The sequence below is a fragment of the Rhinolophus sinicus genome, chromosome 2 (assembly GCF_057876585.1).
Source record: "Rhinolophus sinicus isolate RSI-liver-muscle chromosome 2, RSI-T2T, whole genome shotgun sequence".
Lineage (NCBI taxonomy): Eukaryota > Metazoa > Chordata > Mammalia > Chiroptera > Rhinolophidae > Rhinolophus > Rhinolophus sinicus.
Window position 1 is genome coordinate 178,271,565 of NC_142502.1, and position 144,179 is coordinate 178,415,743.

The 144,179-nt window shown below is 38.9% G+C and overlaps 4 protein-coding genes and 1 pseudogene across 10 annotated transcripts; all 5 read left to right on the top strand.

Annotated features, from left to right (window-relative positions):
* The first annotated feature begins 19,747 nt into the window (after positions 1-19,747).
* LAPTM4A (lysosomal protein transmembrane 4 alpha) lies at positions 19,748-37,494 on the top strand. Its single transcript, XM_019755322.3, has 7 exons — positions 19,748-20,026; positions 28,561-28,681; positions 31,836-31,912; positions 32,017-32,139; positions 34,907-35,002; positions 35,722-35,820; positions 36,865-37,494. The coding sequence occupies exons 1-7, from the start codon at positions 19,916-19,918 to the stop codon at positions 36,937-36,939; spliced, it is 702 nt and encodes a 233-aa protein (XP_019610881.1). The 5' UTR covers positions 19,748-19,915; the 3' UTR covers positions 36,940-37,494.
* A 6,833-nt stretch (positions 37,495-44,327) lies between these two features.
* MATN3 (matrilin 3) lies at positions 44,328-62,238 on the top strand. Of its 4 annotated transcripts, none has more exons than XM_074331725.2 (8): positions 44,333-44,758; positions 49,251-49,817; positions 52,435-52,563; positions 53,346-53,471; positions 54,754-54,879; positions 57,742-57,867; positions 59,425-59,535; positions 61,258-62,238. In XM_074331725.2, the coding sequence occupies exons 1-8, from the start codon at positions 44,539-44,541 to the stop codon at positions 61,311-61,313; spliced, it is 1,461 nt and encodes a 486-aa protein (XP_074187826.2). In that variant the 5' UTR covers positions 44,333-44,538; the 3' UTR covers positions 61,314-62,238. The 4 variants fall into 4 exon arrangements, with proteins under 4 accessions (XP_074187828.2, XP_074187829.2, XP_074187826.2 ...); XM_074331726.2 differs by having other exon boundaries at positions 44,335-44,758; positions 52,438-52,563; XM_074331727.2 differs by lacking the exon at positions 53,346-53,471 and having other exon boundaries at positions 44,328-44,758.
* Positions 62,239-64,260: 2,022 nt separating this feature from the next.
* WDR35 (WD repeat domain 35) lies at positions 64,261-119,487 on the top strand. 3 transcript variants are annotated; one of them, XM_019755120.3, is made up of 28 exons: positions 64,261-64,418; positions 65,132-65,249; positions 71,140-71,211; positions 72,249-72,341; positions 73,843-73,971; positions 77,346-77,479; positions 78,338-78,503; positions 78,629-78,774; positions 81,961-82,086; positions 84,982-85,167; positions 88,581-88,613; positions 88,975-89,035; positions 94,686-94,830; positions 97,867-97,936; positions 98,986-99,039; positions 101,228-101,337; positions 101,819-102,029; positions 104,482-104,562; positions 106,813-106,949; positions 107,264-107,467; positions 108,374-108,520; positions 109,372-109,504; positions 111,412-111,522; positions 112,441-112,605; positions 113,481-113,621; positions 114,250-114,406; positions 118,010-118,250; positions 118,561-118,856. In XM_019755120.3, exons 1-28 carry the CDS (start codon positions 64,395-64,397, stop codon positions 118,709-118,711), a joined length of 3,546 nt encoding a protein of 1,181 aa, XP_019610679.3. In that variant the 5' UTR covers positions 64,261-64,394; the 3' UTR covers positions 118,712-118,856. The 3 variants fall into 3 exon arrangements, with proteins under 3 accessions (XP_019610679.3, XP_019610764.3, XP_088652404.1); XM_088796278.1 differs by lacking the exon at positions 64,261-64,418 and adding an exon at positions 64,707-64,833; XM_019755205.3 differs by lacking the exon at positions 88,581-88,613 and having other exon boundaries at positions 118,561-119,487.
* On the top strand, positions 68,556-69,763 carry LOC141571746 (E3 ubiquitin-protein ligase RNFT1 pseudogene; annotated as a pseudogene).
* Positions 119,488-125,855: 6,368 nt separating the features above from the next.
* On the top strand, positions 125,856-138,303 carry TTC32 (tetratricopeptide repeat domain 32). Of its 2 annotated transcripts, XR_012496260.2 has the most exons (4): positions 125,856-126,125; positions 129,711-129,868; positions 130,600-130,805; positions 138,167-138,303. XR_012496260.2 is itself a non-coding variant. In XM_019755003.3 (3 exons), the coding sequence occupies exons 1-3, from the start codon at positions 125,974-125,976 to the stop codon at positions 130,725-130,727; spliced, it is 438 nt and encodes a 145-aa protein (XP_019610562.3). In that variant the 5' UTR covers positions 125,856-125,973; the 3' UTR covers positions 130,728-131,457. The 2 variants fall into 2 exon arrangements, 1 of the variants encoding a protein (XP_019610562.3); XM_019755003.3 differs by lacking the exon at positions 138,167-138,303 and having other exon boundaries at positions 130,600-131,457.
* Positions 138,304-144,179: the final 5,876 nt, after the last annotated feature.

Genomic DNA, 144,179 nt, shown 5'->3' on the forward strand with positions numbered 1-144,179 from the left:
AAAAAAACAACAAAAAAAAACTGAATCTGTTTAGTCACTTTAGTAAATTAAGAAAAAGAAGAGAGGAAAAATTAAAAATTGCGAAAAGCTGCAGTCAGACAACAACTATTCATTGAGCCTCAGCTTTGTGTAAAGCTTTGAGCCAGTCTGGGAGCTGCCATGCTAAAGGGGGAGGGAGCAGACAATAGACAAAGACACAGACATGCTCATTTCTGCATGTGGTAGGTACCATGAGTAGAGTAAATAGAGTGATATTAGAGAGAAGGACAGGGTCATGGGGAAGGAAGTTATATAAAGGAGATGAGGAGAGATGGTTTCTCTGAGCTGAGATCCTCAGGAGGGGAGGCGGTGTCTTGGGAAGGGTCAGTAGGAAGAGCTGAAGTGCTGCAGGCAGAAGGAACAACAGGCTGCAGGTTGAGAGCTAGGAGTAAACTTGACCTGTTGAGGGCAGAATGGAGGCAAAGGGGCCTCCACTGGGAGGGAGGGAGGCTGAGAGTGGTCCAAGAGCAGAAGTAGATGAGGACGGAGGGAGGAGAGATCCAGATCCTGAAGGGCTTGGAGGTCATGGTTAAAAATTTGGATTTGAATAAGGGATGTAACATGATCTGATTTTTGTTTAATTTACCATTTTGTAGATGGAATTTTGAATAGGGTGAACCACTCCTCCCAGATTACCTTTTGGTAGTAAAAGGTCCCATTCCTGAGAGAGCCCTCAGGCCTGAGCAACCTGGGAAAAACGGTCACCCTAAGTGTATCATAGGTATGCGTCTTGGTCTACACTCAGGTCTTCAAGAAACATGACTTCATTTCTAGTAGCTCAGCCTAATTCTGCCTTAAGCCCCTTCCTTCCGGACAGGTCATCACTGAGACCCCGGGCCCTTTCAGGACCACAGGGAAATCAGTAGGCGCTCAGAAAATGGGAGAAGGGCCTTAGTTGGCGAGGCTACAACAGGTACTGTGACTGCTCACGAGGAGGATGGTCCCCTCAATGACTGCGCCCCAGCCGTGGGTAAAGTCATGGACACCCCAGGCTGCCTGATCTGATCTGATCTGGTTACCTCCTTCCCTGGAAACCTAGCTGGCTCCTCACTGCTCTCCGGAGCCACGGCACTTTCTCTCTTCCCAGTCTGGGAAAATCTCATCTCTGGCTCTGCTTCTGGGTCCAGATACACTCTTTCTCCCCGTCCCCTAGGGCATCTAGCAAAAGCCACCTCTGATTCAGGCTTCTACAAAAACACAGACAGCGTTAGGCTGCTCTACAGTCTTCCAATAATCCCCAAACCATGAGATTATAAAGTCTGTCTACCTGCTTGAAATATGAAATGTGGGGCAGGGCAGTGAAACAAAGGAGGCAAAAATAGAGAACTTTTAGATGATTATTTTTCCTGCCATGAGCAAATGCAGAGAGACAAAATTAGGAAGCTGCTGCATATTCCAGGTGACAGAAGATGGTAGCTTGGATGAGAGTGATGGCAGTGGAGGTGGAGAGAAGGCGACACTTATAAAACATATTTTGGAAACAGGACCAACAGTACGTACTAATGAAAGTGAGAGATGAGCGGACAGAGGGACTCAAGGGTCACGCTTTGCGTAATCCTTTTGGCTGAGCTTTGGTGTAAATAACTTGCGTCTGATTTGGACACTAGGGGCAAGTATGTGCATAGCCGATGAGAGTATAGAGCAGGCACTGTGTCTCTGCCTTGAGCTTGGAAAGCTCTGGCAGGGGGTGTGGAGTTGGGCTGCTCATCTGAGGGACAGCTATCTTCCCGCAGCAGAGTGTGAGACTTGCAGCAATGTGACTGAGATGCCACCAGCAGTTTTATGTCTCAGGAGCTCTCAGAGGCCTTGGTTCTAGCTGTCTTTCAGATGTGGTGCCTGACACACATGATGCAAGATAGCAAAGATACAAGCTGTACTTTTCTCAAAAATGCACAAAAATGTGCTTAAACCTCTTAAAAGAGTTCAGGGAATAAACAAGATTTTAGTTATAATTCACATTGAAAGAAAACCACAACCTTGTATTTTTAAAGACAGCTTGACCAGTGGGACAAATTCCTCTTTTAACTTTTTCCTTTTGATTTTATAGGGACTTAGTAGTTGATTCTTCACTGGGTCCTGAGCCATGAGAGGCTGGTTTTCTGGAACAAAGGGAAAAGGAGAAAAAAAATCTGTTAAAGAATCCCCTTCCCCCCACCTCCCCAAAGAAACTCTAACAAAACAAACACGAAAAACCAAACCAAACCACAGCTTTACAATGTGCTCATGGGCCGCCTAAGTGAGCAGCAGTGGGGGCTGAGGTTCTGTTCACTGTTGTGAACACATCCAGCAAAGCAGTGGGCGGGGTGGTCAGGGCGAGATGGGAAAGTAGGGAACAAGGCAGCCTAGGGTATGGGGGAGAAATTAGGGGCAGTGGGAGAGGGGGAAGAGGGAGGTAGGAGCATGAGAAAGAGGGGAGAAGGATGGAGGAATTTGGAATTACACGGCCAATGGCAGCACGCTATTAACTACTACCATATTAACTACAACTACTACCATATGTAGATCACGAATTTGCAACACATGCTGCTTTTTTTTCTTTTTCTTTTTCTTTTTTTTTTTTTTTTAAGCAAAGCCCTGTTATTACAGAGTCTGTATCTTAAAGAGCTGGCAAAGCAGAGGGTTTCCCTGTCCACCCCATGTAGAGATTTCTTCTTCAGGCCCCCTATGAGGAGGCCATCTCTCTTTACACAGCTTCATAAACCCAAAGTGTCAGGGCAGAGTCTAGTCTATAGCCAGAAAGAGATTTCCTTGGGTGGAGTGAAAGGCCCATGGGACCTATGTCATTTTTCCCATCCTCGGACCAAGAAGTGAGCAGGCCAGACTTCCCCGCAAACAAAAAGCACTGTGTGGTGGAGACTGTGACACTTGGCAGCTCAGCTTCGTCCTGGCTTTCACAGCTGCCCCAAACGCCAGCCCTGTCGTCCCCAGTTCCTGGCCTGGGCCGTCCACCACGATAAAAGGGTGGCCTGCACTCTTGGATCCTGTCCACTCTGCCGCTCACTCTGGCCTGCATCCCTGCCCATCTCACCTTGCTGTCACTTTTGCTCTGATATGACTGCCCCTTGTGCCTGCAGCCCTCCAGGGGAAAGCTGGGACACATCTCTCATCAATGGAGCTGGGATTTCAAGCCAAGGCTTCTTCCACACGTGGCATAAAATTTCAAAAATACAGAAGGATAGAGAGTGAAATAAAAAATAAGTCTCCTTTCTTCCCTGACTACTCAGTTCTCCTCTTCAGAGGCAACCTCCTCCCTTCACCTTAAGTCAGTATCTTGTGTGTTGTTTAAGGCGTACACTATGCATCTACAATCTTAAATGTGTGCGTGTGTGTGTGTGTGTGTGTGTACTTTTTTATAATGGTAGTATATTTTACATGCTGTCTGTATCTAGATTTGTTTCGTTTAATGTCTTAGAAATAAGGTCATTTCAGTACCTATAGAGCCTCCTTTCTTTTTTAGTGGCTGCATAGTATTCCATTCATAGCTGTGATGGTTAATTGTCATCACAACTTGTCAACTTGGCTGGGCCATTGGGTGCCCAGATAAGTTGTGTCAGCTTGGGTGGGCCATTCGGTGCCCAGATAAGTAGGTCAAATGTTATTCTGGATGTTTCTGTGAGGGTGTTTTGGGGATGAAATTTACATTTAAATTGGTAGGCTTTAAGTAAGGCTTCCACAGTGCGAGTGGGCCTTAGCCAATCAGCTTGAAGGCCTGAATAGAATGAAAAGCTGACCACCCTCGAGCAAGAGGGAATTCTGCCAGCAGACTGCTTTTGTGCCTGAAATGCAACTTTTTCTGGAGTCTCCAGCTTGCTGGTCTCCTTCATCAGATTTTGGACTCACCTCCACAGTCACATGAGCCGAGTCCTTAAAATAAGTCTCTCTCTATATATACACATCCTATAGCTCTGTTTCTCTGGAGAACCAGATTAATACAATACTGGAATTTATTTGACCAGGCCTCTATTTATAGACAATTAGACTTTTCAGTTTTCTGCTATTTACAAACAGCGCTGCCAGGAATATTCTTCCATATATGTCTTTATGCACATGCCAACCCCATGTTTTAACCACTGTGGTATTTTGCTTCAGTATAAAGGAATTTAGGGAATCCTCACCCCAAGCAATAGCCAGACTAGCTTGGGCAATGTCTTGCCACAAATCTTATTTTGAACGTCATTAGTCATTAGGGAAGCGCAAATTGTACGCATAATGAAACACCCCTATACACCCACTAAAATGAGTAAAATTATAAAGACTGGCCATCTTAAGTGTTGGTGAGGATGTGGTACAACTGGAACGCTCATACCCTGCTAGTGGGAGTATAAAATATTACAACTATTTCGTAAACCAATTCGACAGCTTCCTAAAAGATAAAAATGCATTGATTGATAAGACCCAGACTTTCCATCCCTAGGAAATTTCCCAAGAGAAATGCAAGCATATATTCCGTACATAAAGACTTGTACACAAACGTTCACAGCAGCTTTATTTGTAATAGCTCCAAACTAGAAACAACTAAATGTCCATCGTTGGGTAAACAAACATATTGTGGGATAGTCATATAATTCAATACTACTCAGCAATGAAAAGGAATTACCTACTGACTCATGCAACAAGAATGAGTCCCAAAATAATTATGCAGAGTGAAAGAAACCAGACAAAACACATGTAAATGTGGTACGGCTCCAAAATTCTAGAAAGTACAAATTATGTATCCAAAATTCTAGAAAGTACAAATTAATCTATAGTGATAGAAAACAAATCAGTGGTTGCCTGGGAACCGAGTGGGGGAGTAAGGAAACTTTTGGGGTGATGAATACATTCTCTGTCTTGATTGCGATGATGGTTTCACAGATGTATACATACAAAGTGTGACAATGAAGTTTGCGAACTTGTTGCAATAATTTCGCTAACCTTTTTTGATATCAGAGGGATTACTCATTATGAATTTGTGCCAACTGGACAAAACGTTAACCAAGTTTACTATTTGGAAGTGCTGAAAATGCTGCGTGAAAAAGTTAGACAACCTGAACTTTTCGCCAACGATTGATTCATGGCTCTTGCATCGCAACAATGCACCAGTTCACACAGCACAGTGTGAGGGAGTTTTTAGCCAGTAAACAAGTAACTGTGTTGGAACCCCCTCCCTACTTAGCTGATCTGGCTCCCAATGACTTCTTCCCTTACCAGAAGATAAAGGAAGTATTGAAAGGAAGACATTTTGATGATATTCAGGACATTAAGGGTAATACTATGACAGCTCTGATGGCCATTCCAGAAAAAGAGTTCCAAAATTGAAAGGTGGACTAGGCGCTGGAGTCATTGCATAGCTTCCCAAGGGGAGTGCTTCGAAGATGACCGTAGTGATATTCAACAATGAGGTATGTAGGACTTTTTCTAGATGAGTTCACAAACTTAATTGTCTGACCTTATATGTCAACAGTCATCAAATTGTATACTTTGAATATGTGCAGTTATTGTATTTCAATTATATGTCAACAAAGCTATAAAAATCTTATTTTGAATGTCAAAAGGTGACTAATAAGGTTTTCTTTCTGCATTCCTTCTAGAACAGTCCTAATCTCTCCCATGTGAATATCGCGTACTTAGAAAGGCAAAAGGGAGAAAGGCATATTAATATTTTTCCAAAATATCACCCCAGTTAGTTTCAGATTTATACTGTGCGTATGCCCCCTACCCCTCACCCCTGCTCTTCAGCCTCATTCCCCATCACACCAAAAGGCTGGTTAAGCTACACCTTACTGAACTGTCAGTTCCCCAGATGCACCAGCTGTGGTCACTGCGACCTGTACAGCGGGCAAAGCTGAGTCCAGCTGCAAAGTCTCCAGAGCAGGAGCTCGCTGTTCCCTTGAGAGGAGAAGCCTGAGGATATCCGAGGGGCTGATACCCTTCCCTTCCCTGCTCTGAGCTGAGTCCTCCTTGCCTGACTGCAAGCTCTGGGAGGAGAAGGATGAGCCAGTGCCACAGTGCAGCCTGCAAGAGGCCAGCTGAGAGACTGGGGCCCTCAATGCTTGGCAGCCTGTGCAGACGCCCTCCTGCCAGGCCCAGACAGGCCCTCAGCAGCTGCCCCAGATATAGGGCTGGATGAGCAATCAGAAGCTCCTGTTATGAAAGCATCCAGTCCCTCCTGCTTGTCAGCACAGGCCGGAAGCAAGAGGAAAGTGGATGCCCTGAGTGGAGGAGGAAGAACGTTACGCTGCAGGTAGAGCTGAAAGCGTTCAGCACCCCCTTCGAGGCTGCATACCAGAGAGGGTCAGAAGCTTTTTCTAAGTCTCATGCTCACTGTAGTTCAGCAAGCCCTGAACCCCACGGCCTGGGCTTCTCTGAAACCTGAAGACTCTGGCAAACTTTGCTTGTCTTCTATGTAACTTTCACTGATGTCCATTGTTGGTGAAAGGGACCCCCTTGCTCCCCATCCCAGTCCCCCAACCCCTGAAAGAAGGATCTGCCGGACTCATGTTTCTCTTGGATTTCAGAGGACAATGTTCTCCATTTTATGAACTGCACTAAAAAGATCAACACATCCTACCCATCACCATCCCCTGCTCGCCCAGCAGGGACAAGCATAAATGGAATCTGCATTGTTTATTAACTTTTAAAATGATAATCCAGGTGTTTGGCAAGTTCATATTTGCAGGATGAAGAGAGAGATGCTTAAAAGCTCAGCTCTTGAAAACAAAAAGGCAAAGCACTCTGGGTTCTTTAGTTTCACTTGCCTAAGATCCCTTCCCAGCACTCGAGTCTGTGGACTCTCCTCATTTGCAGGATTGCTTTAGGTCACAGATGCAGGATCCTGGTGCACTCTGGAGGCCCACACGCTTAGTTACACTTGGCTATATGTCTTCACTTGAGATGTTTAAGAAGAGCTGTTAAATTGAATGGGGAGACTGGTGAAATATTCCATTCTCAGTATGATGTATTTAGAAGAGTCTAACATTAAAAGTAATATTGCATAAAAAAAATGTACAAAGAATGACAAAATCAACTTGTGAGGTATTAAAAAAAACAGTAAAGACAAAAGAGTTCAAGAGCTTCATTTTGCCTTGGCCAGAATGTGGCTGAGAGTAGGGAAAAAGTTATTCTGCCCAGGTAGGAAATGTTTGGCACACCTTGTAAAGGTCATGACAGCTGGGACTGCAGAACTAGGGAGGCCTGTTTCACAGTTTTCAGAAATAACCTGGAGACCACAGGTCAGACCAGAGGTAGCACAGGCCAGTATGTTAGTCGGGGTTCAACCAGAGAAACAGAGTGAGTAGGAAGTAGCTATTAAGAGATTGTGGAGACAGAGTCCCCAGAGAGCAGTTTCTAGGCTCTTGACCTCACACGGAAAGGTGCTGTCTCGGGTAGTAGATGGCCATCAGCTGTGACTAGTTGGCTATCAGCTGTAACCAGTTAGCCATCAGCCACTAATATAACTGCCGTGGCTAAGCCAGCAAGCGTGGATTGCAGCTAGCAAGTGGGGTTGGTTGGCAGAGAAGCAGACGGCAGATTGTAGATCGTGTGGCTCCTGCTTCCTGTATCTCCAACCCAGCCGCCAGTGAGACTATAGTGGTATGAACTCCCCATCCATGGCTCCGTGGGTGTTCCTTTTTGGCCTCACCATGTCCTGTGTTCTTATGTGGGGAGCAGGACCAGAGATCCTGCATGACAGAGATGTACTGCAAGGAATTGACTTATGGAATATGGGGGCTGGCTGAGCAAATCTGAAATCTGTAGAGAGGGTCATCGAGAAGGGCAGGCTGGAACTCAGGGGCATGAACGGAAGCTACTGTCCCCAGGTAGAATTTCTTCTTCTTTAGGGAAGCCTCAGCTCTGCTTTTGAGGCCTTTCACCTGACATAATCAGGCCCACCCAGGTTATCTATGATAATCTATTTTACTTCAAGTCAACTGATTATGGACTTGAATCACATCTATAAAATATCTTCACTGCAACACCTAGATAGTGTTTGATTGAATAGGTGGAGATTGTTACTCAGTCAAGTTGACAGATAAAAAAGCCATTACAACATATTCCATCTGTTGGCCTCAGTCTAGATCATTTCCATGGAGTCCTCCGGAGAAGTCTGATGGACCAGTAGGTGAGTGACAGCTGGGGCAGGTGAATGGAGGGGCCCCAGCCCAGGTGAGCCAGCCCTACCCAGCTGCATACCATATGGGACCTTGCGCCATTAACTCTCAGGAAGACCAGAGCATCAGAGATGGGCCTTTAGAGACCGTTAGTCAAATTCTCTCATTGTCCATTGAGAAAACTGGCCCTGATCACAAAATAGCTAAGACCAGCCAGAAAAAGAATTGAGGTCTCACATCTTCAAGAACAGGGAAAGGAATTAGAAGACTGAGAGGAACAGGAAGGAAGGAAAAAGGCCTGATGGGGAAGAAAAGGCAAACAGATCCTCAAGGCTCAGAGCTGGGGCTCGCAAAGTCTACCCCTCATTGCACAGATAGGGAACAGAGGCCCTAAAAGGGGAAGGGACTTTCTCAAGGTCTCTGTCCTAAAACAACACAATCACCTCGGTCCTGTGTCCATGGGTGACATCCTTACCTCAGTCTGAGGGCACCACGGAAGGGCTGGGTGGCTCCGGGAAGGCCACTCCTATCCTGTCCTCCCCATTTCTCATCCCCAGAGGGACACATGGCTCAGGACAGGTGTCCTGTGGATGGCAGGGCAGAAACACCCTCCTCTTGTTTGTCTCCTGTGCCTTACAAATGCTACAGGGGACACAGAGAAATAATCGGCTCAAGGTCATCTAACAGGCTACTGACCAAAAACTCTAGTCCTCTCGTTCTCAAGTCAATGTCCTTGTTTTCGTTCTTGTTTCCCCCCCCACCCCCACACACACTGTTTTTGACTTATTTCAGTTGGTTCCAGCAGGGCAGCCCAGCATTTAGACAATGCCGCGAAAGTGCCTGTAAGTGTTTTTACGGCAGGTTAGTGGCCAGAGGGAAGGTAGGCAGGTTTGAGAGGGCCCAAACGGTAAAATTTAGCTACTCAAATTCTTACAGAGAAGTATTCCAGTATGGTTTTGAGGTCTCATGCTTCAAAAAAATCACACAGAAATAGCGTGGGCCTCTGGGAGAAATGTGAGCCTCGGCCTGCGCTGAGGCTGCATAAACAGTGGTTATGACCATGACTAATCCAAACCCCATTCTGGGCTTTGCAGAGTGCGTCAGTTCTCCCAGTGGCTCGTGAAATCCCTGTTTAAAACTGAACCCTTTTAGGGAGGAGGAAACTGACACTGGTAGCAGGAACAGAAAGCTGCCAGGGGTCACGTCACACCGCTGCTCGGAGACGCCGTGTCACGAAAGGTCACATTTCTAAATGACTAATGTAAGCACCAGATGCCAAAGCTGGGCAGAATCAGGTTTGCAGAGTTCCAACACAGATGCTTTTACCAGGTTAAATAGTCCCTTTATCTGTGATTCGGAGTTGATGACCCTATTTCGGGATTGCCTATCCATCAGCAAATATTTATCAAACGGGGCTTAGTGCTAGGTGGTTTGGTGTGGTATCTTAAAAGATTTCTAAACATGTCCTGGCCTGCCAAGAGCTGTCTAGTGGAGGTAATAAGACAAACTCACACACAGATACTGAAGAAAACCAGCCCAAGCGTGCACATAGAATGCCACGTGAAGGGCGCCCTATGCAGTTGTGCATCGTGGTGGCCCTGGCCACTGTGGCCAAGGCCGGAGAGCTCAGCGGAGGGCAGGGCCAGTCAGAGAAGAAGGCTGTCCGTGCCCACATCCCTCCTCTTTCTTTCTGTTGCTGGCAGTCACTGGCTGGGCCTTTTGCCAATGACAGAGGGTAGGAGGGCTGGTGACAGGCCTGATGAAACACTGGATAAAGGAGGGCACCAGCCTGACAGGGGAGGCCCACTGACAGGCCACGTTCTGCATTCATGCAGGTTTCCTGTGGTTGCCCACAGCATCACCCGTCACAGCCGGCCAGGTGTCAGTCCACTGCCCTGGCCTTTTGGTGAGGGCCCACCCGCAGGATGGCCTGGGCAGCTCGCCACCATGCTTACTGAGGCCACTTGCCATTTCCCATTTCTCTAGCCTTCCCAAGTACCTCCCTGAATGCCTTTCCAGAGGGGAAGGTTTATCTAAAAATGTTACCATTAGAGCTTAATTGCCGTAGAGTTAAGTGGCACCCTCTGCAGCCTCCTTTTTTGAAACACCAGTAAGGAGGTGGGGGTACTTAAGTCGTTATTGCCTTAGTGTGAATTCTTTGTTCAGGTTAACTGTAGCCATAGAAAGAGGGTCTTCAGAAAGGCAGACAGTCACCCCATCCAGTCTGTTTAGTCTGGATCACCTTCCCAGAGACGTGCACATGCTGCCCTACGTCCAAAAGAGAGAAGAAAACAGGGAGGTGGGGAGACTCAAAATCTTATCCTCTGAGGACAGGCTAAGGGCAATTTATTTTCATTTTGAACCATGTGAATATATTTCCTGATTTAAAAAAAAAAAGACATTTTTGAGACAAAAGGTGTTGCAATAATCACAATGACGTTGTCTGACCGGAACTGTAGGACCATAAAGGCACTTTACAGGGGCAGCAGACACGAGAGCAGTAGGCGTCCGCGGAGGCTGGACTGTGGTGTTGCACAGCCGGACCCGTTCATGTTCACGTCCCAGCACCAGACTCGCGGTGAGATTGACACAGGGAAGTAAAGATGATGAAGGGAAAGGCACAACTCTATCAGAAAGCTGTTCCCAAAATTAATTTCCCCTTTTTTGACTCTCCAGAGACATGCTTGGGTCTGGCTGCATTCTGGTTCCCTCAATATCCTGTCCATTCCAGTCCAATCCACTTCAGCCGGGGAGCTCAATGCCATGGGGACCTGGTGACAAATGCTGTGCGTGTGGATGGATGGACTTAGCCCAGTGCCTCTAGCTGGTCTCCCTGGGGCCACCTCTGGCCTCCTGTGGTGGTGCTGTCACAACTCAGAGGAGTCCGGTTCCACTTGAGCGACACAAGTTTTGTAATGCTGAGCTTTAATGACATTATACCTGCTTCTCAGATGGACTTAGAAGCAGATCGTACGTCGTTGCTTGCTCTTCTTCTAAAGTCTAGAATCAGATGCTAACAAATACACTAATGAAAGGAGCTTCCAAACTTTTTGTGTTTTTACATTTTTGATTAGGTAACGCACTCACATGGTTCAACCATCAAAACACTACAAAAGTACTCAGTGAAGTCTTTTTCCCCATATGCCCAGTACTCTATGCTCTACCCCCCCAGATTATTATTTATTAGTTTTGTATATATTTTTGCAGAATATATTTATGCAAATACACATAAACACAAATGTGTATTTTATTCCCCCTTATGTTTTTGTTTACAAAATGGTATGTTACATTGTTCTGTATATTTTTCTAACATCTTAGAGATCTTACTGTTTCTGTTTATGCAGAAAACTTCGTTCTTTCCGTTAAAAGGATGTAGCACTGTTTATTAAACAAGTCTCAATTGATGACCATCTAAACTGTTTGGATGGTCTCCAAAGTTTTGCTATTACTAACACCACATTGATGAATAACATTGTTCATACATCATTTCACACATGCAAAAATGCATCTGTGCTATAAATTCCCGGAATTTGGATTGCTGGACCGAAAGGTGTGAACACATTTGAAATTTGATGTACTTTGTCAAGTTGCCTTCCACAGGGGTTTGCTTTCCCACTAGGCGTGTATGAGAGGGACTGTTTTCCTACAGCCTTGTCAAGAGTGTGTATTACCAAACTTTTGGATTTTTGCCAAGCTGTTAAGTAAAACTAGGTTTCAGTTTAATTTTTTTTTTGGGGGGAGAAGGGTGGTAACTTTTCATTTTAGTATAATTTAAAAATGACAAAAATTTTTAAGAATATACAAAGACTCCCTATATATTCTTGGTTGAGGTTTAATTTGTATTTTTTCAAATTGAACATGAAGTTGGGGGTAAAGCCTAAGATCTGACTGATGACGTCATCAACAAAGCTAGATGCAAGGTGTTCCTCTGGGCGTCAAAATGCAGGCAGGTGGGACAAATCACTGAGAGTGACAAGACCTGTGTGGTATTGGTTACTGTGTTAGGGGGACACAGGAGGAGGCGGAGGGGCTGCTGAGGGCTCTGCATGCTGGAGAGCCCACACTTGCCAACAGATACTCACAGGAAGCGTAGCAGGCCACCACAAAGACAGCACCAAAACTGGGAGGGTGTTTTTCAGGCTCCAGTTTGTGGGGAAGTGGCGGTAAGGTTGGATGGCGCTGGTACAATCTGGACCCTATGAGCTCTGAAAACTAACCAACCCAAGATCCCTTCCAAGACAAAGCCCCATGTTAAGGAGAATGCTGGGATAGTATATAGATTGCACAGAACAGGGCACTCCGGGAAGAGAAGCAGAAGGTCCAATGGAGGGCAGAAACAGAGCAGAAGGTATGGGGCCATATGTTTCAAAACTGGTGGTAATATTGGAGAGGAAGCCCAAAGACACACCAACACACACACACACACACACACACACACACACACACACACCGTGTGTCTGCAAGGATACTCATTGTGGCTCTATTTGTAATAGCAAAAACTGCAAACAAACCAAAAAATCCATCAGTAAGAGACTGGTTGAATCAACCCTGGCACACCCACACAACGGACTACTCTGCAGCCGTAGAAAGGAATGAGCGATATCTCTTGATCACACTAGTAGGGTGTGATCTCCGGAATATCCTGTTAACTGAAAAAAAGCAAGGTGGAGAAGAGTTGACTGTGCAACTATTTATCCGATTAATGGGGGCCACGGGAACAAAATACGTATGTACTTAAATTAGAATTCTTTTTAAATTAAAAATGTATCTATGGAGGAGATGGGGAAGAGTGTACAGGGAACAGGAATGAAAGCTGGATACCTATGAATATATTTTGTTTTGTAGATTTGACCTTGAAAACACGTCAGTTTTACTTAATTATAAAGACATCAAAATGAAAAAGCAGGCCTTAAAAGTTGAAGAAAAAGTCAAACAAAAGTAGCTGTGTATTCAGTTGATGACATACTACACAGAGGAATTACTTCAAGTCACTTTAAAACATAGTAATTTGACTTGTGGGAAGAGGCTAAAGGCGGGCCTTCAGGTTTTCCTCCGCGAAGCCTCTCTGCTGCTATTGCAGCAACAGACTGCTTCCTGGATGTACGATGTTATGAACTGAAATGTGTCCCCCCCCAAATCCGTATGTTGAAGTCCTAACCCCCAGTACCTCAAAATGTGAACTTAGTTAGAAATAGGGACTTTATAGATGTAATTATCTAAGTTAAGTAGAGGTCATTAGGATGGACCCTCATCCAAAGGGCCCTGTTGTGGTCACACAGCAGCCTGGCTGTTTGTCCCCCCCAACCTTCCCTAAGCAAAGAAGAAGTTGTGGGACTGTGCCTCTCTGGGATTGAGTTTATAATATCCTGAGTCTCTCCATCTGGTCTTCAAGAGAAGGGTCTGCGGTCAACGACGAATAAGATTCCTCGCGGGAGGGACAACTCAAGCCAGACGGGACCCCGTTGAGACCCCAATGAGATGCTATAAGAAATAATAGGAGGGAGCCTTGCCCCTCCTTCCTCTTGTTCTTGTGGGAAGCTGCTGCTTGGCCCTGCTACTCCCTCTCACCTTATTGTGAGAGAGGCCCATTAGAGCGTTAAGATCAAGCTCTTTCTGCTCAGCTCATGGGACAGTTTCACCGTGAGAGACTCTCTCCCCCAGGGTGGTGCATACCGCACCTTAGTCATCTTGGGACAACATGCTTCGGCTGCTTTGGGACAAATAATTGGGTAATGAAATCATTTTTTTTTTTTTTTGAATTGGTGTAAGTTTCACAGACCCTGCCTCTAATCATGTGATGTTCATTGTTTGTAATCAATAAATACTGTCAGTGACCCGATTTGGGGCTCCAGTCTATTGAAGCTGCGAGTCCTCTGTGATTTAACTGTATATGAGTCTCTGTCTCTTTATTATAGTTTAACCCTCGCCGCCTCCCTCGCCTTCCCACGGCTTGTGTTGTGCAGGTCGCAACACCCTGTGTCCGTATAAATAGGAGAAATTTGGATACAGATTTGCACACAGGGAAAATGCCACACGAAGATGAAGGCAGAGATTGGGGTGATGCTTCTACCAGCCAAGAAACACCAAAGATTGCCAGCAAATCACCAGAAACTAGGTGAGAGGTATGGAACAGATTCTGTCTCACAGCCTCGGAAGGAACCAATCCTGCCCATGTGTTGATCTCAGACTTCTGGCCACCAGAAGTGTGGACTAATTTCTGTTGTTTAAGCCACTCAGTTTGTGGTACTGAGCCAGGAGCACAGCACACTAAATAAAGCCTATGGCTTCTCTGTTTATGTATTTGTGTAGACCACCTCCTCAGCTACTTTACAATAGGTCTGGTTCCAAGAGGACATTGCCACCAGTCCTGCTCACCAAAATCCACTGACGTGAGAAGACACACACCATCCCTTCAAGGTGAGTCCTTCACCTTAGGAAGTGTATGTTTGCTGATGGTTTTTACACTGTGCTGCTACTTGGGCCTCCTATCTCTTCCCCACTTCCTTCTTTACGGCTTATGCTCTTAGCAGCCCCGATTTGTATTCTGAAGGCGATGGATATTTAATCCCAATTTTGCTGAACATCAAGTACACTGATTTGTCATTCTTCTTGATGCTTTTGTACGATTTAAAGAAGAAACAGAAAGATGTTAAACCTATGGCACCATATTCATACCAGAAGTCCTTAAGGTTAAAATTTAATTCCACAGCCCAAGTAGTGATTTTAGCCAAGTGCATGAAAAGTAATTTTCCCATGGTGATAATTACAGAGTACTTTTCATCTTTAAGGTACTTGGGCAACACTTACCAGTTACTCCCTCCAATACCTTGGAGGAATTATAAATAGAAGCCACATACTTAATTTGACTAAAGGAGATAATTACCAATATTAGCAGACAAGAAATACCTTAAGGGATTCGAGATGAATAATTAAATCGTGGTAGAAATATTTCAAGGTATGACTGCCTCCTGCTTTCATCACAGTAAAGAAATTAAAGCTTCATTAGGAAGCAAATCTTATTTCTATTTTACAGGCGAAGAAACAGATTCAGACAAGAAGCTTCTTGTTCAGGCAAAAATTGATTAGCCAACAATCTAAACTGAAGTTAATGTGAGAATTGTATAATCCCACAGGATTAAGAATTTTGAAAATCCTAAACGCACTTTCGTCTTCTGCTTAAAAAAAATCTGCTGATGGCAGCTGTTATATCGCCAAGTCTCCATTTCAAATATCAGTAACCATTGTCCACGGTGGTATTTAGGAGGCTTAAGTTAGTGGCTCTCTACTTTTGGTCTTAGGACCCTTGACACTCTCAAAAATTATAAAGGACATCAAAGAGCTTTTATTTATATAAAATAGCTATTGATATAGCTATTAATACTTATATTAGGAACTAAAAATTGAGATAATTTAAAAATAATTATAAATTGATTTTAAAATAACAATAGTAAATCCATGATATGTTAACACAGACAACATAATTTTATGAAAAACAACATTTTTGCTAAAATTTAAAAAAGTGAGAAGGGTGTCATTGTTTTACATTTTGAAAAATCTCTTTGCTGTTTGGCTGGATAGAAATAGCTGGATTCTCACATCTGCTTCTATTAATATATTCAATCTGTTGTTATATGTTCTTTTGGTGGAAATATACAGAGATAATTTAGCTGCACACAGATATGTAGTTGGAAAAAAAAGAATTTTAATAACCCTTTTAGATATTTGTGGCTATTCTTTGATTCTACACTAAAACTTAGCAAGTGATAATTCCTTAAAACTCAGTTACAAAGTAGAAAATGAAACCATTTCAATGAACTTTTCATATGGTTACATTAAAAATTATTGGTCTACATTTTATTTTGACTGGCTCTTTTACTATGCATGATTTTGTAATGTTATACATTGGTTGCCTGGGAAATGTTGGTTCATTGCATTATGCAGATATTCAAATGTTGACAACAGTCTACAACATCAGAAAAATCACAGTTTATTTCACCTCCATTCTTGTCAGAAAAATCTGTATTACTATCAAGTTCACGGTGGTGGATACAATTTTTCTCTAATTTTTTTTGAAATCTCTAACTTTATCATTGGCAACAAATATTCCAGGTAAGGCAGGCTTACTTCATTTATTTTTCAAGAAATTGAATGCCAAATACGCATATCTAATTATTAATATTTGCTGGTCAATCGTTCTTTTAAGTAAAAACAGTACTCTGTGAAGAAAAGAGAGATCAGTTCTCAAACATTGAAAGCCCTGACCCACTTGTGGCCTATGATACATGTCATTTCTGCTCACATTTAATTAGTAATGACTATTCCTACAGTCACCTTGATTTAAGGGATGCTGGAGAAGAGATGCTAGGAAATGTAGCCCCTGGCAGGGCAGGCACCATTTCTGCCACAGAAACATCCCCTCATTTTGTCTTCCCTCTCCAGTACACGTTTTCCATACTATACCCTCTGCCTCAGCCCACCCTTTCTCTGTCGCCAGCCTAGTTTCCTTCTACTATCAGCTTAGGTGTCAGTCACGTCCTTCAGGAATCTTATCCGGATAGGTATTCTTGTTCTATGCTCCCAGAACACACTTCATTACCCTGTGATAGCAGCTATCATCTTTACTATAATGGCTGATTAGCTTTTCCCCTCGAGGCTATAAAAAAGAGGAGGGATGACACAAGTCTGTTTTGTTCATTCTTGTAGCCACATCACACAATATATAATCGATCCTCAATAAAAATTAACTAATGTGAATAAGGCTAAGCCATTATTTAAGAGAAAAGGTTAAACTGTGCTACTAGAAAAACTTGAGTCACCCCGATTTCTTTTGCTGTGGCTGTTTCTAAGTTATTTTCTATTAGAACTACTGTCCCCTCCCCCAAAAAAGGACAAGCTGTTTGCTAATAGTACCTTAAAATTATTTTCTCCATAAAATGGTGCGTATATTAGATAAAAATTATGCAGAGAGAACTCTATATCATATTTTCCCCCTTAATCCACAGCTATATATGTTCTCCAGTGATTCACAATTGGCCACAGTCACCTGGTCCCTCTCTTGGCATAGTCTTAACACAGGGAAGCCAACCTTAAGAGCTGATCTGATGCCATATTAAATATACCTGATTTAGAACATGGATTCATTTTGGCTTTTAGAGAAACCAGATAACTTTCCCCCATCTTATCTTTCTATTCTATCTTATTATTTTTTTATTTGATTGTATTGTATTTATTTTTGTCTGCCACATTTTATACCAAAACAGAATTAACAGTGCAGCACATTAGAATCACCTGGAGAGCTTTAAAAAATTTCAATGTCCAGGTCTTACTCAATAATTAAAGCAGAATGTCGGGGTAGAAGCCAGGTATCAGTGGTTTCTAAATATCCTCAGATGATTCTAACGTGCAGCAAAGTTTGGAAACCACTTGTAGGGTAGGTTTTAATCTCAGTTTTGACACATACCGACTGGTCTTGTAAGCTTGGGCATGTAATATAACTTCTCTGTGGAGTTTAATAATATAAAAGTACCTGCCTTATAGAGTTGTTGTAAGGATGAAATGATTAGAAATAAACAAAGTGATTAGATCCATGCATAGAACACAGTATGGGCTATGAAATATTTTTTTTGGGGGGATTATTATATATAGTCTACTTTCTGATAAGTAATGTCCTAATTCATTATGAGTTACATTACTACCATTCTAGTCCATTCTTTTGTGTAGCTTGGCTTATGGCCTCCCAGATAGTTTGGAAGTATCATCCAAACTAAGATAATTCTCCATGGACAGTTTTTTCAGTGTTGCAGAAGTAAACAAAGTCTCTGCTCTTCCAGAATTACATTTTAGTGGGCGAGAAAAATAAGCAAGTCAATATATAATTTCAGGCAGTGGTCACTGAAGCCATGGCAATGCAAAAACCTTTCCTCTGAATTCACTGTGTTCTCTCCAGGTAAGTGTATTTTTTGCAGAGGAGAAGGCCCTTCTATTCCCTGAAAGGAAGTATAGAAGTTTCCAAAATGTTAAACTATATTGTGGACGAAAAAGGGGTTCTTTGGAAAGTAACCTCACAGGGTGATCTGATCATAAATTCCTTACCCGGCAGGTCTTGGTGAGTAGTCCCACCGCAGGCATGTAACTTTTTTAGTAAAAGGTTTATCTTTGCCTTAAGCAAACCCTGTGCATTGTTTTTGTGCACCTAGGTTAACACATCTTTGAAGTAAGTGTAACCACTGTCAAGAGAACACATCGTTTTAACTATCCTGTACCCCAACCCTGGCCTTGCTTTCTGCCCCCTCATGTAATCTTCCTTACGTTGCCTCCCTAATTTCAAAACATAAAAGAAACTGCGAAACTGTCATTCTTCGGAGCATTTGAGATCTTGCTTCCTGGCAATCATCGCCAGTTTGGCTCAAATAAAATCTTACAGAAATTCTTTACAAGTTTGGATGTTTTAAGTATATATATATATATATATATATATATATATATATATATATATATATATATATGGAGAGAGAGAGAGACACACACACACACACACATAAATATATGAGGTTTAAATATATATATTAAAGCAAAAGCCTTAAGTCTCATACAAATGCAAAATGAACACGTCAAAGATTTTATTTACTCATTAACTAATGGGGAGACCAGTAAGATGTTTGACTGTTGAAAGGAGAATTTAAAGTACCCACTTACATTATTGAGTCATGAATAGGAAACGAATTTACAAACAGATGTAAAATGGCTTTTGCCAAGGACGGGAAGGGTCAATATGAAGTTCAATGGACAAAAGTGTTTCATCTTAGTATCAGTTGGTTGTTCAGAACTTCACAAAGAAAAATGGAGAGTCCCCATAGAATCAAAAATCACTGGAAGGTGTGCCAGACTATGGCTGGTTTTTCATTGAAGACACCCAGTAATCTTTTGGTCCATTTCAATGTGTTTTACAATTTTTCCCTATAAAAATCACTCTGATTATCTGTAGACATTCAGCACCTAAGCAGTTCTTTGGCTTTATCTTGCATGTATTTTCCTTAGTCCTCTTGCTTTTTACTTGCCTTTGGCAGGGTGGGGTGGTAATTCGTTTTCACCACAGAGACTTCAGGGTAAGGGGCAAAAGCAACGTAATCTCTCTCCTCTCCAGGAACTCAACTTCCGCCACAGCCGCAAGGCCCCGGAGGGGGTATTAGCCCCGCCCCGCTCCCACTGGCACCACCCGGCCCAGCTTAATAATGGAGCTGCGCGCTAAGGTCACGTGAGCAGCCGCAGTCTCGTAGCACCTCCCAAGCAGTACGTGGCAAAGATGTCCCTCAGAAAGGTCCTTCGTGCTTGCTTTCTGCCACCTACCCAACCCGTCTCTCCCTTTTCCCATTAAATGCGTCTTTTCTTGCTGTTCTCGTCTGAGGGACGGTAAACTACCCGCCAACCTCCAAACCGAACTATTGTGGGTCTCCAAGCCAGCCCTTGCCCTCACTTAAGAGGTGGGGACTCCCTTAACACTGAAGCGAGTTGCACTTCTGATTGGATGTGACACCTTGTCAATCTCCGAGTTTTTCCAATCAGGGGCGGAGTCCTCCCGAGGAAGAGGGTTAAGCCGAGGTCGCGCGAGAGCAGCGCTCGCCACTCAGTGCGCAGGTGCGAAGGAGCTGGCTGGGTCCTGGGCCGGGGGCGGGCTTGCAGACGCGTAGTTTGGTTTTGAACACAGTGACAGAGCTATCTGGGTTCAACCGCTGGGCGAAAAGCCTTTGTCCGGGGCCCGGCCGAGAACAAGGCCCGCGAGATTCCCAATGGTGTCCATGACTTTCAAGCGGAGCCGCAGCGACCGGTTCTACAGCACCCGGTGCTGCGGCTGTTGCCATGTCCGCACCGGGACGATCATCTTGGGGACCTGGTACATGGTAAGGGCGGGCCGGCGGGGCGGGAGGGTACGGCCCTGGGGGGAGTGCGCATGAGCGGGAGATGGGGGTGCCGGGTCTGAGAGGGAGTGTTCGCGGGAGGGGTGGGACTGAAAACGGGGTGTTGGGTGGGGCGGGAAGGCGTAGGCGAGCTTCTTTTTAGGGCGCTCTAACTTTGCGGGAGGAGACTGGCCAGGAACCGGAGTGGGGGTGGGTGGGAATGGGGGGAATTAGAGGAGAAAAGCGGGGTTGGTAAAGGCGCTGGCGGTGAGGGTGTTACTTAATATTAGGTTTCGGTGGGGAGTTCTGGAAACTACTAGGTTTCACTTCTTTCTGTACTTCCGTGACCCGAAAGACTTCCCACCCCACCCCCGTTCCTGGTCCCTGGAATTTTTCCCCCCCTAACGAAACAATTAGGAACGGACCTTGATAAATGCAGTCTAGTTTCGACGTTATGTCTTGCCTGAAAGGACAGCAGAAGGTCCAGTGTGCAGCGCAGTCTGTGGTCCCTGGACCTTGTTTGTTACAGTGTGTTTGTAACGTAGGCAGGAAGGTCTCGGTTCTGAGTCTAGACCTTTCTCTCGGAGACAATACCATTTGTCAGGAGTTACACTCGGTCTGCTTTTTCCTGGTTCATCTGCTCCCTGCACATTAGACGCTTTTCATGTCAGACCCGTTCCGTTTATTTTTTTTATTTATTTTTATTTTTTAAATCTTTTTTACTTTTAAGAGCCCTTTATTGAGAGTCTCTTCTATTCTGGGCCACATATGCTAGCCAGCGTTCCTTGGGTTTCCTTGCCATAACCAAGTTGACAATGTTACCGACTGATGGTTCTCTAGTGATACTTCTGATATTTCCTTATCATCATTTCCAGTATCCATACTCTTGGAAGCTAATTTGCCTGTGACTTCTACATATATGGTTCTGTTTAGGTAGTTTTAGGTTATGTTGACGTTACAGAACTTTGACAAGCTTCTCATATTGTCGACTTGGACACTGAACTTTTTTGTGTACGTGTGGGAGGTTGTGGCATTAGTGTGACTACTGCAGTTTCTGATAACTTGCATGGAAAGGGGAAGAGCTTTATTGTATACGTCCTTTTTGCCTTCCTCTGTTCTCGTTATTTCCCTACCCAGTGCCTTGAAATCATTACTGTTTGGACAAACACCAGATGAGAATCATCTTCAGTTAGGAGATAGTGTTTCATGGCCCATCCCCAGGGAACTACTCAACCTCCACATTCTTCTGGGCTGCCCTGTTTTTACAGTCATGCTTCATTAGTGTACCTTAAAAACAACAACGAAACTTAAATGTGTAGGCTTATTTGCTGGTTTCTAAGTTCATTTTAATATTTCCTGTACCTTTATATTCAGAAACATCATCTTACTGGTATAGTTGTATCACATTCCCCTGAAAAAGATTCCCTCTTGTCTGTATTTTACTTGATTTGTAATACTGTAATTAATGGCAATAACAGCATTGTATTTCTAACTTTCTTTTATTTCTGATCCATTTTGCTAAGGGCATGAGTCTTTAATGTCTTTTGTTTGTCCTTAGCTCTGCCTTCCTTCTCCTAAAGGAATAATTTACATCCTTAGTCCTCAAGTCTCTTACTGCACCCTGCCTCCTTCATCGCTAGAAGATGACTTCCCTTCTTAACTGAGGGTGAGAGTCCAGTAGCTTGGGACTCTTGCGTGCAAACCCAGTCTTCCTGTTTCTTGTCAGATCCTTCTCTCCAGTAACAGAACAAAGGATTTTAACTCCTCTGGAAGAAATAATCACCATCCCAGTTTCAAGCATCTGAATATAATTGGCTGTTTTTCTTTCCAAGGCAGATTTTTTTTTCATGCTGTGGGCTCAGCTCATAAAAAATGAAAAGAAAAGAATAGTAGGGAAATGGGAGTTATAAAAAGCAAAACTCAAAATGCAGGGAGAAAAACTTTACTAACTATATTTATTCTCCCAGAATAGGGAGTGAGGAGTTTAAATCTGTTGCCCCATGGAAGCACTTGATGTGGAAACATTTCACCTATCTCCTTTTCTCCATACTTTAACCATAGCAGTTCTTACTTGGCATGAGCTTTTCTGGCTAGTAGAACATTATAAGCAGCTTAAATCAGTTAATCTGAAATTAAGAGATTTATTGATCGTCTATAATAGAAGAGGCTGTGGTGGGTATATGAAAAGAATAAATCACAGGAACCATGTGTCATTCATCTTTTATATTATAGACGTTCCCAAATATTTCTTGGCTTGAACGTGGCATCTGCCGTTAAGATACGTATTGTATTACAAAGAACTTTCGAGTACAGATACGAAAATGAAACTCATGGTATATTAACAAGGGAGAAGGAGAAGATAATCAGTAACATCAGATTCTAATCAGATTAAGAACTTGAAAAGGCCATTGGTTCCGTTAATTACAGTATTGCTGATGATTTTAAAAGAGTGGCTTCAGTACCATAGCAATATAAGGACTAACTGGGGAGACATGTAACATTTAGAAAACAAGACCACCTCGGCAAAGTGTAGTATAGTATCTAAACAAAGAGGATTTGTCCAGAAAGTGCATTTTGTTGCAAGAAGCTTCTTTACTAAGGCGGGAAAACAATAGGGGAGTGAATGAGGTAGAAGGTCACTTCCCTGTCTAACTACCTTATCAAGATACTCACCTCTATTCCAGGAAGGAGATATTTATGATTCTCTTTAGATTGCCTCTGTGTAGGTTTGGAACCTGGACATGCTGCCCTGCTGCCTGCTGGGCCCAGATACCGTATCAGTGACTTTGTATCGGATACAGTGTCATTGCCTTCTAGCAACTGCTTCTACCAGTCTAGTGTTAAGGTGATTGTGACACTGTCTACTAAAGTATTAATTGTATGGTATTAAAGAGTGCAGTGGGATATAGAGAAGCCAGCCTGGTTCTATGCGCCAGGCCTCTGTTAGCCATTGGCATCTCAGAATTGAATGAAGCATGCCTGACTTACTAATACCTGGTTATGTAATACATGAAGTTTCCCAGTGAGCTCCAGTTTAAATTCTGGCATTCCTTAAATTGCTTTCTCTATTATTTATTTAAAATTTTGAAGCCAGATGATTTTAAATCATGGTTTCCTATATGGTATACTTAACACGTAATGTTTATTGAATGACTGAAAATGGGCTTAAAATTCTCTGCAGGAGGTGTCCTCCTCCATGATAATGGTATAGTATAAGAAAGCATTTTGAGCTTTTGGAATAATGTAGGTCTTGGAAAGATTTAGTATATGGCTAATTTTTCATGAGTGTCTCAACCATAAACAATCTAAAGTTAGGTAGCTGGGAGAGAAGTAAAGACAGGTTTCCTCAAGCTGTGTTCCTTTACAGCCCTCACATCTGACTTCTTTAAATCACTATAGCTTGTTTATATTTCAAAGTTAGTATCTTTCCCCAAACATATTGTCCTGTGTCTCAGTGCCTTTGCATATGCTATTCCTGCTCCAGGAAATGATCTTCTCCCACCACGTCACTTTAAAGAAACTTTATTAATAAGGAAAATTTCAAATACACAAATATACACAAAATGTACTCGTCACCCAACTTCAGCCATTAACATTTTGCCATTTCCGGTTAATTTTTTAATGGTTAGTTTACAGGTTTCCTTGCTTCCCAGCCAGAGGGATCTGGCTTCCTCACTGTGTACTTAGACGAGTTTCTATGTACCTCTATATATGTACTATATAGAGTAAGTGAATGAATCTAGTGAATACGATTTTTATTGAAATATAGCTAACGTACAGTATTATGTTAGTTTTAGGTATACACCGTAGTTATTCAACATTTATATACCTACAGAAGTGATCACCATGACAAGTCCAGCAACCACCTGACACCGCACCACACTATCACAGTATTATTGACTATATTGCCTATGCTGTACCTTATATCAGGTGTACAGCATAGTGGTTAGACATTCATATAATTTAAGAAGTGATCCCCCTGACTAATCTAGTACCCACCTGGCACTATACACAGTTGTTACCATATCATTGATTATATTCCTTATGCTTTGATTTACATCCCATTGACTATAACTTCCAATTTCTATTTCTTAATCCCTGCACCTTTTCACCCTGCCCCTAACCCCCTTTTAAAAATAGTACTTATTATGTATTAGTATAATTATCTTTTTTTCTCCCACACAAGATGTTCTTTTTCAGGAGGGAAGGTGATATGTCTTAGTCTATAAAATGTGTATAATAACTATCTTACTAATTAGAACATTTGAAGTATTCGTTAGGTATTTGTTAAGTGAATTGTCTCCTCCCCCCAGAAAGCGGTAGGAATAACTCATTTGTAACTGCGCATAGGGCAAACAACAACAAAAATATATACATTTATTGTAATTTAAATTTTATAATTGAATTTTAAAGGTAGTCTATTTTGATCTTTATCTGATGATGTTCTTTGCTGACTTGGGAGTTGTAGGCTGGCTCCTTGTGGATCCCCCTTTCTCTGCCTCTGAGACCCAGGATATCCTGAAGCAAACATTGTTTTAATTATAGTCTGAGCAGATACTGGGTTATGACAAAATATGCTGTGGGAAAACTAAAGAATAATAATTAAAAACCAAAAACTAGTCCACAAAGGAATCTTCTGAGATGAGTGTGGCAGTGAAATGAGAAAGCAAAGAGGAATTACTCTGCTCTCCCAAGGCTGAGTGCTCCCATGGATCTGATTCTGTTTCTTTGTAACAAGTGAAATTGTTGCATCTGGCTTTTGTTGTTGTTTGTTTATATAGGGTACGCAAAAGGCTTTCAAAGGTAATGCAAACCATACTGTTTGATCCACTAAATGAACAGTAGCTTTCCCAAATTGAGTGGTGTGTCCATTGTCTGTGCTGTTCACTTATTTACACAGTTACTGCATTCTGCACCTCTCCATATTACTAAGTTTAGAAGTTAACCATTTTTATTACATTTTTGTTAAATTTCTTTGTTAAGGACAATAAAAGGAAAAATGAATTGGGAATAAATATTCTGGAATTGTATGCAGTTACTATTTTAAGAGAAATTTTATATTGCAAGACTGAAGTCAGTTTTATGTATTTTTTGAAAAATGCTACGTGGGACTAATATAATAGAAGTACCAACCGTAATCAAAAGTGAAGAGCAGGGCCGGTATTTGAGCACAGGATAGGTGCGCAGTGGTGAATCTTAAGATCACAAGGAGAGGTTGTCCAGATTAATGCTTTAAAATGTAAGCTGGGGTTCTAATGAAATCTGGTTACCTAATGGAGTACAGGTAACCCCCATGTAACACGGTCGTTAGGTTACTAAAAATGCCGTGTTACACGAAACTAAGAACTAGTGCAAAAAGGGAGTTAGTTTCCAAAAATTAAAAAAAATACTATTATATTTTTATATTTAAGGGAAATATCTGTATTAAAGCAACTTTCACCAAAAGTATATTAACATGTATTAAATAATTTTTTCGTCATCACTGCTAAGAACCATTAACCGAGGGCGTTTTCTTTTTGACAAGATACAGATACCTTCATCCTCTGAACTTTCTTCAGCATTATCTTCTATTCTGTACTTTTTAAAAATCTGTTATTTTTAGATTGCTTTTAGCTGAGAGATCTTTATAAATTTCATTATATGGTGCTAAGCACTTGTGAAGTTCTCTCTTGAACCTTGTGGATTTAAAATTCTAGTAAATTCTAAAATTCTGCAGTCAAATCTGATACGACATCCATACTCGAATGAGAAATTTCAAATGTGATATCTTTTGCTCTTAAAAGCTTTTATTATGTTCCGTGTTGTTCAGGGATTTCTCTAATTCTCAAACCATGTTCTAGGATGCCGTGTTGTACGAGGGTTTCCCCCAATTCTCGACCGTGTTAGAGCGAAACCACGTTACAGAAGAGCATGTTATACAGGGGTTACCTGTATAAATAACTCAATGAAGATTTCAGAAATTGTATGAGCTTTTAATGAAGTGACACTAAAATTCATTTTACCATTACTTAGTCCTTTTGATTAGACCTATGTTTTATTCAGATATATAATGTTTCAGTAGATATATTTGATTGTTCTAACAATTAATTCACCTAATTGTATTAACTTATACATTACATACATTGGTCACACCCATTGCAGTGAAAATGGGCAATTAAAAAATCAGCCTTCAACTGGCGAGCCACCTTGCAATATGATTTTCCTGGTAAACAAGGCCTTTCAGGATTGGAAGGATAAAGTACTTTGACTTTGAGCAGTGCAAGGAAAAAGGCATGTTACTGAACTTTATTTGGAGAGCGAAGTATAAATATTTTATAGCCTTAGATAATGGTTTCTTTTGGAAAGACCTCAAAATAGCAGTTGCTTAGGAATGGTTATAAGTAGTTATGTAGTGCTAAGAAGCAGGGTTCTTAAAAAGAACCAGAGTTGTACCCTAGCTTTGTCCTTTTTTTATCTCAATGAACTTACACGTTATTTTTCTTTTCTGAACTTTAGTTTCCCCATCTGCAAATGGGCTTTAGTAATATTTACTTCATTTGAGTAAATAAGTGACGTAATATATGTAAATATACTTGGTGTATATCCTTAGAAACATTGGTTGATTATGAATTTGACATTGCGACGTTGTTTAGATTACCCAGCATTACCTTATTTAAAGATAAAACTTGGGCTGCTTGTCTTAGAGAATGTGTAGTGCCTTCAACTGATAAACACCTCTAGGAAAATTTAAGCCCTGAAAACTGTGTTATCCTTCAGGGTGGACAGGAAAGAGCTACGTAATAGAGCTTATTTATAATACTGATGCTAAGGCCCAAATATTCCTTGAAAGTATCAAACATTCAGATTTTCAAAAAGGGGGGGAGGACAGATACTGTGACAGGAAGCCTAACTCCAGTCCTAGGTGAGATTTCTTTTATCTAATCATTAATTAATAGGACTGTTTTGAGCACTTAAAGGAATTGGTGCTTTCTGGGCTACTGCAGTGACTAACAACGAGAGGCATTCCTTTTGAAATGGAATTACAGCCCCAGTAGACTAGGAAAATTCACCAGATACGGGATTTCAGCAAAATGTTTGCCAAAGTCTCAAGATGTTCGTCTGGACCAGATAAAGAATTTGATTTGAAGGTTGTTGATTTAGTTTGGACAGCCTCTGGCAGCTTTGTCCTTGGCCCTGTTCTCTTGCTGGCAGTGACTTAGAGATGGAGATGCTGATTGCAGGATGATTACTGTTTATATTTTCCAATGCAGGAAACAGAGAGAGAGAGAGAGGAAATCTGTAGGGTGTCAGAATCTAGATTGAGAAAATCTTGACAGGCAAGAATGTAATAAGATGAAATTCGATTGCACATACGTGAGGGCTTATGCTTGGGCCTCTGAACGCATCTGTGCAGATCTGTGCAGGTGGTAGCTTAGCAGGATCGAGTGTGAAAAAGAATTAGGGGCTTTAGGGAGTCACTCCCATGGGACATTAAAAAATTTTATGAAGCCAGTTTGATTTCAGGCTGCATTAATTGAAATTTTATAGCCAGGATGTGGGAACTGAGACCCTGTGTGTTCTCTCCAGGCTGATTTTAGCTCATTTTAATAGTATGTCCAACAAACTGGAGCAAAGAGGAAGTAGGGAGGTAGCTGGACAGTGTGCTAGTGGGAGAAACAGTACCTGAGTGTGTGTTCTAGAAAAGACAATATTTGGAGGCACATGTCAGCAGCCCTTAGGTGTTACAGGAGCACTTACTCCTCTGAGGGGGAGCCGATTATCTCAAAAGGTAGAGTTAATACTAGTAGGTGAAAGTCAAGTGACACAGTCAAATCTGGGAGTCTTTAGAGCATTTTAGTCTTTAAAGCATTTAGTCAAGAGAAAATAGTTCTCCATTGCTGGATAGGAGACACCGTAGAGGACTTGGGGCTTATCTGATGGATCATTATATGTTCATCTGATGGATGTTACATTTATCTGATGGATAAGTATATTGGATGAACTGTTTTCTTCTAACCCAGAAATTCTGAGATTGTATATAAATAAATACGTGATTGTGAACATGAACAATTTGTAATGATCCCCTATTTTTAAAAGTTGCCCTGTTTTATTCTGTTGCATTGAATCAAACAAATCAATCAATCGTTTTTTCTCTGAAACAATTAAGTTTATACTTTAACTTTATGAGATATTATTTGAAAAGCATTCTTAGGGGCGGCCGGTTAGCTCAGTTGGTTAGAGCGCGGTGCTCTTAAGAACAAGGTTGTTGGTTCGATCCCCACATGGGCCACTGTGAGCTGCACCCTCCACAACTAGATTGAGACAACTACTTGACTTGGAGCTGATGGGTCCTGGAAAAACACACTTAAAAAAAAAAAAAAAAAAAGTTAAAAAAAATGTATTCTTATAGTGGTATTGTGTACCATTTTATCTTACAGGTAGTCTCCTATTTTATGTCTTCAAATAAAACAATTTTAAATATTCAAAGACATGTAAAGATTGTGCTGAAGACGGCCTCTTGATTAATCATGTAATTAATAAAATACTATCTTTCACAGGTGGTGAACCTATTGATGGCAATTTTGCTCACTGTGGAGGTAACTCATCCAAACTCAATGCCAGCTGTCAACATTCAGTATGAAGTCATCGGCAATTACTATTCGTCGGAGAGAATGGCTGGTATGCTTTTAGTTGAAAATATCTCCTGCTAATTACACACAGACTTGTTATTTAGAAGAGGACTAATCAAATTATGTATTAAGTTATTCTACTTGCTGAGGTAGAAAAGTGTTTTTTTGGATTTTTCAAAGCTACTCAGGATTATAATGGAGCATTTCTAGCCAGAAAATGTCGTGGGCTAGTAGAAAACTTTTGAGAAATTGGTATTGTATACTTTGACTCCTGTTGGGTACTGTGGAGCTAAGAGGGAAAGAAGGAATTACAAAAAGACTGTAAGCCTTTGAGGCTGTAGTAGAGGGTGGGAGATTTGCTCACGGGACAAATAGACGTACAGTAAAATGTAAAATATGAATTATTTGAATATTTGGTGATATCTTTTGCTCAGGGTCATAATTCTAAATGTATTTCTATTGTTTAGATTAAGAAAGACTTGACATTAGAGTTAAAAATAGAGTAACCCTAGGACAGTCATAGCAGTTACCTTTTTAAACCTATTTGTTCCGTTAGCAGTATTTTCATTATCTTTCTCTAAAATACAGGTGCAGAAAAATTCTAGTTAAAATATTATATTGTTATAAATTCTGTTAGAAATTTAATATTTGAACAGAAAATTATGCCTCAGACTTTTCAGTGTGAACAATTTCTGTATGTTGATTTTCAAAAAAATTGCACTTCAGAAAAATGTTCCCAGTTCAGATGTACATATTTATAATATTAAAGGATCTTAATTATCAGTTTTAGATTTATTAGCTTTTATTATAAAGTTTTATGCTTCATTACATTTATGACCTGTTCTGATTCATTTATGAAGTTGTTTTTGTTTTTGTTTTTTTTTAATTTGGTTGTTAATTCAAATGATTCGTTGTCCCACAGGCCTAACTTCTATTTCTAGGACACAGGTGGAGTTTTGTGATCATTGGTCATACATTATGTGAAAACACTTAACAGTTGTTCACACTGTGTTTTCTAAAGTGCTTTTTGTTTTCAAGAGTCTCCTGATTGTCTTTTCAAGTATAATATAATCCTTTAATTTTGTTGTCAGATGTGATAGAAAAAATACCAAGAACATATTTGAAACGTGCCTTCTGGCATTTGTTTTTTTCTGAGTAGTCTGTTTTTATTTAAAAACCAAAATAGAAAAAAAAAACCCAACAAAATAGAACAACAAAATTTTAGCTTCTAATTGCTGTTTTAGTATTTACAAAATTTTACTTTAGGCTGTAAAATGTTACTGAACCTGCTAATGTCAGCATTTTCCACTGTCATGTATATTTCTCTTAAAATTGAGGTACATAGAAACATTTAGGGTTATTGAGAATCTTTGAGATTACTTGGGTGTACATCTGGCTCAAAGCCTTGGCTAGATGCAGGGATGAAGTCACAACTATTGCATGTTGCATGAGTATTGTGACTGCTGTCGAGAGAATTGGATGGATTCATTATTAATTTTTGTTGATTATGATTCTACAAAAGTCCTTGTTGTTGGGAGAATATAAAAATACATAGTTCTTGGTCATAAGATAGTTTGTGTTTTCTAAGGAAGTTGAAATTTGACTTTCCCACATATCTTGTATTATAATGGCAAGTTAATTTTCTGATCATTGGCCTGATGGTCGATTTTAAATACTAAGGTTTGTGACTAGTTTATTTTTAATCAACTTGGAAGGATATGACAATCAGTATACTATATGAAATACTTCTGCAACACATGTAAGCTGTTCTTCAAATATGAATTTACTCTTACTTATACGCACCTTGGGAATGGGGAAACACTTGGGGGTCCGCTAAAGGAGGTTCCTAAATGTGTTGGTGGATGGAAACCTGAGGTTCATATTTGGGCATCTAGCCTTCATATTTTGTTTGCTTTATTGATTCACACATACTGGAATATCTCTTGTTCCAGGCGTTACATGTATTTTCCCACCTGCCACCCGATTTCTCCGCATTTTGTTATTTGTTGCTCTAGTGGAAGACGTTGAATTTCACTTTATTTCAATAATTTAAGAAATCGAAATAAATGTGTAGTCATCCGTAACAGATTCTTAAAAGCTGATTGTTTGAATTACAAAGTTTTATTCCAAGTTTGATAGTACCTATCCTATCCTGTTTGAGTTCATATTTTACTGAATTCCTCCCTCTAAGTGCCATTTTACATGGTGCTGTGGGAGGAAAGTCCTTCACGGTGAGCTGTCCTGTATCCTCTAGCGAAATTTAAAGAGGGCTGTTCTTACTTAGTGCCAAATGTCGATGGTGTTTATATTGCCAAGTGAAACGATGATACATAACATTTATCCAGTGTTGTGAATATTCAGCAGTTCTAATTGTTCATCATTATTAGTACCCTTCAGGTTCTTAATACTGACCCCGAGTCTCAGATTCAACTTTAAATTTGTGCTAAGAAACTCAACATGTGGTTTATAGTATTGCTTGAGATTACTTGCGTGTTTTGTAAGGAAATGAGTGAACATGGATTAATGTAGAGAAAAGGAACAACCTGTGAGAATGAGTTGAGGAACAAACAAGAAAATGGACCTGTGTATAGCGGAGAGGCCAAGGTGAAGGGATGTCGTGGAGTGTTGAGCTTGGGTGTTGGGATGGGGGAGAGGGGATTAATGGAGAACCTTGAATTTCAGATTATGTATTTTATCTAAGGCAAGAGGGCGCATCTGTAGCATCCTGTGTTTAATACATTTGTCTTTTAAGCAAATAACTAGACTTTTCTTCCAGATGTACCCTGCTCATCTCACAAGACCAACTTGTGTTATTCCTTTTTTATTTTTTTCCTGATTCTCCAGGCAAAGCTAATTGTTTCTGCTTCTGTCATAGCACTTGCCACATTGGATTATAATTATCTATTTGCAGGTCTTCAGACTCTTAGACTCTGGGCAGAGATCTAGTAAGTGTGAGTTGTAGCAGTTTAACAAACAAGAAAAACAAAGGCGTGAATTTCTTAAGCTTCATTACTTAATGCAGAGGCAGATTTTTTGTTTGTTTGTTCGTTTTTACCCTCTTGGCTTTAGACTTTTTCATAGTCAATCTTGAAATTACTTAGATGTTTTTAAGCTAGTTTTAAAATGTTACTTTGTCGTGAAGAGTTTTGTTCTTTTTAGGTAAGTCGCTTAACTAGATCTTTGTTTTTTTTTTGTTTTCTTAGATAATGCCTGTGTTCTTTTTGCTGTCTCTGTTCTTATGTTTATAATCAGTTCAATGCTGGTATATGGAGCAATTTCTGTAAGTATCCTGTTTTCAACTTTTGGAGTTTGATTTTTACTGAGTGGTACTTAGTAATTTCATACATGTGATGTGACATTGTACTTGTTATTTTTTTCCTTCAGTATCAAGTGGGTTGGCTTATTCCGTTCTTCTGTTACCGGCTTTTCGACTTCGTTCTCAGCTGCCTGGTTGCTATCAGTTCACTCACTTACTTACCAAGAATCAAAGAATACCTGGATCAATTAGTAAGTGTATACACTAAGTAAACTAAATTTTTTCCATTTTAAGTAAAATATTTAAATTTAAATTCTGAGTCAGCTTTAGGTACTATTTTAACCTACCCTATTTATGTTTTAAAGTGTCCTAAAATAATATCATTACTCTTAACTACCATGTTGAAACCAGTAAGGTAAAAATAGAATTACCTTCTTACCATACCATTTGGATAATCCAATATTAAAAGTCCCTAAAGATGGATATCACAGAATTTAAGGAGTCGTTCAAGTTTTGTTTTGCGTATACTGAAAGTATGATAATTTGACTGTATTTGGCGCTCATTAAAGTATTAGTTTTTTGTTTTTGCAGGCATCAGTAGCATTTACCGTGTTTCCCCGAAAATAAGACCTCGCTGGACCATCAGCTCTAATGCATCTTTTGGAGCAAAAATTAATATAAGACCCGGTCTTGTTTTACTATAAGGCTGGGTATAATATAATATATAATATATAATAAATATAATATACCGGGTCTTATATAATATAAGATCTGGTTTTATATTAAATTTTGCTCCAAAAGGCGCATTAGAGCTGATTGTCCAGCCAGGCCTTGTTTTCGGGGAAATGCGGTATTTGAATGTCGATTGTATTCTTCATTCTGTTCTAGGCAAACTGTTGGTGAATGAATGGTATAGATATATAGATAACTTCTCTCTCAAAGGAATAAACCATGTATTTGTGGAGTCAAGACATGAAGATGTTATCTATGCTAACGAACTAGAAATGTCTCAGTACAGCAGTAAATGAGGAGCTTATATTAAATACTATATGGTGGAGGGACGGGAACACTGGGCTGAAGTAAAGTCTGGATGGAGGGATGGGGTCCAGATGCATGAAAGTTCATTTCAAAAATACTATCTTTTAGGAATTTTCTCCCCACTTTCAGATTTTCTTCTGCCTATCCATTTTGCATACCACCAAATTGGTCATTCATTCAAAAAACATGTGTTGATTGCTTCTTATGTGCAAGGCACTCTGCTTAGATCCTAGTGATACATCAGTGGAACTTACTTTCTAGTGAAGGAATTGGAAAACTGACAGTTATTGAATTAAAATTGTGAGAAAAGCTATGAGGAGAAGTGCAGGCTGCTGCGTGAGTGGATCTCACACAGGATATCAGACCTGGGCTGGGAAGTGAGATTTCATTCCAAGTAGGAATTAAGATAGACAACGTACAGAAGAAAATGTTCCAGATAATAGAGACACCTTGAGGCAGGAAGGAACATGGTATAGTCAGGGGCCTAAAGGTGACCATGGTGGCTGGCACACAGAGTAAGGGAGGGGAAGCGGCATGAGATGAGCTGGAGGGAGGTAGCTGGTGGCCTGCTCTGCAGCTTCCTAAGCATAGTTCTCTCTGAGCATGTCACCTCTGGCTGGGAAATTGGAAGCCTTCTCAATAAAATCCACAGCATTCCCCCATGAGCTGGTCCCTTGTATTTATAGACAGAGGCTTAATGAATAGTTTTGTCCCAGGGGAGCACTTCGCAAGGGTTTGTGTTAGTGTGTGGATACTTACTTTTTTCTTTTTTTCTTTCTTTATTTTTGGTCCTTTGGGATTTCTTTGTGCTGCTTTTTTATAAAAATGTGATTATTTATGTTGGCATTTGTATTGACATTTCTGTTAAAGATGTAAGTTTAAAATTAAACGTGCTTTGTAGAAAAGCATGAAAGTGAATTTTTTACTACCCCTTTTATAGACCTCAGTGGTTTCTCCCGTTTTATTCACTTGGTCTCTCAGCCTGAAAGATATTTTCTGTGTTGGCCAGCTTATAAATGTGAAGTTATTCTTTTGTGATACCCTTCTCCCTGAGCCGTGCTCATTGTCTTGCACATAGTAAATGCTAAATAAATACTTGAATGATGTAGCTGATCCTTTTCAATAGAACATAGTGTATCTGCAGTAAGTCACACATCTTGCCTGGCTTCATAACCAGGGACATGGCATGCCTTCTTTTTGCTCTTTTCTGATGAGCATTGAGACTGACAATTGGCTTTTAAAAAAAATCATTTTCCCTGTGTAGGACTAAATGTCCCATAGAATTTAGATAAATATCTGCACCTCCTGACTTAATGACTTAGTGACCCAGGGAAAATTTGGGGTCCTGTACAGGAGATAGTGTTTTCTAAAGGCCAGAAAAATGTACAGCAGTGAAAAGTAAAGAGAAAATGAGCTCAATTTGGACTCTTAGGAGTATTCTGGGTATTCAAACAAATGTGTTTTAAGTGATAAATAGTATGCATTAATGTTGACGAGGCTTAGAATACTTTGAGTTACATTCTGTTTATAAGTTTTTATCAGAAAATCAGTTCTGACTTTGGTGCCTTTTGTATATATTCTTAATGTGCTCTCTAGATTATCACAAAGTACAAGTGCTGTGGCTGAATTTTAAGTGTGTGTATGTGTTTAATTAAACTTCATATATTTTAGAGCAATTTTAGGTTCACAGCAAAATTGAGTGGAAAATACAAAGAGTTCCCATATACCCCCTTCATCTCCCAAACCTCCCCCACCATCCACATCTCAAACCACAGTGGTACATTTGCTACAGTTGTGAAGCTGCATTGACATGTCATTATCATCCAGTCCATAGCTTACATGAGGGCTCACTCTCGGAGTTGTACATTCTGTAGATGTGGACAAGTGTATAAAGTCACATATCCATCATTGTATCGTATGAAATACTTGCAGTTCCCTAAAAAGCCTCTCTGCTCTGCCTCTTCATCCCTTTTGTTACAGCCTGATTTTCCTTATAAAGATGACCTCCTGGCTTTGGACTCCAGCTGCCTCCTGTTCATTGTTCTTGTGTTCTTTGTCTTGTTCATCATTTTTAAGGTGAGTTGCTGATTAAATATTTGGGGGGCCATTTAGACTGACACTGTCCATCTGAACCTTGTTACCTGTCTCCCTAGAATTCACAGTAAGTGACAGTGTTGATTCTGACACAATAGTAGAGAGCCCCTAGGCAACATCCTCCCTCTTGTTTCCAGAGAGGGGTTGGAAATGCCAGGATCCTTCCTAAGTGTAAGGATTGTCATGTTTCTAGAGTGGTTCACGATTTGGATTGAGAATCTGTTAAAATTCCTAAGGATCAGAAACAGAATTTATTCTGCAGCACAATGGTTATCTGTCCTGAATTGAAACCTCAACTCTGTTTTCTCTGTAAAATGATAATAAAACTTGTGACATTTAAATGAGAACAAGTAGGGAAAGGGCCTGACCTGTTTTATTGGTAGGTAGGTCCAAATGGATGTCAATTCCTTTCTCCAAGAGAAAATGTGAGGGAAAGCATTATAAGTCACCTTAATTTTAGAACAGGTACGTATAGATGATGCATTACAGAATTGTACACTTGAAACCTATGTAATTTTACTGACCATTGTCACCCCAATAAATGTTAATTTAAAAAAAATTGTATTAGGTTGGTGCAAAAGTAATTGCGGTTTAAAAGGTGAAAAATAATTGCAAAAACTGCAATTACTTTTGCACCAACCTAGTAGAACAGGTAGTCTGTTGAGTTCTAGCATATATACATTTTGTTTGTGCTCTTTTAGGCTTATCTAATCAACTGTGTTTGGAACTGCTATAAATATATCAACAACAGAAATACGCCCGAGATTGCTGTGTACCCTGCCTTCGAAGCACCTCCACAGGTGAATGACCTTCTAATATATTAAAACTTCACTAGCCATTACTGATTATTCCCAAGAACCTAGATCTTGACTTTCTCTTGAGTGCCATGGCTGTGGTTTAGGGCATGACTGGTTTAAATCCACAAGATTCAGGGTTTCCCTATTGGAATCTGGGAACTTGGGCCAGAGAAACCCTGCACTGCTCATCTTATTCAGTTTGGTTGTTAGGTTTGATGTTTAAGTAGAACTTCAAGAGTGTTGCATTTTGGGAGAGATCAGACAGGAGACAGCAGTGTGACCCATGCCAGGTTCATGGCTTCTGGAACTTCTAAGGATGTCGGGGGCACCATCAGTTAAAGCTTGTGTTGCTTTAAAAAAATATCCATATGATCCAAAGGGGAAGCTGATTTTCTGGGGGGGAGATGAATAGACTGGGTTCCACGAATCTTTGGGAGGCTTACCTCTCAGGGCCCTTTAGTTGCTACTGTACTGTTTTCCCAGGTTTTCACCATGTAGAATATATGTGGCCCATATAGGGCCAGCTGTCACACTTGGAGTCACTTAAGTTAGAATGCCACTCTCCTTCATGTAGATGTGCCCTTCACCCCAGAAGAAATGATACCTGATCCTTTGACTACAGATGATGATGAAATTCAGGACCAGCATTTATTGGAGGCTTCCTAAGCCTGGTTCAGTGGGCCCTTAACCTAGCTCTGCAGCCTCTGAGATGTAGTTGGTACTGGTACTTGATCAGTCACACTGGAAGGGGGAAGCGGTGGCACATGCTTCCTGCCAAGGTGTCCTGGTAGCCCCTCAGGGTCAGTTTGGAAGCAAAATTGTACCCTCTCTCCCTCTCTAGCAGTCTTGGATCAGTCATCTCAGCTGAATGTAAAGTTCCAGGTTACTACTCATCTTTCCTCTTAGGAACTACTTAGCTTCCAGTTTCTTCAGCTCATCTCTATGGGTTCATGTATTCCTGTATATGATGTAAAATCTGAAGGCTGAATTATTCCGATAGGATTTTAAAGGAGAATGAAATCTGACAGAATTTTTTTCTCTCTTCAGTATGTTTTGCCAACCTATGAAATGGCAGTGAAGATGCCTGAAAAAGAACCGCCGCCTCCTTACATACCTGCGTGAAGAAAATCTGCTTTTGTCAATAAACCCTATACCAGCTTTTTGTCTTGATTATTTTACAGAATACTGCAATACAGGGCTCTTCAAACTTGTTTGATATAAATGACATTTTCCTGTGTTTAAGCATTTATTTTCAAACACTAACAAGCTTTTTGGACATCTATTAACAGTCAGTTTTTGTTTTTGTTAAGTCTATTATATTTTAGTAGTTTTTGAAGACAATCTAGGTTAAGCAAGAGCAAAGTGCCATTGTTTGCCTTTCATTGGGTTGGGGGGTGGGAACAGGGTATTCTCTACACATTTTCTTTTTTTAACTTCGCACTTTCTTTATATAATAGTTTGCATTTTGGTTATTTGGTGCCCTGGGGACTTTGAGGAAGGAGGAAGTAAATATTCAGGGTGAGTGAGTTGGTTACAAGACCTGAAGTGTTGAGCTGTGAAAACAGGGAAAATATATAACATTTTAATTGGACTGTAGAAGATGGTGGTTGCATGTTTCTAATTTGTATGTGTTTCCATCTTTGTGATAAGATGCTTTAATAAATCTCTTAAAATTTACTGTTGTCATTTTTAAAAAGTCTATTGCCCTTTTTTTGGTAGAAGAAACCTAACATTTTCCATTGCAATAAAAGATTGCCAGGGTTTTCGATACTTGGAGAATACAACTCTAGGCTTTTCATTAGGAAGCATTTCTTTAATGCAGTGACGCTGAAGTATTTCAGGTTGTGGGGAAGGTATTACTTGAATCACAGGCCAGAAATTAATATTGATGGTTTGATAGAAAAATTATATTGATGGCTAGTGTAGCAAGCTATATTTTTATGTCAAGATCATTTAGGTAGGTAATGAGTTCATCAAGAACAATTCATGTTAAAGTGCATCAGTTGACCTCCAGAGGGGAAGCAAAGAGAAAGCAGAAGCAAATAGCTTATTGACCCCACCACTAAAATTTTCTCCTGAAAATATCTCACTTTGAATCATGCTAAGAATGCAGCAGTGGTGGCATTATGCACATCTACCATGTATGAGGTCTGACAAGTTCGTGAACTCATCCTTGAAAAAGTGCTCCATACCTCATTGCTGAATATCACTACAGTCACCTTCGAAGTACTCCCCTTGGGAAGCTATGCACTGATGCTAGCGCCTAGTCCACCCTTCAAAGCAATTTTGGACTCTTTCTGGAATGGCCATCAGTGCTGTCATCATATTGCCCTTGATGTCCTGAGTGTCATCAAAATGTCTTCCTTTCAGTATTTCCTTTGTCTTCAGGTAAACGAAGTCATTGGGGGCCAGATCAGGTGAGTAGGGAGGGTGTTCCAATACAGTTATTTGTTTACTGGCTAAAAACTCCCTCACAGACAGTGCCGTGTGAGCTGGTGCATTGTCGTGATGCAAGAGCCATGAATTGTTGGCAAAAAGTTCAGGTCATCTAACTTGTTCACTCAGCCTTTTCAGCACTTCCAAATAGTAAACTTGGTTAACATTTTGTCCAGCTGATGCAAATTCATAATGAATAATCCCTCTGATATCAAAAAAGGTTAGCAACATCGTTACAAGTTCTTGAACTTAATTGTCAGACCTGTATGACATACTAAAAATATGTAAAGTTTTTAGTGAATTCTGTAAAAGGTCATCCTCTCCTTTGATCATTTGGCAAATGGGCTTTCAGTGAATTAGCTTTGAACAGTGATGTGGTGAGCTGGCCTGCTTCCTTCTCTCTCCCTCCAGCAGTTAGGACATACCTCCATTACCGCTCATGATACATTGTATCTGTCCCTATTAGTCAAGAACTTGGAGATGAGGCCTCTTTTTTACATCTAAGCAGTGATCTGCACAAAGCTGCTGGAGAGAAGGAGGGTAGTAAATGTCCACTGAACGAAACAATTTGCACAAATGTTATACTGCCAATAGATTATTTTCAGTACCAATTGGGTATCTAAATGGAGGGCATAGCTTTCCTACGTTGAAAGGTTCTTAAACCAAGAGATTTGCCTTTGATGAAGTGTCCATTTTCTTCCCTCTGTTTGGTGATGTCCTAATCGCTCTGTTTTCCAGCCTGTGCCCAGCTTGTTTGCAGTGATCGTAGAATTTGGTTTTTGTTCTAAATCCAACTGTTCCAGTGTTCCTTGTAAGCAAATGATAGGTGTGCCACTTATAGGACTCGAGTTGGCTGAAAGAAAAAGTTGTACGTTTGCTTTTCTGAGGTTGCTTTGTGTTTCTACGAAAGTTATGACTTCAAGTATGAGAAAATAATTTAGAAGCAAGATGAACGTTGCCAAACAACATGGAGTTCAGGCACATGAGAGGCAGTATGGAGCTGATGGAATGAGCACAAGACCGGAGTCAGAAGATTGAAATTCACTTCCTAATTTCACCAAGCTGTTGCTCCCTCATCCTGGCAAATTTAACCGGGATCTGAGCTTCAGTTTTTGCATCTGTAACATCAAGAAGATGCAGACCACTTCTCAGAGTTGTTCCTAGGACCAAGTGAGGTAACACATGGGTTGGCAACTGTAAAGCACTGCAAATATTATCATGAGGGAGTGTGAGCAAGGAATGGCTAGAGGAAGGGCTGAAGAGGGAGAAGTGTTTGACCTGGAAACCAGAGAAAGTAACTGTTTTCTGGATTGTTAGAAAGGCGCTTTGTGTCTGTCATTCAGTTGGGTAGCTTAAAATCTGGACAAGTCATCAGGAAAGCTGATTTATATTCCTAGCCCTCTCACCTATTGAATGGCGTTAGTAAATAACTCATTGAAAGTGAGTGGCTGACCACATTCTTTCCTGCTCTGATCCGAGACTTATTTTTGGTTAAACAGTTAATTATCTTTTGAAGAGAAAATAATTTAAAAACCTACATGTGTGACCATTTAGTTGCCATTTCTGGTGGTCTTCATTCCTTTTGTGGATCCACATTCCTACCTGTTCTCATTTTCCTTCTGGCAAAGGACGTCTGTTAATGCTTTTTGTAGTGTGGTTCTGCGGCTGATGAGTTCTTTTGGCTTTTGTATACCTGAAAATGTCTTTATTTTACCTTTGTTTTCAAAAGATATGTTCCCTGGGTATAGAATTCGGCGTCGTCAGGGTTTTTTCATTCAGTACCATTGACTTCTTGCACACATTGTTTCTACTGAGAAATTTGCTGTTGTCCTTAACTTTCTCTGTTGGGACATTTTTTTTCCTGGTGATTAAGAGTTGTTCTCTATCACTGGTTTTGAGCAATTTGTGATCTTTGCACATTTTTTAAAAATGTACAATGTAAATGGAATATACAACGTAAATTTTAAAATATAGGTTTCTGCCCCCCCCCCCCCCCCCATGTTTCTTGACCTTGGAGCTGTGCATCTCTATCTCTAGGTTTCATTAAGTTTGGAAATTTCTTCAAATATTTCTTCTGTCTTCCCCTCCCTCTCCTTTGGGGATGGTGTCTGGCAGGAAAGAGGGATAAGCCTCCTACAGTGAGGTGATTTGACCTAGGCCTTGAGAATTGGACAGGATTTGAACTGGTAGGAGACTTGGTAGCTTATTTAATATAAAGGGAACAAGAAGGAAAGGACACCAAGATTTCCTGCCTGTGTGGCGGGGGGATACTGGTACCACTGGCAGGGGCGGACGAAAGGAGAGAGACTTCATTAAAGAGGAAGCTGTTGAATTCATTCTTGGATATGGCTGAGCTTCAGGCGCTTTTGTCACCTTTGAATAGAGAGCACAATAGGCAGAGTTATTAATGTAGGTCTGTTGCCCAGGAGCAGGATTAGGATGAGACACAGATTTGGGAATTAACCAGTAGAGACGTAGCTGAAACCACACTAGATAAACTTCCTGACAGATGGTACACAAAGGACCAAAGAAGGCCCAGTTCCTCAGACATTCCACTTAATAGTAATTTATTCTAGGGAAAGAATAATAATTCACAATGATTCATAAGAGATTCATTAAAGAACTGTTTGTAATTTGAAAGAAACTAAATATCCCACAATGGAGAATTGGTTAAATAAGTAGAATATACAATGGAATACAGTATAGATATTAAAAGTGACGTATTAGAAAAATACAGCCAATAAAAATGTTCACTGTAAGTACAAGTAAGTAAGTTACAGGACTGCAATATACAATGTGATCTCATTTTCAAGAAAAATATATGAATATATAACCAGAGAAAAAAAGAACACCACATAGCTTATCTTTGAGTGGTAGTGTTATGATCTTTATTTTTGCTTATCAACATTTTATAAATTCACTACAGTAAGTTATATTACCTTCTTAGTAAAGCAAAAAATCTATTACAATTTTTTAAAAGATCTAGGAAAAAAGCCTGTGAATTTCCAGACTATGTGGAGTGTGGAAATCAGAAAAGGAAGTGGCAAAGGAAAGAGACACTTTGTGCAGAATCAGGATTATACACCATCCCTGCAAGAAGGGGCGGGTGGGGGGGGGGGTGGGGAAAGGGCACCAGCCAAAAGGGGAGCTATCTGAACTTTTAGAAGAGGCCTTTGATTTGATGATTGAGTCATTAGTGACTGCTCTAGAGAAGTGTGGAGGAGAAATGGAGGAGAGGGTAGTCATTCCCTGGCCCAAGATGTCTCATGACCATAGAGCCAGTCCCTCAGCAAGGCTCATTTTGTGCTGGGACGCAGCCCTGTCATCTTTCACACCAGGCAGCCACTTTCTTGCACCTGCCCTTGCAGTGGACTCACATGCAGGCCTGTCGTGAGACTGTTAGAACCAGGACTTGGCAGACTCAGTGTGTCCATTGCCTCCAGGGATAAAATGCAGATTCCCAGGCTTAGTCCCAAACTATTTGAATCAGAATATCTGGGGTGTGGGCCCAGGAAACCTGCCTTTTAAAAGCCTCCTGGGCGATTCTTATGCACAGTCAAATGGCAGAACCTCTGCAGTAGGGCATTGGAGTGACAGGCCTCCTTTTCCAGGTTTTTGTTTTGTACACAGCATCAGGACTGAACCTGGGAGTTTCTGTAAATAGTTTCCCCGAAAATAAGACCTAGCTGGACCATCAGCTCTAATGCGTCTTTTGGAGCAAAAATTAATGTAAGACCCGGTCTTATTTTAATAGAAGACCAGGTATAATATAATATAATGTAATGTAATATATACTGGGTCTTATTTTAATATAAAACCGGGTCTTATATTAATTTTTGCTCCAAAAGATGCATTAGAGCTGATGGTCCGGCTAGGTCTTATTTTCGAGGAAACACGGTAGTACAAGTGGGTGTTTTGGTTACAAATCAGTAAGTTCAGGATGTGGAAAAAATAGCTCGGAATTCACCATGGTCTTGCATGTGTCCTGGGAGCCTTTTGAAGCTGGTCAATAGTGCACAACCAGAAAAAAGAAAGGACTTTGCTCCCGGAGTGAGCCTGTTGGAAGAGGCCTTCACTGAGGTTCCCCATGGGCCGAAGCTGACGTCTAGTGCAGCTCCCTACTCACAGGATGCCAGAGGCAAGACCAAAGAAATCCATCTGCCGAGACTACCTATGAAGCTGAAAAGCTGTCAGAAAGTGGTTAGATGAGCCAAGCAAGGGGCCCCTTGATGAAAGGCTTGTGTGGATACAGACACACAAAGATTCTTATTGAATTACGAGCAGAGACCTCAGGGAGGACCCACCCGTCCCATTATAAAAGATGCATAAAGAAATTGTGCTAGACCATATTGCGGTTTCCACCAATTTGTTGTCTGTTTCATGAAAGGCTTATACTCACCACACCAGGCTTGGCTGTGTGACTTGCTTTGGCCAATCACACATGAGCAGAATTGACGTAAACCACTTCCTTGCAGAAATGTTAGAATCTGTCATCTGGTTCTGCCATCTTTCCATTCTGTCACAAGACCAGCATGTCCCAGATTGGGGCTGCTCCTTAAAGCCAGTTGCCAGAATGAAGACAGAGAGGAGTCGCTGCCACCTACGGAGGACACGTAACAGCAAGAAACAAATCTTTGTTGTGATAAGACCCCGGGGGTCAGTAGTTACCATAGCATAAGCTAGCCAGAGCTGACTAATAGCGTTTTAGAAGTGTAAAAACAAAATAGCAGTACTAAAGTGAATTTTTAATTCCCTAGCCTAACCAAATAGTTTTAATTTTTACATATGCCTACATGCAAATGTGCTGAAAAAGACCAGTTCGTGTTACGTTGCTTCTGAACTTCACAGAAGGAGCCAGGTGGTGGAGGAGGCCCAACTCCCCACTGGAGGAGGCCTGTCCATGGAGCCAATGACCAGCACAGAGCTGTCTGCTGTCACGCAGTGAAGTGAAACAGCACAGCCATTTCCTTGGCATTATTCGACTCTTGAAAAGGCAATGCCAGGCGATTTCTTCTACAGTCTTATCATGCCTGTTTATGGTCCTGCCAAGGCAGGGCTAAGTATCAGCGCTCTTCTATGATCTTCCATTTCCTGCAGTCTCAGTCCTGCCTTAGACTGTGAACCTGCACTGGGGAAGGTAGCATTTACCGGGGTCCAGCAGGGAACAGTGCAGGCTCTGCACGCCTGGAGCCTACAATCGAGTGGGGTCAGATTGGATTTTCCAGGAAGTGAAGTTGCAACGTTTACGAAGTGAAGTGACTTGAGGGTTACAGTGTGGAGTGTGGATTTTAAAGGGCAACAGTCTGGAAGCAGGAAGACCGGATGGGATCTGTTGGAACTCTCGTTCATTGTCATGTTTTATGATCCCACTCAAATGTCACCTGCTTTTAGAAGCCTTCCTGGGGTTCTCTGGCAGAGCCAGTCTCTTTCCTGAAGTCAGATGTTCCCTTAGGCAGGTCCACCATTTATCCTTGTTTCTCTCCCAGTAGACTGAGTTCCTGGAGGGTCTCCTGGGCAGCGTCCAGCCGTGTGCTGCCATGACCACTCTTCCAGAGAGGAAATGGGATGTAGGGAGAGAGACTCTGAAGCTTCTGTGGGTACAGGCTGTCCTTCCAGCTAGCAGAGGGCTCTCTGAGGAATTTGTTTGACTTTCTATTCCCAGTAATATAAGTTCAAATGTTTACGGATGTTTGAAGCGGGGATAAAAGCCTTGCTATTCATGCTGCTAGAATCTGTGAGGCTTTTTTTTTTTAACCGAGAGCCCACAGCAAACCTTTGGTTACTTGGCTGGGGAAAGGAATGTATTGTGAGGAGCAGGATGAAACCTTGAGGCGGCCAGAGCTGGACGGAGCGGGAAGGCAGAGCCTAGTCCACCTCGCTGGGACCCTGGGACGGGCCAGAGGCGCCGGGGGTCAGGCCGGGCAGGGGTAGGAGCAGGAGTGGAGGGTCAGGCGGGCTGCGGCCCCGGACAGGCCATGGTTTAGAGAAGCAGAGCCGGGCCAGGTGGCGTCGGTCGAGCCCACTCAGCCGAGGCCCGGCCGCGGCGCAGGGCAGGGGCGGGTGGGGTCTGGGCATCGCGCCGCTGGCCCGCTCCGCCCAGACATTCCGCTTGCGCCGCTGGAATGCGCGGGGCCGACTCCCTGTGGCCCTGGGCGTGTTTCCCGCGCTCGCGGCCGCCGGGCGGGGCGGGGCGGATCCCGGCCGCGGGACCTTTAAATCGGCCGCCCCGGCGCCGGGCCCAGGCCGGTGACTGACTCCGCGAGTGACGACCCGACGCCGGACACCATGCCGCGCCGCCTCCCAGGACTGCTCCTGTTGCTCTGGCCGCTGCTGCTGCCACCGCCCCCCGCGGCCCCGGCGAACCCCGGCCCCCCGGCCCGCACGGTCTTCCGGAGGCTGGGGACCCTCGGCCCCCGGGGCAGCCCAGGACGCCATCCCGCTCCTGCCGCCCCCACCGGGGCGCCCTACTCGGGGACTGGCCTGCCCGGCGGGGCGCGCGGCGCAGGTACGGCCCGGGCGGGGTGGGCGTGGCGCACCGGGGAGGGACACCCGGCAGGGGGCAGAGAAGGAGGGTGGGTGGGCTGGGATCCCGGCACTGACCTGTTCCCTCCATCCCAGCCTGAGCCAGCGTGGTGCAGGAGAAAAAAATCCCTCCCGGATGAAACCTATGGGGAAACTGAGGTACAGAGAAGGAAGGGAGAGGCCTGAGGTCACTCGTAGTCAGGGCTAGGATTTGGGTCTCCTGAAGCCCAAACCCCCGTAACTGCCCCCTGCAGTATAGGGCGGCTGTGGGAACGTGGCGCCTCTCAGCTCTCTGTCCCAGTGCTTACCTGTGGCCCACCTGAACAAAACCTTCTGAGATTCTGCGTTTCGTTCTGTAGAAATAGCTCCGTCTCTATCGCTCCACATCAGTGCTTGACCCTTCCTCCCCACCTGCAAGCCCTCAGGCCGCCCCAGCCCCGTCTAGGATCTGGGCCAGAATTCAGACTTTGCAGTCCTGGGTTGGGGTGTGAGGCCAGGATGAAACCCGAGTTGCCCTTGGATGCCCGGGACCTATCCTTAACCATCCTGGTCTCAACCTCTGTTCATCCTGGTCTCAACCTCTGTTCTCCGGCCCTTGGCTGGAGTTTTGCTTCAGCTGACTGGGCCCCAAACCCAACCTGTGCTCTCAGGTCCTCAAACACCCAAGACACTTTGGGTCTTTGGTGAACAATTCCACTTCCCTTTTGGGTCAGTAGTTAGTTCCTGTGACTGAGCAGCAGATCTAGAGCAGCAGAGCTGGACGATCACATCACAATCCCTAAGGGCACATGGAAACATGCTTGTCAAAGTAAAGGGACCCAGCCGATCAGTGTCAGAGCTCAGAATAAAACTCAGGGGTCGGAAATCCCTGGAAAGCGTCTTTCCACTGCTACAATCTACCAACTTCTTAATGTGGTTTACATGAGATGTAATCTTCATTACCCAAACTTCAGCTTTAGTCTTGCTAGAGAGAGGCTGTACCAAACAATTTTCTGGGTGTCTAGTCTCATGTGGCTAGTGATGCTGCATGCCTGAGATTGATTTGTTTTGTCTGTCCCCTTCTTTCTGGATAGTGTTGAGAAACATCCCAGGGATTCTTTCCTGCACCAGCCCCAGTGGGCAGGATTTGAAATGGCGACAGCATTGTCATTGAGCCAGGAAGTGCCAGGGTTCACAAGGGTTAAGTTCAGCTGAGCTACCTGGTTGCTCCAGGCGAGGAATAGGGGGAAAGCCCTTCTTGTAGAAGTTAGTCTTACCTGTGGTCCTGACCCACCTCCCTTGTGGATAGGACTGGGAGGGGGAGGAAGGATTTTGCATGGGGTGGACATGTTCCCTCTAAGCAGCCCTAGTCCTTTATTACCTGGAATCCAAATGGCTCTTGAATGATAATCCTTTAATAAACATCACATTCCACTCTTTTCCAAATTCCCTCCCTTTTCAATCAGACAGCATTGTCATTGAGCCAGGAAGTGCCAGGGTTCACAAGCGTTAAGTTCAGCTGAGCTACCTGGTTGCTCTGGGCTTTCATTTCTAGCATAACTATCAGAAATTGGCAATATTGTGAGTATGAAAACGTGTTAGGAAATTCAGATTCTCACTTTCTTGGTTTCTGAGAATCAAAGTGCTACTGTCTATTAAAGGGGAGTGAGATTCAAAGGCAATTAATGATGGGGCAACTAATACTTTCCAGGAGGATTCGAATCAGGAAGTAACCAGATGATCACAGAATTTCCCGCTATCCGTGTCAAGCCCCCTTGTATTTCTATTGCTGTTGCAATAAATTACCATGAAATTGGTGTCTTAAAAACAACACATTTATTATCTAAGAGTTCTGTAGATCAGAAGTCTGACACCAGTCTCACTGGACTAAAATTAAGATGTCAGCAGGGCTGTGTTCGTTTTAGAAGGCTCTAGGGGAGAATCTTGTCCTTGCCTTTTTTCAGTTTATAGAGACTGCTCTCATTCCTTGGCTCAAGGCCTTTTCCCTCTGTTTTCAAATCCACCAAAGGCAGGTTGAGTCCTTCTCACATCTCGTCACGCACATCTCTTCAGCCTCCCTCTTCCGCTCTTAGGGACTCTTGTAATTACATTAGCCCCACCTGAATAATCCAAGATAACCTCCCCATTTTAAGGTCTTTGACTTAAACACCCCGGCAAAGTCTCTTTTGCCATCTAAAGTAACACTCTTACAGGGTCTAGGGATTAGAACACGGATAGCTTCGTGGGGGGCATTATTCAGCCCACCGCACCCTTGTAACTTCACATAGAAGATTCTGTGTGAAAAGCCAAGTGGAGAAGGAAGGAATCACACATGTTTACTTATGAGAACATGACCTCGATATTAATAAGGGCACCAATTAGGTGTTAGGGAAACATTGTCAAATATGGGGTTCATATCATGCAATTTTCCTCTTACTCCAGGTATGCAAAAGTACCTAGATCCATCTCCAAGAAGAACCTTTTTTTTTAGGAAGAACTTTCAACATGCGTTTTCTTCCTTGCTCCTGGTCTGTGGTAATTAAGGGGTGAAGGGAAATTCTGGAGATGTTTTTTTGAAAAAGATTTAATTCCTTTTGACTTAACTAAATACATGACATGCAGCATATTTCAGGGTAGTGGCTGAAAGTCAACAAGCAGAATGTTTACTAGGTGCATGAGATAATGTTGATTTTTGTGGTGGAAAATGTTGCCTCAGAGAAAGGCAGCCATGCAGCGAAAAGCCCCCTAGGCTGGGAGTCAGGAAAGCTGGACCAATCCATGTTCTATCACCTTCTAGCTCGTACGCCTCCCTGAGCCTCACCTGTAAAATGGGTATAAAACAACCTCTGCACCTCCTACTTCACAGGCTTATGTTGTTATCCTGTGATCTCTGAAGTGTTATTGAAAGTAGGATATTATTTGTTTTCTTAATTGAATACCTTCAGGAAGCAGGATAAAAGGATACTTTTCCGTTTTTTAAAGAAAACTATAGGAAGACATAATTCTTGTCTCAGATAGGGCTTTTTCTCTCATAAACTGCTTAGCATAGGAATTTATTTTGAATCCACCCTTTCCCCCGACTCACTGGGTGAACTGCCTTAGAGTAGCATTGACTTCCAGCCCCTATTATGAAAGAAAGAACTTTGATTGATGCTTCATGCACAAGGATCTTATTTTTATTTAGGCTTGGTGTGTACGATGAGTGTGTGTGTGTTGGGAGAGAAGCAGGAATGACTTGAAAAAGACATTCAATAACTGGCTTCTGTCTTAGTCCGCCCTGACTTTTGCACTTGATTTTGGTGGCTAAGAGAGGGAGGAGCACAGAATGAGATTGGGTCGAGAAAGGATAAGGAAGATAGATTAAAAAAAACAAAAACTTATTGTGTTACTATACTGTGTCAAGTACTTTTCTTTAAATTAGTTTCAGGTGTACAAAACAATGTACTAGTTAGACATTTCACCCCTTACAAAGTGATAACCCCCCTCCCCCAATCTGTTGCCCCATCGTATATATCTATTACAATTCCATTGACTCTATTCCCTATGCTATATTCTATATCCTGTGACTATATATATTAAATTATAGTTGACATACAATATTATTCAGCTTCAGCTTCAGGTGTACAGTGCAGTGGTCAGGCAATGTGTACAGTACAATGTATCGAGTAGTTTTGTGTAGGCAAGATATATAAATTCCTTGAGGGTAGGGAATCAGGCTTATTTGCTTTTTTAGCCCCAGGGCTTAATATATGGTAGGCCCTCAAAAACTTTTGTTGAATGAAAAAATGCAAGAGAGGTGACTAAGAGTTTGATGGGGCAGTAGAATAAATATCAAGTCGCAATCTCTGCTTCTTAAGACAAGTCAACTCACAAAATTGGAAGTGCAGTAAACATGTATCAGATTAAATTGTTATCCCTCTTTCTGCTTTCAACTTAGCTCAGGCTGGTTGTGCCCCAGAGTTCACGAAACATGAGTGAATGACCAGGCAGGGGAGATTTGGGCTACTCTGGAGTAGTGTTCACCCCCAGAGAAGTGGGCAGGGTAGTGTGTAGTGGAGCTGCCTGGGAGTTTGTCCACCTTCCACTCTGTTGAGGGACACTGTCCCATTGCCTCAGAGGGCCAAGGTACCCATGAAAGGTCTGGAATCCATTCATTCCTGGGAGTCAAGAGGAACCTTGGGAACAAAACTTGAAGCAGAGGTATGAGGTTCTAAGTGAAATTTCCAAGCTCAGCCAGCCTATAGGTGAGACATCTGGGGACACTTCATACTTCTATGTGAATTCTCACTAGGAAATTCTGAAGGCCCAGGTGTTTGTGACATCCACAGGGCAATGGTTTTGGGGAACATAGCAGACAGTGGGCATTTGGAGATTAAGGGGCTGTTGCTTGGCTGACTTCCAATCCCAGAGGTCTCTGCGTGGGAGCAATTGCCCCATTTCTGATGATGGTCAGATCACTGCTTAGTCATGTCTGTCCCCCACACCTTCCCTTGCAGGTGTTTGCAAGAGCAGGCCTTTGGACTTGGTGTTTATCATCGATAGTTCTCGCAGTGTACGTCCCTTGGAGTTCACCAAAGTGAAAACCTTTGTCTCTCGAATAATCGATACTCTGGACATTGGGGAGGCAAACACGCGGGTGGCCGTGGTGAACTATGCTAGCACCGTGAAGATCGAGTTCCATCTCCAGGCCCACTCAGATAAGCAGTCCCTGAAACAGGCCGTGGGGCGAATCACGCCCTTGTCTACAGGCACCATGTCGGGCCTGGCCATCCAAACAGCCATGGAGGAAGCCTTCACCGTGGAGGCAGGAGCTCGGGGGCCCAGCTCCAACATCCCTAAGGTGGCCATCATCGTGACAGATGGGCGGCCCCAGGACCAGGTGAACGAGGTGGCAGCTCGGGCCCGGGCGTCCGGTATTGAACTCTACGCCGTGGGCGTGGGCCGGGCAGATATGGAGTCCCTCAAGCTGATTGCCAGTGAACCCCTGGATGAGCACGTGTTCTACGTGGAGACCTATGGGGTCATTGAGAAACTTTCCTCTCGATTCCAGGAAACCTTTTGCGGTAGGTCTTTGCTTCTAATTAGAAAGGATGTTATTGTCAGACATTATGAATCCAAAGAAAAAGAATTTTTTTTTTTGGTGGAAATTTTATGGAAAACTGAAATATAAGCAATGCTTTTTTGGGTGTTTTTTTCCTTTTTTTTTTTTTTACCAACCTCAACACACTTTGTTGGTTTAGGAATATAGAGCTGCCTTACATATAACTTGGTTTGCTCATAAAACCTCCATGTTTGCATTAGAAATGTGCAGGTCTGGAAATATCCAGGATAAAGGATCCTGCTGTTCTCTGATGGGGTCAGAAAAAAATAAAAATAAAAAATTCAAAACGCCTCTCTTCTCCCCTCTGCCCACCACTACATTTTTTCCCCCAGATATTTTCTTTAGCTTTACCATCTTTATATTTCACAGAACTCAGCTTGTTTTCCTGCAGAAAACAGGGCCCTGGGTCTGCCCACAAGGATCAGCTGGCCCATGTTCCAGTGTAACTGGCAACCAGAGTGACATTTAGTGAATACCTAGTTTTCAAGTTTGGCTCTTTCTCTGATTAGTCTCATGGAGGCATGGGGTTAGGAGTCAGGGCGAATGGGATTTCCCCTCACATCTGAGGTAGAAGGAGCAGGATTTTTTCTTTTCTTTCTTCTTTTTTTTAATCATTCTGTTACAGTCCTTCTACTCCTTTCTTCTTTTAGGCTGGAGTTTGAAATTGGAATTTGTAGCATGGATTAGCCAAACCCATGAATAGGAATCCATTCAATGATGGAGTTTATTGGTAGTCACTGATCAAAATGATGAATTTGTGGAACTCACACTTTTTTATTTTTATTTTTAAACTTGTTTCATCCCTCCTCCCACCCTTCCTCCCTCCCTCTCTTCTTCCCTCCCTCCTTTCTCTTTCTTTCTTTCTTTCGCCCTTTCTCTCTCTCTCTCTCTCTCTCTCTCTCTCTCTCTCTCTTGTGCGTGCACGCTTTATTTTCTTTCATTTGGAGATAATCTTCTGAAACCCTCTATAGAATTTCCCAAGCAGATGTGGACAAATTTCTAGTTCAGGTGAATTTTAAAACGTAAATACCTTTTGCTATATAATCTATTCCACATTTATTTATTCAACATGCATTTATTGATTGCTGATGATACAAAGATACAGTTAATCCCTCTCTACCATCCAGCAATAGTCTCGGGGTGGGGAACGAGACAAACGAGTGAACCAATAATTACAACTGTAAATTTCAAGGAGACTGTATATCTAAATTAATGGAAAACTCAGCAATCACCGGTTTGTCAGGAAATGGGAGATGAAGTCTTGGTCTGGAGCAAAGTTTGGCCTCATCGCAGGGAGACCTGGCTGGGATCCCCTTGTCTCTCCTGTCCCAGGACACTGGGCTTTGACAAGCGGTCATCGGCTTTGGTGGCATCCACTTGGCATTCATTGGTTTCCAAAAGAAAATGGCTTTCTTTCTCCCAGGAACATTCTCCCCCCCGTCCCCCCAACACACCTTGTGGGTGAGAACTTTTCCATAGAGTCTCTGGTCTGTGGCAAAGTTGGGTCTCAAAGCTAGCACCTGGGGTTGGGCCTGAATGCCATAAAGTAACAAGTGGTGAGTGGCAAACTTTTCCTTCTGGTACAAAAGACCTGCTTGTTCTGGGGGGGCAAAATGTCCTCTCTATGGAAAAAAAGACTGAGGAGAAGCTTGTCCATCGGCTGGAAAGATTATTCCATGAAATGGCTCTTCTTGGGAAAATATTAGCCTTGTCTTGTTGCCAAAACGGTGGAGGCTGGATTACCTGCCGCAGGGATGCCAGCCTCCTCCAACGGGCCTCCTTGGTTTCTCAGAAATGACTAAATTCATTGATTCTTCTTTCAAAATGTCTCACTAAGAAAGAAAATCCAATGCGATATAATTGGCTCCAGAAGGGAAAAGATGGAGATGCAGTTTAGCTAATGTAGTCTCATTTATTTTGTTCTTTCTTTTCTTTTTACGTGTTCTCATATAGCCTATGAGTTTATTCTCCTTGCTGATATTAGAGGCCCTGAAGATGTGTAGGTATACAGTTGTTGCATATTCACAAGGCAGTTTACCTGTATTGCCCTCCACCATTTGCATATGCAAATATGCATTGCCGCCCAGGTGTGAGTGAGTACCAGGCCTTGAAGAATGCCTGTGTGTCAATTCTGTTTGGGCACGAACTATAGAACCCTTGGAAACCAGATTCTGGCTGCAATGGGCCAACTAGCTCATAGGACTTCAGGAAGTACCATATTGTTCTCCCCATTTCTTGCTTTGGGGAAGCAAAAGTCTTTTTTATGAGCAGGTGAATAAGTTGAATAAATACCAAGTTGCCTGACCCACGTAAATGTTTGGCTTCAGCTCCAAATTCAAAATTCTTGTTCTCTTTTGAGACAGTCGACAACAAGATCTGTGATTTTAAATTAGTAGCATTGCTAGTTTAAGAGTGGTATTTCTAATAAGCCAGAGGAAGAAACAAATAGCTGGTTTTTACAGTAAACTAAAGATAGAATTGGAAAGAAACCAGACAGTGATGTCTTTTTGACATGGGAGAAAGTGCCTGAAATGTTTCTTACGTGTTGACACTGACGGTTGTCAACTTCCTTTGCACAGCAGCTGTGGATGCATGCATGCTGGGCACACACCAGTGCCAGCATGTGTGTATTAGTGACGGCGAAGGCAAGCACCACTGTGAGTGCAGCCAAGGATATTCCTTGAACGCCGATAAGAAGACATGTTCCGGTGAGGCCTGCTTACTGCATGGTGGCTGACTAGAACTTATTTGGGGACCTACTCTTCTGGTTTGGAACTGGCCTTATACTTTTCTCCTAACTGCCTTTTGGCTGGTTTCCTGTTGCTTATCAAAAATTTCCTCGAAAAGGAACATGAAAAGTGAGACAATATGTAAATAAACGTATTATAGTACTTATTACTAGTTTTAGAGAAAAGAATTAGTAGGGAAAAGGGCTAATAAGGACGGGGGCCAAATTCTCAGTCCTTTTGAGGATCTGGAATTTTTTCCTGGATTTTGTTTAATTAAATACAAGCTACCCTTTCTTCCCTGTGGTCATAGGTACTCATAGAATCTAGAAGAATAAAATTTAGAGAGGGCCTCACGATCCGGTATAGGAATACTCACATACAGTCAATAAAGAATGGGAATTAGGCCCATTTGAAAAAAAAAAAAACAAAACAAAAAAAACCCTAGAAGAAAGATTTTGAGAGGAAGAAAACATAGAGATCATTTAATTCAACCTACTCATTTTATAGATAGTGAAATTGAGATTCCAAGAAGGGAGAAGACTTACCCATGTCATAGGGTCTGTTAGGGAAAGAGCCAAGACTAGAAAGTCAGTTCCCAACTTCTAGGCCAGTAGCCTTCCTCTGGTGCCAGGCTGCCGCTTGTTAGCTGTGTATATGTGTGTGTGTGTGTGTGTGTGTGTGTGTGTGTGTGTAGTGTGGTCCGCAATTACTTATTTAGCACATTTCCATGTGTTCACATTTGTCCTGATCATTTTTGATAGCTATCGATAAGTGTGCTCTTAACACTCATGGATGCGAACATATCTGTGTGAATGACAGAACTGGCTCTTATCATTGTGAATGTTATGAAGGTTACACTTTGAATGAAGACAGGAAAACATGTTCAGGTAAGTGGAAGAGGAGGCTTTACTATTGCTACTTCCCTGTCTACCTAGCTCCCTGGCCAGGCTTGGAGGGTAGGTCATACTGACGGGAACTTGATCTGTTTTCCTCTCTTGCCACCCTTGGCTTTTTCCATTTCTAAGTCTTGTAAGAAAAGTTAGAAATGGTAGTTGGTATGTATCACGGCCCACATATGTGCATGTGTTTTTCATTCCCTTCTTTGTACCCAGCCCCAGCAGTCCTTTCCAAATGTTAAACATAATTTAACAAGTGAAAATAAAAAATAACACCCCACAAGATATTGATTACTTACAAAGGGAAAACAGTAACTTTATAGTGGGGTAATCTGGCGGACATCACTTTGACCAAATGATCAAAGTTAACGTCAACAGTAGTGACATAGTGACATCATGCATTTCCTGACAAGATGTACTGAGGGCACAACAGTACTTCTGTGGTATTATATTATATTATATTACATTATATTATATTATATTATATTATATTATATTAGTTATATTATACCTGGTCTTATAGTGAAATAAGACCATATCTTATATTAATTTTTGCTCCAAAAGACGCATTAGAGCTGATGGTCCGACTAGGTCTTATTTTCAGGGAAACACCGTAATAGTATTGCATCAGTGTTAATTTCCTGGTTTTGATTATTTATACCATGGATACAGAAGATGTTAACATTTGGATGAAGAACAGGACCTCTTTGTATTATTTATGTAACTTTTTCATATGGTGAAATTATTTCAAAATGAAAAGTTTAAAAATAAAAAACAGTTTAAAAATATGTCAGTACTGAGTGACAATTTGGGTGTTGTGTTCTGATGTTGCTCTTGAGTCAGTTGGCCTCCTTTGGACTCAGTTTCCTCATTTATAACAGGAGAGGGCTGAACTATGCTTTCTTCCAACTATAATTCTACGTATTTCTCAATCTAGTGTAGTTAGCCGTATGACTTAGTATTCCTCTGATTCAACATAATACAAATAAACATAAAAGGAATGCTTTAGAAACTCAATGTAGATGACTTTGAAAAGGAGTTGGGGAAAGTAGAACAATATTGTGTGTGTAGGATTTTTTTTGTGTGTGTGTGTGTGTAGGATTTTGTGTGACTCAGCTAAGATCTAGTAAGAGCAGATAGTACTGATGGCTTTGAAAGGTTTCTAGTAGGCTTTGTTCTTACATATTTCTAGCTGTAAATAAGATCTCTATGTGTGGTTAATAAAAGACTTTCCCACTTTTAATTTCCTTTCTCCTGGACTTTTGTCTGGCAGCTCAAGATCAATGTGCTTCTGGTACACATGGCTGTCAGCACCTTTGTGTGAGTGACAGAGCTGGGTCCCATCACTGTGAGTGCTATGAGGGCTACGCTCTGAATGAAGATAAGAAAACCTGCTCAGGTAAGGCCCACTCAACAAATTCTTTTATACTTGACTCTTTCTATTGTAGTGAAACCAACTTGCAATTCACCGGGACAGAGGTATTTCAAGGTCATTTAAAGAATCAGGCTTCAGACAGTTGACTGTTCTTCTAGACTAAGGCACGTATTGCTCAGAGGGCAATGAGCTCACTAGATTCTGCAAACATAGATGTCTTCAGAAAATTGCATGGAAATGGCTAGGCAGTGGGGGATATGAGAAATCTAATTGAATGTAGGATCCTTCTCCAGGAAAGTTTTATAGCTCTGGACACTGGGGGCTTGTAAAGCAAATAGGAAACTTTAGAGGAAGTTGGTTGGACAGTAACCATTTGGTGTGATAGGCTGAACTGATCTTTTTCCAGTCAAAACTTGGCCTGGAACTTTTCTGTAGCGTTAATCTTAAAGCTGGATCGTGTTAGCAAAGGAGGCTTTATAAATGACTGAATTAGACCCACACAGATCTTCCAGTAAGTCTGAAGCAAGTCATTCCCTGACGGTTTCTAGATGATCAATCTTTGGTGAATCTGAGCTTTCTGACTTGGCTAGTGAGCCAATGCCAGAACGCTAATACTCATTAATTTGATTTAAACTCACTGGCAGAACGGGGTGACATTTATAACGTAAAAACACTCTGAAGACAAATTCCTAGCTCTCCAGGTGGTGTTCAGTTTTACATATTCAATATTTTTTTTTTTAGATTTTTATGTATATTTTCTTCTCCCTTGACGAGATATATTAGGTGATCTTTTTAAGAGGGATGCAGGGACATGGCATATAACCAATTCCATCTTTTTAAAAAAAGAGATTGATGACAGAGTACTGAGCACCTATTTTGTTCCCAGGACTGTGTTAACCACTGTGGAGATATAAAGAAGCATACGTTTCTGCCTCCGAGCAATTTACAGGCTGGGGGCAAAGAGAACCAACGCCTTAAGAAAGCAGAGATTAAGTAGCCAGGGAGAGAGACTGACAGTAACTAAAGGCTGTGGAGGCTGGAAGGCGATGCAGAGAGGGTGGGACTGGAGGTGGGCCTTAGAGGATGGTAAAGGTTTAGATCAAAGAGTGGAGACATCGAGGGCCAGGGGAGTGGCTTGCGTTGGCTTGTGCAGGGGCTAGGACTAAGTTAGGTGGGGTAGCAAGGTCTCATGGCTGAACTTCTCAAACTGTTACAAGTATCCCACTTGGTACTTTAAGCTGCCAGGAATATGGAAGACATGGGAAAAGGAAACAAAAACAAATTTACATTTAAATTAACAGATATTAGGGAATAAAATGGAACATTTTGTTTAAAAAGTTCCAGAAAACATCAAAGACAATTTTCAATCAAGGCAGATGATCCCAGGGATACTCCCAGATAACAATAGCCAATATATACTCCCAGATAATAATAGCCTACTGTATGCATGCGTGATTCTAGGCATTTTGGACATACACATTCACAGCAAATTGATGAGGGGACCGAGGCACAGACAGATTAAGTAACTTGCCCATGGTCACTCAGCTAATGAGTAGTAGAGCCAGGATTTGAACCCAGGCACTTGCTCTGGTGGTTACACATGCTCTTAAACACTAAGCTCTACTGTCTTGTGGTACACAGCGCAGGATAGCAAAGGGAGATAGAAGAGAAAGACAAGAAGGCAGAAAGTTAGTATTTATATATTTCGGAATAATAATGGATAGTGCTCTAAAGTCGGGGTACATACCACGGGTCAGTTCCCTTCTAATGGCCTGCTTTCCCCTTGCTGGGGAGTAGGAAGGCTTCTAAATAAAATGTAGAGGCCCAGATGAGCGGCCAGGGATGGAGGCATGTCCAGTTGTTACATCTACAGTTGGCTACTAAGCTGGGATGAGGGGACGAGTGAAACGTCCCATTAGACATTTTGCTGGAATAATCTGAATTATAGTGATGAGGGGGAATATCAGTGTTAAAGTTGAAAGGACACTTTATGGATAGGTTACACAGTTCTGTTTCGTGCAAAGCTATTTTATAGGTAATAATGAGCCTTGGAAGGTTTTTGAGCATGGAATGACATTTAAGAGAAGAATTGGAGAGGAACAAATCAACTAGTTTGGCCCCTGTGATGGTAGAGGAAAAAAAAACCCTATGTGTCCCAGGAAGCCTCTCTGGGTCTGCTAAAGGAGAACTGCTGTTTTCATTTGTCCCAGGTCACTTGGGTCAGGGGACTAGTATGGTACTTTTTTCTGTTCCCCACTCAAATTTAGGCAAACTGTCTCCCTCCATGAAATGTATTTACTTATGACATTTAAAAATATTTCACTATCCAATCCAATACATCATTTTTCTCTTTATCTGCACACACACGTGTGTGTGTGTGTGTGTGCACATCAGTGTTTTCTGTCCTACTTTGTAAGCTATCAAAGGCAGACCCTTGGTCATTGGAGTCTGTTTGTACAGCATCAAATTTATCTCCATGTGCATGTTGGTCCCTAATAATAATTTTGATGGTGGCGAAGATGCATAGTGGAGATGTCAGGCATTGATGGTCATCAGGGAAGGCTGAAGGTAAATTCTGGAATAGAAGCAAGACTCAGGCAGCCCCAGTGCTGCAGGCAGGAAACCTGAGAAGGCACCTCTAGATATTGGCAAGAAACACAAAGGAAAGGGGTGTACGCAATAAAAGGTGAGGCTAAAGGGATGTGAGATATGGGAAAGGAAAGGAAGCTTCTTCCGAAACATAAGAGACTTGTTGTTGATGAGTTGAAGGGTTCGTTCTCAACACTCGTTGGGACCAAACGAAGGCATTTTTCTCGCAGAGGTCTGTGCTTAGTTTCCTGTTGTAATTTGTGTGACTGTTTTCTTTCCTGCACTGCTCCTGGTCAGTTCGTGACAAGTGTGCTCTGGGCTCTCACGGTTGCCAGCACATTTGTGTGAGTGACGGGGCCGCATCCTACCACTGCGATTGTTACACTGGCTTCACCTTGAATGAAGACAAGAAGACATGTTCAGGTAAAGACCGTCCCTTTAATCCTATTTCAGTTGGTAGGACCACCTAGGAGGAAGCCTGCATCTCTCCAGGTCTGAGACACAGTTCGGGTCTTCCTCCTGGTTGGAACCCTCCCGTGGTTCCCAGTTGTCATTAGAATGAAACAATTCTACTGCTCCATCAGACGTTCTTCCCTCCGTGATCTGGTTCACCCTCTCTCTCTTTAATTAGAAAGAAAAATCACTCTTGAGCGTGTTTTCTATTCCTGGAAGGTGGGGATTCCAGCGTGATTTATAATGGCGTAGGCTCTGGCCTTATTTGTTTAGCCATTCACTTATTTATTAATATTTGCTCAGCAACTGTTCATGGAACTACTATTGCGTAGCTAGTACTATGTTAGGTCCTGCGGAAGGAACTGCAGACAAACCTGTGTGTTTTAGTTTGTGGTGTACCAGTCTTGCATTTCTTTTGCTAAATTTATTCCTAAATATTTAATTCTTTTTGATGCTATTGTGAATGGATCCATCTCTCCACTTTCAATCGTGCTACGTCCCAGTTGTCCAATTTCCTACGGGGTGTCTTAATTAGAATATCCCACTGAGCGTATAGTCTATTGGGCAAGATACACTGGGAAAGTATCCTAAGTACCAGTTTTATCCTCTGCATAAGGACGAAGGGCATGCACTTGGTATTCAGTAGTTACTTTCTGGTTTACTAACTGACTGATTGTGTTGGGATTCGAGTTGACCATCCCTCAAGAGGTCAGCAGGACTTGGACAGGGAGATAGATTATATTTAATCAAGTGAATTTATGGCCCCCTAGCCCTATATCATATCTTTGTAGACTGTGGGAGAAAATGTAGGAGCAAAGGACCACTCCCGATCCTCAGGCAATAGTATTACTCAATTGGGAGATTACACATCAGTCTTTAGACCTGGGAAGTTACTCTCATTTCTTTTAGGCAACTTTAGGGGCTACTGAGTAGGAATAGCTGCCTCAGTGAATTACAGAAAGAAATAGGAGTTAGCATCAGTCTTCTAGGTTCTTTGCTTAAATGTCAATGCAAACCTGAATTTTAGTTCCAAAGCATTTATAGGTAAGAACCAGAAGTCTCAATTTAAACAATTCAGTAGAATAATAGCCTATATAGAAAATCAAGAATTATCAAATTTTAATCCTTGAAATATTTTGGCCACACATATAAAGGTTTTCCTCCTTTTCATTTTTTAATGAGGACACCGTATCACGAGATTGTCTTATGTGCATTCTTGGCTTTCTGCTGTATGTACCATCCTTTAAAAATGTTACTTTGTATCATGGAAAATATCAGACAATCCCCAAAGTATAGAGAACAATGTAAGTTTACAATTGTCAACTTGCCCTCAGCATCTCCTAATTAAATTTTTTCTGTGACATTAATGTTCCAAACTATTTTCTCCTTTTTGTGTGCTCTTATATCCTCTTACCTTCTGGAAAATGCATTTTGGTAAGTCTTAAAAATGGAACCAGCGAACTGTAGATTTCCCGATTTCCTGTTTCTAATTAGCGATAACATTTTGTGTACTATCCCTGTCATCAGCCATTGAAGAAGCACGAAGACTCATCTCCACAGCAGATACTTGTGGATGTGAAGCCACCCTGGCCTTCCAGGATAAGGTCAGCTCGTACCTGCAGAGGCTCAACACCAAAAATATCCTTTCTGAGAAGTTCTCTGCTTCTGCTTAAAGCCAATTGTGCTACATCCCCATTGTCCATTTTCTATGGGGTGTTTTAGGTACTACAATTGAGCCAAACATTTTAGGATATTCCACAGGATAAGGGCCCTAATTCCTTAAGTGCTAAGGTGAGCAGTAGTAATACTGTACAGCTTTTATTTTTTAAATTTAGACTTTTTAAATGTTTTAATAGACTGTTTCACCCATTTAATATTTAGTTGGAAAAGCTGTTCATTTCTTTCTCTAGTGCTTTTCCATGCAGTATATGCTCCTAATTGAGCTCTTATTAACAGATGGAGCTATTCTGCTGTGATTACTTAATATGCCTTTCTTAGTTCAGAGTCTGTACATGCACAGAATGAGTCAGCTGATTGATGGGGTGTGATAGCTCAGATGGCACGTAGCTGTATACTTTGGCGAGACAAGTGGTCAAAAATCAGATTTCAAAATGTAACATGGTACCATCTCAGAAACTTTCAAAATTAGTTCTTTAGCCAAAAGGAGTAAATCAGGAAAAGTACTTTTTCTTAGCACAGCTCAAGTTAACTACACTGCTCCTAGGGATCTGAGAGGAGTGGGATTTAAATTGTGATAGGGCTACCCTAGAAGTATGCAGACTTTGAAGACTATGCTGTGTGTGGAGGGGGAGGGACAGTGGGGGGCAAAAGTTTTAAAGGGATCAGTGTCCAAATCCCTCACTTCCTTAAACTGATCTCCCTAAAATATTACTTGGGGTCAGCTGGCATTCTCTTTTCCCATCTCTCACTTCAGTATCACTACTCTCTTAACTTTACGTGAGAAAGGCATACATACATCTCCCGTAGCCTGAATCTTACTAAGGTGAATTTCTTGGAAAAGTAAACTCTCCAGAGAGCCAAAGGACAATTCAACAGATTTTCAAATCAAGGCTTCATAAACACTGCTCCCCAATCAATTCCATTAAGCGATACCTTTCAAATTAAATGTTATCATTTATTTTTTATTTTAATGTCAAAATTTGTAATTTATTTGTTTGGATCCATTATGTGCTCATAATAGTTGTAATGACAACTCAATCCAGGTGATTTAAAAAAAAATTAGGGTCTTCTATGGTCAAAGAAAATTTAAAGGTAATTTCAATATAAATGTGTGTGGGTTTTTTTTTGTTGTTTAAGTTTACTTCAGAGAAGTATAATAGAGTGATCAAGAAAAGATTTCCAAGATTAAAAGTAGAATAAATTTATGTGGAGAAAGAAAGGAAATACAAATTGCTTTATTGTAAATATTTTATTTTAGAAGAATGATACTAGGTATCATTCAGTATGGTATTAATATTACATGGGATACATTAAAATTTAAATTTTATTTTAGAGAGTCAATATTTACAACATCGGAAAATTCATATTTTGTTACTAAACTTATGAAAATTTTTGTATAATTTAAATATGCACAAAACATTGCTTATTTGTCAAAATTATTTTAGGGGACCTATGAGCAAAAATGTTTGAAGACTACTGCTTTATATCATGCTCTCTAAAGAATAGAATTTCTGAATTTTAGAATACATTAGACTTTTGATGAGAAAACAATTTCATTCTTTTTCTTTATTTACAATATAATGTGATTATTCTCTTTTATCTTGTATTAAAGTGTTTAAAAGTGTATTTATGTTTTCTAATGTCTATAAATAAGTGGTGTTGGCCTTAACAATTAGCCACTTGATGACATTCTGGCGAAGTTGCAAGCAAATGAATATGGACAAATACATCGTTAAATTGCTCAAAATTTTCACCTGGAAATATGGAGAACTTTGTGTATTTAATACTTTTGAATACGCCAATGTTCCTGTTAATAATTTGCCATTACAAACGCTTGAATATTACTGGATAAGTAGTTTGAGGATCTTCTGGAGAGTCAGTATCATTTTTCTAAGGAAATAAATGTCCAGATCCTTATTAAAAGCAAACTTTAGTGTCTCTAATCTATGACTGTGAAATGGATGGTAGGAAATAAATGAGAAGTTTAATATTTCTTTCTTTCTTTACTAATTGAGCCATTTAATTTTTAAATTTTTATATTAGTAAGATAACTTATATTTACAATGGGAACTTTTGATCTATTTTTCTCTTGATAGTATTTATAGTGTAAACCAGCCTTATTACTGACAGTATAAATTGTACAAAGTATTTACACATAAAAAGTTATTTTAATTAAACTGAGATGAAGAGGATTTAGAACTGTTTCTTTAATACTTTTTGTTTTTTGCTCATTTTTTGTTAATTATTGAAGCTGTGATCAGAGGATGATAATACATATATCTAAAACTACTTAATACAGATCGAGTGACTATTACATGCCATTTTTAATTCATTCTGATGTTAGAAAGGATACACAACTAAAGCCTTTAATTGTGAATTAAGAGTGTTATAACTTCTTACCAAAGACAAAAAAATCCTAAATTTACTTTAGGATCCAGTCAACAAAATTATATATTTATAAATATTGCTGTAACAAGTAAGAAAACCTAATGTTATCTTTTTAAATGTGATAAGCCTAACTTTTCACTTACATATTTGATGATTACAATTTTTTTCAGCTTTAAAGCTTATAACTTTTAGAAGAAAACAATCCTTTAAATTGTGTACTACTCAATTTTTTCTGTTTGTATTGTCTTTAATATAATAAAAAGTATCTTCATATATTATTGTCATGGTTTTTTTGGTGACTTATTATACCAATTTTGTCTTTTAACATATTTCCTTAAACTGAATTAACAATTGGTTAAATATATAACAGTTTCTTGTCAAAGAACACAATGTTGTGACTCTTCCTATAATTTCTTCTCATGCTTTTAAAGTTAAAAAATGTAAATCAGGTTAAATAGAAAGGCTTTAATCAAGAAAGTTGTGGGAGAGGGAATAAAACAAAATTATCTAAATTTAGATAAAATGATGAGAGTACGTACATGCCTGAAAAGCAAATGTAACCTACAGATGTAAACCCAGAAACAGTCAAAAATCTAAAATATAAACTTTAAGGGGAAGAAATGAAAAATAAATCCATTAAAGACAGTATATATTATATGAAACATATATTGTTATCTCTTAACAATGTTGAAAGGACATGACACAGAGCAGTATTATTTCCCAAATATATTTGAGCACAGAACCAATAATATATATTATTAATAATGTATCACAGAACAATAGTGTTATAGAAGGAATAAATGAGATCTCACGTGCAAGAACTAGGGAAAGGTATTCAGAGGTGATTTTTTAAGAGTGTGACCATTAGTAACTAGCTTCAACTAATCATGTCTTAAATTTGACCAGTTGGTTGGAATCCCGTCTTAGATAATACTCATTTGCTTCAAGAGTCCAGTATAAGGATCCTGTGAGTAGGTGTCAACATACCTTAGGAATTTAGTTTGGTACTGAAAAAAGATACACATATATTTAAAAACAAATACATGTATTATCTGAATGGGATGGGGATTAAGTTTGGAAAGAATTTCTTAGGGAGACATGACTGGTGCGATGTTTGGCTAGGCACAATTGGCCAACAGGGTAGGAACATCATAGGATATATAAAATGGCCTTGGAAGCAGAGAGGAATGGTGGGTTGCAGAAAGCATACTGGCATTCTTAGAGTGGGAGCACCATGGTAAGACATTTTAAGATTGAAGGAAGATCTGATTTTAGCTGGGGTTTAGATTTGCTAGAAAAGGACCATTGTTAATTTTTGAGTGTTCTGGGTGACGCAATTAGACTCAGGTCAAAGATTTGAACGTTGTTTGCCTGAGATGGAAAAAGACCAGGTGGGGGAATTAGCTACTACACTGTACGTGCATGAAGTACATACTAGATTATACAAATCAACAGTGGTAGTCACAGAATATGGTAAAAGGGAAAACTAGAGATCAATAAAAAATGGGTGAGATATAATTTCATGGGAGTTTGTGCCCTCTACCTGAAATTGTGGCGCTTTTTAACTCCCCAAGGATTCAAAGAGGACAAAGGAGAATTGAAGAAAGAAATAAGGTAGAAGAGAATATAGAACAGTTAACTCCAGGCGAGAAAATAACAAACACCTCAATTATTTAAAAATGGAAAGCTATGCCCCAATGGCAATTATATGCTGTGATGGCCCAAAGCTCATATATTCTTTTTATAAGGACCCTTGGGCTACAGTAACAGCTTAAATAAGCTGTTAAAAATTTCTAAAACGAACAGAATAAACACAAACTCTTACTCCCAAATTGGTCCAGAGGGTTCTCCAACACCCAAAGGCGTAAGGGTAGGTTTGCAAGCTCTGAAAACGCATGTTTGCATTTTCATTTGCCCGAAGGCGCTAGCCTACCCAATGCAGTTAATGACTTTTCCCTTTCAACAATGTTGGGACTTTGGGGGATTGCAAAATACCCAATCCTTGTGACCTCATTTGAATGAGCGCCTTTCCTCCTAAATTGATTCTGACACCTCGTGCGTGTTTCACCGCGACCATCCAAGGTGTGGCGAGTGCTCCTAGCCCGCTGAGACTGAGGGCATCTGAGGCGCTGAAGGTCAGCGACCCTGCCCCAAGCAAGAGTAGAAAAACCCTGAAACACAGAGCAGGGGTAGCCATAGCATCCGCCCGGCGATACAGCCCCCGACGCCCGCGCAGGCGCACAACGCCCGTCGGCTGAGGCGCGGTCGACACCGGAAGTGTCGCCCGGCGCCCCGGATGCAACTGGGCGGCGGCGGTTGCCAGGGCGACGGGAGCTTTAAAGAACCGCTGGTACTGGTGATTGGCGACTTAAAACGAGTTTCCACTTGCGGGTCTAGACGGCTGGGGTCGTCATCTCCGGGGTCCCAGGATGTTCTTTTACCTGAGCAAGAAAGTGAGTTTTCCAGGGGGCTCCCTCTCTCCTCCTTCATCCCCGCATCTTGCGGGAGATGACCAAATCCCGCCCGCGAAGCTAGGCGTCCTGATAGCGGCGTCGCAGTCCCTCCCAGCCTTCCTTCCCGGTCCAGCATCGGACCGCCTGCATCCTTGCCCGAGTCCCACACAGTCCTTGGCGGAGCCAGCAGCCGTCTCGCACGACTCTGTCCCATTCTGTCCCCTTCCTGCCCCTGGCTGGGTCCTTCTGCGGCGCCAGCGGGGCAGACCACTGCGTGCTTCCCAGTCTTTCCAACACCTGCTGATGATCCAGGTGACTCAGATTCTTTGGACCATCACGGGTCGCCGAGCGAGAGAAAAAGACTAACAAAAGGGTAGCCTACGTGTCGTGTGTGGAAAGGGAATTTGGACTGAGGGTATGGATTTATGTCTCCGTGTCCCCCTCCTCCCTTTTAAAAATCCATCAGGCGACTCCCCCGTTGGGTTCCTCCGTAGTCACTGCCCTTGTCGTGTGTGCACTTTTTTTCTCTTCCGAATGGTAGGGGCCCCGCGCAGTTCAGTGGGACTGTGTCCCTTTTCGTAACAATTCACACTTCTGCAGTTCTGACCGTTTTTTCGTTTTGGGGGCATTTTCTTCAGTCTTCATCGCCTGTAGACTCTCACTTCCCAGCTCCTTCGCGAAATACTGTGAGAGTGGCTGTGGTTGCTTTTCAGATTGCCATTCCCAATAACGTGAGCCTGAAATGTGTATCTTGGAACAAGGACCAAGGATTCATAGCATGTGGTGGTGACGATGGATTACTGAAAGTTTTGAAATTAGAGACCCAGACAGGTAAGTAAATGTAAGCCCAAATGTCTGAACTTGATGGAAAATTGGCTCATTTGTTTGAGGGTTGCTCATGTTATTGTCAGTATGCAATTTTAATTTTTTAAAAGGCCCCCCTCCCCAAACCCGAACACTTTGTGGTGTTTTACTAGAGTATTTTTGCAGTAAAGTTCAGAGAATATTGAAAAGAAACGTCAGATGGCTTTTGCTGAAGTTCTTAATGGAAAATGAAAAAGAATTAAGAATGAAAACTGTCACTGTTGTCTGTGCTATGTCTATTTTTTGGACTATATTGTTAGGAGTCTAATAAAAATGAGGTGAGTCAGCATTTCAGTGAGGCCGCAGAATCGTACATTTCGGTAGATTCTTTACAGGCCTGTGTTCTCCTTTCTGTTTGTCAGATATGTTAATTATGTACCACGTTCCCAAGAATAAAAAATGGGATTAAAAAAACATTTTTATTATTAAGTCTCTTGTATTTACAGCTTGATTTCTCTTTTTCTAGTTCGCTGGTATCATAGCAAACAGTTTCATAGGTGTTTAGCATCCCTAGTGTTCTAGATTGGAAATCTAGACAATCCCCAATTCAAATTGGAGATCTAGATAAGGAGATTGGAGTTGGAATCTCAGCTCTGCCATAAGACTACTGAATGACTTTCAGCAAGTTGCTGACTATCTTTGGGCTTTAGTTCACTTGTTTGTAAAATGAGGGATTGAACTAAATTACATTGCTTCTCAAACTTTATCAGGCCTAAGAGTCATCTGCTGATGTTGTTAAAATGGATTTCTGGGCTTCAGCTCCAGGTGGGATCTGAGAATATGCATTTCTAGTGATACTGATAATGCTGGTTCTCAGACCCCAGTTTGAGTAACACTGCTTTACAGCTTTGAACGTGTATTTATAAGTATTTATTGAGCACTTTCTATGCCCGGGATGTTTAACCTTAGCTGTTTTCATTTGACTTCACAATAATCTTGAGAGGTAGGTATTCCAGATGAGAAAACTGAGGTGCTGATCAGTTAATAACTTGTCCAAGGTCACACAGCCAGTAAAATCCCAGACAGAGCTGGGAGTTGAAACTAATTGTCTCGCTTTCAAGCCGTTGTTTTTAACAAGTGCACAAGGGCTCATGAACAGCCTGAACAAACAGAGAATAGTTGTTTTGATGTGCTAGATTAGTTATGAAATAAAAGACAGATTTGGAAGGTAGATACTTATGTACCAATTAGAGTTTGGCTTCTGATGTTTAATAATTTAATCTCTCAAGTATCTTAAAAGAAAATAATTTTTCTTTGTTATGTTTCTCAAAAGTATACGTATACGTACGTATGTATTAATGTATTTACATATACGCTTTTATTTTCCTTAAAATATGTAGCAAATTTTAGTTATGTTAAGAAATGCATTCATTATGTTTAAAAACGAAGGCTTTTCAAGACAAAAAAAAATTCGTTCTTTTCCTGTTCCGCACTTCTAATGAAGTGGGGTTAGAATATTTTTTTGAAATTAGCGAGCAAGATGGAACAATAAATTCTTGAGAAGAGTGGAAAATGGAGTAAATTATTTGTTTTGGAACTTCATAATGAGTGTAAGTCATGTTGAAAGAGATAAATATGAGAAATATGGCTGGAAAATTCTAACAAGATCGGTGTATTGTAGTTAATAACAATAGTTGTCCTGTAGCACATCCCTCCAGTAACAACCACCAGATGCCACGTGCCTTCTACATGTCAAGCACTGTGCTCTGGTAAACAGGTGACGTTGTAAATGCTGTTGTGGAGCTTATCTACCGGGTAGTTAAGTGATGAGCACTCATCAATCCGTGCAACAACCCTCTGCATCAATAAAACGTCTTTTATAGCGTCATGTTTAATGGCTGTTTAGTATATATAATAATTTACTTAACCAGATATAATGTTGGACATTTAGATGGTTCCACATTTTTACTATTAAAACAGCAATATCTTTGTGTCTAAATCTTTGCATGAACCTTTGATTACTTTCTAGGATAAATTGCTAGGAATACAATTCACTAGATCAAAGGTCATGCACATTTATAAAGGTTCTGAATAGTTTAGCCAACTTACGTTCTTGAAAGTTTGCACTACTTTGATTTCCAGTGGCAGCATTCCCGTGTCCACTCCCTTGCTTTAGAAGGAAAGGAACTAGACCAGCATTTCCCCCATCTTGTTACATCAGGTTAAGAAGGGGAGGTGGGTAATTCTTCTTCTCCCATAGGGCAACTTACACAAGTTTTGCTGGAGCCCATCTCTTCTCACCTTCTCAGAGACCTCATTACTAATTTACTTTCTTCCCTCTATTTTCTCTGTCCTTCCTCTCCCTCACCAGTGACTTTTATGTTCCAAATCTAATGGATAGCTTTCTTGGGTTCTTGTCAGCATTGCTTCTTCCTTGAACCATTATTTGTCAAGACAAAATAAGAATTTAAATGTTTCAAATTATTGTTATATTTATACATATTGCTTTCTCCCCTTTCCTCTCTGGTAAGATCTCAGCCTCTTTACTAGATTTGCCTTCTCTCTAACTGTTGGAATTCCTGAGAACTTGGCTCTGGACTCTCTCTCCATTTTACATGCTCTCTAAGCTAATTCTTTCATGCCCATGGCTTTAAAGGCCACCTGTGGGGTGATGATTCCTAAATGTATCTCTCCAGCATGGTCCTGATTTTCAGATGTAGACATCTCCACTAGAATCTTTCATAGGCATCTCGTACTTACTGTGTTTAAAACTGAACTCCTGATCTTCTCCCAAATCTTTCACTTCTCTTCGTTTCAGTATGTATCTTAATTTTACCCATTTGCTCAAGCTAGAAGCCCCTTCTCCCTCCCTCCTTAACACCACCTTCATCAACGTCCCTATTGCTTCTATCTCCAAAGTGTATCTGAATCCATCCTTTCTCTGTCTTCCCTGCGACTTCTCTAGCGTCAGCCACTGTCATTCCTCACCTGGACTGCTGATGAGAATCAGTTTCCCTCCCTCCATTGTCTCTTGTCTTTTTCTAGTCTATTCTTCACACAGCAGCCAGTGTGATCTTTTCTTTTCTTTTTTTTTTTTTTTTTTTTTTTAAAGGAACCAGATCATGTCATTTCCTTGGCAAAAAGTCTGAAGGGCTACTGGCCTGGGCCACAGTTGTTTGTGATGGGGTTTGAGGGTAGTGGCCTGACCAGGGTTGAGATGGCATCTCTTGCTTTTCCAGCCACTGCTGCCCAGGCCTCCATCCATTCATTGTCATGAGGGGAGATATCTCCCTAAAGCAAACATTTAGAGCAGAGAAAACGTATTCCAAGACCATGCAAGCCAACGGCAGCCGTCTGCCAGTCCTCCAGGGACCGCAGGCAGAATGCCTCAGCCTCCAATGTGCCTGTGCAGCAAGAGTGACAGGAGAAAGTTCTTGCCTTCGTTCTAGACGTGTTCATATCCAGACCAATTTCATACCTAAAAGTTGTGCTGGGAGTGTAAAGACACACGTGGGTGTGTCCGCAGTCACCTGCACTCATTCATACAGAGAAGCGAGGCAGCCAGGTGAGCCCGCCAGTTCTCAGTCTGGAGAACATGGTAGCAGCTCCTTTTCAGAATTCCACTCTCTCTTCAAGTGTTGCAGTGTCTTCCATATGTTTTGATTCTGCTTGTCAAACTTATTGTGTAGTATATAATAGGAATTTCTCTTGGAATTAGGCTGCTAACAACTTTTATGGATGCAAATAAAAGCTAACAACTTTTGTGAATGCAAAATGCAAAGAAAGACTGATGTTTACAAATCTCAGTCAGGTTTTCCTAAGGTAAAGGCATGCAAAGATTTAGTGTGCTTGGTTACTGGTATTCTTAGCAGGATCTTCTGTTCTCTTATACCTTTCATTCTCAGTCACTTTATTACAGTTCTATCTGTTTAAGTCCTGTGGACTTTTGAGTGTCTGGGGGATACTTCGGATTGTTAGAATCACTGATTTCGTTCTGAAATTCTGCTGCCTGGTTCTAAATGCCTTATTTTATTGGTGCCTTCTTTCATCATGCCTTTTAAATCCAAAGGTTACTGGCATGTGCTTTTTCGAAGAATTATGTCAGTATTACCAGACTTTTGTTCCCATGCCAGTTTGGTTTGTTACCTTATTGGCCATGGGGAGTTCAGTAATGTAACTCACTGTAGTCTGGGATGTTGGTGGCTTTAGTCTTCTTCATTTAAAACTTTTGGCCTTTTTTGGAAATCAGAACTTTCAGATGGGTTTTGCAAATATCTTATGTGTGATCAAGTTACAGAGTTGCTGCCAGCAAGAGACAATGTTCAGATGTGGATATTTTTTCAGTATGTAAAGCGGAATTTCAAAAATGTATTCTTCTCATCTGTCAGCATATGTCTTGTGAAGAGTTCCTGTACTTTATGGTTTAACAGAGAAAACGTGTCCGCTGTGCAGAACTGTGATTCAGACATATAAACAAATGGAGAGATGAAACAATGTACTTGATCACATTTTTAAATATATTTGGTCCTGTAAGACATTAGAATTACTTCTCACTCATTTTACTTGGTTACAGTGACCGTTGCTGAAGGTATTAGAATGGATTTTAAGTGCTGTAAGAAAAATTTTTCCATCAAAGTTTTTAGAATACTACAATAAGCTTTAAGTGTATAGTATAATCTTTAAAAGATTCAATGAGTGAAAGAACCCTATGTTAAATAATGTTCACTCTAATGTGTTTGTCAACATTTGTTCTATCTTAATTGTTTGGCACATTATTGTGGGGTTGTATACGTGTATTCATGTCTGGCCCAAGACAGCAACTAGATAACTCGAATCAGTGGTTTTAAAGGAACTCAGCTATTTTTTTCCTGACATTGTTTTTTGAGCAGAGACTATTTTTCATACTTTTTAAAAGATACATGTTACGTGAAAGTAGAAATTTTAGCATCAACTTTTATGTTTCCCATTCTCACAAATTTTTAGGAATCTAAAATTCTGACAAAGACTTTGTAATTTTTCCTGTGCCTCACACTCCTGCCTCCTCCTGTATAATTCTGCTCTAATTCAACCACAAAGGCCTTTCAGTTTGTCAAAGTCTCTGCACTTCTACCCAGGGCCTTTGCACTTTCTGTTTCCTCACCTGGAATACATCCTTCCTTTCCCTACCCTGCTGTGCTTAGCTCCAGTTTACACCTCAGTCTCAGCTTAAATATCTTTTTTTTTTTTCCAGAAACCCTTCCCTGGTTCTTCTTTCCTCCGATCTAAATTAATCCCCCTCTTTTACTGTCTCTCATTATTCCTTTACCTCTTCAGTTTATATTTACATATACACGCACACATTTATGTGGGTGTGTGAGTGTGTTTTTAGTATCTGACCCCTCAGTAGACTACAGGCTCTCTGAGAGGAGAGGCCTTAACTATTTTGTTCATCATTTTATATCCAGAAACTTCCACAGTGCATAGCACAGTGTAGGCATTCAATAAATATTTGTTGAATGAATGAATGAATATAAGACTCTGCCAAATCTAGTAAAAACCAGTTTTCAAAGTCTTTGCTTTTTGATCCCTCTTGTGCTTTAGAGTTTTAAATCTATAGGTCATAAATATTTCTATTTGTGATCTTTTGGGAAGGAATAAATAGTAATAATAATTACTAAATATTGAATATATTGAATAAGCAATGTTCTTTTATACATTTTGCTTTATTTTGCCAGAATAATATCTTTGCAAGGGGGTGTGTATTGTCCATGTTTCCCCCGTGAGAAAAATAAGTCATAATGAGGCATAGTTTAAAAAAAATCTTTCTAATATCATCCAGGAATAGGACCTTCTTTCAAAAAAATGCGGGACATGTCGAAGTGTTATAATCTGTCACTTTTGTATATTTGCCATATTGTTTTTTATTTTGTTTTTCTAGATGATGCAAAATTGAGGGGTCTTGCAGCCCCTAGTAACCTTTCTATGAATCAAAATCTTGAAGGTCATAGTGGTGAGTCATGTAATTTTTAAAATCGTATTTGAATAGTATTATCTTTAGACACTTAGAAACCATTTACTTAATGCAGAATTGTCATCATTTAAAAAATGGTAATATTTGTAGAAATCATTTTTATTGAGTCATAATCAGTACAGCCTACAGTCAATTCAACAACTTTTACATGAGTATGTATCTTCAAAAAATCTGAAAAAAGGTAGCTGTTATTTTATGTATTAGAAAATACTGTTACCTGTCTATGCATAGATATAATCCATTCTTAAAATCTGTCCCATGGCTCTAGATTAAAGTAGACTAAAGAGACAACACCTGAATGTACTTTGTGATTCTAGATTGGCTCTTGGGTTGAGAAAAACAAGTATCTAAAGGACATTATTTAGACAATTGATAAAATTTGTATGTGGACTGTGGGTTAGAGAATAATATTACATCAGGATTAAATTTTTCCTACTTTGTAATATGGTTATGAAAGAGAATGTCCTTATTCTTAAGAAATACACACTTAAATATTTAGGGATTAAAATCCTAAAAAACAAAATCAATTATTTATATAACTCAGAGATTTAAGATATACTCCAGAGTATGTTACTAATAAAATGGAAAACAAAGGGGGAAGAGAGATTAGGGGACATATCAGCCACCAACAAATACCCCCCCCCCAAAGAAAAACAAAAACAAAAAATGAAAAACAACCAAGTACCTAGTGTGATGTCCTTTGGGCATTGTAATCATTGGGAGTCTGTCCAATGGGGTAAATCTTACATTTGTTTCTGTCATCAGATATATGGTAGCTGTAGTAGCTGACCATAGCAGGTGCCTTTGTTGCCACGAAATAGGAAAAAGCATGAAAAATAGCATTCTTATAGAAAATGAGTGATAATTACAACTGCATCCTATGAATATTTTTGACTAATATTAAAGACTGGTTAGTTGCACAGGAATGGTATTGATTTTAACATGCTCTTGGTGTTATAGTAAATTTTGAAATTGTAGCCTTTTTGTAGTTTCTAAGTTGTTTTATATTTTTGTAGGTTCTGTTCAAGTTGTAACATGGAATGAGCAATATCAGAAGCTGACTACCAGTGATCAAAATGGGCTTATCATTGTTTGGATGTTATATAAAGGTATATGTAGTAGGAGAGCTTATTTCATTTTTCACACATTGGAGTCTGAATTACAGTATTTGGATACGGAAATAACATCTTTGAAATAGGTCCAGTTCAACCAGCAACAGTTCATCCTGACTGCATAGGGATGATATTTCTGGATTTATTGCTGCCTATTTATCTCTTTAACTTTATTTCCTTTGAACTGTGACCTTACTTAGCAAAATGAATTAGGTGATTGTTGGTTATCTCCAGAATGAACTTAGACTCTTAGCAGAATAGTTTCTGCTTGAGATAGCTCTTATTTTTCCAGGTTTCCAATAAGAGGTAGTTTCTGTGTGGTCAGTGATAAGTCAGTAAAAACACATTTATTAAGAAGTCAAAGGCAGTAATTCATTTCTTTTATTGAGTCAGTTAGCTTCCTTTTCTTTCATGGATACAGATTTTATCTCAGCTCTGACTCCTGGCTCACAACTTGTGCCTTTTGCTCACAAGACAGAGTGAGAGAAGGATTAGTTTAGGTGCATCACTATTCTGGGAAAAATAACTCGTAATATGTGTTTTCCTGAGGCCTGTAACCCTCATCTTTAAATGAAAAGGTACCTTAGTTCATGTGTATTGTTTTGAAGATGTTCAGGGTATACCACTTAAAAATTCTTAGTTAAAAAATCTGCTGTAGTGCACAACTGTATTGTTTTTAAAAAAGTTTACATGAGTGTAGGGAGTAGAGTGTGAGTGTGGGAGAAATTTTCTTTTCCCAGCATAGGTCTTCCTGGGCCTTACTTCTGACTGATAATCCCCTGCTCTACTAATTTCAGATTACACGATTATTTGCTTCAGGCCAGAGTTCCCTACATCAGCATGCAGTAACACCTTTTGAAAAACAAAAACACAACAAACTAGCCTTGCAATTTGCCTCACATTTGCTTTACCTTGAGAAGTCACATCTCACGCCAACCTGGTGTATAAGACTTTTTTGGTCAGTCAGCAATAGTGATGTGATATCACTAATGTGATATGAACTGTTTAAAATTTTTTTCAATCAGGTTTAGACTGTTTACCTAATACGCTTGTATTTAGTATGCTTATAATTAATCATTGGGGAATTTATGCATACATTTGAAGTTATTGTGGCTATTCTTTTTTTTCCCTTGGTCATTATCTGAAGTGTGTTCAAATGGGAAAAGGTAGGCTTTGAGAAAAATCAGTTATTTTGGCCCTTCAAAAACAAATGAAGTTTTATTATTAATTGACAGAAAGAAAGGAAGAAAAAAAAAAGATAGACTTTGGATTTGTTTTCTGTGATAATCTGAAGGAATTATTAGTCAAAGACTAAACTAATTTTTAATTTTATTTGTACTGGATTTGAAGGTTTTATAGTTGGATGTCTCTGGTTGTAGAAAACTTTGCAGTTGTTTATTCTGCGTTGTATTTTATGGAATGTTTTCAGCTCCTAAGTACCATTTAATAGATGCGAAACTTTTGACTTGTAATTTTTTTTTTTAATTTGTCATAATAGGCTCCTGGTATGAGGAAATGATCAACAACAGAAATAAATCCGTGGTTCGAAGTATGAGCTGGAATGCGGACGGACAGAAGATCTGCATCGTGTATGAAGACGGGGCTGTGATTGTTGGTTCAGTGGATGGTAATGCCTGTTGCACACAGAACTAAGATCAAGACTTAGCTGACATTTTTATGATCACAGGTTTAAATTAATTATCAAATGTTAGCATTCTGACAGAAAAGTAAAAAGAAAACAGTTGGTATATAATTTGGTGACATTCAAGAATCATTTATTTCTAAGTCTATTCAACTATAAAAGCCTGTTTCTTACAGTGGTACTGAAAAAGTGAATTAATTTTTTCAGGATTATTTTAAGGATGTCTGCCTAATTACTATATAATTTATCTTTACACTCGTTATATTGTATTATAAATATGTAGATTTTTGTTTCAAAAAGTATATAGAGATATAATAATGTCTGGTTATTTTTTTTAAGTTGAGGTGTATTTGACATATGACATTAATTTCAGGTGTACAGCATAATGATTCAATATTTCTATATATTGCAAGGTGCTCATCTGGTTATTTTTTTAATAGAGCTGAACATGTTATTGTTAGTTGTGTTTCATAGCCTTAAAACCTATGTCTTTCAAATTCTAGTTTGTAGGTAACACTGGACTTCTGAAAGTCTGTGCCTTTGTTTTAATATGAAACTATCTAAAGAGAAAAAATTAATTTTAAGTTGTGTTCATTTTTGTGAGTGTGTGCATGTGTGTAAATCTGTGCATTCCACAGATGTTTCTGAGAGTCTACAAAATCACAGCTGTAGTTTTAGGCACTAGTTACAATAAAAAAATATTCTAGCTCTCGATCAAGAGAGATGGGTAAGTAGTCAAGCATTATTACAATGCCTGTGGTAAGTGTTTAGACAGGGAAAACACAGTAACATGTAGAATAAGTATGTATCTAACCCAGACTTGAAGGAATCAGGGATGGCACCCTGGAGGAGGGGATATCTATGCTGAGGCATTAGCCACAAGTGAGGTTGGTGTGCAGAATGGGCTATGTCTAAGAAACAGCATTTGAGGAGGTCCAGAGAGGTTGAACTTAGCCACATTTGGGGTATTGAAAATCAATACTATTTGGAGAATCAATACAGTATAATACTAGGGGGGAGAGTTGTATGTGATGAAATGAGAGAGATTAGCAGAGGCCAGACCATGAAGATCATAAGTTATACAAGGAGTTTGGACTTAACTTGGACAGCATTGGGAACCCAATGAAAGATTGTATGAGTGGGAACAATGTGACCAGGTTTTTTCTTTAGAAACATCTCTGCAATATGAAGAGATGTGACTGCAATATGAAGAAGAGAGTGACTGCAATATGAAGAGTGGAGAAAGGAAAGAAAGGGGGCAGGTGTACCAATTAGGAAATTACTACGTTAATTCAGGTGACTGATGGTGGTGGATGGTAGCCTGAACCAGGGTAATGACGAGGAGGAAGAAGTAAGTAGACATATTCTTGAGATACTTACAAGCTAGAATAGATAGGACCTTATTGTTGATTGGAATGGGGATGAGGGGACTGAAGTGTCTAGGGTGAGAGCCAGGTTTTTAGCTTTGACAACTGGATGGATGGTAGTGCCTTTCATTGAAATAAGGGATGAGGGAGAAAGACTGGTTTTGAGGGAAGATTTCAGTTTTGGACTTGTTGATTTTGTCATGCCATGGGACATCCAAGTAACTACCTCTAGAGCAGTGGTGTCCAAACTGCGGCCCGCGGGCCAACTGCGGCCCGCAATCCATTGTTAATTGGCCCGCAGCAAATTCCAAAAATATATTTAGTTTACTTAAATAAACCAGGTGAGGCAATACGTACTTCACCTCGAGTGAGTGGCCCGGCTGTTTGTGTATTTTATCGCATATGGCCCTTGGTGAAAAACGTTGAAAAAAGTTTCGACACCCCTGGTCTAGACCATTGTTAGACATACATGTCTGCATTTCAGAAATGTATAGGCTGAAGCCATAATTTTGGGAATCACCAGTATATGGAAGGTGATATATTCCAATTTAAACCATTGCAATAGATGTAAAACCTAAGGGCCGTCTGTGGAGTAAGAACCAGTGTCATTCAATGGATGGACAGAAGAAGAGAATTCCATAAAGCGTACCAAAAAAGTAGAAGTCTTAGAGATAAAGGAATACACAGACTCATAGAAACCAAGAAGGAAGGAAGGGATGGTCAAAAAAAAAAAAAAAAGGGAAAAGAGAAGTATTCTTGATTTAGCAACAGGCCATTAGTGACCTCTGCGAAGGTGTTTTTGTTGAAGTTGTGGGTGGAAGCCACATTGGGTTAGGTTCAGGGTTGAGTGGGAGGTGAAGTGGAGACTACAGGTATAGATAACTCTTTGAAGAAGTTGGGCTGGGAAGGAAATGGTAGAAATAGATAATGGTAGAAATAGGTGGTAGCTAGAGGGGAATTTAGGGTTGAGGAACTGTTTTTTGTTTTGTTTACTTTTTTCTTTTACAGGACTTTATTGGGGAACAGTGTGTACTTCCAGGACTTTTTTCCAAGTCAAGTTGTTGTCCTTTCAGTCTTAGTTGTGGAGGGCGCAGCTCAGCTCCAGGTGCAGTTGCCATTGCTAGTTGCCGGGGGCGCAGCCCACCATCCCTTGCGGGAGTCGAACTGGCAACCTTGTGGTTGAGAGGAGGCGCTCCAACCAACTGAGCCATCCGGGAGCTCAGCGGCAGCTCAGCTGAAGGTGCCGTGTGCCGCGTTCAATCTTAATTGCAGGGGGTGGAGCCCACCATCCCTTGGGGGACTCAAGGAATTGAACTGGCAACCTTGTGGTTGAGAGCCCACTGGCCCATGTGGGAATTGAACCAGCAGTCATAGGAGTTAGGAGCATGGAGCTCTAACTTGAGCCACTGGGCCCATCCTGTTTTGTTTACTTTTATTTGAGGTGGGAGTTTTGAAGAGGAATAGATCTGAATATGTTTAAATGCTTGTAAGAAAGAGCCTGAAAAGAAGAGTTTAAAGAGAAAGAAAATGTGGCTTATCAGCAGAGGGAGATCTTTGCAAAGCTAGGAAGGGAGTAGATCAGAGAATAGATGGAGGGATTAGCTTTAGATGGGGATTAACAGAAAGGATAAATGTATATTCAGTTATGTTCTGAATGTTTGAAAGTGGAAATGAGGGATTTTTTTTTGGAATGTTATTTTCTTTCCAAAGTAGTAGATGAATTCATCTGCTAATTAGAAGTGAGATCCTGGGTCAGAGTTTAGAAGAGAAGGGAGAAAGTTGGAAACACTACTATTTCAAATGTTTACTAGGGTGTTTGACACCCTAGTAGTTGCTCAACAAATAATTATTGACCAAATAAAGTGAATAAATGTATGAATGCTGTGAAGAATGTGAGAGCTCTTTGGTGAAACAAAGATTTTTAGAGCAGTTGGTGGCGAATCATAACCTTGAACTTTTAATGAAATAATTATGTTGTGTGTTTTGTTTTAGGGAATCGCATTTGGGGAAAAGACCTGAAAGGTATACAGCTATGCCATGTAGCATGGTCTGCAGATAGTAAAATCTTACTGTTTGGAATGGCAAATGGAGAAATACACATTTATGATAATCAAGGGAATTTTTTAGTAAGTATATATATCCATGTATTTATTAGTTTTACTTATGTAATTTTATATTCTTTTATATATTAATAATATATGTATATACCTTTATTTATTATGATGCTTTGTGTAATCAAGAAAGTCTTCAAGTTTTTTTCCAATCGTCTAAAATTTTGTTTTATTAAAAAAAAGCCTGGGTTGCTTCAAGGTAAATTAATGCTTTTAGTTCTGACGTTCTGGTAGCTGGAAAGGACAAGATTTCAGTGTACTGAAGCTGAGGGATAATTGAGTAGATGACGTGCAGTTTAGTCTTTGTGTCGTCTGGTACCTGAAGCCAAAGTTTACATGAGATACCAAGAATATTTTTGTAGCAAGCATCTAACGGTTGCTTACAAAAAGAATGGAAGACTTCAACAGTAAGGGACAGAAATCAGGTCCTGGAAAAGAGGCAAAATAGAATAGGCTCAGGTAGCATAATCCCAAGAAAAACTGTGGCTTTGCGTGATGTAACTATGATGCATAGCTGATCTTTTGGGCAGTTTTGTTTTTAGTCAGGGTTAGGACATTACATAAAAACAAAACTGAAATTGATACTAGTCAACTTTTTATGTGACACTTGGCTGTTTTCTAAGTACTTTCATATACTTCTTATTTGAGTTTCCTAAAAACTCTATGATTTGTTTTGTTTTTTTAAATCCTCATTTTGCAAATGGGGAAAACTGCAACTCAGGTGATTTGTCCAGGGTTGCTAAACCAGTAAGGGATGGGGCTTGCATTTGAAATCAGATTTTTAAGTCTTGCTTTCAGTGTTCTTTCTATAATACTCTATTCTTACTGACTTGTTTTAAAATACAGAATATTAACCTAAGTGATTTTATTTAGATGAAAATGAAACTGAGTTGTTTGGTGAATGTCACTGGAGCGATCAGTATTGCTGGAATTCATTGGTACCATGGCACAGAAGGCTACGTGGAGCCAGACTGCCCCTGCCTTGCTATTTGTTTTGACAATGGGAGGTGCCAGATAATGAGACATGAGAATGACCAAAGTATGTAATATTTCTTCTTTTTTTAATGTGGAGAATTAAAAAAATACTTTAAAATTGTCCTTAATAATGAAGTTCTCTAGGTTAGCTATTTTACCACAGTTGCCTCATTTTTCCTTTTTGACTAGATCCCGTTTTAATTGATACTGGCATGTACGTCGTAAGTATCCAGTGGAACCACATTGGCAGCGTGTTAGCTGTGGGAGGCTCCCAGAAGGCTGTCACTCAGGATAAAGATATAAATACTGTGCAGTTTTACACTCCATTTGGCGAGGTAAATGTTTAAAGATTTTGTCTTCTTTTTATTTAAATATGCAATGAGTAAGGCAGGGGAAAAAAGAATTGAGGAACGGGTATAAACTTGTCACGTTTTTTAAAAGGGACATTTTGAGTAAAAAATGATGAAATGTCAGGTGTATATCTTTGACTAATCCTCATAAGTCTTGTATATTATCATGTCATTTATTTTATAATCTGTACATTTAGAAAAACCACACGTTTTGTATAAGAAATCACTATGGAACAGTTATTTAGAATATTTTCTTTATGATCTGAACATGCACCTATTTTCACAGATGGTTTTGGAGTTGTTTTTAGTGTAATTTAGTTGTTTCTGATTAATATTTTTGAGTTTTAATGTGACATATTAAATATTATTATTATTATAGGTATTAAATATAAGTATTTGTCTCTCCTTCCCCCAAACTTATAATTGTTTTAATTTATTGTGTAATAATTAATTATTTTAATAAAATCTATCTTAATAATTGATCTTAGATACTACATTAAAATATAAGCATTGTTTTCATAAGTCTATATATATTATCCTTTTCAGTATTATTAATAAGTGTAATTTTAAAGAATTTTCTTGAAGGAGTAATGGAATATAACAAATAGGAGAATTAATATATTTTGAATTTTAAAGAATTTAAACTTATTAGTAACTAAGCTTAATAGTGTTTTACCTATTTTATTTTCTAACTCTAGACTATATTCAGTCCGTTTTTGGATGTCCTGTTGGTTTTTATAAATTGACCATAGATTTCAAGAATATGTATTTTTGGCTACACAAAAGCCTTCACCAGTTGTTTTTATATTTTAATATTAATGTGATTTAAAAATTTCTGTAAGAGTAAGAAATGGCGTCAGTGATGCTTTTGAATCAATATCTCAGAGTTACCCAGGAGAAAGTGCTCTAGAGAGTAGGTGCTCTCTATGCATTGTCAGCTAATAATATTTCTGGTAGATGTAAAAGCTAAGAAAAAACAAAAGCATAGTTCTCAAAGCATCTAAATAATTAAAAATCTGATGTTTGTTTCCGTGTTTCTAACCTCCTTGTTAATTTACATTCTTTTTGTTCATAGCCATTGGCTTATTTATCGTTATATTGCTTTATCTGCTTATTTTCATTAATTCAGCCTTCTCCAACTAAAAAACATGGATTCTAAAGTCTTATTTGCTTTATCTTGCAAAACAATGTGGTACGTGTTAAATTGTAAACTGTGAGAGGTTTCTGGTATAGTTGTAATTGAAAGTATCTAGTGAATATATGGGGGATTTATTTTTGGACCTATGTTATTGAGCTAGGGAAGATAACTTGGAACGAAGGTATCAAAAGCTTTAAACTTAAGGAAAACCGGAGTGAAGAATTCGCTTTCGATTCTGAGGGCTAAGGTCTTCTGGTTTTTGCACTGTGGTCTTAGCCATGGGAGGGAGTAACGGAGCAAGGGGTTTGTAGTCATGTTGACCTGGCTTTGGCTTTGAATTCCATTTCCACCATGTAGTTTCACTTAGAGAAGGTATTTAACCTCTAAGACTCAGTTTACTTATTTTCTAATGTAAAGGTAATACCTCATGGCTCTGCTGTGAAAATTAAAGGAGTTAACCATGAGAAAATGCCTGCCTACCACAGTGCTGAGTGAATGCTTACTCAGAGTCCGTTTTCTTCCCTTGCTGATGCCACCACCTGGCAGGTGTGCAGTTAGGACATGACCTTATTCTCCACCCAGTGTGGGTTGTGAATACCAAGAGCTGTGGTGAGCGTCTCTTTGTTCCCTGTGGTTTCATACAGGTAGCAGGGCAGGTAGGATGGACCCTCCAGGTTAAAACTTTTTTTCCCCGTTAGTTTCCCTGGCAAATGGAGTGTAATACAGTAAGTTTGACTTTATAGCATATCTACTTAACAACAAGGGATACCAATATAATTTATTAAAATTCTGGGGCTTATACTCTTCTGTCAAATAAGCATGGATTAAAATGTTTTCTTTTTATGGGCACATTAAAAAGCCTTTGTATTCATCTACTCATTAATTTAGCCATAAAATGTACTGTGTTAGTGTATGAACAAAGTCATGTGAATGCATGACACATTTATTTATTTGCTAGATATTTATCGAGTGCCTCTTTACCAAGTACTGTATTAAAGCATAGGGAAGTAAATGTGAATATGATAAGGTCAGTGCTCTCAAGCAGCAGCTCACCGTCTAAATTCTCCGGAACCATAGAAGGAGGGGAGAGGCAGGACATCATGGTTACGTTGTATTTTGAAGGATGAGCAGAGGTACTCCAGGAGGACAAGTATCAGCCAGGATAGGGAAGTGTGGGGGAAGGAAGGGAGGATTTCGGCAGCAGGGTACTGTGTGGGCCAAAGGTGTGGAGGCACAGTAGTTCCCTCGTGAGTGAGCGCAGGAATTGTAGTGTGTCGCTAGATAGTGGAGTACTGAGCCAGGGAGTGTAATCTCGTCTCCGACGGGAAAAGGCGTTGTGTACTACGCTAAGATTGTGATGGTGGGGAGCTATTAAGTTTTAAAAAGTAGTAAATGTTTTTTAAAGCAGGGTAGGATATGATCGGATTTGTGTTCCAGAAAGATAATTGTGACAGTAGAGATTGAATTTGGAGTAGGGGGTGGGAATGAGGAAACAGATGAAAGGTGAAAATTGCAGTTACGAGGCTATTACCATAGTTCATTCAAGAAGGGGAAGTTGTGGGGGGTGGATAGACGGAAAGCAATAGGACTCAGTGACTGGTTGGCTGTGGGGGATGAAAGAGAAGTAAGACTTAAAGACTGAGTTTACTATTATGATAATTCATTGATTCTAAGAAGCACAATTTTTTACAACTCTAAAATTAGGAGGTATCTTTTCATCAAAGTTTCCCTATTTTAATTAGTAATGTGTTTTTTCTTTCCTTAGTTGTACATAAGACTCAAGATGCATGTTTAAGTCTCTGGCATCTTAGATTTGATGAAATTTGATACTGAATTCTTTGGCTATGGTTTGTAAATTTCTCCGATCATGTATAAATTTTTCATTATAAAAATTTAAGGAAAATGATTTTGATGTGAGTAGCCACCTTTTGCAAAATAATGTTCGTACTGGTTTTGATTTCTGTGAAGTGATTGGTGGTAATATGTGTTTTCTTTAATTGTGATACTTCGGTTAAATGTAATTATTTTTACAGCATCTGGGTACTTTGAAGGTTCCTGGAAAGCAGATGTCTGCACTGTCTTGGGAAGGAGGTGGACTGAAAATTGCACTAGCTGTTGATTCTTTTATATATTTTGCAAATATTCGACCTGATTATAAGGTGAGTATTATGAGCAGTTGACAAAAACGCTGTTTTTTTTGCTAAATAATTTTGTTATACTTCAAAGTATAGTGTATGTTTCTTGCATATAGTCATTCCGCTGGTTTTAGAAACCAGCGGAAAGGAGGCTTTTTTAGTGCCAAGAGCTTAGACCTAGTAAGCTTTTCTGGAATACTATATGTAATTTGTAACATTATTCCAATAGTCAGGGTCTCAGCAGAAGACAGGTGGCACACTCAAAGAAGTCATTGAAGAGAGATTGATGAAGCGTTCATTACAGGGGTATGAGCAGTGTTAAGGGGTCGGACCCGTAAGGGATGACAAAGCAGCACCCAGAGACTAGCAACAGTGGGCAAGCTAGGAAGTATTGTTGCTGGTGGAATCCACTAAAGCTGTGGCGGTGCAGGAGGGGCCACCTTGCAGGAGCAGAGCCACTCCCAGCTGGCAGGCGGAGACAGCTTGGGGAGAGGGGGTTAGTAAGTACTTCAGTCTTCTCCACCTGCTGGTGCCTTCAAACTAGAAGGCAAGATAGCCTAGGGCATGAAGTTCATAGAAGTCAGCCTCCAGGGCATAGAGCAGGGTAGAGGACAGCAGAGAATGGATCAGAAAGGGAAAAGGAGAATAAACAGCACAAAAACTAATTAGTATTTTATCCTAACTTTAACATTTGATCAAAAGCCAGTTCTGAAGTATGACGTTGATCTGGTAAACTACTAAGAATACTTGATTCTAGGACTGGGGAAAATGCAAGATAAGCCTGGAACATCTTACAGTGCTAGAAAGTAAGGAAGTGCTCAAAATCAAAAGGATGGAGGCATGCCAAGTAGACAAGGGAGCCAACCTTAAGAGTTTCCAGTGGCCCAAGCTTGGAACAAGTTGAACAACAAAATAAATGATGTAACATTGGATTTTAGTCCAAATTATAAAATAAATATCCATGAGTACAAACTGTTATAAGTGAATAATTTAAATAAATAAAAAGGAGAGAAGAAAGAAATCTTCCTTAGAGGGGTATCTGACTCTACATAGAAACCACCCCCTCCAGGAGGTGGAGCATGGTCCCCTGCTCCCTCAACTTGAGTGTGGGTTGCATTTAGTGACTCACTTCCAAAGAGGTGCATATGGAAAGGAGAAAGGAAGAAAGTAACCTTACAATGGAGAGACTGGGCAAACACTGCCATGTCTAGGAGATCAGTTAGTTCGCATCATCAGTGGTGTCACATGGATAGCACGTACCCCTGAAGTGACATGATGAGACGAGCTCTTCACTTCTTTCTTTTCTTTTAGTACTCAAATGTTCAAAGCATTTTTATTTGTAATGGCCCAAACTGGAAACAATCCAAATATCCATCAATGGGTAAATGAATACGTAGTGTTGTACATCAAGGTCGGACACTTAAGTTCGCGAACTTAATTGTCCGACCTTTTTGTGTATGTACACAAATTGTTGTACATATATCCAGTGAAACAAAACAGAATGAGCTATTGATGCATGCAGCAACATAGATGAATCTCAGAACAATTATGCTGAATGAAAGAAGCCAGACCAAAAAAAAACAACCACCCAAAAAGACAAAGAACCATACTACATACCTCCATTTCTATAAAATAGTAGAAAATGCAAACAAACATAGTGACAGAAAAGCAAGAAGCTCTTCACTTCTGTGGTGGTCTTCCTACAAACGAATAATCCCAATCTGAGCATGAGGAAAACATCAGACAAACCCAAATGGAGGGACAGTACAGAATATCTGACCAGTACTCCTCAAAACTGTCATGGTTATCAAAACCTAAGGGTGGAGCCTAGGAGACATGATGACTGAATATTATGTATCCCAAATAGGATTCTGGAAGAGAAAAAGGACATTAGGGAAAAACTAATGAAATCCAAGTAAAGTATGGATACATTTGTGTAAAGCTTTACAGGTTTAGTTAATAGGGCTTTATCGATGTTGGTTTCGTGGTTGTGAGAAACGTACCATGGTGACATAAGTTGTTAACAGTAGGGGACATTGGGAAAGGAGTATAGGGATCTCTGTACTATCTTTGCAACTTTTGTGTAAATCTGAAATTATTTTAAAGTAAAAATTTTTTTTAAAATAATCATGGTACAAGAAGTAAACTATGGCTTAGCTTTGAATAGTAATCAGTCATAATGTCAGCTCTGAATATTGATTTATTCAAAATTGGGTATAAATATATTGGGAGAGTTAGATGGAAGGGAAAGCTCTAAGTGTCTTAAGTTCTAATCAATACATATGTGATATGGAGATAAATACTCAAACAGTTACAGCTAAAAGGGTTGTAAATAGCTACCCGAGAGGAAATTAGGAGGGTTTGTATTTTTGTTTTTGTTTTAAATAAGCATGTAGAATTATTCGACTATAAACTATGTGTGTATGTTACTCTCATAAAAATCATATATAAAAATGTATATCAAGGGTGGGGAAGGCAAAGCATCTGGTTTTGAATTTGAACTTTTGACAGGGATCACTTTTCCCTTGTTCCTCATGCAGCTATTATTGACTATTGAAAAATCTGAACTTTTCACCACTTAAGCTTAAATCTTACAAGTTAAAATAAGGAAAGTTAAACAAACTAATTTATCTGCAGTATATTATATATTTTATAACTATCTATATTGCACTTAGATTTTTTGTTATTTTAATGAGAAAAGGTATTAAGCTGAATGTTCAGTCCTTTTGTCTTCCATTTTCTGAAGGATATATTTTTTCAGAACTGATAAAACACATATCTGTAATATTTCTAGAGTACAAATATAATAATATGATTTTTATTATATTTCCCAATGTTAAATGTTCTTTCTCCCTTTTTGTTTCTTTCCTTCTCTTCCCTCCTCCTGTTCCCTCTCTTTCTTCCTTCTTTTCTTCCTAGTGGGGTTATTGCTCAAATACTGTAGTTTATGCTTATACTAGATCTGATCGTCCAGAGTACTGTGTTGTATTTTGGGATACGAAAAACAATGAGAAATATGTTAAATATGTGAAGAGCCTCATTTCTATTACTACCTGTGGAGATTTCTGCATTTTGGCCACAAAAGCTGATGAAAATCATCCTCAGGTAGGTGTTCCTTGATATTTTAAAACTTGGATGGGTTAACTGTTGGACAGAATTGGGCCATATGTAGATGAACCTTCTCAAGTATGTTCCCTGTACAGGCAGGTACAGTGAAGAATGGGTCTATTGGCCATGTCTGTTTAGACCTCTGTTTTGGAAAATTATGTGACCCCATTGGTTTTATGTCACCTGAGTTTTTTCTTTAATCAGCTAATCCACTGACATTTCATATTGACCGGTTCAGTACTGAAGCTTTTTGTCTCTGAAATATATTTAAAATACCACAATCCGTTTCCAAGTTAAAATTCCACAAGCAAAAGTGAATATCCAGATGTCTATTATAATGATCAAGAAATTATATAATAATGACCATTATGACACTTTGGATAGCTTTGACATGGAGAAATATACTTTTATTTAGAGTTATATTGCTTTCAAAATCAATGTCTTATAGTGCAAAATAAATAACATAAATAATGCCTTTGTAAAAAGCATGCTAACAATTTACGTATTTGCAGAAGCATGTACATTTTCCAAAAAAGGATTTATCATTGTCTGTGGCTATGTTATAAATTATTTTATCCCATTAAAAATACAGTTTTTGGTTTAAGTGGCCATTTGAAAAGCCACATGTGGCTCTGTTCTCTCCTAAAACTCACTAAAGCAAGAGTATTATGCAAGGTATTTTTAATGAAGTCATAAGCCCATAGGGACTAGAAAGAGAGAGGAAATGGCAACATAGCTTTGGAGGTTAGAGAGTAGGTGGATTGGTGGTAATTACCTTAGCAGACCTAAGAAAGCTGAATCCTATGCCGTTAAGTAGAGACAACAAAGAAGCAACCAGTTTACAACGCAGAATCCTGAAGAGACACGGGACTCAATGGTGCCTGGTAGGAGAAAGAAACAAACAGAAAAGCAATTTGGATGTACCGAAAATTATGCAGGAAGGAGAAAACTTAAAAAAAACAAACCCCAAAAACAAACAAGCAAAAGTCATACAGAGAAACTGTTTCCTAGATCCCCTCCTTCTACTGAGCCCGTGGGCAGCTGTCCTTCTCCCACCTCTGGAGACTGGACAGAGAGGATTAAAAAAGTCTGCACTGAAGGGCACCAAGCATAGGTAAAGGTGGAGGAAATCTGCTGAAAAGAAGGCAATTAAATTCAAAATTTGCTATTCGGTGTCCCCCAGTCGTCTTTTCCCACTTGGTACCCAAAATAATGGCAGGTGAGCATATATCTTCCAGGTAGGAGAGTGGAAGAGTCCTTTCTGGAGAATCTTAGCAGTTCCAGAGCAAAAAACGTCTAAAATCACTTCTAAGGGGAGCCCCCCCAAGGAAACATTCCTGCCTGGTCACCTTACTGTGAAGACCAGAGTCAGTGAGACTCACAAATAGATTCCAAATGGCTTTTCAGTTTCATACTCTTAAATACAAGCAGATAGACCTGGGTTGTTGGACATTTGAGGAAAACATGTGCTTTAACAGACACACGAGAATAAACACAGGCAGAAAAGTACTGGGAGGAAGAAGAACACTTCCAAAGAATCATTTCAAAGTGTCTTCAGAGAATATTATTAACATCCATAAAACAAGGAAAGGGTACCACAGTAAAGGAAGCTTTTGGAAATTGCAAATACGATAACAAAAATTTGGCAAAAGCATTACAAAACAAATGAAGGAAAACTCCTGTAAAGTGGAGCAAAAAGACAAGGACATGGAGAATAGGAGTGAAAAGATAAGAAAATTAGAGGACCATCCTGGAAGATCAGCATTTGAATAATAGTTCTAAAAAGAGTGAACATGCAAATGGAAGAAGGGTAATTCTGGGGAAAAAAATTCAAGAAAAATTTTCTTGAGTTTCTGGATTGAAAGTGTCTAGCTCAGTGAATAAAAATATTTCCATATCAAGGCACATCACTGTGAAATTTTAGAACACTGGGGACAAAAAGGAGATCCTACAAGCTTTCAGAGGGGAAAAACAGACTTCATAGGATCCAGTATCATTATGGCATTCTACTTGTCAACAGCATTACTTTGGAGACTAGGACTTCCCATCTTGATTTCCATATCTTAAGCAATCTACTAATTAAAATGAAGGTATCATAAAGACATTTTTAGATGTACAAGGTCACCAGAATTTTGCTTTCCAAGCTTCCTTATCTTGGAAAGTTATAATACTTCAGAATATGGTCTACCAAAAAAGAGGAATAAAGTAAGAAAGAGGAGGGAACAGAATAATCCAGCAACTAGGTGAGGAGTGGTAGCAGCTTGCCTAGGGAGTCATGAGAGCTGATGGAAGCAGGTCACACGGTTGCAGAAGAAATTCAAGATGAAGTTAATAGAATTCTTTATGTGATGGAACCCTTGCGAGGAGACATACATCACTGGGAGGTAATAAATACAGAGAAAACTGAGCAAAGAGAAATAATAGAGACAATTACCAACTACAGGGAAAGCAAAATGTGCTTGAAAGGAGACTAAATCATGATATAGGTGACAACTCAGCTGTGACTGGCATTTATGTGGTCAAAATGATATACCCACTGGATTTTTAATTAAAAAAAACCTTTTAGTTGAAGTATAATAAATGTATTAAACTCTAAATTCTGATCCAACAAAATTACAAGTGGAAAGGTGGAGGGATGGAAGTTTATTCCTGTGTGGTGGAAGCCACATTGGGAAAGGGGTGAAAGAGAGCTACTAAGTATGTAGCTTTTATAGTGGGCAGTTAGTAGATAATGCCCCAAACTGAAACAAAACAACAAAAGAAGTAGCATTGTAAACAGAGTTATTTAGATTTGTGGAGGTAAATTTCAAAAAGATGAGTTAAAGGAGCTGAAAGTAGTTACCCTGGGGAGCAAGAAATGGGGACGTTAGGGGAGACTCGCGTTTTTAGTAAGAAGTCTCATGGAACTGTTTGATTCTATAAACTGAGCAGGTCAATGATAAGTAAATTAAAAAATACAAATTATTTGTGGTATTTTCTGGCAGTAAGTAAGCTTATTTTAAGTAGTGGGAGAATAAATGATGATATTTTAGCATAATTATTGTCATTAAGACTATGTGAGATGCTGAAACAGTAAGACATAGTCTGTGTGTAATAGTACATAGAGAATTGACTAACTTGAAATCATTCTCATCAGGAAAGCATCTAAGTTAAATAGTATTCTTAGTACAAGATATAGAAAAGGTGGCTAACAGTAAGACAAATAAAATGATCACTTTAGAATAATGTGACAAAGTATGCACTACGCTTGATTACTTTTTGTAATATTAATTGATAATTGTTGGTGTATGTGTTGACTAATGGGCATTTTAAGTTATTTTCGTTAAGTTGGATTATGTTTTTTTTCTGAGTTAACTGACTTTTTCTGAATTTCTCATGTCATGTCATGCTTTTCATGTCATGCTTCAAAGGAGGAGAATGAGATGGAAACATTTGGTGCAACGGTAACAAATTAAATAAGCTCTTATTTAGCTGATTATACGATAAAAATGAATTTTGAGGTTATAGATGATCAGGAATTTTAGAACTGAAAATATTGAAAAGTAGCCAGTGTATTTGTGTTTCTTAAGTGGTCTCTTAAAAACCACACTGTTCCATTCTTGAGAAATCAGCCTGGTTTTAATTTTAATTCATATTTCTTTATTTTTAATGCAGTAAATTATATCTGTTATTGTTTGACTTAACAATTTTATCAGTTATTTGTTAGTGATACTTGAAAAAGAGATAAGCATGATACATTAGACATTATTTCCTTTATTGCACATAAGCATGAGTTCTGATACTTTTTGTTTTATTTGTTCACAGTTTGTTCTAGTTCTTTGTAATTCTATTGGCACACCCTTGGATCCCAAATACATTGAAATTGGTAAGGAAATGTTAATATTTATTCCCTCTTTAATGAAGTTTTATTTGTGAAACTAAGGAAAAAACCTACCAGTAATATTATTAATTAGAATGGTGTTCTCCAAAACAAGGGTGAGCATACATCCTGGTTTGCTAGGTCCACTTTATACTGTTGTCATGGTACAATTATTAATGCTCCATTTCACTGTATTCACCAGAAGTATTCTGGTAATACAATCAATTATAAGGTTATTCTAGCTAAAATCCATAATAATCTCACAACTGCTGTACTTCCATCATTTGCTTTAAATGGGAAATATAATTGTATAGGCATTGGTATGCAGTATAATGATTAGTGTGTAATAAAATGAAGATTATAGGAAGAATTTTGCCCTTAAGCCACTTTTATTATTAATAAACTGCTTGTAAATACTACTCTTCCATAAAAAACACTTTAGCTGCTTGTAAATGTGAGTTTGCCCTTTCCAGAATTTTCTAATGAAATCAGTCTATTAATAGGGACAGCTTTAAAAATTCCTCACTTTTTGTTTTCAGAAGACATTTGTTACTTAAGATTTACTGCTCCCTGTATCCAACAGCTATGAAAATAATCATTAAAAAACTTTAAATCTTATTCTAAGTATTTTGTTAAAAATTATTACCAAATATTTTGTTGCCATTTCACTATAATTTCCAAAAGTAATAGTTTTCTTTTAAAGCATATGGTAGTTTATTGGATATAGTATTATAAAAATTATGAGATTTCAAAAATTGAAGACCCATTGATTTATTTTCTGAATCTGAGAACTAGTCCTTTTTTTTTTCAGATTTTATGTTTAGCCTTAACAATCAAATATTAATGCCTGACTTATAAGTGTTTTATTTTGCTAAGCTGTTTGGGTAATACAAGCAACTGTGAGAAATAGTTTACTGGCCTCAGAGATTTTATATTTATGTTTAGGGTCTTGGTTACTCACTTTTATATCTTGAAACTTTTCAACCTCATGTCTTATGTTCATTGTTACTTAGGCATATTTATATGTTTCTATGTATATGAACGTATATATATATATATATATATATATATATATATATATATATATATATTCATGTTAAAGGATTATCTTAAAATTATTACATACTTGTCAAATGAATATTTTCTGTTCATGAGAAACATAATCTAAGGGGTAAATTCTATTAATATTCAGGTTATATGCTTTTTCTTTTAACATCAAATTTTAACTTAGAATCATAGTCAGATAGGGTTAGCCCCAAAGTACTTTTGATTGCAGGTAGTCCATTTTTTAATAATGCCAGATGTAAGTACCTCACCTTCATAAAATGGCAATTGCTTGAGGGCATGATTATTTGTATTTTTAGTCTTGAAACTTTTTTGCAGTCTCGCTGGCTGAAATTTTAACAAACAGTTCTTTCATTGGTCTGTAGTAAACTCAGCCAAGACTCAACATTTTTGATTCATACATATCCTGTAAAATTCCTTTTTTTTTTAAATTTTCTATGCCAAATTTTCATGAGGACTAGAAGCTAAAGCAAAGAAGTATGTAACTGATATTGTTCTGGAAAGTGTAATTTTTTTTGTCACTCTTCCTCCTGACAATCTCTATAGAAACTTTAAAAAATAACTTTATACATTTTCATAGACTTTTACTTTGTGAGGCTCTGTTGAGGCTCTCTCTGCATGTGGAGAAGTTAGGTACCCTTTTTGGTGTTCTTGTTTTGAGCTCTCAAAATAAATACCTTTGGTATGTTTTTATTCAAAGTACTTAACTCTGCATTGTGATTCTTCATTTTCTTGTATATCTTCGCCTACAAGATTTTGAGCTTCTTAAAGATCTATATCTTATTCATTTCTGGATCCTCACTGTCTAATACTGTGTTTGTCCCGTAACAAATCTTTATTGAATAGATGAAAATATTTGAAATATAATCCATTCATTTAGCAAATCATCAATGAGCATATACTATTTCAGGTACTATACTGGGTACCGGAAGGGATGAGAGATTAATTGGGACATTTCTTGTAAGATATCTGAAGAGATAATTAAAATATAGTTAATCCGTTGAACAATGACTATTGCCCCCCTACTGTGTGCCAGCTATTTTAGTGCTAGGTGCTAGATAAATGGATATTAGTGCATAAGGATGTTAGGGACTTCTTTTCTACCAAGAGAAGGTTTCATCTGAGCTGAGTTTTGGAGGATAAGTATTTCCCTATTTAAGGAGAGAAAACAGCATTTGCAGAGGAACGAAGGCCTGCCAAGTGCCTGTGCTGCCCCCGTTTTTTTGGGAGCACGTGGGGGCCTCCTTGTGATGGGCTGTGACACATGCCCTGGCTCTTACCCGTGTTCGAGGGAGGTACATTGATGAAACATTTCCGTGCAACTTCAGTTTACCAGCTCTTTAAAGGACTGAGAAATGAATACGTGGGAAAGCGGGGAGCATCAGATGTAGACATTTATTTCAGGCCTCAGCATTTAAATATTACAAGGAGGTTGTACTTATATGTGAACTCATCAGCTGTTTTAAATTATTTTACATCCTTGCTTGGCTAGGAACTACTACTTATTAGTGTTATAAAGTTCAATCAATGAAAGCATAATTACTTTCTTAAATTTTTTTTCCAGTAATCTTTCTTGATATTATGAGTTTCTCTTTCCAGATAATTGAATAGTTGAGACGGACGAGTGCTTTTATCCTGGGTGTGAATTTTGTCTTCTGACTTTTCCCTAGAGGCTTAGTTCTAGGAAACTAAGAACTAAGAACTGGCTGGGATGGATCTTTTAATAAAGATCTAGCATAATTTATGTAGATAGGGGTTAGCTACCCATGCGAATTTGCTGAAATGACTGCCATACTGATTCAAAAGAACATGTGTCAGATATATTTGTATGTACTCGTTTTTCATATTGACTAGTGGATCTGTATATGGTTTTATTATAAAAAGCTATGTAGATAATACAAGTAAAAACAAGAATAACAATCACACTTAACATTTATTAACCCTTAATGAGAGACAATATGCCACAGTGGTTAAGGGCACAGATTCTGGAGCCAGATTAACTGGGTTTGTGTTCCAGCTTCTACCGCTTTCTAGCTATGCAGCTTCAGGAAGTTATCTCACCATTCCATCCTTCAGGGTCTTCATCTGCTAAGAGGGGATAATAATAATAATGTCTACCTTATAGGGTGGTTGTGAGTTAATATATATAATATATTAATATGATTATATGTTATATTATAACTACATAATTATAGTTAATATAGTTATATTAAAATATATGCTTGACATAACTTTTAAAAATTCAATAAATATTGGCTTTTAAAATTGTTATTAGTAAGCATTTATTCTATGCCAGGCACTGATTTATGCTTTGTATTTATTTCTGTTAATCTTTAAAACAACTCTATAAAATTGGTATTATTATTATTATCTTCAATTTATAGTAAGTAAACTAAGGTTCAGAGAGAATAAGTAATTTATCTAAGCCACAGAGTTAGCAAATGCCTAACTCTGTGATTTGAATCCAAGTAGTCTTTTATTGTGAACCACTAACGTTTTAATTTTGAGTTAATCAGGCTGGTGATAAACTCTTGTAATTATTTAGGATGTATCAAAAGAAAGGGACACAAGTAAAATTTATAATCGTAGGTAGACATTGGTTAGAAAAATGCTTTTATATGCTTGGAAAAAAACTGTAAGGGAAAGCAGTTATGGTTTGTGAACTTGGCAGCCCACTGAGCTCATCATAGTTACTAGCGTCAGAGTCTCCGTGATAGAATTTACTAAGTATTAGCAAATGTCTTACGATTTAGTGTCAGTGGGTTCAGGGAAAGCTGAACAAAGTCTGGGCCTGGCCTGCTGATTCATCCCACTCAGCTCCCCACAGGCTTTGCCACCTTTCTCCTGGACTGCCTGCCGGTCAAGGAATTGTTTCCCGAGGGAAAGGCTTCTGGCTCCCTCTAGAGTTTGGTAATAGTACACAATTTGAACAGAAAAATCTTGACAATTGTAATGAAATAATTTTTAAAATATGATTCAATTATACTGAATTATTTAGTATATTAAAATTCTTGAATTTCAATTCCCAAGTTGTTAATGTATTCAATTAACATCATACCCTTGGTCTAGTTTCTAATCCTTTGTTCAGTTTCTAAGTCTCTTATTGCCTTAAATGTTCTCTTATTTGACCTGTGGCAAGAACTCCATACACAGTAGCTGCTATTAACACTATTCGTTTATTCTGGCCATATATATAAATGGTGACTTCAAAAATATTTATGAATAGAATAAATAATAAGTTTTGCACCATTTTAATCATACGTTTAGAAATTAGGTACCAAAATGATCTTTTGTAAAGTTTTTTGTTTTTATATATTTGTGTGATTTTGTTTAATTTTATATTGTTTATTTAGTTTGTGACTTTGGACAACTCATTTTACTTCTTTAATTCTTTGTTTCTTTACCTGTAAAAGGGATTTGATGAGACTATCTGTTTCTTCAAAGGGTACACAGTAGGAGCTTAATTAAATGTCTCTAAGAAACAACAGATGAAAAACAGTTATATGTTTAGGAGAATTGTATTCCTAAATTAGGAAGGAACTTTGGAGAATTTTCTTTTCTAAATAAATGAGGAAATATAAAACATATGAGATCAGAGAGAAGGATAAATACCTGAACCAAGCGGTACCTGTAGTGGGGTTGGGGGGAAGGAATGGGGTTTTATTTATCCATTCTTCAGTGGGCCTTTGGGCTGTTTCTATTTTTTGGCTATTGTGAATAATGCTGTTATGAACATTTGTATATGAGTTTTTGTGTGGACATATGTTTTCATTTCTCTTGGGTATTTCACTAAGAGTGGAATTGCTGGAGAATATGTTATAGTTACCATTTTGAGGAACTGCTAAGCTGGCTTTCAAAGTGGGGGTACCACTCTGTATCCCTACCATTTCTCCGCATCCTTGCCAATACTCGGGTGTTGCCTGACTCCTGATTCTAGCCATTGTAGTGGGTATGAAGTGGTATCTCGTTGTGGTTTTGATTTGCATTTGCCTCCTGGCTAATGATGTTGAATATCTTTTCATTTGCTTAATGGTCATTTGTATTTCTTCATTGGAGAGATTTATGTTCGGATCCTATGCCCATTTTTCAACTGGGCTGTTTATCTTTTTGAGCTGTAAGAGTTCTTTGCATAGTCTAGATATAATTCCTTATCATGCATGTCCTTTGGAAATATATTCTCTCTTCTGTGGGTTGTCTTTTCACTGTTTTGATGGTATCCTCTGAAGAGCTAATGTTTTTAATGCACAACTGTTTTTAATTTTGATGAAGTCCAATTTGTCTACTTTTGTAGCTTGTGCTTTTTGGTATTATATTTAAGAAACTCTTACTTAACCCCAAAGGCACAAAGATTTACTCTTACATTTTCTTCTAAGAGCTCTATGGTTAGGTCTTTGATCCATTTTGAGTTAATGTTTTCTGTGTGGTTCTTCAAGCTTTTGACTCTCATCTGATTTCCCAAACTGTGTGTGGGGTATATTGTCTGTAAAATGAGGGGGGTTGGGCTCAGTGATCACTGAAGCCCTTTTGCAGCACAAACATTCTGTGATTCTGTGTAACTGTAACCTAATTGTCTTTATGTTCTTTTTAATAGTACCATTATTTGTTGCAATGAACAAAACTCATGTAATAGCAGCTTCAAAAGAAGCATTTTATACCTGGCAATATCGTGTGGCAAAGAAGCTTACAGCGTTGGAAATTAATCAGATCACACGGTCTCGAAAAGAAGGGAGAGAAAGGTATATCTTTTGATGCATATTTGTGGAAGTTCAACCATATCACATTTAAATCAGACATAGTTAATTGTAAGTTGTCATGCTTGAGAACCTTAAATTGTTTTAATAGAAACAATGCTTTCCCATTAATTTGAATGTCTTTCAAATGTATCTGTTTAAATTTATCAAAATAAAAGAGAGGTAAGCATAGTGTAATAAAAGAAAGACCTTAGAGATAAAGACTGGAAATCTGTGTTTTTATAAGGAAATGGCTATTCTCACTCATATGCTCTCACCATATTACAGTGATAACGCTCTACTGAAATGTGATTATTCCATTGCGGTCTGAATGTCTTCATTCCTATGTGTTAGTGGCGGGTCTTTTCAGGAGGGTGGGGGGCGATCCTAGTATTGTTCACCATAGGAGAGGCAGGTCCTTAGACACTGAGGAGGTCTTAGGTGGGGAAAACTGGTCACTTGGGTTCTTTTTCTTACCCTGGATTCCAGGGAGTCTGGGTTTGGACCAATGACTGGTAACTGGGGATAAAGAGGGCTCCACCACATGGAGAAGTGAGGAGCCAGGATGGAGGGATTCTCTATAATAAGAGTCAGTGTCAAGGTGCAGATGCATTTACTGTGTGTTGTAAGTTCTACTGTATGTTTTAGTGATACTCTAGGTGTGTTTCCCTTTTGTTATTATCCTACGCCTTTAAGTAAAGCATTTTGTTGAATGTTTTAACCTAATGATTCTTAATAGGCCTGTGTTGATGGGCAGTCATGTCAGAAATCCCAGGTTACTTTCTCAAATCATCTTCTTCCCACCTAACTTGAATCTTAATGCAATCTTCCCTTCCCTTGAAGACTCACTCATGTACTAAGATAGGAGATACGTCTCCAGTAAAAGTATTTTGGATATGTGAGTTCACGTGGAAGCAGAAAACACCAGTTGAAAAATACTGTATCTTGTCTTCTCGCTACTTCTGAAAGATTCAGCAGGAAGAATCTTTGGCCCGTTTGAGGACAGTTATGTGGCAGTGGCAGCAACAGCAAGAGACCTGCAGTTTGGGGGAGAAGGCGGATCTTAGGACGGGGGGGTGCAGAAAAGTCTAGCCCCTCCATACAGTGAGTGTCCTCTGTGAGCCGGCTGAAGCGTTTCTGGCTTTTGTGTCAGTAAAGATGGCATCATTTCCTTCTATTTCTATCTGGGATATATTTACCAATTTTAGTGACTTTGTGCTACTTCCTCTGGATCTCAGTTTCCTTATCTGTAAAGTACAGTTGATGATGATGATAACAGGCAATACTGAGTACTTCTTGTGTGCCAGACACTGTGCTAAGTCTCGTCAATTCTCCTATTATTCCTGTTTCTTGGAGAGGAAACTGAGACGCAAGCTTAAACTATTTGCCAAAGGTCATGAGCTGATTAGTAGAGATGGGACATAAAGCCAGTTTATCTGGCTCTGAGCTACTTAGATTGACCTTTCTTATAGTACCCTACTTGTTTTAAGACAGGGAGGTGGGTCAGATGATCTCTTGAGAGACCTGTTCTAATCTTCAACTTTTATTTTGTGACAACTAAGTAGAAGTAGTAACTGTATATACTTAATAGAAATGTGCTAAAATGCAGAAACATGGTACCTCTCAGTTGGCCCACCTTTCTGTACTGAACATATTTCTATTAAGTTTATTTAACATTTGATCTTGTTACATTGATGGAAGTAGAATTATGATTTCAATTTAGCACTGGTAAAATTTCATTACATTTTAAAGATGGAGAATGGCTTGATTGTCCTGTGATTATATTACAGCTACAACTATTTGATCCCTTTTTAAGTATATGTGCTTTACAAACATGATTTTATTGATACCTCTCAAAAACCCTGTAAAGGGAGAATTTCTACAGATGGAGAAATGGAGGCTCAGAGAAGTTAAGTAACTTCCCCAGGGCCTCATAGCTACTCTATGATGTATCTACTCTATTTACCTCCATTCATTTTTTTTATTTTTATTTTATTTTATTTTATTTTTTTATTAAATTTATTGAGGTGACAATTGTTAGTAAAATTACATAGATTTCAGGTGTACAATTCTGTATTACATCATCTATAAATCCCATTGTGTGTTCATCACACAGAGTCAGTTCTCCTTCCATCACCATATATTCGATCCCCCTTACCCCTCACCCCCCCACCCCCCTTACCCTCTGGCAACCACCAAACCATTGTCTGTGTCTATGAGTTTCTGTTTCTCATTTGTTTGTCTTGTTCTTTTGTTGCTTTTGGTTTATATACCACATAGCAGTGAAATCACATGGTTCTCTGCTTTTTCTGTCTGACTTATTTCGCTCAGCATTACACTCTCAAGATCCATCCATGTTGTCACATTCATTTTAATATTTTTTCAGCAGACATTATAGAGTAACTGACAATGTGTGGCAGTGTGCTACGTACGCACTGCAGATATAGGCTTTGTCTCCAGGAAACTCACCATCTTAGTGGGAGACAGAAGTAAACTAGCAGTGACACTGGCGTGAATAAGTATTGCAATGAAAGTATCAGGGAGTGGTGGAAATCCAAAAGTGGCACATCTTAGTAACACTGTAGGGAAGGATTTTTACTTCAGAACAAAAATTCCGTTAATTAGAGCTTCCCAGTATGTTTAAGTTTTACCTTTATTAAGCACATTGACAGAAGGGAAGTTATAGAGAAACAACAGAGAAACTTAGTGTCTTAGAAGTTACTACTGACTGACGTTCATTTGGAAAGTAAGGTAAGATATCTCTTGGGACTTAATGAAATTCACTGGAAATATGTGATCCAATGTTCACGTATATTTTTGGCACAGCTTTCATGAACATATCACTTGTATAGCTAGTAAACATTTGGTAGATAGTTTCGACCTTTATAAGATTGAACTTCGTCAAGAACTCTTCAAAAAATCGTAAGGACATTTATGTTAAATAACAATAGTCGTTACTGTCATCCAATCCTTTAACTGTTCTAGAGATGATGAAATAGTAGAACCTTTATCCTATCTTTGAAATTCTGATTCTCCCCCTAGAATTTATCACGTTGATGATGCTCCTCCTGGCTCAGTGGACGGCGTGCTTGATTATAGTAAAGCCATTCAAGTAGGTGATGTTATTATTGCCGGCGAATGTTAAGATCTATAGATTTGTGATTTTATTTTGCGACCTGCAAAAGAATTTGTTTTCAGTGATAGCATATGATTCTAGTAATTCTTTTAAAAATTTTCTATTCTGAAAACCTTTTTCTAGATTTGCTATATTTTTCTTCTTTTGATTTTAAAAAACGTGTTATTTTGAAATAATCATAGGCTCACAGGAAGTTGCAAAAATAGCATATGGAAGAACCTCATTACCCAGATTCCCTCAGTGGTGACATTTTCTGTAACTCGTGTAATATCAAAATTGGGAAATTGACATTGATAGTGATACTGTTTGTTAAACTACTACCTGATTCCTTATTGTTTTCACTAGTTTTTACATGTATGTATGTGTATAGCTCTGTGTGATTTTGTCACCATAAAGGAACCTACCTGGTGTTACTTCTTCATTTTCACATCCACTCTCCACCTCCATCCCTGTTCCCTGGCAACCACTAATTTGTTTCCACCTCTAGAGTTTTTTGTTACTCTGAGAATGTTTTAATGAATGGAATCCCGTATAGCATTTGACCTGTTGAGATTGGCTTTTTTTTCTCTAAGCATAAGTTCTTGAGATCCACCCAGATTGTGGCAGTGCCATGTCATCTCTCCCTCATTTTGGCATGAGCTGGTCCTTCTATTATCTGTTCATCTTTTACGACTAAACTCAGGGTTTTGCCTCCCTGCCCATTTCGGTATAAGTTAGATGCTCCTTCCTCTGTGTTCTCATAACTCCTGTGCGTGCCTGTACTTCTAGCGTACTGTACTGTAGTTAGGTGTTCTGTCCACTGTCTTTCCCAGGAGACTTTTGAGTAATCCCTGAGGGTAAAGATTTCTTCCAAGTCTCTCCAGTGCTTAGTTTGTTGTCTCGCACATAGTAGGTGCTCAGTAAGTAAATGTTTGTTAAATTAATAAATGTATTATTGAAGTGTTTTTAGTGAATTGCATACTACCTTATACTAGATTAGTCATTCAATAAATATTTGTTAAAGAATAACAATTTATTTATTTTAGGGCACAAGGGATCCAATTTGTGCCATAACTGCCTCTGATAAGACATTGGTTGTGGTAAGTTGTAAAAAAAATTATTTTATGAATAACAATTGTTTACATTATAAAAATAGAGTAAAACAATGTGTTTTGGATTTGAATATCTTGTTTTACTAAGTTTAACATAAGAAATAGGAAAAGTTTCAAAGATTGCCTTGCAAATTATTAATCATTTGCAAAAATAGCTGTTTATAAAAGCAGTAGATTGGGGGAGAATTTGACACTGTCGGTTGAATGTGCCTGCTAAAGGGTTGGCACAGGTGGGGCCGACTGGATGGGGTAGTGTTAGGTCTTAGAGCGTTTCCTTGGCTCTGTGGCCTGCTATTTTATACTGGAGAAAGTACTTTGGCTCAGCTACTTTCATAAGAATTAGAATGAAGACATGGTGTGTTTGCTGGCCAGTAAAATAAAGAAGTATGTGGCAAATTTTGCTGAGTTTTTCAAATAAAATCAATGTTATAGTGTCTTTTCTTGAGTTTTGACATTTGAAAATACTGATTTTCAAGATACATGTTTAATATAGTAATGCTGGTAGAGTCATTGAATTTGAATTATGTAAACAGAGCCTTAATAGTGTATATTTCCAGTTCCAGGTACGTTCTTTAGCCAGGAACAAATTTAAGGGAAAAAGAATAAGAACATAGTCTTAATTTTTCCTCACCAAATGAACATAGCGTATGTTTTAAGCAGTTTGTCTTAGGTCTGTCCACAGGTCTGTCCATCTCTTGATTTCTTTTCAGATTTTTGCTATATGGCAGTGTTATTTGTTGTTGTTGTTGTGTTTCTGACATTTGCAGAAAAAAATAACATGCAACTCAGATCAATCACAAAAATTGACTTAATTCCTAAGTGATAGTCTCACTATAAGAAATGCACTCAAATAGTTTTAATACCAGCCAGAAGTTCTAATGGAGAATATATCTTCTACATTTAAAACTGTTTTTCATTATTGAAATAGAAACAGTTTTTAGAACTACTTCTTTTTCAAACTTTTTAAGCCACAGGACCCCCTTTTTCAAAAACAATATCTTGTTTTATACCCCAATATATTGAATCTTTTAAGTCCATGTGTCCCTTTTATACTTTAACTTTTCCCTGCGTCGTTTGTCTATAGTCGAATGATATTTCCATGCCTCTGACGGCGGCATTTGACTTTACCACACAAGCTCACTGTTCCAGGAAGGAAGTTTAGGAAAGCAGGTGTACATTTTTCTATATTTTTGTGTTTTTCAAGAATGAATAATAATAGGAAATTTTTATACTTTAAAGTAATCATTTATTTTAATAAAATGTAGCACCTTAACTGTATTTACTTAAATTATAAATACTGTAATTATTTTCTGTGGATTTCTGACACATTTTGGAGAACAAACTTGAAATCAATTAACGACAGTGAAAAGGTTAAAAAAAATCTCTCTCCCCTCTCCCATCCTCCCCCAGCTTTTCTGATAGGCCCCTCTTGAGAATCTCACTGCAAAAGCAGTGCTGCTCCATACAAAGGGGACAGAGAAAGATTGACTGGCTGAGTGGAACCTTCCACTTTGTGCCATTGCCATGGTTCCAGACACAGAGGGCTTTGAGAACCTCAAATGTCTCCTGTCTGTTGTGCTAACTGTTGATCTGTGAGCCTTAAGGCTTGCATACAAACTTATATTCTATTTTATCTTTAAACACATTTAAACTACTTACTGTATCTCTGCTTTCTGATCATCTTCTCCCTTTGCCACAAAACTTTATCAGATAGATGGCTATAGGATAGAAACATAGACTTTCAGTAGCAACTATTTCACATGGTGATCTTATATTCATTTTTCATATATATGAAGTTTAATTCAGTAAGTGCTTTATGTTTTAGCTTTTAATGTACCCTGAATATTAACCTAGACAGCAACTATAAATAACCCTAGATATTTCTTCCTTGTGATGTAAGAAAGTGTGTATTATTAAAGAGCTACGTTCCTGACTTCTTTTTTGAATGTTACATGAAAAAAAATCGGATCACCTTCCTCCACGTTTAAAAGGTTTTAATTAAGTTAGGAGAGAAACATGTACTCAGTAACATGATTCAGTATCAGAATTGGGAATTCGCGGTGACACCATAACTTTGGTTTTGAAAATAAATATATGAACGTATAGAGAGACTTGTAGTTATAATTTAATATTATTATGGTCAATTTGCTTTAGTAATCCAAAGTGATTTTCATAGGCTCGTGAATCTGGCACCATTCAGAGATACAGCCTTCCGAATGTTGGTTTGATTCAAAAATATTCCCTTAATTGTCGAGCCTACCAGTTGTCCTTGAATTGCAACTCTAGGTAAGTCTGAAAACTCTCTTCACGCAGATGTCAGATTTAGAAGTTATCAGTTGGGATTGTTGGATGTGTGTAATAAATGCAAAGATGTGTGTTTGTTTTAAACTTGTCTTGTAATAGGTCAGTGTGGTTTTACTATATTGTATTTGTAGTTAAATATTTGTATTTACTATATTTGATTTAGATGTCTTTCTGTAACTGGGCAAAATATAGAAATTGTAGTATAATATTTTAAATTATTTGCATACCTGCTGCTTTAATCCCCCTGAATAGTTTTTCCTCACAAGGAAGCAAAATAGAGTACACCATGTCTTCTATCAAATTTATAAAAATTTGTTTAAAGCCAGTTATTTATTTAAAGCCATTTCTACCTTCTCAAGGTCTGATGAATGGATTTTGAAGAAGAGTGGTTATAGGTAATGGTATTCGTGATTGCTGGTAATAATTGTACGATTTTCCCTTTCTCCAATTTCATTATTTGTAGTCGTCTTGCTATCATCGACATCTCAGGAGTTCTGACTTTTTTTGACTTGGATGCTCGGGTCACAGACAGCACAGGACAGCAAGTTACTGGCGAGCTGTTAAAACTGGAGCGAAAAGATGTCTGGGATATGAAGTGGGCCAAAGATAATCCTGATTTGTTTGCAATGATGGAGAAGACAAGAATGTACGTTTTCAGAAACTTGGATCCTGAGGTAAAAAACAAGAAATGAGCATTCACAAGACATAAATAGTGAGCCAAGTATCAAAACCTGGATATTTCCCCTTTGTTTATTCAAGAGGTTTATTGGTGTTGGATGCATACATTTCTGAAAATGAATAGAAACATTTCTGTAGAGTTTAAAAATATTTGTTTTTAAGTGGAATTAATATTCATCCTTTAAATATTCTGTACTTTCTCTGAAAGGTACTTCCTAAACGTTTTATCTGTTCTTCTTCAAAGGTGGAACCATGATCACGAATGATAGTGTCTTCATTTTTCTCCTAGTCAAAGTTAAAAAAAAGAAAAATCAGTAGTCTTATTTACCACGATTGTGTAAAACAACCTAACCAAAAAATGTGGTTTAGAAATGTCCTTTCATTCTCTTTTGCCTATTTGTCCACCTCATTCTGTGCTTATCTTGTCTTATTTTACAGGGGCTCGGCCACCCACTAATCCATGTTTTCTCACCCTGATAATTTTACCAATATGCAGGTGTGGACTGTGATTAATCTACTTTCTCCGGGGTATCAGGGAGCCCCTTTCTCACTAATTTTAAAGTTGTATTTTTGAATTTCTACTGGTTGCACACATGGCTCTGAATTTTTCTGTCACTTAGTGTATGTACTCTGGACCAACTGTTAGCTGTTGTGTTTCGGAAATTCAAAATTATACATGTCACCTACCATGTTAATATAAGTACATGAAGAATTACGTCCCTAAATTAGAAATTTTAAAAGAATGAGAAAAAAATAAATTTTGACAAGGTGAAGTAAACTTTTATTTAAAAATGCCATTTAGTATTTATGGTTCATGTACCATTAGCTAGTGTCTCAGCATAACGCACACTTTAGAGGGAGGAATTATTAACTTTGTAAATACAAGTCTCATGTTCAAATAGTCTACTTGATAATTTTGAATTTTTAGCTGACTTTTCCAGGCCTGATTAGGATGTTACTGTTTTCTCTGTGCAATGTAGCTGACTCAGGAATTTGTGCTAGGAGGAAGAGAGGTGACAGTTCTGCCTTTTCTTGTTGGCTTGTGCTTACATTATCAGTATTATGTTTAATTCACAAATTCTTTGCAGGAAGCTTTTAAAACCACTTGTCCAATTTCTGAGTTAGCTCAAATTAGATTCTATAATCCCTAAATCCATTTAATTAGGTACATACAAACTTCGGTAAGTCACAGTGTGCTAAAATTGAATGGATAGTCAGGGTACTTCAGGAAACCTGTTATATTGTACATGTTATGAGACCTTCTGACTTGTGTACCCAAGAAGTAGCAGTGTTTCTTGGTATAGTATAGATTAGTAAGGTGTTAAGTACACTTTTGATGAAAATAAATATCTTTCTTTTTGTTTTATCTAGCCCAAAATATATTTTTCTGAATGATAATCATTTTTATACAGGTATACTTGGTTTATATGTAGTCTCAAAATATAACCAAAGTATATGAAAGGCCTCTATAATTTATAAGAAATATTTCATTATATACACTTTCCTTTTGAATTAAATTCTGTTCTGATTCTTTCTGTGTGTTCATTGCTCACAAAAGCATATTATTTGCCTTTGTGTAATGCAACCTGTTTTTGAGGAAATAAAGGGATTTTATAAATTTTCTCATATAATTTGACTATTTTAATCAACAATTTCTACTTTTTAAAAGAAATATACATTTTAAAACTCAATAAACACATATATGCATGCAAGAGCCTCATTCTTAAACTTAGACATACTAAATTCAAACTAAATATGAACAAATTTTTACCTCTGATTTTGATCTCTTTGGTAACTTCCTATTATGATATTTTTTTTAGTTTCTGTCACATATGAAGAACTAACTTTCATAGTTATAAATTTGATACGTTACTTCATTTGGATTTTGGTTATTTTCTAGTTCATTATGGTATACATAGATACACATATTTTTAAAAATTACTTTCATCATCAGATAACATTATCCTATGTCATTATCAGATAACATTATCCTGTTCTTTTTACAGTGTTTTTGAAGGTAGTAAGCATATTGGGAGTTTATTTCTTTTAGTTTCTATAATATTTATACCAATTTTTTTCTGCTAGGGATTTAGGGCAGCTACTTTACCATAATATTCATTTACTATACTTTATTTGTACAAGCCATTTACTATACTTTATTTCTATAACACTGGGATAAGAGACAGACATATTACCGGCTCATATATTTACATATTGGTAAATTAAATCATCTTATCTAGAAACTCTATTAGGAACTCTCCCTGGCTAATGTTACAGAGGATGGACTTTTCATATGATGTGGGACTTCTTTGCTATACTGTGTTTCCCCGAAAATAAGACCTAGCCAGATCATCAGCTCTAATGCGTCTTTTGGAGCAAAAATTCATAATATGTTAAGAAAGGAAAATTTTATAAAATTAAATATAACATTTATTTTTGTCTTTAAAGGAACCCATTCAGACTTCTGGATATATTTGTAACTTTGAGGATTTAGAAATTAAATCTGTTCTTTTGGATGAGATATTAAAGGTAATTCTTAAAAAACTATTATACTTCTGTTACTGGCTTGACTGGGATTCATTTTTGTACTAGGCAGTGTGGTGTCCAGTTAGGAGTGTGGATTGAGGAATCAGATATATCTGGGTTTAAAAAAATATATATATATATTTAAATTAGTTAAGTGTACTTTGAGAACCGGATACACTGGACACATTCTATGTATATCTAATGTTAGGGTAAAGAATATCTACAGTACCGTTGCCCAGTTTACTGGCAGGGGGTGCTAAACTACAAGAGAAACCAAGTTCTCTGTGATAGTTTTGTTATTTATCTGACTTACTACATGCAGAGTCATAAAGAAAAGAATATTGTCATACTTTATTTCCCTCTGTGGGGGGCCTTCTTGACCTAGGAAATATTTAGCTGAACTGTAGATTCCTTCAAGCATACAGTTTTAAGAAATAACATGAGTGTTATAACGTGAATGTAAGAAATAACATGAATGTTAACCCTAATACAATGTTGTATGTCAATTATATCTCAATAAATCAGGAAAAAAAAAGAAACAACATGATAAATTTCTTGGAAGACAGGGAAGAAGGAATACAAAAGGAAAAGGAAGGGAATTAACATTTAGTAAAGTGTCTTCATATAAGATGTTCGTCTGTCATTTGTCATCACAAATATTGTTCATTTGTTATTACAACCGTGCCTGGCAGATATTACATAGAGCTCATTTTAAATGTAGAAGTGCCCTAGGGGGTAAAATGTTTTACCCAAAGTTCATCTGTTCATTGGCTCAGCAAATGTTTATTGACACAGTTCTTGGCCTCAAGTAGAAGAGTTGGGGAGATAAACATGAAGCTGAGCAACCAGAAAAGGGTTGGGCCTGCTCTAGTTCAGTCAGTAGGTGTATCTCTTCAAAGGTCTGAAGCAAGAGAGCATTGGGTCAGTTCTGAGACTGTGAATATTATGAGTAGCACAGCTAAGCGACGTGCTAAATGTTTGACACGTTATCTTATTGAATCCTCATACCTCTAGGAAGCAAGTTTGATTATGATCTCCATTTGTTCAGACGAAGAATCTGAGGCTTAGAGACAAACAAATTTGCCAGTGACACCCAGTGAGCAGTAGGCAAAGAGAAGATTTGACTCTGGGCTGCCTGGCTTCAAAGCTGGTGTGTGTAATTGGTAGCAGAGGCAGAAATAAGGAAGGGGAGAAGTAATGGGGGAGGGGGCCCCAGGTCATAAAGGAGCTTGTTATGCCGTGCTGTGGAATTTGGACTTCCTCCTGGAGTCAGTGGGGAATAAAGCAGGAGAGTGACATGACTGGGCTTATATTTTGGGAAGGTGGTTTTGGCTTCTTGGGTGGGCAGAGGCGAAGGTACGGCAGGTTCTAGAAAGAGTTGTCCCATAGCTGGCAAATGATGGAATTAGGATTTGAGCTTAGGTCTGTCTGAACTCCAACCTCATGCTCTTTCCATACCACTTCTTACTTTGTACCCAGGAGTTCCCTAAGAACTTGTCAGTTTCTAGATACAGAGGTTTAGTGTCATCAAGGTGAGCAGGGGGATTTGGGGGCTCAGTTCACCTTTTCGGAGAACTCTGGTCTCTGGGGGCCATTGCTGTTTTATACACAGGGGCTCTAATTTTCTCATATGCTTCACTTTTTCATTTCTTGGAATGTGGAATATTGGTGATGTCATTATAACTGCTTGTTTTCTTTCTTTGAACATTAGCTAGCTCTTCCTTGCGAGACTTGCCTTCAGTTTCCTTTTCTGATCAGCCCGCTCAATTACAAAAGGAAAGAGGTGCTGAAAACTGGCTCCTTTTCTTTTGTTTGCTGCCTAACAGCACACGGAGCGACAGTTTCATTGCCCCTGTCAGGGAAAGAGTAGATGGAAGAGTGAGGGGTAGGTGCCCTGCACCCATGTTTTCTGCTCTGGTGGAGGCCGCAGCACTTTGGGTGAGAAGGGAGCAGCCCAGGGGAACAGACCATTGAGCTGAGGGAGACAAGGCTGCATAACTTCAGGGACTCCTTCTGCCAGTGTCCCCTCTTCCCCACAGGTAGCCTGAGAGCCTCAGGAGAGACTTCACTCGTGGGTTGTGGTTGTTTCCACATAACTCAGAAGACCCACACATGAGAATTTCGTTTCTTCATGGCTTCCCTTACAATACACCATTTCCTTACAGTTTTTTTTTTTTTTTTTTAACTATGAAAAATGAACACATACTCTAAAGGCAACACTTTGAATTCTTTTCTTTTCATCTTTACTTTTAGAATCCAGAACATCCAAACAAGGATTGTATAATTAACTTTGAGATCCGGTCCCTGCGAGATAGTCGAGCATTGATTGAGAAGGTTGGAATTGAAGATGCATCTCAATTCATAGAGGACAATCCACACCCCCGACTTTGGTATTTAAAAAGACAAAAATCCCCCCACTGTCTGGTATATGCTTTTACAGTTTCTTCTTTGCTGTCTCTGATCTCATGCTTGCTAGCCTCTATGGGGATAGACTTCCGCCCTTGCTCTTCTTTCTAAGATACAGAAATTCATTTTAGGTTTGGAAGTGCTCCAAATGAGCACAATATTAATTGAAACCTGTATAAATGTGTTAAAATAATCACTTCCCACCACGTTTCACATGAAACCATAACAGTTGAATTTTGGTTCCAGTCTTGTTTATCAGTAATTTGCAATAGGCTTTTCTGATTCTTTTTTTATAAAGGCGCCTACTGGCTGAAGCAGCTCTTCGGAAACTGGATTTGCACACTGCAGAGCAAGCATTTGTGCGCTGCAGAGATTACCAAGGCATTAAGTTTGTGAAGTGCCTGGGCAACCTGCAGAGTGAGTCCATGAAGCAGGCAGAAGTTGCCGCCTACTTTGGCAGGTTTGAAGAGGCTGAAAGAATGTATCTTGATATGGATAGAAGGTAAGTAAGGAAGGTTCAGGCATCCTGGAGTACTTTCAGAGTTCATGATTCATTTATTTTATTTTATTTATTTATTTTTTTAACGAATGAGGACTGTAAAATAGACTAACAGTATCATATCATTTCTTTTAGAAAATAATTTCCATTTGGATTACAACCTAGATATTCCACATGTCCCTCATTAATTTATGTTTTGTAGTTGGTGGGCAGTTTTCTTCTCAGTTTTTGCATATATTACTGGCTGGCCATGGGAGATTTTATTCACTTGGTAGAAAAAAAATTCATGACTACAGAGACTCGAGGTTTTTATCATTTATTACACAGCTCAGTATTTGGGTTCTCTGTCTTGGTTTAGACCATTATTTAATTTTCTATTGTCAAGGAGCATGAAATCAAAGTCAAACATATTTACGGATTGGGTTTTATTCTTTATGTTTCATTTTAGATTTATGTAAAACAATGTATGAAATTCATATCATAGCTGTAAACATCATGCCTAATTTTCATTAATATTATTTGTACTTCCACGCGATCATTCATACAACTTAAGCCCTGAAAAGAAAGATAAAAAAAACCAAAATGTATTTATATATATTTGGTTTTTAAATAAGCCTGATCATGTCTAAGAAACTGATGAAAAGAAGTGATTATTATTTAAACCATTATTTTGCTAAGGCAGTTGGAAACCCAGGACAATAAAAGGCTGGAAGTTTTTCCCTTTTCCCAAGTCCAGCTTCTCCCCATGGCCTCTTACCTGGTCAGGTTAAGTTTCTAAAATGTTTGGAGAGTTCCCTCTCCTGTCTATTCACTGCTGTTGTATCCTCAGTGCTCTAGAACTGAACCTAGCACATAGTAGGCACTTGATAAATCTTTGTCAAATGAATGAATGAATGCCATTGTTTGTAGAGATCTTGCTATTGGCCTCCGGCAGAAACTAGGAGATTGGTTTAGAGTGCTCCAGCTCCTGAAAACGGGGTCCGGTGATGCAGATGACAGTCTTCTTGAACAAGCCCACAATGCCATCGGAGACTACTTTGCTGATCGACAGAAGTGGTAGGTAACCTGTCTGGACCGCCGCCATTCGCTGGCACTTGAAATGTGGCTGCCTGAGGACTGACCTATGAAACAATGCGAGGGAAATGAAGACCATCCTCCTGGATCCTAAACTTCAGACAGCTCTAGATTCAGGCTGGGGACACAAGGTCCGCAGAGTTGTTAGATAAGCACTGTGCCACTTAGGGTTTCCAAACTCACAGAGCTTGTGCTTAGCTCCAGGCAGCTCTGTACTATTTGAGACGACCACACTGTGCAATTCTAAGACATTATGTGATTTATTTCTGAGAAAGTATTTTATGTTGGCTTATTTTATTACAGACTCTTTTCAGAAATCATTGGCTTCTATTTTTAAGTTTTCATTAGGATCAATGTGCTTTTTAATTTATGACAGTTTTGGGAAGTGCAACTGTGTATCAGATTAAAACAATATTAAGACTATTCAAAGAATATTGACTTTGGTATTTAAAAAGATAAAAATCCCCCCACGTGTCTGGTATATGCTTTTACAGTTTCTTCTTTGCTGTCTCTGATCTCATGCTTGCTAGCCTCTATGGGGATAGACTTCCCCCCTTGCTCTTCTTTCTAAGATACAGAAATTCATTTTAGGTTTGGAAGTGCTCAAGATGAGCACAATATTCATTGAAACCTGTATAAATGTGTTAAAATATGCTTCCCAGTCTTTAGATCACCCCCACCCCCAGTTTATATGCTTGCAAGACGTTCTGTAACTGTAGATGATGACTGGATCAGCAGTAGCAATTCTAACGAAGGAACAGTTGTTGGTGAAAGTGCTTATTTATCAGGAAATTCACATTAGTTTAAAAAGTTTTCTTCTTTCTCCCCCATAGGTTGAATGCTGTACAATATTATGTGCAAGGCCAAAACCAGGAACGCTTAGCTGAATGTTATTATATGTTAGAAGATTTTGAGGGGTTGGAGAATCTTGCCAATTCACTTCCGGAAAACCACAAGTTGCTTCCAGTAGGTAGTGGAAATTTTAGTTTTTGAGGTTAGGTTACATTATAAGGTTTTTGTGTCATAGTCATGAAGTAGCCTCTGTAACAAAGCAAATTTAAAATTAACCAGTTTCTTAGACATGGAATGATGTGTTTATTTTAATTGTTAAAATAGTATATCAATATGACAGAATGCTTGACAATGGAGGGGAAATTAGTCATATTCCTACCACTTTCGCAGAATCACAGTTTTGTGTACTCTTGCAGTTTTATAAAACAGCTTTTAAATGTTAGCTGAACACATAAAGTATTTACAGATGAAATGCTATGTTGTCAGAGACTTGCTTCAAAATCCCCAGGCGAGGTCTGGGGATTAGTGTGTGTGTTCATGTATGTTTGAAATTTTCTGTAACAAAATTAAAAAGATAGCCTGACTTTTATTAGGTTATAGTAACAATAAAGTACGTATTTAATGTTAAAAAAGAGAAACTAAAAGCAGAATTCTCTGGAACTTTGTTTTGAATGTTCTTGTTAAGCCTCTGAATTAATTGTTGAATGATGTTAATGAGTTAGTATTTTATTTGTGTTATCTAAAATGTAAATTACTGAGATGTATAATACCTACAGAGTTAGTAGCTCTCAACTGCAAGGTGTGGACTATATCAATTGTGAGTTCTGCCACAAAAATGTGTATTAATTAATAGATGAGTATAAAATTCTGATAATTCAGCTTTCCCTATTGTGAATTAGAGCCGTTATCCCTGTAATAATGGCATTTCATGCACCTGTATTCTCAATTCTATGTGTTTCCTTGAGTGGGAAACTGAAATTACTTACTATCTTGAGTATAGGGACAGTGTATCCCGCACAAGTGTTGTCTGTTAGGGGTGTCTGATGATGCTGGAAGATATTGTTGTAGAGTATCCAGAATCGTACTATTACAGAGTAAATAGTAATTATAGCTATAATAATTAAATAAAAAATTTAAGTAGTACTGCAAATTTTAAATCAAGTTTTAGAATTTTTAGTAGTATGGGAAAATGTACATAATATTTAAGTGGGAAATGCAGGATACAAAACTACATATAGTATGATCACAATATACATACCCCCTCACACGTACATATATTCATAGGACAAAGATATTAGGAAATTATATCAGACTATTGAGAGAGGTCTTCTATGGATAGTAAGATTATGAGTAACTTTGCATCTTTGTGTTTTCTAATTTTTTAACCATAAGAATGTATTACTTTATAATCAGAAAAACATAAGCATTTACTTTTGAAAAGATAGTTGGATACAAAATGTACTTTTGTGATATTTCCCAAAGTATTTTAGAAGTGGGGTTGGGGAGAGAAAATCTTTGGCCAATTAGATATTCAGAAATTAAAAAAAAAATTATCTGGAAATGGAGAGTACAGCCAAAGGGCTATGGTGGGTTTCTCCCTACTTGCTACCACCCTCTGAGAGAGCTCTGTTTGGGGTCCAGCTTCGGGACCTCATGAATGTCCAACTTGTCTGGGGCATTCTTTAGAGAGAGATTTGAGAGCTCTGTGAATGTGAGATTTCCCTTAAGCCTCAAATTAACAGTTACCTTTGATTATACCATCTATTGCCTTAAAGGGGTTTGTTAGAACTTGATGTTTCTGTAAACCAGCTACTGAACTGACAGAAGAAAAGAGTGCAGTATCTTTAGGACCTAGTTAAAAACCAGACCCCACATGAGCCAGGGAAGCCCTGGTTTTATAGAAGGTGATGCCACAGCATCCATTCTGGTTTGTCTCCTCTGTCCCTGAGTCTGTTTGAATGAAAAATTACCGTAACCACTAGTAAATTTAATACTGATAGGTCCCCATGGAGTTTTGTAAATTAAAACATAAGCGATTTCCTTGGTATGTGAAATCTGATAGTATTGTTTTAACCTTACAGGAAATAGCACAAATGTTTGTGAGAGTTGGAATGTGTGAACAAGCAGTGACTGCATTTTTGAAATGTAATCAACCAAAGGCAGCAGTAGATACTTGTGTGCATCTCAACCAAGTAAGGAACTGAAAATTAAAGTCTCCATAGTCATCCTTTACAGACCATTGCCATCGTAAGGGTTAGAGAGCTTGACACGAATTTTACTTCGTTGAGGACCGAGAAAATATTGGAGTTTACACTTACCTCTTGAAGTGCCACCGTCAGGGATGACCCAGTCACAGCTACTTCAATGTGGGAACATGAATAAACCCTGTGCTTTTTTATTTATGTCAGTGTTCGTAAGTTTTAGTCTGGCAAGTTTTTGTCTGGAAGTAATTTCATAATTTTCTGCATTTTTGGATTTTGTTTCCAAAGAAGGACCAAGTAATGGTCATTGCAAGAGGAAAGAATTGAGTTACTTTATCAATACTTATTTTGGCAATTCTATAGTCCTTTCCCTTTATAGAAAATGTATACCTGATATTTTTAAAGACTGGAATTTAACTAAAATAGAGAATTGTTGTTGAAATTGTTGACTATCAATGTATTCTTTTAAGTATTTTCTTGAAGTATTTTATAAAGCTCTATTTGCTTTAGAAAACTAACTTTTAAAAAATAAATGTTAAATCTGATAGGACATTTTCTTAACTGAAATTATATGTTTTGTGTTACTATAAATGTATTTTTTTCTTGCTCATAGTTTGTGCAAAATTAGAATTGTAAGATTAATGTAATTATAAACTCTGAAGCTTTCCTTTTCAGATGTACTTCGTAAGCAAAGCAGAGCCTTAGATCATTTAATCATTTTGATACATGTTTAACTTATGAAACTTTTAATTGCTCTTATTTTAATTTAAGTGATTTTTAAAAACATGCCAGTTTTTAATTTTAATATAGTATTATTTATTATTATAAACTTAAAGCTCTATTGTGTGAATTTTATGACCTATGTGACTAAATGCTTGGGTAACTGCATGGTTTATTTTTCCCCCTCAGTGGAACAAAGCTGTTGAATTGGCTAAGAATCATAGTATGAAAGAAATTGGATCCCTGTTAGCGAGGTATGCGTCTCATTTATTGGAAAAGAATAAAACTCTTGATGCCATAGAACTCTATCGGAAAGCCAGTTACTTCTATGATGCTGCTAAACTGATGTTTAAGGTAATGTAATGTCTTGGTGAGTATTTGGTCTGTTCTAGTTACCAGTGTTTTCTTACATACTAAAGAACACATTTTCCATTTTCTCTGGAAACAAATATTTGTTATAGCAAACCCCTCTGGTTTTACTAGTATTAATACTATAACTATGTGTTATCTTAGTATTATTACCTTTTACTAACAAGACTATTAATATTAATACCTTATTGATACCTAAACAATTATGTATTTACTTAATACTGACATTAACAAAGAATTATAGAATTTTTAGGGGCTATAAAGTACAAAATCCCTTAACTGGGAATTCAATCCTGTTGATAATACAGTTTTGAGTCCTTTTAAATACATGTTTCGAAGACACTGCACTTTTTATAACATGCATTTGGCAAGAGGATAACTAGTACAGTATTAATGTATGCAAATTTTACATTCTATTCTGTTCTTTTCCCATTTGCTTTAATGTAAAAGGAAAATTCTCCCTCAGATGTTTAAATAAATTAAAACTTCTGGAGGATGTACCATATTAAAGCCATCTTATCTCTGTGTACTTGGAACATTATTTAAAAAATCTCTTTGTTATGGAAAATGTTACCCAGTCCATGAAAGCTTTCTTCATTCTGATTTATTTGACAGCCTCTATTGTTTTCTAAGATTGTTATGCGTTCTGACTCCAAGGGCTAAATACCAAGAAAGAGTTAAGTACTTGTCAATACTAAGGAAAAGAAAATGGGTTTTAAAATATTTATTGTAAGTGGCTAGTATTTATATTTCATCCTACTGGCTTTCCTCCTTTTTTTAGAGAATCAAATTTCATAAGTTATTATATTTGTACACATAGATTAAGAAATATCTTCCCCCAATTCTTCAAATATTTAAAGATTGCAGATGAAGAGGCAAAGAAAAGAACTAAACCTTTACGTGTGAAGAAGCTCTATGTACTATCAGCTTTACTTATAGAGAAGTACCATGAACAAATGAAAAATGCCCAACGAGGAAAAGTTAAAGGAAAGAGTTCAGAGGTAAGGTAGAACATTAAATAATGCTAAATCATCTGAAATGTTTAAGAAAAAAAAAATCAGACTTCTCTTTATTTAATTTGTTTATTTACATTTATTTTCTTAATGATATGAGGAAAAGGAATGACTGATTTGAAATTAGTAATCAAATTTTAGAAATTTCTACTTGGAAATATTGAAAATTATTTTTTCTAAAAGACGAATCTATAGCTTCGCTTTAATTCCTCACTTAGTAAATCCTTTCTAATCAGTGAGTCCTAAAAACTTGCCTGGAATATGTATATGATTTTAATGTGAAAATGAATCTCTTAGTAACTTAAAGTTTAATCAATTTTATTTTAAAATTTGGTCGTACATGGGGGGAGAATCCCTTCACGATGTATACATATAGCAAATCACCATGAGGTACACTTTAAATATCTTAACAATTTTGTTTGTCAGTTATACCTCAATAAAACTGAAGAAAACATATGAATTATAAAGGAGAAATTACATCTGTCGTGCCAGTTTTGTAATGATTAAATCTGCTAACTTACATATTTTAATGTATAGCAATTTCAGGTGTTATCTTCATTGGAAGGACCATTGTTACAGCTGTGCTGACAGATAACATGGTCTCCTTTACTTCTAGGCCACTTCTGCTTTGGCTGGTTTGCTGGAAGAAGAAGTTCTGTCTACAACTAGTCGTTTCACAGATAATGCTTGGAGAGGGGCCGAGGCTTACCACTTCTTTATACTTGCACAGAGGCAGCTCTACGAGGGATATGTTGACACTGCATTGAAGACAGGTGGGCAGGTTACCTAATGTGTATGGGATGTCTATCAATTATAAATCCAGCAGGAAAGGGCAGCTCCTTCAGTCTGCCCTTATATTAATTTCAACAACATTGTTTCCCTTTGTATTTATTTTCACATGTTAGAGATTTGCTATCTATAATTTGTTTTGTGCATTCCCCTTTTTGAAGTTCTTTTTATTTTTTAATACATAGAAAGCAATATGTATGGTTCACAGAAAAATGAGAAGTTTGAGATAAGAAAAATGAACATTTATACCACTCACTATTCTATTCATTCCGAATTAAACACTTAATAGCCCAATTCATGTCCTTTTGTGTGTATGTGCATATATATTATATAAATATTTATATATACTGTATAATAATACATAGATATTACATAAAATATATATTTAAGTAAATATATATTTAGTTTGTATAAAATAAATATATATATTTTAAATAATTTGTTTTTTTACAAGATTAGGAGTATGACAGATTATACTTTTATGTACTTTTTAAAAAAACAGTAATATGTTGTAAAATATTTCACATTAGTAGATTTCTACATACCATTTAACTTTGTTTATTAGTTTCATGTATACAAAACAACATAGTGAATATAGCATTTAACTTTTTAAAATAAAAATTAGACTTATGTAACAGTTTCAACCAGAACAGAAAAAAATACAAAGAAAAAAGTAAAATAATCCTGTAACTCAGAAATAATAATTTCCAACATTTGGGTGAATTTCCTTTTTGACATTTCTCCATTTGACATTTGTATACAGTCTTACTGAAAATAATATCATACAATATATGATGTTCAGGGGCTTGCTTTTTTACCCTTAACAGTATATTGCAGTTATCTTTCCTCGTTGGTAAATGGATCTATGCCATCATTTTTAATAGCTATATAATATGCCGTCGTATTTATATACTATAATTTATAGAAGATTTAAAAAAATTTTTTCTTTTTATTGGGGAATTTTAGGGAACAGTGTGTTTTTCCAGGATCCATCGGCTCCGTGTTAAGTCGTCGTATTCGATCTAGTTGAGGAGGGTGGAGCTCAACTCTCGGTCAAGTCATTGTTTTCAATCTAGTTGTGGAGGGCACAGCTCCCTGACCCGTGTGGGAATTGAACCAGCCACCTTGGTGTTATGAGCACGGTGCTCCAACCACCTGAGCCACCCCCCAGAGAAGATTATTTACATGCAGTATCAGAGTCTTTATTTCTGGATTAGTCATATCCTAAAGTTTAGGTATATTAATTCCAAAAGAGCATAATTATGAGCATTATCTTATAAACCAAAACATATGAATGACTAAACCATTACAGTGCTTTCAGATGGGCCATGACAGCACTGCAGGCACTGTCACCATCCACCCCCGCCTTCCTGTGTCTCATTGGTTGGGTCACTGTGAAGTCATCAGTGTGCTGCTGCTTTCATCACCAACACACATCACCCCCAATAGATCATCAATCTCTATTACAATGGCATGACCTTTAAAAGAGACCTGTGAGAGAAATTCTTTGATTTTAATGTTTCTGGAATTCTATGGTGATGTGTTTTCTTTTCTTACTACTTTTGTAAGAGCTCTTTAGAAATTATATATAGCAACCCTCTGCCCTATATATTGATTTTTTCCTAGCATTTATTAGTTATAATTACTTAAACTCCCTAAGTTTCAGTTTCTCTTTGTGAAAAGTTGGGATACTATCTCCTCCATAGGGTTCTTTGGAGGATTAAGTGAGAAACTCACAAAAAGAAAATTCACTTCTTATAGTGCTTGGACAGCGAGTGGTAGCCCTCAAGCAGTGATAACATGTGATGATATATATGCATAGTATTTTCTGATATAGTCCTCTCAGTCTCGACAGCGGTCATGGTCAGGAAGTTCTTCACTTCGAGGTTATTAAATATTACATTTTTATTATAACTTCTTAGTTATCCTAAAACCATTTATTGAAAACTTACTCTTTCCTCACCAATTTGAAATTCTTCCTTCATGAAACTAAATTCACACACATTCTTAATCTCTTCCTAGACTGCTATTTTTGAGTCATGAATTTCTCTGTCAGTACTGCCCTCTAATTTACCTTACTTTTTACATTTTAATATCTGGAATTTCAGATCACCTTCATTACTCTTCTTTTTTGAAACAAATTTTGGGTATTCTCTTGCATTTGTTCATCCAGATTAACTTTAGAATCTTTTTGAGGGTTGGAGGAGTTTCAATGAAGTCCCATTGGATTTTGAATTAGAATCGCATTATTTTAATGTATTAATATTGGGATCATTGATATATTTACAATATTGAGTTTTCCCATCCAGACACATCAATTTTTAAAAACCTTTTGTATGTCTGTGTTTCTGTAGTTTTCTTATATGCTCTGAACATTTCTTTTGCAGTTTATTCCTGTTTTTATTAGCAATGGGACTGGATTTTTTTTCTAATTCGTTATCAGTGATACATAGAAATCATTCTTATTTTTATGTTTACTTTATAACTGACCTTCATGTAATTTTAACTGATTAATATGTGATATAAATTATACACTATTTAAAATAGTTACATTTTATGTAATTTGTGCACAATTTCTAGACTTTTATAAGATAAATTAGACCTTTAACTTGAGATTCTTCATCTACTGAGTGAAGATATCCATATGCTTTAATATTTTTGTTTTCCCGTGATAAAGTGATCTGAAACAATATATGCCCTGTAAATTATTGCCTATGAACCTGTAAAATTGGAGGGTATTCTTTATTATAACTGAATAAATGTACTTTTTGTAAGTTTTTTGAACTTTGTTATGAACATTTGGCTCTGAAACCAGTTTATAGGCATCTAATTGTAAAATACGTGAATGTATTGTTTTAAATTGTTTTATGAAATTTCCAGTATTATACTATAACAAGATATTTTTAAGACTGCAAAGTCTAGAGAAGAACAAGATACAATTTTGTTACCAATCTGATATTAATTCTACAGTGCATTTTTAAGAAAGAGATTATATCTCCAGTATAGAAAAGCTTAAAATAAGATATGATAGCTATCAAAATAAATTGTCCGAACTGACAACTTACAGGCTCATTTTCACTTTTTTCTCAAATTTCTATTGTTTCAAAAATACAAACAGAAAAGCAGTAATTTGTTCAAAGAAACACAAAGAGAAAACATATGATTTTATAGTTTGCTTTTTTTAATAGAAAGAAACATGATATTTTAGTCTTGAGAAGTATGACTAACAGTATAATACTAATTTATTTTTTCTGGAATGCCATAGAAATTTCTAACATATTTATATGGAAAAAAAAGATGTGTGTTTTGACACTGGATATTTTTATTTGTGTTTATACTTCTAAATGGCTATGTGCATCCTTTGGTGGTGGCCATGTTACTTGGACCTTACAGTTCTGTTAGCTGGCCTTACAGAACCATGGTGATCATGTAGCCTGCTTCCTCCTGCGAGTACTCCTGTCTCCCACAGTTGTTTTCTTCAGGTTTGCTAACGTTCATGTAGGTTAAACCAAAAGCAGCTTAGCATAGAGTCCTTCCCATGAATGAGCATGATTACTTTTCAAAATCCAAATTGTTCTGTTTCCTAGCTCTTCACCTGAGAGACTATGAAGACATTATTCCTGCCGTTGAGATCTACTCTCTGTTAGCACTCTGTGCATGTGCCAGTAGAGCTTTTGGTACTTGTTCAAAAGCTTTTATTAAACTTGAATCTTTAGAGAGCCTCAGTTCAGAACAGAAACAGCAATATGAAGATCTTGCTCTAGAAATCTTTACCAAACATACTCCGAAAGATAACAGAAAATCAGAATTGGACAGTCTTATTGAAGGGTAAGTGAACCTTAGTTGTAATTAGAAAATGTCATTCTACCTTATTAGAAACTTGGGTTTCTATACGTATAATAGTGTGATGTAATAATTGAAACACTAAATTTTGAAGTAATTTACTTTAATATTATGCCCTATTTTATTTAGCCTTACAAGTGTATTAATGCTTTGTTTTTTCATTGTAAGAAAAGTTTTTATTTGATGTTCACCTTGAAATGTTTTTCATTCCTCTGTTTTTTAATGTAATAAATAAAGTTTTAAGTAATTAAGGCTTTTAAAGTGTAATTAATTGGTTTTCCTCTTATTTTTACAGAGGGGAAGGGAAACTGCCGACATGCGTTGCCACAGGAAGCCCAATCACTGACTATCAGTTCTGGATGTGCAGTGTATGCAAGCACTGTGTTCTGGCTCAGGAAATAAGTAACTACAACTTCTGTCCCTTATGCCATAGCTCCGTGGGATAAAGAAATGACACATTGCGTATTGCTGTAAAATATATGTAGCATATATACATAGCCATAACTGTATATAATAAGGTTGACTTTCATATGTTTTATGTAAAATCAGCATCATTACTTCATAGTTGTACTTTTACACAATTTTGTGTAAAAATTTTATGTAAAATTACAACTATGAAATAATGATGCTGATTTTCATACAAAATATATGGAAATAAACTTTATTTCCTATCTATCTATATATCTACCTATCTTGTAGTTGGTTACATAATACGATGAACATACTTCAAAAAGAATTTTTCTTACAGTGCACGGTTACTAATTCACTAAAAAATCTTGGCAGAGGGATAGGGGAAGCATGGAGTGAGGTAAAGTTGTATTAGAAGGAGCTTAATTGTAATATTGAAATCTGCTCTATCACTAGCTATATTTAATTAAATAAGATTGAATGTCTTCTATATTTTATTTCAGAAGTGAGGAAAAGGCATTTTAAGACTTTTTTATAAAGTTTGAATTGTTTCTAATAGCCTTATTCTTTTTATAACCTTTCCTTTTTTATCTACCCTTTTAGTCTAATTTAAGAGATGGCATTTGGCATTTACTCTTCATATTATTGTGCAGAAGACTTGTCTGTATTTATCATGATATAAATTTATGCAAAAACACCCATTTACAGTTATAGTTTCACTTGAAACATTGTTCCCAGCTGGACCCTTCTCTCACGCACTGGGGAGTGATTCTTGATATGTGTCTGTTTTGAGTTATTAAATTAATTTAAAAAAGGAAAAGTTGTAATCAGTAATGCGTAATTTCTTCCCTGTTTTATATAGCTAATAATATTCTCCATTTATTTCTCATGAACTTATGTCCTGCAACTTTGTTGCTGTACACCAAACTCTAGCACTATTTCATCAAGATTATTTGCTAATGTTTAGTAGAGGCAATAAATAAAGGGAAATATGCAACATTGTTATGGCAGCTGCAATACTTAGGTTAGTTAACTCTCTCAATGTGATATGTTTTTGGTCCTTTAGAGACAAGTCTGTTGCCGATTAAGTGAGCTATGAGAAGAGATTTAGAGCCTAGATGAGTTTACAATAAATAGCAGGCTCATGTGCCTAAATAACATGAGAAGACCAGAAGTCTTAGAAGTCTCTGTGTTCATTTGCCTTGTGGGAAGTTACCTTGATACAATGGTAGCCTCCAAGTACACTACCAAGCAAGCTATTCCAGAGGTCATGGAACAGAAAGTGTTAAAAACCAAATGTGGATTCTCAAATTGCATGGTTTATTGAATCAATTTGAAATACACAGTGAGGAACAAAGAGAAAGTGGTGGGGTAGATTAACATTATTGGTAGGGTGCCAGTGGGGTAGAAAGCTTACGGTACCTGAATCCTGAGTTATGTATGTACTGTTCTTATGTCTTGACTCTCATTCTGCTTCATCACTTCCCCTGATAGGACCAGAGTTGAGGTTTGAGCCCGGGGTCACAGTGATGGAATGTGCCTGAGGCCAGTGATGTCTCACTTGCTCTATAGAAGAGGCCCTGGGGCAAGTTTACCTGGTCACAGCTATAGGTTGCTACTTAGCGTGCTGAACAGTCATGGATTCAACTGTATTTCTTGGGTGGAGGACTGGCCAGAATAAATGTCACCAATGGGTAACTGAGTCAAGACCTCACACATACTAAATGCTTTATAAGTTCTCATTTGCCACTAAATTCCATGCTGCCTGAGTGCTAGAAATTTCCTTCTATTTCAGATAGATCCTGAATTGCACTTGCTACTTCTTGTTCAGTTTAATATAGAGCCCAAAATCTCTAAAAACAACCTCTCATACACTGTAGCCTTACTTGTCACATATGTGTATGTATATATACACATACACATATTTTATATATATAGGTATATATTCAGGCATATCTTTTGTATTGTAAAAACTTATGACTGTTTGGGATATATATCAAAAGTTTGGGTGATCTGTCATAATTTCTTGCTTGAAAATGGTACTATAGAAAGATCCATAGTATGAGCTGACTCGGCTTGTTTTATTCAACATTAAGGAAATTTCAGGATAACAACACCAACAAACTCTCCCCGATAAAAAGGGCAAGAGAAGCAAAATTGTCTATATAACAAATACTTGGAGAGAAGTTGGATAGCCCAATGAGCAGTATTTTCATATATTGAAGACAGTATATTAAACAGTTACATTTTTCTCTTATTGTAATAAACATGAACTAACTCCCTTTAAGTAATGCTAAGTTGTTCTTTATCATAAAAGTTGGCCTGAATTATGTTAAAGTAGCATGGTAGGCCAAAGTACTGAGATGACAGAACCAACTGATAAAGCTATACAAATAAGCAGTGTCTAAAAAGCAACATAGCATTGTTTTTTTCTTTTTTTTTTTTTTTTAATTGGGGAAGGGGAACAGGGTTTTCTATTGGGGAACAGTGTGTACTTCCAGGACTTTTTTTCCAAGTCAAGTTGTTGTCCTTTCAGTCTTAGTTGTGGAGGGCGCAGCTCAGCTCCAGGTCCAGTTGCCATTGCTAGTTGCAGGGGGCGCAGCCCACCATCCCTTGTGGGAGTCAAACAGGCAACCTTGTGGTTGAGAGGACGCACTCCAACCGAGCCATCCGGTAGCTCAGAGGCAGCTCAGCTCAAGGTGCTGTGTCCAATTTTAGTTGCAGGGGGCACTGCCCACCATCCCTTGTGGGACTTGAGGAATTGAACTGGCAACCTTGTGGTTGAGAGCCCACTGGCCCATGTGGGAATCGAACCAGCAACCTTCGGAGTTAGGAGCATGGAGCTCTAACCGCCTGAGCCACTGGGCTGGCCCTGTTTTTTTCTTTTTTAAGATCACTTTTTATTTTATTTTATTAGTTTCAGGTGTACAAAACAATGTAATAGACATTTCACCCCTCATAAAGTGATAACCCCACCACCCCCAATCTATTGCCCTGCTGACATCATATATATCTATTACAATTGCATTGACTCTATTCCCTATGCTCTACTCCATATCCCGTGACCATATATATATATATATAAAATTATAGTTGACATACAATATTATTCAGCTTCAGCTTTAGGTGTACAGGGCAGTGGTCAGGCATCTATACCATCCAGGAGGTGGTCTCCCTAATAAGACACGTGCTCATCTGACATCCTACAAAATCTTTACAACATTATTGATTGTATTCCCCGAACTGTCTTTCGTATCCCCGTGGCAATCTTGTGGTTACCAATTTGTGCTTTCTAATCCCCTCCCCTTCTCCTTCATCCCCGCCCCCCATCCCATCTAGCAACCATCAGTTTTTCCTCTATATCTCTGAGACTATTTCTGTTTACTTTGCTCATTTATTCAGTTCTTTAGATTCCACATATAAGTGAGATCATATGGTATTTGTCTTTCTCGGACTGACTTTTTTCACTTAGCATAATGTTCCCTAGGTCCACCTGTATCGTTGCAAATGGTGAGATTTCATTCTTTTTTATAGCTGAGTAATACTCCATTGTATAAATGTACCACAGTTTCTTAATCCAGTCGTCTACCAATGGGCATTTCAGTTGTTTCCATGTCTTGGCTATTGTGAATAGCACTGCAATAAACATAGGGGTGCATATATTTTTTTGAATTAATGTCTTGGATTTCTCTGGATTGATACCTAAGAGTGGAATTGCTGGGTCATGAGGTAGTTCCGTTTCCAGTTTTTTGATACCTGCATACTGATTTCCAAAGTGGCTGCACCAATCTGCAATCCCACCAACAGTGCACAACGGTTCCCTTTTCTCCACAGCCTCACCAGCAGTTGTTTGTTGGTTTATTGATGATAGCCATTCTGAACGGAGTGAGGTGGTATCTCATTCTGGTTTTTATTTGCATTTCTCTAATGATTAGTGAGGTTGAGCATTTTTTCATATGTCTGTTGGTCATCTGTATGTCCTCTTTAGAGAACTATCTGTTCATGTCCTCTGTCCATTTTTAATTGGATTATTTTTTTGGTGTTGTTTTATAAATTTTGGATATTAACCCCTTATCAGATGTATTATTGACAAATATCTTCTCCCATTCAGCAGGCTGCCTTTTTATTGATGGTTTCCTTTGCTGTGAAAAAACTTTTTGGTTTGATGTAATCCCATATGCAACATAGCATTGTTGACCTGTATGCTGTCTTGTACAAATGCTGACTTTATTATATATATGTTTTTCTAAAATACACTTAGAAATTATCTTTTTGTATTCCAGGGTCTGAGATGTTTGATTTTATGTGTCATTAAGTGAAAAAATATGAAAATAATAAATATTGAAGTAAAAAAAAATGACTATCTTCAGTTTCCTTTATCTAGAACTTATAGATAACATGGTATTTGTTTTGTTGATTTAAATATTTTGGTGGGGGTTGGTTAGGACGGTGCTGGGCTCCAGTGTGGATAAGGGAAGAAAGGGACAGGAGGTACAATAGGCGTACAATATCACTTTTGCTACTAAACAGTAAAAACATCAACAACCACCACCCGTAAAGGTACTAGGTAAACATCAGATGACTAAAGGTTAGAGTGAATTAATCCTTATAGGTCACACAGAGTTCTCACTAGAAATGGGGGAAATTTTATGTTACCAGACTTTTAAGAGAAAATCAAGAGTCCTTAATTTGATGGTATAGCTCCAAGATATTGCTACTGAGTTTCTAAAATGCAAATAGCAATATTATGCTGCCCCCTATTGTCTGTTCTTATGAATTTTTTCTCAATTCATTTAAAAAAAGAAATTAAGTTATTTGTAAAAGTAACACATATTCATGGTAGAAAATTTCAAAAATACATAGAGTATACATGAGAAAGTAAGAATAGTTTTAATAACCTTTTAAAAAATAGGCATTAATTTTAATTGAATTTAAGAGAAGAAAAAACTAGGTGAAACTGAAGAAATTGCTGTAGTTTTCTTCATAAAAAGAGCTGTTCTTGAGATTTCTCTAAAGTTAAAAGAAAGAGTACACATTAAGAGACTTTTAACTACTCATTTCTTGTATAGTTTAAATTTCTAGTTAGTAAAATTTAGAGGAATTTAGAGAAAAATGAGATACCTCTACACACCCACTATACTTACATAAGTCAAAATTAAAACTGACAAGTGTTGGTGAGGATGTGGAGAAACAAACCCTCATACATTGCTGGTGGAAATGCAAAGGAGTACACCTACCTTGGAAAAGTTGAGTTTAAAAGTGCCCTATGTATGTGTGTGTGTGTGTGTGGGTGTGTGTGTGTGTATTTTTTAGAAAATTTATTTTACTTTTTATACTGCTACAGTTAACAAAAAGGAAGTTTTATTGAGGCTCCAGGGCCACGGCGCTCAGGTAGAAGGCCACCTGGTGGGGGAAGGAGGAGCCCAGGGAGGAGCCTTATTTGACTTTCTTCTGGGGGCACAGCATGTTGGTGTGACCACACTTGTGGCAGTTGACAGCATGGGGTAACAGGCAGGCAAAACACTTGTGGCTGATCTTGTTGCAGTTGTATTTCTGGGTGAGCTGGTGGAAGGAAGGCGTGACGATGTCACTCTGCAGGTGAAGTACCAAGTGCAGGTGGACTCAGGAAGACAGGCATGAGAGTTGGAGAGGGCCAGCCACTGAACCTGGCTCCAGCACCTCAGTTGCAGGGGCGGGTCCTCCAGTATCCTAAAGACTAGCGATCTCAAGTGTGATGAAGATACCATGTCAGAATCCCTGGTGTGTTCTACTGTTACATGGACACACCAGCCCCGCCTGCCCCACGGAACCTCCATCTCTGCATTTCCTGTTCTTATCAGATAACATGATTGGCAGATATTTTATCCCATTGTCTGGGTTCTTTTGACTCTGTTGATAGTTGTTTTTTGCACAAAAGTTTTTAATTTCCATGAAGTCCAATTTGTCTATTTTTTCTTTTGTTGCCTGTGCTTTGGTGTCATAGCCAAGAAATCATTGCCAAATCCAATGCCATGAAGTTTTAGCTTGTTTTCTTCAAAGAATTTTGTATTTTTTATCATCTACATTTAGGTCTTTAATCCATTTTAATTTTTTTTAACATGGTGTTAGGTTAGTATCCAACTTCATTCTTTTGCATGTGGATATTCAGTTTTCCCAGCACCATTCATTGAGAAGACTGTCTTTATGACCTGCTGTTTTGAATACTATAGCTTTGTAGTAAGTTTTGAAATAAAGAAGCATGAATTTGTCAACTTTGTTCTTTTTCAAGATTGTTTTGCCTATTTGGGATCCCTTGAGAGTCCATGTGAATTTTAGAATGGATTTTTCTGTATCTGTAAAAATATCACTGGGGTTTTGAGGGATTCCATTGAATTTGTAGATCGCTTTAGGTAGTATTAACAGCGTAAGAATATTAAGTTTTACAATCCATGAACATGGGATGTCTATTTCAGCAATGTTTTATGAGTTTCATTATACAAGGTTTCACCTCCTACGTTAGTTAACTCCTAAACATTTTATTCCTTTTGATGCTATTATAAACAGAATTGTTTTTTAATCTCTCAGTATTGTTCATTTTACATATTTTTACATAATTTTTACTAGAATTAAACGTATTTAAATTACCATCTGGTTTTCCCTTTGGCATGAGCAGCCAGGGAATGTAAAGTAACGTCACGGACCACAGACTGTCAACATGAAATACTATTTAATGCTTACGCTATTCTAGAGGATCAAAAAGATTGAGATGTTTGCAACCTAGGGTCTGGGGCGTCAGGACCGTTGGGCAACTAAACTCATAGTAACCACAGCCTACTCATAACATCCTCTGAGGGGTGTTTTGCTCAGGGCGGACGCTGGAACCCGTTAGGCGCTGCAATAGATTCCCGGCCAATCACTAGCTAATTCGCCATTCATAAGCCAAGGTTTCTGTCGCTGCCGGCAGTCAGTCCCCTTTCCCCATTCACTGGAACAAAGGGCAAGCTCCTCGCAACCTCAGACCACGGATTTGGAATTGAGCTTGGTCTCCTGCTTCCCTGGGAAACGCGGCAGACGGGACCAGCAGTAACAACAGCGGAACCGCGCTTCACCGGGCTCTGTCCCAGCCTCCCCGAAGCTTGCGGTCTCTGCCAGCAACGACATTGATCTCGCGAGATGACGGCTCCTCCTGAGGCACAAACTTCCCCCTTGGCTAACGCGGAAGTTTAGCTGTCAAGTTAAATTCCAGGGGGCGGAAGCGGCCTTGTGGTGCCGCCTCAGAAATTAACGCCATTAACTACCGAAAGCTGCGCCTCCGACCGCTATGGAGGGGCAGCAGGAGCAGGAAACCCACGCAACCCTAGCACGCGCCCAGGCTCATTTCAAGAAGGGTGAATACGCAGAGGCCGAGGCGCTCTATTCCGCGTACATTCGCCAGTGCGCTTGTGCAGCCCCCGCAGGAGGGGCTCCCGCGAGGTAACTATCGCGAGAAGTGGGGTGCGCGGCGTGTCTTCGAGGGGGAGGTCGGAGTCCTCCGGCCCCGTTGCTCAGCCACCTGAGCTCAAGGGCACCAAGCACCCAGCGGATAGATGCTTGTTTTCTCAGAAAGGCGGCGAGGAGAGAGTCTTGGAGCGCAGTCCCCTGCGCCTTCCTTGGGGACACCCGGAGCGCCAGCTGTTTCTCACGCCGGGTGTCCCCCTTTCACCTTACTCTGTGTCAAGAGACTCAGAGCTGAGGGCTTTTCCACCCGTGATTTTAACAGATGGGGTATCCAGGACCTGGTGAGGGCGAGGTGACACGTCTGGGTAGTGCTAAGCCAGCACACGGTGCCGCGACCCCAACCACAACCCCACAGGCAACGGTGTTTCACGTGTTGTGAACCAATGTTTTTTCCAATGTGTGAAAAATAGTACAGTGAACCTCCAGGTAACCATGATTCGGCTTAAACAGTGTCGCTTCACCCAGACTTCATGCTATTTGTATACATTTCAGAATGCGTTTCTAATGAAGGATTCTTCAAAACACGTCACCACAGTACCGTTATCACCGCGTAATTCCTGGTATCAAATATCCAGTCAGTGTTGCAACCTAACTGATCGATCAATAAAGTTGTTTTGTGATTTGACTGGTTCGCTTTTAGAGTTCGTTCAAGTGGTGTGCACATCAGGTTCCGTTATAGGCTCCCCTTCTCTCCCCCCCGTAGTTAATCTGTTGTGCACACCGAGCCGTGTGTCTTGGGAGCCCCCCGTATGTTGCATTTGCCGAATTCATCCCTCGGAGGTCATTTAATGTAGACTTCTGTCTGCAACAGTGCTTGTGAGTTGGTAGTTAAATCTTGACGTTTGAGCCAATTCAGATTCAGTATCATGGCAAGAAAACTTAATTGGTGGTGGTGTGTTCCACCAGAAAGGATGTAGTGTCTGATTGCCTTTCATTTTTGTGATGTTAGCAACCTCACCTACTAATACCTGCTCGCCCAAAACGTCTTGGATTTGTGCCTGGATGTGTAGCATTTGTTCTTACTCCACGTTTTGCCTTATTCTTGTTGATGGTGTGGAGTAGACCAGGATGAGAAAAGAAAGAACAGAGAGGGTTTGAATGAACAGCTCTTTTGACAATTTTGAGTTGTCTGCACCATCACCCTCCTTTCCCTTCAAGGATTTGGTTTTTCTTGAGAGGATGTCAGCTTGGCTTTTGTGTGAGGTTTAAGATTCTTATTTTATTTGTTAAATTCATATGAGTTGAGCCAGGAAAATAAAATCGCTTTTTCATTTGAATAGTATGCCAAAATAATAGTTTATAGAAGTTTCTGAATAGGCAATAAAATGATACCCCTCCCACTCCCCCGCAAAAAAAAAAAAAAAAAAAAAAATTAGTAAGCATAGAACACATAGTTTTCTATCCTTGTTTCAAGCTGGAAGGAATAGACTTACCTAGTAGGTTTCAAACAATGTTCATCAGCAACAGGTATGTTGACGCCATGTAATCTTACTCTTCCTCCTCTGCTCCTCTCAGCCTAAGAGCACAGTGTGTGCTTGTAGCAAAGGTAACTTCTGCTCCTTGCCAGATTAGGGAAAAAAACGCATGGTTTAGTGGAAGGGGCTCAGCGTGTCTGAATTCCCTGCCACATAGCTCGTACCTTTCCTCAGTCTCAGTTTCTCATCTGTAAAATAACCCTTCAATTTCCTTACAGTTCTGAAATTCTAGGAACTCATGGATTGAAACTGAATTCTGTTTCTCCAACTTTTCCCCTTACATGCATGTTTTAGCGTTTCAATTTATTTTAAAAATATTGGGTCACTGAATCATTTTAAAACAGTATTTGCGGTCTCTGAATGCCTTTCACTCTGAATGGTTTATAACATTTTCTTTTAATATTCAAAAGTGCATCCTTAGCCACAACCTGATTTCCAAATGTTTTTGCTTTGCTAAAGTTAGCAAATGCTAAAAATCCACATTTGGATTAGGTAACCTGGTTAAATTACATTATGATAAATACTATTATTATAAAAATTTCAATATTACAGAAAAATGTTTGGCTTCAGCTCTTAGCCCAAGTCTTTAAAATATGGAACAACTTCCACATGAAAATAGGCTTTTAGAATTTGGTGTAATGAGGTCTACTTCTAAACCAAACATTCTGTGATCCTCTGAATGTAAGAACTTCATAACAAAGTTTTGCAGCTTAGAAATTTAATTACTAGAACCTTACTGGAGTCCTGAGGCTGCATGTTTCTTAAAACTCTTAATGGGGTAGCAGTTTACCTAGTATCATAACAGAGATAGATGAAGGAAGGGAATGTGCCCTCTTGTTCTCTAGGTTTTAATAATAGTGCTAATGGCATCCAGAACTGTTCTTGTACCCAGTCTGTCAGTCATAGCTCACGGAAACAGACATTTTCTGAAGTTGCCATGGTTCCTCTCCATCATTAGCAAATTTGAAGGAGACCCCTAGGCTGTAAGTACCTTTGATGGCAGTAGTAGTTACAGTCCCTGTCTGACATCTCAAGGATCAAGATGTTAAAGGGACATAACTTTAATAACACTGACTGCAGTTTTGTATTTTCTGAGGACTGTACTTTGCACTATGAGGTATAACAAAGCAATGACCTAAGTTTAGGCTGCATTTTCCCTGTTTGGTTCAAATTTGAGAATCCCTTTGGGAAAAAAAAGAAAGGACAACAGAATCATCTCTGACACGGAGCAGAGCTCATGAATGTCCTGTATGCAAATGATTTGTCCAGCAGGGTTGAGGAGGGCTGCGACTTATTGAGCTGTTGGTGGCTGTCAGAGCTGCCTGGGTGTCTGACCTCTTACAGGAAAGTCTGCTCACTTAATGCTCCTTTGGCAGCCTCTGGAGCCCTCAGACGCAGAGTTGATTCTGCACACAGCAGCCCCAAAGTGGACTGGAGCCTTGATGCCCTCCTGGCAGGAAGCCAACCTGGCCTTGGGGAGGATCCCAATGAAAACTGGAGGGACGGCAACTCTTCCCCCAGAAAGCACTCCCTGGGGACCAGCGTGTTGAATTTTCACTTAGGGTTAATTTGTATTTCTTCATTGGTGGAAAGTGATTTCAAATCTCATTGTTTTGGGATCACTTAAAAATGTAGACAATAAAGTTGATGATTTGCTTTGTGACATGTCCATAGCAAACTGGAACTTTGGGCCGGCTTCCCCTCCTTGCTCAGCTTGAATCTGATCTGTCTTCTTCGCCCTGCTGGCATGTGCTTAGAAATGAACAATGATTTTAATATTACGTTCAGCAAAACAAGTTGGCAATGAACAGGGGCTATGAGCACACTATAAAATGAACGTGCTTTTCCAATTGACAATGTAGTGCCGTCACCCTGCAAAAGTAGGTAACGGGATTAAACAAAAATGGATTCCACTGCTTTATTTCTTTGCACTTTGTTTCTTTAGTTTGGTTTCTCAGTGTGGAAACTGCATGTTATATATAGGCTATGAAGTTTGACAATACCCAAAAGAGAATGAAAGTGGAAACGAGAGGAATTTGGTAACACGGTGTTTTTAATGTGAACTTTTTCTTTAAAACAAATGCAGCCCTGAGGATTTGGCTACCGCGTATAACAACAGGGGGCAAATCAAGTACTTCAGGGTTGATTTTTATGAAGCCATGGATGACTACACATCTGCCATAGAAGTCCAACCCAATTTTGAAGTTCCGTATTACAACAGAGGGTTGATATTGTATAGGCTGGGTAAGAATTTTCCCCCCCTTTGTCCTTGACTACGTTCTCTGAATTTAGAGCTCTCGAATGTTGTAACACGAATGTAGTATTTATTAAGTCTTAAAAGTTATGTGAAATTTAGGTTTAGAGCCTGTAACAAAGGAGTTGTTCCTGAGTTTATTTTGGGCTTTCGATAGGCATTACAGACCCCAGCAGAGCGCTGGGGTGGGAATTGGACCCGGGCGCAGGAGTGAGGGTGACCCCATTACTTTGTGCCTGTATGTTCCCAGCTGCGAAATGAGGGTAATGCTGATGGTCACCTGTGAAACCTTTCCGAGTTAAAATCTTTGAAGGCACAGGAGACAATATAACGTGAAGGGGTTTTGGATCTTTGGGATGAAGGGAATACGTGTACTGTTTCTCATTTAAAGTTTTAAAGAGAATATTAATTTCTTGTAATTATGTAAAATAGGTGATACAATATTGTTGAAATTTTATGATGATTTATGCTATTTACCTATTAAATCTCAATAAACAAACCCATAGCTAATTTTAAGTATATTATTCTATAAGGGCAGGCAAAATTAATTTGGTAAATAGCCTGATATCATTATTAAGAGGAAAAATATTCTTCACTAGGAATGGTTGAAAGCTTGTAAATGTGAAAGCAAAAGTATGTGTATCCAAACTTTGCTATGAATAATAGAGGGAATACTCAGCTTCTTTTCTTTTTTCCATTTTTGTTTTGGATTCTGGTACAGGATACTTTGATGATGCTTTGGAAGATTTCAAGAAAGTATTAGACTTAAATCCTGGATTTCAAGATGCTACTTGGAGCTTAAAACAGACTATGCTAGATAAAGAAGAAAAACAAAGAAGAAATTACTGAAAAAAGTTATTGAAAATTTCAACTTAATTGAATCAATTAACTCATGATCCTTACACCTGCCATCTCATTGTCTCTAAAGTAGGTGCTGAGCTATTTTGATTTATATTGAAGATGAAGACATTCATGCATTAACACTGAAAGTTAAATAATATACCGGGGGTGCCAAAAACGTGTATACACATGACTTGTATGCATCTTTTGTTACTGGTATATATTGAGTATTACAATTTTAATACAGTTTTTTCCTTTCTTAAAATGTGTATACAATTTTTTTGGTACCCTCTGTATTTAAGGTAGTTAATTCCAGGTGAACTATTTATGATGAATAGGTATGCTTTTTATAAAGTGTAAATAAGTAATAATAATGTGTAATTATATATTATTACAGTAAAACATTTAAAGAAATGTGTGGTAGTTTCCAGTAAAACAATTTTTTTTGCTATATTTTTATTCCCAACTTTTTATTTTAAAATATTTACATCTACTGAAAAGTTGTCCTTCGATAGATGAATGGATAAAGAAGTTGTGGTATATATACACAATGGAATACTATTCGGCGGTAAGAAAAGATGAAGTAGGACCATTTGTGACAACATGGATGGATCTTGAGAGTATAATGCTAAGCGAAATAAGTCAGACAGAAAAAGCAGAGAACCATATGATTTCACTGATATGTGGTATATAAACCAAAAACAACAAAAGAATAAGACAAACAAATGAGAAACAAAAACTCATAGACACAAATAGTTTAGTGGTTACCAGAGGGTAAAGGGGGAGGGGAGTGGGAGATGAGGGTAAAGGGGATCAAATATATGGTGATGGAAGGAGAACTGATTCTGGGTGGTGAACACACAATGGGATTTATAGATGATGTAATACAGAATTGTACACCTGAAATTATGTAATTTTACTAGCAATTGTCACCCCAATAAACTTTTTTTTTTAAAAAAGAAAAGTTGAAATATCGTACAATAAATACCTATAAACTCTTAGATTTACCAGTTAACATTTTTTCACATTTGCTTCCCCCCCATATTTAAATATATAACATTTTGTTGAACTATTTGAAAATAAGTTGCTGATACCATAATCTTTATCCCTAAATATTTTAGCCTGCATCTTCTAAGACATCCCCTCCAAAAGAATAGAGACATCCCCCTTTATAGTTATACCATTATAATACCTAATAAAATGAACAATTCTATAACATAATCCATACCCAGACCATATTCTAATTTCCCAATGGTTTTCAAAGTGTCTTGAGTAGATTTTTATTTCTGGACCTGGAGTCAATCAAGTTACATTGCATTTTGTTATGTCTCTGAGTTCTTTTAATCTAGAATAGTCCCCTTACATTTTCTTCCCGATGGCATTTGCTTTGAGAGCAAAGCAATTTTATGTAGCTAGGCTAGAGAGATATAACATTTGGGCTTAAAAATGAACAAATGTCCTAATGAGAGCAATTTGAAAGAATTCAACTTACACTTGATTTTCTCTAGAAGACATGGCTAAGATAGGTTAGGATTTAAATATTGAACATAGTTTTCTGTCTCTAGGTAATGACAATAATTTTTGTCATCAACATGTACCGAGTACCGAATACTTACTATAATTCCAGCACTGTTCAAACTCTTCATATAATTAATTGGGAGTAGGATTGGGTTGGGTAGAGAGGTGAGGAACTGGCAAAAAGCACTTAGTAAATATAAGGCTTAAAAAAACCTGTTTTACTTGAGTACTGCCAGCCAATAATTAGGTTATGGTGAAGCGACCAAGAACGGGGAATAATTTGAAGGGTGTACTACAACCATAGCCAGCCATGTCTTGTCTACATTGTTTTGTTTGTTTTCATTGTTGAGGTTTGACTTTCAAAGAATACAGATCCTGCATCTTGGGGTCTCCCAAACTAGTTTGTTACTGCTGTGGAAAAACTGTTCTGGGTAGAAATTACCCTAATCAGAAGAAAGGCCCAGAGTAACTTCTGCAGCGTTCTCAGAATCAGTCACCATCGTTAGCCTTCAGAGGTTTTTTGTGGTTTTTTTTTTGAGTTTAACTGATCTCATGAATCAGAAGTAATCACCCAGTTTGTAGTTAGTAAATAATATCTGGCAAAATACATGGAGAATTTGGGCTGCAGGTGAATGAATATTAAAAGGAAATGAAGTTTGAAAGGAAACTAAAAGTCTCTATGTTTCTGGAATTATTCACATTTTCCAGTATGAGTTGTCCCATTTTTTGGAAATGTCTTGAAAAGAATTTGTAAAGTTGCATTAAAATGTAAAAAAACCCCCTGAAGAAAATTTTTATTTAAAAAGCAAAGTCCCTAGATCTTGGGAGAGCTTCAAACCATTCTACCCAGAACATCAAATACTTAAATAATGCTTCAATAACTTTATTTTCTCTTGGCTCATATTCTCTTTTCCTTCCTCTTGACTGGGATCAGATGTAATATAAAAAACAACAACTTATTAACAATTTCATTTGATTTGTTGGATTTTTTTATTCAACATTTCTCCATCCTTTATCAGAAAAAGAATTCACTCAAGTTCAGAATCAGCATTTGCTGATTAGAAGCCAGGCACTTATTTTTCTCTTTGGTTATTTTTGTCTTAAGTTACTTGAAATAACTAAAGAATAATATATTTTCATCAGTTGTCTTCTTCAAAACTTTAGGCATTACACATTCAGATTCTAAATTTATGATTGACTAAATAATACCTTTCACGTATGTCTTAAATATTTTTTTTTTATGTTTGCTATCATTCAGATTTCCCACATTTCCTTGTTTTTACCAGAAAATTACCCACACTATGTTGTTTTCCACTTTTTCTCTCTGCCAAAACAAGGCAGAAAATTGTGGTTTGCTATGAGGTTTGTCATTCACAAAGTAAGGTAAGAGAGACAAATGAATTTAAGTTACTTTTAAGCTTAGCAAATTAATTTTAACTCTTAAGCATGGAGTTATTTGTTTTTTTTTTTCCTGAAATCTCAAACTGAATGAAGCCAACTGATTGACTTTTTGATAGCAGACTATAGTCTGGCTGGTGAAATAGCAAACTGGATTTCCAAATCAGCTTTTAGTCATTATCTAATTGCCCTTTTCTATATCTTTCCTGATTTTTCTGTCTTTCACTGGCCTCTCTACCCTCCGAACACTATACATAGTCTTGGCCTCTGACGTTTTGCAGGTCTTAAGTCTTTCTGAATGGGCAGAATATATTTCAACTCTGCTAGTCGGGGCAAATCAATTCAGCATTTACACGGACATTCATCTAAATGTCAAATTTAACTCTAAGTTTCAAATAATTAAACCTATCTCTTGCTTAATGACTTTAATTTGTCCCTGAAAATACTTATACTAAGTGAAAAGCCATTAAATGAAAAAATATTTTTATTCATTTTTAATTGGAAAAATGATAAATTCCATTTTAGCCCAAGATAACTACCTACTTTTTTACAGATAGAAAAATATATCAATTGAGTAATGAAAACAATTTTTTATAAGCAGTAACAATTTGAAATTATGTAATTATATTTACAACAACTACATCAACTATAATGGCATGACTCTTTACTCATCTTTTTCTATTTTCTGTACCAAAAAAAGCTTTATTAAGGTATAATTCACGTATCATATAATTCACACATTTAAAGTGTACAATTCAATAGTTTTAAATATATTCAGTTTCTGTACCATTTTTAAAACTAATTTTTCAAGCTTTTGGGGTCTCATAGTCTTCTTGCATGCAGACTATACTTAATGAAGTTATTTTGGGCAAATGAAAGGCTAAATATGAGAGTGCTTCCAAATACCTAACCACACCCACACATAAACCAGATGGGAGAGTCCTGAAAATGCTGCCTCTTCTGGTTTCACCTAACTAAAGTAGCACAATTCCAGTTTGGGTTCCTGTGATACCCTCTGGCTAGAAACTTGTGTTGAGTGAATGGGAGGAGCTGTGATATTGAAATTTTACTTCTTATGGCATATTTATTTCATGTATTTCAGTGAGCAGGCTTTTTTTTTTTTTTTTTAAACTAATTGTTGACACACATGGACTATTCAGGAGCCTCGTGAAGAGCTGAACAGCTGCTGTGTGAGCTAAGTGTGTAATTTTAATAGCTTCTAGATAAATTCACATTTTGGTGTTTTCTGTTTCTCATAAATGTGATAGCAAATTATGTGAAAGGGATTCCAGTTTAAAATGGCATTTGGCCAGAAAGAGAGAGAGATTTAAAAAAAAAATTTCATATCTAATGTTAGGGGTCATCAAAAGACCATTCTTTATAAAGAGGAAAGAAGGCTGAGAAATACAATTTAATTTTATTTTTTTGTTTTTTTAAAAACAATTGGTAAGATTTTTAAAAAGTATTTTATGCTTTTTTAAATCACAAGAAGATAAAGTACACATCCGTGTAGCAAAAGACAAATAATAAAAAGAAAGAAACCTACAAGGAAGTCTAAAAAGCAGAAATTGACTTGTGAATATGCATACAACAACGAAATAAGAGCACAGCAGTGGAATCCCAATTTTTCATCTGTCAGCATCCAATCACACATGCAGTAGTGTAGTGAAGAAGGTCTTATTTTTCACAGACGAGGAAGCTGAGGCTAAGAAATTCAGTAACTTGCCCAAAGCTATGTCCAAAACCCATGTAAACACTAGAAACTGCAGTTAGTATCAATTGTGCTTTTTTTTTTTCTGTTGTGGCTGGCATCCACTCGCAGCAGATGTGCGGACTCTTTTTTATTTATTTATTTTTGTCCTGATACAAAATTTAAATTGCTCCTAAAATATTTTAGTACCCATGAAGGTGAGTAGCAAAATATATTTAGGTTTTTTTTTTTATAATGGAACATTATTGCAATTCCAGTATTGCTTGTTGGTAATTTTCCCTCCTGATTGAAAACAGACACAAAAATGGTGAAAAGTAGATTACTATTAAGAGCAAACTCTATTTGGAAGATTGAAAGCCACAGCTACCAATAGTAAATTTGTATCTAATATTAAGAAAGCTATCCAACATTTATAAATCAAGCAAAGGGAGGATTGCAAGTCCTTTCAATATCATACTGGGCACAGCCTAACAGAGCGGCTACCCAGGGATGATTTCACTCTCTGGGGCTGCGTCTTTCTTTGATTTTCTATTTGCTTAGGGCCCTGTGAGATGACTTGTAATTTGTAGATTTTTGCCCAGAGGAGATGCAAATGATTTATGTCTAGTGCAAACAACCCTAAGGGCTATGTTTTTATCGCCTGAAGGACGTTGACCAGTTTTGACTCGTTTAACCTGGCAACTTGAGGCCGGAATTCTGTCTTCATGGGCCATAAATACTCAGTTCCTCAAATGCTATTTTACTGTCCTGGCGGTTCTCTCATTCATGAGTTAAATTCACATTTGTCATGTGTTCATTCTTTATTCTTAGAAGAGTCATGCTTACCTTAAAAGATATATAGTTTGACACTTCTGTGGAGGAAAAGAAAACAACTTTAATAGAGTTTATCATTAATATAGTCACTTAAGTTTTTTCTTGCAGGAATAAGAGAGAAGGGACTGAAAAGTTCCTACTGCCTGTTTAGAATATTCAGTAACTCCTGTGTGGATAATGTGGAGGTTTAATTGAGCTCTGACTGAAGAAAAGTATAGGGAAGCCCTTAAGCTTAAATTAAAACACATATAAGTACTTTTAAGTCAGCAAACACGGCGGAGGAATCTGCAATGTGGTGAAACGTGCGAGTTGCGCTGTTAAGACCCTTCTGCATTCTCACCTTCCAGGGGTGACCACTGTGAAGTTATACCTGTCCTTCCAGACCTCTTCCTACGTACAAATACATAGACACGTGTATGCATATACATGCACAGAATCACGGTCCACATATCATTAGTAACAAATCATTTATTATCTTGGACATTCTTTCACGTAAGAACATAGAAATCGACCTCATTCTGCTTAGACCCATGATTTTTACAGCCACGTTAGAAACGCTTGCCAATTTTTTGTTATAAAATTAATACATGCATATGGTGATAAAAATTAAAACGGTGCAGGAGGTATAAATGAAGAGTAAGACCCCCTTCTTCCTCCACATTCCCCTCCAGAGCTCACCACTTTTAACCAGAGCAACTAGAAACAAAAGGTTACACGGCTCATTTTCCTGTTCCTGCTAGGCACATCTTTAAAAAATTAGTTTTAGTTCTTTTACCACCTTTGTGGCTCTATGCCCTCTAGGCAGTTTTGACCAGTTTGTACTAGGTATACCTCTGAATATATCCTTTGGCAGTGCATTTTTTAAAGCTTATTTCCACCTCATTAGAGTGTTCTTTTTAAGATTACAGAATGGCTATAACACAAACTTAAAATGTCCAAAACTGAGCACTTGGGCCTCCGCGCTCTGCTGACAGGGTCCCTACTTTCCTGCTTCTTGAGGCCAGACTCCTTCCATCCCGGGGCCCCCAGCAGCGAATGGCATGGCTTCTAACCTTGGCACAGAGTCTAGCAATTCTCACCTCTGCTCCCACTCCAGGCCCAGATGTCACCCCTCTTCTTTGCAGGTCTTCCAACTAGTCTCCTGCCTTGGCCCTCACCCCCAAGTCTGTGTCAGCACAGCCACCAGAGAGAGGGTTTGAAAGCAATGGTTTCTGTCATCGCTGAGAATATGAAGTGGTTCTCACAAAGGCCTATGTCATGGAATTTTGCACTTGCTGTATCCTCCGTGCACCCCCCACCCATGGCCAAGCCCTCCCCTCCTTGAGGCCTTTGCTTGTCTGTCACCAATGGTGACCCTCTGACCACCCTGTTGAAAAGTACAAATCCCAATTGTACTGCTCATCTCACTTTCTTTTTCTCTCTGTAGCCACACCACGTATTTATTCTTTCAGTCTGCCTGTCCTCTCCTTCCTGGAAGATAAGCTATGTCAGGGTAGGGATGTTTGTCTGTGCTAGTCTCTGCTGTTTCATCAGCACTTAGAACAGTGCCTGGCATTCAGAAGGGCCTCAAATATGTTGAAAGGATAAATGAATTAGTTGTCAAATCTGTTAATTGACTTACTATTTAGATCTTGCAGATTTATCACTGGCTATTAAGTGTGGGATGGACAAGTGTTCGATCCCTTGTTTTTCAGTTGTTCTTGAGAATATGGCCTGATTTATACGTAAGTTTTCGTTTTACTTAAAATAGCTCACTGTTCTAGTTTAATTTAGAGAAGAAAAGTCCTCTCAAAGACAAGGTCACATTCAGTGGGGACCTTATGTTGTACTGTAGCTTTATAACAGGTGCCTGTTATGGTTGAATTGATATGATGTGATCTTATCCACCAGTACCTCAGACTGTGACCGTATTTGGGAATGGGGTTGTTACAGATGTAATTACTTAAGATGAGGTCACAGGGGAGGGATGGGCCCTTAATCCAATCTGACTGGTGTCCTTATATGATAGCATCTTACATGACTGATGTCCTTATAAGAAGGAAATTTGGACACAGGCAGACATGGGGGAAGATGCCGTGTGAAGATGGAGGTGGAGGTTGGAGTGATGCTGCCACAAGCCAACCAACACCTGGGGCTGCCAGAAGCTGGAAGAAACAAGGGAGCCTCCTACACGAGAGGCTTTGGAGGGAGCCCGGCCCTGCTGACACCTTGATTTCAGACTTCTAGTCTCCAGAACTGTGAGAGAATAAATGTCTGTTCTTATAAGCCACCCAGTGTGTGGTACTTTGTTACGGCAGCCCGGGGAAACTAAGACAGTATCCAGCTAAGACTATCCAGTAAATAGTAGTTCAATTTCCAAATGAAAGACCTTTTGCACGTACATGCCTTTGTGTTCTTGCACCCACAAATGCAGCTCTGTGGGAAAACGGATGAACATTTTGTTAGAACAAACCTATAAATTAACGATTTCCAAGGGAGGGGCGGGGAGGGGAGAGAGGGCTCTTATTTCCTTATTTGGTCATGACCCTAAATGGTTTGCCCTGGCTGCCTGCTAAGAACTTCATAACCACCCTGTGTGCCTTCAAGACACTTAACTCTTGGAGGACTGACGCTCCTCTGGCTCGAAGCTGGAAAACAAAAGTGGGAGTCATTTCAGGCTGCCAAACAACAAGCCCTTGCGACAAGCCAGGTGAGATGCCGTCCAAGTTGGCGGAGCGGGCAGGATTGGGAGCTGTCAGAGTGGCTTGCAAAACCATCATCGTTTCTATTATGAAGATCAGCTGCCAGTAGACTTACTGGAATTGGAGCAGCTTCTTGAGCGGGGGTGGGGGTGAAGGGTGAATGGAAAGAGGCGCCTGCATGTGGAGCCCCAAGCCTCCATCTGTCACTGATGCCAGCACATGACAAGGGTGACAAAGGCCAATGTCCACTGACCTACCCTTGTTATTCTTACTTCCACCGCCCTGCCTCTGCTCAAGGTATTCTTTCCCAGAATGCCCTCTTTCCCACATTTATTGAAGTCCTGCCTCTCCTCCAAGTCCCAACTACCGTTGACCCTTCGGTGCCAATATCAGCCCAATCTCATTTCCGTATTCTTCAGTTTTCCATTATAGTCTGGACGGAGCACCTTTGCCACTGAATGTGGTCACAGGGCAGAAGCATTGGCATCAGCTGGGAGATTGTTAGAAATGCAGACTCCGGGCCCAATGCCAGACCTACCGAATGAGAGTTAGCATTTCCACAAGCTCCTGAGGGAGTTCATCTGCACACAAGGTGTGGGAAGCACTGGTCTGCATCGTTGGTTCCCAGATGTGGTCTCTAGACCAGCCACAGCAGCATGACCAGGAACTGGTCAGGACTCAGCGTTTCCACCCCACCCAGAGCCCCAGAACACGACCCCCTGGAGGTGGGGTCTAGCCTTCAGGGTTTAAGGAGCCCTCCAGGAGACTGATGTCCGCTCAAGTTTGAGAACCACTTGTCTGTATCATTCAGCCAAGTATCTAATCATGCTCTTTCATCTCCTGTGTGTTTGTCTCCCCCTCCAAGCTGGGTACCCTGAGAACAGGAACTGTGTGTGTGTGTGTCTCTGGCACTTAGCCCAGGTCTAAGCATGTGGTGACTGATGTCCAGGGGTAACGAGCGGGTCACTGTCTCCTGCCTGTCTGTTCTATTCAAGCATATGGGGGCTGGGAGAAGGGGAGAGGAGGACAGGGTAGACGCAGGAAGACTTCCCTTTGTTCTCTTGAGTCCCTCAAGGATTTGAGTTTCTTGGGGTGGCGTTATGTTTCCTCTCACTTTGGCCTTGGATACCAAATCAATATCATGTAATTTTGCATAGTAGGTAATACTGAATTATCACATCGGGGTAACTTGATCCAGACTTCTGTTTCCAATAGATTTATGTGGGTTTTCCTTCCTGGAAAAAGTCATTGCTGTTGAGCAAATAATGCAATGCTGGCTAACTGTTCCTTTTTCTGGATCAATAAGTCCTTCATCTGGGCCAGTAGCAGTGACTAGCTCTTCTGGCTTACGATGTCGCGAGAAGGATTTTCAGACATGACTAATGTATAGCCTCCTCCTCACGGCTCTCATAAAGCACTGCTGGGTTCCATCACCATCACTTAACACCCTGGCCAGCGGTCCCAGGCCGCGGCGCTGAATGTACTGGGCTTAAGTGCTCTTCCTCCTCGGGCTGGCTGCTAGCTTTCAAATTTCTGGACATAATTCCTTTTGAATTGCTTATGGGCATATAATTTTTTAAATTAAATTTATTGGGGTGACATTGGTTAGTAAAATTATATAGGTTTCAAGTGTATAGTTCTTTAATACATCATCTACATATTGCAGTGTGTGTTCACCACCCAGAGTCAGTTCTCCTGCCATCACCATGTATTTGATCCCCTTTTCCCTCTTCTACTCCTTACCCTGACCCTCTGGTAACCACTAAACTGTTGTCTGTGTCTATGAGTGTTTGTTCTTCATTTGTTCGTCTTGTTCCTTTGTTGCCTTCAGTTTTATATCCCAAATATGAGTGAAGTCATATGGTTCTTGACTTTTTCTGTCTGACTTATTTTGCTTAGCATAATCTTAAGATGAATCCATGTTTTTGCAAATGGCAGTATTTTATCTTTTCTTATGACAGAGTAGTATTCTATTGTGTATATATACCACATCTTCTTTATCCTGTCATCTGTCAAAAGACACTTTGGTTATTGCCATGTTTTGGCCACCGTAAATAATGCTGCAATGAACATATACCATGTTTCCCCCAAAATAAGACCCACCCTGAAAATAAGTCCCAGTTAAGATCGTCAGCCAGACGGACACATTAGGACATTATGACGATGTTCCAGAAGAAGATGACATGACTGTATTTGAATACATGTAGATTGTTGTACATGAAAAAATAAGACGTTCCATGAAAATACGCTCTAATGCATTTTTTGGAGCAAAAATTAATATATGACCTGGTCTTATTTTCAGGGAAATAACGGTACAAGACCCAGTCTTATTTTCGGGAAAACACAGTATCTTCATGGATAAATATTTTCAGATGTTTTGGGTAGATACCCAGGAGAGGGATTGCTGGGTCATATGGTAATTCTATTTTTAATTTTTTGAGGAACCTTCATGCTGTTTTCCATAGTGGCTGTAGCAATTTACATTCCCACCAACAGTGGATGAGGGTTCCTTTTTCTCCACAGCCTCTCCAATACTTATTATTATTTGTCTTGTTGATGATAGCCGTTCTGACAAGTGTGAGATGGTATCTCATTGTGGTTTTGACTTGCATTTCTGTAATAGCTGGTAAAGTTGAGCACTTTTTTGTGTTTCTGTTGGCTGTTTGTATGTCTTCTTGGAAGAAGTGTCTGCTCCGGTCCTGTGTATGGGCATATAATTTTAATCAGAGTTATATGACATTTGAGCTGAAGGGCATTTGAGAAATCACCTATTTTATTTTTATTTATTGCTGTTTGTTTATTTAAAAGACTTTATTTTTAGAGAAGTGTTAGGTTTACAACAAAACTGAGGTGCAGGTACAGAGATTATGCAGACGTCTCCTATCCCCGCATAATGCATAGGCTCCCTCATTATTACGTCACTCACCACATGGTACACTTTCTGCCAAGGCTGACCCTGCATTGACACATCATAATCACCCAAAGCCCATAGTTCACGTTAGGGCCCACGCTTGGTGCTGTACATTCTATGGGTGTGGACAAATGTATGGTGTCATCCACCCATCATCATAATACCATACAGAGTATTTTCCCTGCCCTAAAAAGTCCTCTGTGCGCTGCCTATTTGTCCTCCACCCCATACTCTTTTATTGTAGACAAACGGGAAGGTTCTGGTTGAAAGGTTATGCAGTTGGCAAACAACAGAACTACGAGTTTAATTGGACCAGCCCTTTTAAACTCTCGATTTAAGAAAAACAGTGACTTCCAGGTAGTGAAGCACCTCGGTTTATGCTTGTTTCCATTAATCCTGACACCAAACTTAGACCTGTTTCAAGATCCAGTTCTTTGCCCAGGACCATCCTGCAGAATGAGAGCTTAGCCTATGATGAATCGTGCAAAGGCCCAGAAGCCTAACTCAGAGAAGCATTATGTATATAGATACCAAAATCACACTCAAGGCAAAGGTAAGTTGTGGGGCCCTACTTGGAGGCTGCAAGAAAGGAACCTGGTACAAAAATTTTGGGAGAGGAGAGGAGACCCGACAGTGTGTTTCCACCCACTTAAATGCTGGTTATAATTTGACCTGCAAGTATGGGAAGGAGAATGGCAAATTCCCATAAAACCCAAGGTACAGAGGAAGGCAAGCTACTGGGAGTAGGGTGGGGGACTAGTTAGAGAACCTTCCGGGAAGGCAAATGCCTGCCATCCTCCATGTGTGCTCATTTAAGCTTTCTGATATCCCTTCCAAATTCACATTATTTCTGTTTTACCAAAAGGGATAAGTCCTGACTTAAATTAGACGTAAATTAAACTGGAGTCAAAGTTCACAGAGAGTCCCAGATCCTTCTTTTTCTTGCACCTAAGCTCCATCTAGGGTGACCGACTTGTCCAGTTTGTCTAGGACTTCCTTGGTTTTGAGACTGGTAGTCCTGTATCAGTTGGGATAAATCTAACACCCCCGATTCCCTCCGGGGGACCGGCGTTCTTGATGGGAGCCATACTGGCCCCCACAGGACCTGAGTCAGGCCCGCTTTGCTCAGTTGATTGGCACCAGGTGCCAGGGCAGGCAGCCGGCTCCCTGGTTCTATGGTGGATGGAGATGGCGTGGAGTCCACGGCCTCAGGATGGCTGCTGCTCAGCCAGCTCCTATCACACAGCATTTGACTGGAGCGCCAGTCTCCACCAGGAGAGTGCTGTCTGCCTGGCCCAGACTGAGAGGTTGACACACAGGAAGACAACTGACTCAGCCATTGGGAAAGCCAATCTCTGCTGTTTCTGCCTTGGGGCAAGTTTAGGTGCAAAGATCAAAAACATGGGTTCAAGTCAAAAGGAACTTTATTTTAAGGATACAAGTTTAATGGAATCCAAGAACCAGGTCCATGAGCAGGCTTGGAGGGGGAGAGTGTGGGAGCAGAGCAGCTGCTCCCTGCCAGCCCTCCCCAGCCCAGGCTTGCTGGGGTTTTGAGGGGCCCAGGAAATGGAGCTGGCTATTTGAACCAACTGCTAATGTAGGCAAGCAGATTTAGAGGGGATGTTGAACTTCTTGGGAGGAAGATATAGTTCAGAGGGTGTGGAACACTTTTCCAACAACAGAGCCTTAGAATTAGGACAACTTACCCACCCATCACTGCACTGTTATGTTGGGGGAGGATGGGGCTTGCTGCTGTCATCCAGGTGACACTCGTGGTGAGGAGGACACGAGGAGCACGCTGAAAGCAGGCTACTCCCAGGATGTAAGGGAAGCGAGGCAATGGCCCAGCTCTGCAGCTTAGTTCTGAACCCACTATTCAGGGAAGTCACTCTTCAGGGACAGGGCATGGAGACAGGGCAAGGCTAGAGAGATGCTGGGTGTCACACTAATAGAGCTCCATCCACGTGGAAGGAAGTGTCAGGAATGGGGGAGTAAGCCTTTCTTCTCCCTCCCAATAGTCCAGCTGCAACAAGCTTTACGTGCAAATCCTATCTTCTTAGTGGCCCTATAAGGGTCTTCTTTTATGTAAGCCAACACTTAAACTGTGTTCTTCCTTTTCTTTGAAGCTCTTGGTGTTTCTAAAATCCTGATAATGACCTGGGGGCCTGAGGTCCTCAGTGGGGAAAAGCCAGCATCTTAAAGCCTTTATGATTCAGCAGGGGCCAGGGCTCTTTATCACCAAGGCCAAGAGTCCCCCTCCAATCCCCCATCCTGGCCCTGACAGCTAACCAACCCATGATACTCAGCTGGGCTAACAAGATGGACCACCCATTTTCAGACTGAGAAACATTGCCCTTTGGAGACAGTTACATGGGCCAGGAAGGAGAGTGTGGGCTGAGCTGAGGGCTCTGCCCATTACAGCATGATCT

Excerpts from the sequence above, each read along its gene's own strand:
- MATN3 (XM_074331725.2), top strand. The coding sequence starts at position 44,539 with ATGCCGCGCCGCCTCCCAGGACTGCTCCTGTTGCTCTGGCCGCTGCTG. Across the intron at positions 44,759-49,250 it reads CGGCGGGGCGCGCGGCGCAG|GTGTTTGCAAGAGCAGGCCT; the intron begins GTACGGCCCGGG and ends CTTCCCTTGCAG. Across the intron at positions 59,536-61,257 it reads GCAGAGGCTCAACACCAAAA|TTGATGACATTCTGGCGAAG; the intron begins ATATCCTTTCTG and ends ACAATTAGCCAC.
- LAPTM4A (XM_019755322.3), top strand. The coding sequence starts at position 19,916 with ATGGTGTCCATGACTTTCAAGCGGAGCCGCAGCGACCGGTTCTACAGC. Across the intron at positions 28,682-31,835 it reads TTCGTCGGAGAGAATGGCTG|ATAATGCCTGTGTTCTTTTT; the intron begins GTATGCTTTTAG and ends TTGTTTTCTTAG. Across the intron at positions 31,913-32,016 it reads TGGTATATGGAGCAATTTCT|TATCAAGTGGGTTGGCTTAT; the intron begins GTAAGTATCCTG and ends TTTTTCCTTCAG.
- TTC32 (XM_019755003.3), top strand. The coding sequence starts at position 125,974 with ATGGAGGGGCAGCAGGAGCAGGAAACCCACGCAACCCTAGCACGCGCC. Across the intron at positions 126,126-129,710 it reads GCAGGAGGGGCTCCCGCGAG|CCCTGAGGATTTGGCTACCG; the intron begins GTAACTATCGCG and ends AAACAAATGCAG. Across the intron at positions 129,869-130,599 it reads GTTGATATTGTATAGGCTGG|GATACTTTGATGATGCTTTG; the intron begins GTAAGAATTTTC and ends ATTCTGGTACAG.
- WDR35 (XM_019755120.3), top strand. The coding sequence starts at position 64,395 with ATGTTCTTTTACCTGAGCAAGAAA. Across the intron at positions 71,212-72,248 it reads AAATCTTGAAGGTCATAGTG|GTTCTGTTCAAGTTGTAACA; the intron begins GTGAGTCATGTA and ends ATATTTTTGTAG. Across the intron at positions 82,087-84,981 it reads ATATTCGACCTGATTATAAG|TGGGGTTATTGCTCAAATAC; the intron begins GTGAGTATTATG and ends TTTTCTTCCTAG.